Source organism: Salmo salar, chromosome ssa09 (assembly GCF_905237065.1).
Source record: "Salmo salar chromosome ssa09, Ssal_v3.1, whole genome shotgun sequence".
Taxonomy (NCBI): domain Eukaryota; kingdom Metazoa; phylum Chordata; class Actinopteri; order Salmoniformes; family Salmonidae; genus Salmo; species Salmo salar.
The window spans coordinates 88280976-88413475 of record NC_059450.1 but is presented as its reverse complement, the minus strand read 5'-3'; the positions used below and the strand labels follow the sequence as shown (position 1 = coordinate 88413475).

General features: G+C 45.6%; 6 protein-coding genes across 8 annotated transcripts in view; 3 read left to right on the top strand and 3 right to left on the bottom strand.

Moving 5' to 3' along the window:
- The window catches only part of clint1a (clathrin interactor 1a), a 26034-nt gene extending 11450 nt beyond the window's left edge, over positions 1–14584 (top strand). The window contains exons 4-12 of one of the 2 annotated variants that reach the window (XM_014213070.2): positions 706–814; positions 1372–1542; positions 6729–6930; positions 7721–7940; positions 8066–8159; positions 10250–10297; positions 10432–10703; positions 11192–11387; positions 12114–14584. In XM_014213070.2, coding sequence (XP_014068545.1) covers positions 706–814; positions 1372–1542; positions 6729–6930; positions 7721–7940; positions 8066–8159; positions 10250–10297; positions 10432–10703; positions 11192–11387; positions 12114–12439 — 1638 coding nt within the window. In that variant the 3' untranslated portion in view covers positions 12440–14584. Of the gene's footprint in view, positions 1–705; positions 815–1371; positions 1543–6725; positions 6931–7720; positions 7941–8065; positions 8160–10249; positions 10298–10431; positions 10704–11191; positions 11388–12113 lie in introns of both variants that reach the window. The other variant, XM_014213069.2, reaches the window with a different exon arrangement.
- Positions 14585–21265: 6681 nt separating this feature from the next.
- LOC106612149 (U7 snRNA-associated Sm-like protein LSm11) lies at positions 21266–23269 on the bottom strand (the record flags this gene model as incomplete). The annotated part of the gene is given in 6 exon segments (XM_045724172.1): positions 21266–21981; positions 22198–22270; positions 22455–22581; positions 22584–22604; positions 22853–23024; positions 23027–23269. Coding segments are annotated over 6 exon segments (1083 nt in total), but the record flags the coding sequence as incomplete, so codon positions are not given.
- A 452-nt stretch (positions 23270–23721) lies between these two features.
- Positions 23722–34593, top strand: thg1l (tRNA-histidine guanylyltransferase 1-like). The gene is given in 7 exon segments (NM_001140634.1): positions 23722–23848; positions 24701–24901; positions 29943–30119; positions 32864–33033; positions 33164–33252; positions 33515–33622; positions 34099–34593. Coding segments are annotated over 6 exon segments (900 nt in total). The 5' UTR covers positions 23722–23848; positions 24701–24707; the 3' UTR covers positions 34261–34593.
- Positions 34594–42486: 7893 nt separating this feature from the next.
- On the top strand, positions 42487–111098 carry LOC106612150 (disintegrin and metalloproteinase domain-containing protein 19-like). Of its 2 annotated transcripts, none has more exons than XM_045724170.1 (22): positions 42487–42751; positions 46433–46554; positions 52264–52334; positions 82553–82631; positions 82835–82911; positions 84326–84533; positions 84820–84885; positions 93078–93149; positions 99679–99845; positions 99975–100059; positions 100278–100417; positions 101937–102114; positions 103349–103438; positions 106586–106781; positions 107085–107193; positions 107340–107553; positions 107974–108051; positions 108304–108412; positions 108606–108744; positions 108888–109056; positions 109213–109736; positions 109944–111098. In XM_045724170.1, exons 1-22 carry the CDS (start codon positions 42523–42525, stop codon positions 110002–110004), a joined length of 3183 nt encoding a protein of 1060 aa, XP_045580126.1. In that variant the 5' UTR covers positions 42487–42522; the 3' UTR covers positions 110005–111098. The 2 variants fall into 2 exon arrangements, with proteins under 2 accessions (XP_045580126.1, XP_045580125.1); XM_045724169.1 differs by having other exon boundaries at positions 52261–52334.
- A 14812-nt stretch (positions 111099–125910) lies between these two features.
- LOC106612165 (G-protein coupled receptor 151-like) lies at positions 125911–127984 on the bottom strand. The gene has a single exon (XM_014213102.2). It carries the CDS (start codon positions 127677–127679, stop codon positions 126330–126332), a length of 1350 nt encoding a protein of 449 aa, XP_014068577.1. The 5' UTR covers positions 127680–127984; the 3' UTR covers positions 125911–126329.
- Positions 127985–132019: 4035 nt separating this feature from the next.
- The window catches only part of LOC106612152 (serine/threonine-protein phosphatase 2A 55 kDa regulatory subunit B beta isoform), a 19614-nt gene continuing 19133 nt past the window's right edge, over positions 132020–132500 (bottom strand). Inside the window, exon 10 of the mRNA XM_014213078.2 lies at positions 132020–132349. Coding sequence (XP_014068553.1) covers positions 132194–132349 — 156 coding nt within the window. The 3' untranslated portion in view covers positions 132020–132193. The remainder of the gene's footprint in view (positions 132350–132500) is intronic.

The window sequence follows — 132500 nt, the reverse complement described above, 5'->3', positions numbered from 1 at the left end:
AGGAACACCTTCCTAATATTGCTTTTCACCGCCCCCTTTTGCCCTCAGAACAGCCTCAATTTGTCGATGCATGGACTCTACATTGTTGACTCCAATGCTACCCACAGTTGTCAAGTTGGCTGGATGTCCTTTGGGTGGTGGACCATTCTAGATACATACAGGAAACTGAATGTAGCAGCGTGGCAGTTATTGACACACTCAAAGCGGTGCACCCGGCACCTACTACCATTCCCTTCAAAGGCACTTCAATCTTTTGTCTTGCCCATTCACCCTCTGAATGGCACACATACACAATCCATGTCTCAAGGCTTAACAATCCTTCTTTAACCTGTCTCCTCCCCTTCATCTACACACATTGAAGTGGATTTAACAAGTGACATCAATAAGGGATCATAGTTTTCACCTGGTCAGTCTTTCATGAAAAGAGCAGGTGTTCCTAATGTTTTGGACTCAGTGTATGCTCCCAACATTGTAATGGGTAAACCTTGGTTAGGTTGGCAGCATAGTGTGACTTCCTTTCTTTTTACAACCAAGACATAAGCCATGGTTATTCAACTCCAGACCTCGAGGGCTGAGGTCTGCTCTCCCAGTCTCTGTTGTTGCCCCAGATCATCAGAAACGGTTGAGACTATGACCTGTCATAAAAATAACCGAGGGGCCATCATAAGCAGTTCTAACAATAGGTTTCCATCTCTTCTCCCCCAGTCTCTGCTGCTGTTGTCCCACCTCATTAGGAACGGTTCAGAGAGAGTTGTCACCAGCGCCAGAGAACACATCTACGACCTACGATCTCTAGAGAGCTACCACTTCGTAGGCAAGTAATCTCTCTGCCTGACACTATAGAAACAGAATCCTGACTCTATGGCTGTCTCTCTCTTGACTGTAGTGTAGAATCTGTGTTAAATGTTAAGGTTTGTTGTCTGTCCTCAGTACACCTCTGTACACCAGTGTGCGAGTTTGTAATGAAATGTTAGTTTAGAACCAGACAAAAGGGCCAGTGTTCAGTCGGTGTTGTATCATTCAGGAAGAGATGGTGCACTAAGCACTGCTTAAACCACAACCAGCTCCAGCAGACGGAAGGTAAATCACTCCCCTTACCACCATATAGCCTTGTGAACCCAGACTGACAAGCTGTTTTACAAGGTCTTTTTTTATTCACACAGTACTGTGGACACTTCTTCTGCATTTTGTCTTCTCAAAAGATGTCCCACCTGACATTCTGATTACACTGATCAGCTTCCTACACATTGAGAAGGCATATATGTTTATAGGGGAATGGAACACTAACAGCTTGCCAATAACCTTCAGCTACTCTCTTGTTTCTCTACCCCTCTCTCTCTCTCTTGTTTCTCTACCTCTCCCTCTGTGTAGATGAGAACGGTAAGGACCAGGGAGTGAACGTACGTCAGAAGGTGAAGGAGATGGTGGATCTGATCCAGGATGATGATAGACTGAGAGAGGAGAGGAAGAAGGCAAAGAAGAACAAAGACAAATACATCGGAGTGTCCTCTGACAGTATTGGGGGGGGGTTCAGCAGATACAGTAAGTCCTCTGACAGTATTGGGGGAGGGTTCAGCAGATACAGTAAGTCCTCTGACAGTATTGGGGGAGGGTTCAGCAGATACAGTAAGTCCTCTGACAGTATTGGGGGAGGGTTCAGCAGATACAGTAAGTCCTCTGACAGTATTGGGGGAGGGTTCAGCAGATACAGTAAGTCCTCTGACAGTATTGGGGAGGGTTCAGCAGATACAGTAAGTCCTCTGACAGTATTGGGGGAGGGTTCAGCAGATACAGTAAGTCCTCTGACAGTATTGGGGGAGGGTTCAGCAGATACAGTAAGTCCTCTGACAGTATTGGGGGAGGGTTCAGCAGATACAGTAAGTCCTCTGACAGTATTGGGGGGAGGGTTCAGCAGATACAGTAAGTCCTCTGACAGTATTGGGGGAGGGGGTTCAGCAGATACAGTAAGTCCTCTGACAGTATTGGGGGAGGGGGTTCAGCAGATACAGTAAGTCCTCTGACAGTATTGGGGGAGGGGGTTCAGCAGATACAGTAAGTCCTCTGACAGTATTGGGGGAGGGGGGTTCAGCAGATACAGTAAGTCCTCTGACAGTATTGGGGGAGGGGGGTTCAGCAGATACAGTAAGTCCTCTGACAGTATTGGGGGAGGGGGGTTCAGCAGATACAGTAAGTCCTCTGACAGTATTGGGGGAGGGGGGTTCAGCAGATACAGTAAGTCCTCTGACAGTATTGGGGGAGGGGGGTTCAGCAGATACAGTAAGTCCTCTGACAGTATTGGGGGAGGGGGTTCAGCAGATACAGTAAGTCCTCTGACAGTATTGGGGGAGGGGGGTTCAGCAGATACAGTAAGTCCTCTGACAGTATTGGGGGAGGGGGTTCAGCAGATACAGTAAGTCCTCTGACAGTATTGGGGGAGGGGGGTTCAGCAGATACAGTAAGTCCTCTGACAGTATTGGGGGAGGGGGTTCAGCAGATACAGTAAGTCCTCTGACAGTATTGGGGGAGGGGGGGTTCAGCAGATACAGTAAGTCCTCTGACAGTATTGGGGGAGGGGGTTCAGCAGATACAGTAAGTCCTCTGACAGTATTGGGGGAGGAGGGTTCAGCAGATACAGTAAGTCCTCTGACAGTATTGGGGGAGGGGGTTCAGCAGATACAGTAAGTCCTCTGACAGTATTGGGGGAGGAGGGTTCAGCAGATACAGTAAGTCCTCTGACAGTATTGGGGGAGGAGGGTTCAGCAGATACAGTAAGTCCTCTGACAGTATTGGGGGAGGAGGGTTCAGCAGATACAGTAAGTCCTCTGACAGTATTGGGGGGAGGAGGGTTCAGCAGATACAGTAAGTCCTCTGACAGTATTGGGGGGAGGAGGGTTCAGCAGATACAGTAAGTCCTCTGACAGTATTGGGGGGAGGAGGGTTCAGCAGATACAGTAAGTCCTCTGACAGTATTGGGGGAGGAGGGTTCAGCAGATACAGTAAGTCCTCTGACAGTATTGGGGGAGGAGGGTTCAGCAGATACAGTAAGTCCTCTGACAGTATTGGGGGAGGAGGGTTCAGCAGATACAGTAAGTCCTCTGACAGTATTGGGGGAGGGGGGTTCAGCAGATACAGTAAGTCCTCTGACAGTATTGGGGGGAGGGGGGTTCAGCAGATACAGTAAGTCCTCTGACAGTATTGGGGGAGGGGGGTTCAGCAGATACAGTAAGTCCTCTGACAGTATTGGGGGAGGGGGGGTTCAGCAGATACAGTAAGTCCTCTGACAGTATTGGGGGAGGGGGGTTCAGCAGATACAGTAAGTCCTCTGACAGTATTGGGGGGAGGGGGGTTCAGCAGATACAGTAAGTCCTCTGACAGTATTGGGGGAGGGGGGGGTTCAGCAGATACAGTAAGTCCTCTGACAGTATTGGGGGAGGGGGGTTCAGCAGATACAGTAAGTCCTCTGACAGTATTGGGGGAGGGGGGGTTCAGCAGATACAGTAAGTCCTCTGACAGTATTGGGGGAGGGGGGTTCAGCAGATACAGTAAGTCCTCTGACAGTATTGGGGGAGGGGGGTTCAGCAGATACAGTAAGTCCTCTGACAGTATTGGGGGAGGGGGGGTTCAGCAGATACAGTAAGTCCTCTGACAGTATTGGGGGAGGGGGTTCAGCAGATACAGTAAGTCCTCTGACAGTATTGGGGGAGGGGGGGGTTCAGCAGATACAGTAAGTCCTCTGACAGTATTGGGGGAGGGGGTTCAGCAGATACAGTAAGTCCTCTGACAGTATTGGGGGAGGGGGGTTCAGCAGATACAGTAAGTCCTCTGACAGTATTGGGGGAGGGGGGTTCAGCAGATACAGTAAGTCCTCTGACAGTATTGGGGGAGGGGGTTCAGCAGATACAGTAAGTCCTCTGACAGTATTGGGGGAGGGGGGGTTCAGCAGATACAGTAAGTCCTCTGACAGTATTGGGGGGAGGGGGGTTCAGCAGATACAGTAAGTCCTCTGACAGTATTGGGGGAGGGGGGTTCAGCAGATACAGTAAGTCCTCTGACAGTATTGGGGGAGGGGGGTTCAGCAGATACAGTAAGTCCTCTGACAGTATTGGGGGAGGGGGGTTCAGCAGATACAGTAAGTCCTCTGACAGTATTGGGGGAGGGGGGTTCAGCAGATACAGTAAGTCCTCTGACAGTATTGGGGGAGGGGGGTTCAGCAGATACAGTAAGTCCTCTGACAGTATTGGGGGAGGGGGGGTTCAGCAGATACAGTAAGTCCTCTGACAGTATTGGGGGGGGGGGGGTTCAGCAGATACAGTAAGTCCTCTGACAGTATTGGGGGAGGGGGTTCAGCAGATACAGTAAGTCCTCTGACAGTATTGGGGGGAGGGGGGTTCAGCAGATACAGTAAGTCCTCTGACAGTATTGGGGGAGGGGGGGTTCAGCAGATACAGTAAGTCCTCTGACAGTATTGGGGGAGGGGGGTTCAGCAGATACAGTAAGTCCTCTGACAGTATTGGGGGAGGGGGTTCAGCAGATACAGTAAGTCCTCTGACAGTATTGGGGGGAGGGGGGTTCAGCAGATACAGTAAGTCCTCTGACAGTATTGGGGGAGGGGGGTTCAGCAGATACAGTAAGTCCTCTGACAGTATTGGGGGAGGGGGGTTCAGCAGATACAGTAAGTCCTCTGACAGTATTGGGGGAGGGGGGTTCAGCAGATACAGTAAGTCCTCTGACAGTATTGGGGGAGGGGGGTTCAGCAGATACAGTAAGTCCTCTGACAGTATTGGGGGAGGGGGGGTTCAGCAGATACAGTAAGTCCTCTGACAGTATTGGGGGAGGGGGGTTCAGCAGATACAGTAAGTCCTCTGACAGTATTGGGGGAGGGGGGTTCAGCAGATACAGTAAGTCCTCTGACAGTATTGGGGGGGGGTTCAGCAGATACAGTAAGTCCTCTGACAGTATTGGGGGGGGGGGTTCAGCAGATACAGTAAGTCCTCTGACAGTATTGGGGGGAGGGGGGTTCAGCAGATACAGTAAGTCCTCTGACAGTATTGGGGGGGGGAGGGTTCAGCAGATACAGTAAGTCCTCTGACAGTATTGGGGGGGGGGAGGGTTCAGCAGATACAGTAAGTCCTCTGACAGTATTGGGGGGGGTTCAGCAGATACAGTATTGGGGGGGGGTTCAGCAGATACAGTAAGTCAAACACTCACTCACACATATACAGGGCATTCGGAAAGTATTTAGACCCCTTGACTTATTCAACATTTTGTTATGTTACAGCCTTATTCTAAAATTGATTAAATCGATTTTTTTTCTCATCAATCTACACACAATACCCCATAATGACAATAGCAAAAACAAGTTTTTATACATTTTTGCCCCCAAAAAACAACTGGAAATATCACATTTACTTAAGTATTCAGACCCTTTACTCAGTACTTTGTTGAAGCACATTGGACAGCCTCGAGTCTTCTTGGGTATGACGCTACAAGCTTGGCACACCTGTATTTGGGGAGTTTCTCCCATTCTTCTCTGCAGATCCTCTCAAGCTCTGTCAGGTTGGATGGGGAACCTCGCTGCACAGCTATTTTCAGGTCTCTCCAGAGATGTTGGATTGGGTTCAAGTCTGGGCTCTGGCTGGGCCCCTCAAGGACATTCAGAGACTGGCCCCGAAGCCACTCCTGCGTTGTCTTGGCTATGTGCTTAGGGTTGTTGTCCTGTTGGAAGATGAACCTTCACCCCAGTCTGAGGTTCTGAGCGCTCTGGAGTAGGTTTTCATCAAGGATCTCTCTGTACTTTGCTCCGTTCATCTTTCCCTCGATCCTGACTAGTCTCCCAGTCCCTGTCGCTGAAAAACATCCCCACAGCATGATGCTGCCACCACCATGCTTCACCATAGGGATGGTGCCAGGTTTCCTCCAGACATGACACTTGGCATTCAGGCCAAAGAGTTCAATATTGGTTTCATCAGACCAGAGAACCTTGTTTCTCATGGTCTGAGTCCTTTAGGTGCCTTTTGGCAAACTCCAAGCGGGCTGTCGTGCCTTTTACTGAGGAGTGGCTTCCGTCTGGCCACACTACCATAACGGTTTGATTGGTGGAGTGCTGCAGAGATGGTTGTCCTTCTGGAAGGTTCTCCCATCTCCACAGAGGACCTCTGGAGCTCTGTCAGAGTGACCATCGGGTTCTTGGTCACCTCCCTGACCAAGGCCCTTCTCCCCCCTTTGCTCAGTTTGGCCAGGTGGCCAGCTCTAGGAACTTCCATTTAAAAATGGAGGTCACTGTGTTCTTGGGGGACCTTCAATGCTGCAGAAATGTTTTGGTACCCTTCCCCAGATCTGTGCCTCGACACAATCCTGTATCGGAGCTCTACGGACAATTCCTTCGACTTCATGGCTTGGTTTTTGCTCAGACATACACTGTACCTTTTTATATAGATGGGTGTGTTCCTTTCCAAATCATGTCCAACCAGTTGAAATTAGCACAGGTGGACTCCAATCAAGTTGTAAAAACAGCTGAGTGGGTAGATTGTGTAGATTGATTTGAATGATTAAAAAATACATTTAAGTAATCAATTTCAGCTGTAACAAAATGTGGAAAACGTCAAGGGGTCTGAATACTTTCCGAATGCACTCTATACATTGGAGTGTCTTCTGATCTTATTGGCCTCTAACACAAAGTCACTATTCTCTCGCTCTTTCTCTTTGTCTATTACCCCCTCCCCCAGCAGGTGATCGGTATGACTCCAGCAGCTCTGGCGGTAATGAGGGAAGCAGCAGAGGGAAGTGGGATGAGGACTGGAAGAGAGACCAAGGCCAGTTCCCCTTCAGTGAGAAACTGGGGGAGATCAGTGATAAGATCGGCAGCACCATCGATGACACAATCAACAAGTTCAGGAAGCAGAGCAGAGATGATTCACCAGACCGATTCAGGTTAGGAAAGAGACGACACACCAGACAGATGATTCAGGTTAGGAGAGAGAAGAGTTCCACTGGGTGAGATTGAAAGAGGAAGGAAATTAATGACTCAAATGGAGAGAGGGGGGGGAATACTGAGGTACAGGGATAAATTAGAGCTACCCGCTGTCCTCTTCATATCATATTACAGTATGTTAGAGCTAGCCGCTGTCCTCTTCATATCATATTACAGTACGTTAGAGCTAGCCGCTGTCCTCTTCATATCATATTACAGTATGTTAGAGCTACCCTCTGTCCTCTTCATATCATATTACAGTATGTTAGAGCTAGCCGCTGTCCTCTTCATATCATAATACAGTATGTTAGAGCTACCTGCTGTCCTCTTCATATCATATTACAGTATGTTAGAGCTACCCGCTGTCCTCATATCATATTACAGTACGTTAGAGCTACCTGCTGTCCTCCTCATATCATATTACAGTATGTTAGAGCTACCTGCTGTCCTCATATCATATTACACTGTTAGAGCTACCCGCTGTCCTCTTCATATCATAATACAGTACGTTAAACTACGTGCTGTCCTCATATCATATTACAGTATGTTAGAGCTGTCCTCCTCATATCATATTACACTATGTTAGAGCTGTCCTCCTCATATCATATTACACTATGTCAGAACTACCTGCTGTCCTCATATCATATTACAGTATGTCAACATCCTGATGTTCTGTCATACTTTAGTCACACTATTTGAATTGAATTGTCGTCTTTTTCACCCTGTTTGCGTCCTTTCTGGTCGCCGTAGTGACGAGGAGGAGCGAGGTCGCCCGTCACGGAACGGCCAGTCTGGAAGGTCGGTGTTCAAAGACGAGGAGGAAACCGTGACGACCAAGAGTGTCCAGATCGTTCAGGCAACAGAAACCACAGCAACCAGGAAGCGAGGCGGGGTTCCGTCCAAAACTGTGTCCCTGGGAGCCGCGGCCCACTACACAGGAGACAAAAGCCCCGATACCTCCACCAAACAGGTGTGTGCACATTCAGTCCAAGCTGGTCCCCTTTAGCTTATTGCTGCTATCTGGTGTTAACAGTGGACAGTGCTGTCTCGCTCCCTGTCTCTCTACTCACATCTCTCCTCTCCTCTCTGTTCCAGACTCCGTCCGCAGCAGCACCCCAGCCCTCCAGTAGTGGTCTGGCTGACCTATTCATGGTAGATACAGGACCCAGCCAGCCTGCAGCAGCCACCGGTAACTACACACTGAGAAGACCTCATGGAGAGTTGGGGGGAGGTAGTGTAGTTATGGGACATCACGGAGGGTTGGGGGGAAGGTAGTGTAGTTACGGGACATCTTGGGGGGGAAGGTTGTGTAGTTACGGGACATCTTGGGGGGGAGGTAGTGTAGTTACGGGACATCTTGGGGGGGAAGGTTGTGTAGTTACGGGACATCTTGGGGGGGGAGGTTGTGTAGTTACGGGACATCTTGGGGGGGGAAGGTTGTGTAGTTACGGGACATCTTGGGGGGAGGTAGTGTAGTTACGGGACATCTTGGGGGGGAAGGTAGTGTAGTTACGGGACATCTTGGGGGGGGAAGGTAGTGTAGTTACGTGACATCTTGGGGGGGGAGGTAGTGTAGTTACGGGACATCTTGGGGGGGGAGGTAGTGTAGTTACGGGACATCTTGGGGGGAGGAAGGTAGTGTAGTTACGGGACATCTTGGGGGGGGAGGTAGTGTAGTTACGGGACATCTTGGGGGGGAAGGTAGTGTAGTTACGGGACATCTTGGGGGGAGGAAGGTAGTGTAGTTACGGGACATCTTGGGGGGGAAGGTAGTGTAGTTACGGGACATCTTGGGGGGGGAAGGTAGTGTAGTTACGGGACATCTTGGGGGGGGGAAGGTAGTGTAGTTACGGGACATCTTGGGGGGAGGAAGGTAGTGTAGTTACGGGACATCTTGGGGGGGAGGAAGGTAGTGTAGTTACGGGACATCTTGGGGGGGAGGAAGGTAGTGTAGTTACGGGACATCTTGGGGGGGGAAGGTAGTGTAGTTACGGGACATCTTGGGGGGGAGGAAGGTAGTGTAGTTACGGGACATCTTGGGGGGAGGAAGGTAGTGTAGTTACGGGACATCTTGGGGGGAGGAAGGTAGTGTAGTTACGGGACATCTTGGGGGGAGGAGGTAGTGTAGTTACGGGACATCTTGGGGGGAAGGTAGTGTAGTTACGGGACATCTTGGGGGGAAGGTAGTGTAGTTACGGGACATCTTGGGGGGAAGGTAGTGTAGTTACGGGACATCTTGGGGGGAAGGTAGTGTAGTTACGGGACATCTTGGGGGGGAAGGTAGTGTAGTTACGGGACATCTTGGGGGGGGAGGTAGTGTAGTTACGGGACATCTTGGGGGGGAAGGTAGTGTAGTTACGGGACATCTTGGGGGGGAAGGTAGTGTAGTTACGGGACATCTTGGGGGGGGAGGTAGTGTAGTTACGGGACATCTTGGGGGGAGGTAGTGTAGTTACGGGACATCTTGGGGGGGAGGTAGTGTAGTTACGGGACATCTTGGGGGGGAGGTAGTGTAGTTACGGGACATCTTGGGGGGAGGTAGTGTAGTTACGGGACATCTTGGGGGGGAGGTAGTGTAGTTACGGGACATCTTGGGGGGGAGGTAGTGTAGTTACGGGACATTTTGGGGGGAAGGTAGTGTAGTTACGGGACATCTTGGGGGGAAGGTAGTGTAGTTACGGGACATCTTGGGGGGAAGGTAGTGTAGTTACGGGACATCTTGGGGGGGAAGGTAGTGTAGTTACGGGACATCTTGGGGGGAAGGTAGTGTAGTTACGGGACATCTTGGGGGGGAAGGTAGTGTAGTTACGGGACATCTTGGGGGGGAAGGTAGTGTAGTTACGGGACATGTTGGGGGGGAAGGTAGTGTAGTTACGGGACATGTTGGGGGGGGGGGAGGGGGAAGGAAGGTAGTGTAGTTACGGGGCATCTTGGGGGGTTCCTTTTCCCTTCAGTGTCACATCTGTTCTCTGGGCCTGGGCTGGTCTCTGGAAACTCACATCTCAATCATTAAGTGTTTTATGGTTACTTTAAATGTTTACATACTGTTTTACTCATTTAATATCTATATACTGTATTCTTGTCAATGCCACTCCGACATTGCTCATCCTACTATTTATATATTTCTTAATTATATTATACTTTTGGATTTGTTTGTTGTTGTGAATTGTTAGATATTACTGCACTGTTGGAGCTAGAAACACAAGCTTGTAGCTACACCTGCAATAACATCTGTTAAATATGTGACCAATACAAATCAAATAGTATGTCTCATTCCAGACCTGATAGGAGGATTTGCTGACTTTACTTCTCCTGCTGCCTCTGTCGGTGAGTTTATAAAGCACTAGAATATTCCGAGAGATGGGGGTGGGGGGGAGGTCTGGCCACGTGGAGCCTGCTAACGTGTGTGGGAGATTTAAGTCCACTATAACCTTATTCCTCTCTTTTCTCCTCCTCTCCAGCTTCTAGTGGGAACAGTGATTTTGGGGACTGGAATGCTTTCCCTGACGGCCAGGCCCCTGTCCCCACCCCTTTAGCCCAGCCTCTGGCCCCTAGCAACACTGACCTGTTTGGGGCTCTGTCTGCCAGCTCTGCCCCGGCTCCAGCCTCAGCTGACCTGTTTGATCTGATGGGTCCGGTCCAGACTCAGTCTCTCTCTGCCTCTCAGAGCCTCACCTTCAATATGACCAGCACACAGAACATGACCAGTACCATGCCACAGTCCACATCACTGGTAAGAATATAGGACAGACATGGTACACACAAACAGTAAATGAATTCACATTGTAAGTTGTCCATATTGTGCCTGATTGACTGTTAATGAGAGGAGTGACAGTAACTGCTGTGGTTTAGAGGGACAGACACGAGAGAGCAACGGCAGAGAGTCTGCACATGCTCCTCCTTGCCTAGGGACAAAAATGCACACAATGAGAAGGAACCAGTTTGAGTCAGAAAACCATTCAATCTAATATGAGGTTGTGTTTACATAGATATTTGCATGTTTAAAAACCTGACCTACTTTAAAAAAGACAAGCTTAGTTTTGCAGATGACTCAAACCTGCCCCTTCCCAACCTGTACATTCTGGTTAGATGGGATGTGTTTTTATGTAGATTACTATAGAGACTGTAGTTCAACCTTCATATGTCACCATTATAGGTACCTTAACATTACTATCTATTGGAACTTGCTACCAAATTCTCCCTCTCTCTCTCCCCCCTCAGCCCTTCCAGGTGATGGGCGGTCCGTTGCAGCCCCAGCAGCAGCAGCAGCAGCAAGTCATGCTGGGTACACAGAATTGCGTGGGGTCAGCGATCCCCTCCACCTGGTCTGACTCCTCAGTTAACATCAGTCTGGACTTCCTGGCACCTGGTGTGCAGCCCCCCAAACCTGCCCAGCCCACCCTGAAAACACTCCAAGGTGAGCCTACAGGGTTGTACAATAGACTGGGATAGAAATAGTGCTGTGTTTATTTGGAGGGGGTTCAAAACACTGCTGAATGTCTGTTGACCAAAACGTTGGTTTGAGATCCATTCAACTGTTTGTGGAGAATCCAAGATCCCCAGCATGTGGGACTTTCTTCCTTTTACTCAGGATGGTCACAAGACAATTCAAAAGGCTTTAGGTTCAGTCAGAATGGAATAGAAGGATGCCTGGGACTACTTATTCAGTGTGGAATAGAAGGATTCTTGGGGCTACTTGGTCAGTGTGGAATAGAAGGATTCTTGGGGCTACTTGGTCAGTGTGGAATAGAAGGATTCTTGGGGCTACTTGGTCAGTGTGGAATAGAAGGATTCTTGGGGCTACTTGGTCAGTGTGGAATAGAAGGATTCTTGGGGCTACTTGGTCAGTGTGGAATAGAAGGATGCTTGGGGCTACTTGGTCACTGTGGAATAGAAGGATGCTTGGGGCTACTTGGTCAGTGTGGAATAGAAGGATGCTTGGGGCTACTTGGTCAGTGTGGAATAGAAGGATGCTTGGGGCTACTTGGTCAGTGTGGAATAGAAGGATGCTTGGGGCTACTTGGTCAGTGTGGAATAGAAGGATGCTTGGGGCTACTTGGTCAGTGTGGAGTGTGTGTGAACCTGTGTGTGTGTGAGGTCATGCTGTCTTCTGACTCCACTTCTTCCTGTTTCTGTCTTCTAGGAGTCCAGCCCCTCCCACCTGTCAAAATGCTCTCCCAGGGATTCGCCGGCATGGGCCTCGCCCCCTCCCCCATCAGAACCCCTACAACTCCCATGATGTACCCCGGTGCTGGGATGGGCATGGCCCCCACCCAGGGCATGATGGGGATGGGCATGGCTCCCACCCAGGGCATGATGGGAATGGGCATGAACATGGGTGCTATGCCCCAGGCTAACATGACCATGGGGATGAGGATGCCAGCCATGTCTATGGGTTCTGGCATGGTACAGCAGCAGCCCAAGCAAGGAGTGGACGCCTTCGCGGATTTCGGCAACTTTAGGAAGTGAGGGAAGAGGAGGTGAAGTGAAGGAGAGGGGTGTTTGTTTTTCTCTCCATCCAACCGACTGTCCATGAAGGATTGTAAAGAGCTGCAAACAAAGAGTACTTGAATGTTGTCAAATATCAAATACTGACTGCCACCCCTCCATTTCCTGTTTCTTTCCTTTAAGTGATATATAGAGACATGAATATACATGATTGTATGTATCTTTTAATCAGTTGGAACTTGCAATCAACTACCTTTTTAGAGTGTATTCAATACAGTATGGTTGTGTGCTGTTCAGGTTTGATTCGGAGAGGACAACTAAGGGAGAGAGCGAAAAACACAGTGCCAGAATGATGCAGAGAATTTTCACTTTAAATGTATTCCAAACAAAAACCAATGATCGCAAAGTTAAATAACCCATACAATTCTATGCACAAGGACGGCTTTTACACTTGTATGGTTTGTTTAACTTCTCAATAATAGTTTTTTGTTTGAATTGCATTTTAAAGCATCATTCTGTTACCATGGAATTGTCCAGATGAAACTTCAAGAGAACGTCAGTGGGGGTTTTGCTTTACTTAACCAATTAATTGTCCAGAGTAGAAAAATAGTTTTATATGATAATCCCAACCCAATAACTCCCCATCCATCTCTTTAGAATGTCAGGTTATCTGGATCTGTTCCTTCCCTACAAATGTAAATATTACTGGTGCGACAGACAAATAAATTATTGGGTACTTGATTATGATATGATGCCGTGAAGAGGTGGGTGTCAATTGGACGGAACCAGATGTCAATCAAGACGTTGCTATGGCATGCTACATTGCCATGGAGCCGGTCTTTAATACCTACTTTATATAACAGCGTTCCACACTCCAAATGTGGAGTTTCTGTTCAATATTACATTTAACAAATCAATCAATCGTTTATTGATGGATGGATTTAATAAGTGAATGAATGAGAAATGATTGAAAGCTGTTAATTGAAGAAGCTGTGGTAATGATAAAACACAGATCTCCTTTGTGGCCTTTCTTATGGGTATATATTTTTTAAAGAACTATAATTGTTTGGTTTTTTTTCTTGCATCCAAATAAGATGATCAGTAGATGTAGGAACAACCTGGTGGGTTGTGTTCTTTAAGTACTGCACATGGTGCCTGTAAGATGGAGGCCTTTTTCCTTCATTATAATTTACAGGAGACAGACGGAGAGACGATACAACTATAGTGTTCATGACAGTTACTGTTAGGAGTCTACAGCACAGTATGTATGTGTGGTTCTTACTACTCCCTCTGTCCCCTGGGACCCTCGTGGAATAGGGGGGAAGATGTCCCTAGATGCTGACCTTGGGTCAGTTTTGAGTTTCCCTCCACTAATGGTTTAGGTTGGGATTGGGGGTGGGGAAGCTGATCCTAGCTCTGTACTTGGGGGAAAATTCACCCCGGAGTGGATCTCTGAAGGAGAGGTTTCTCAGACAGTGCAGGTCTAGGAGAGGATTTCTCTTGTTTTTTTGGGGGGTACAACTCATATGGCACCCTATACACTTTATAGTGCACTACTTCCGACCAGAGCCCATAGGACTCGGGTCAAAAGTAGTGCACTATATAGGAAATGGGTACATGTGGAAGTCATGACCATTTTTACAAGTTCAGCGAGTACCTCACATGTAAACTAGACTCCTCTGTTTCAGAGCTATGTCCTCTTCCAGGAGTTAGGGTCAATTCCATTTCAATTCTGGAAGTACACTGAAATTCCAGTTTTCTTCAATGCTTTTCATAAAGAAAATGTTGAATATAGTTTACGTTCTAAATCGACAAATGGAATTGACCCCAACCCTGCACAGATAAACACACAGTAGCCTTTTGTCTGAGCTGAGGCATTACCTGCTGGAAACGACCAAAATGTAGCAACTCTTGTTTGTTTTTTCTAAGAGATGATGTCCTTAGGGGGTTGTGTTTTATTCTTTCGCTGGTTTAATTTTTTTCTACTTATTACAATTGTTCTGAGATCTTCTGTAATGTGGTATTGTTACATAAAATAAAAACACTAGTTTATGCAAATTAAGAAAAAGTGACGCATCACCAACGAAAAGAGCCTTGAGAAAATGTTTTCGTTTGATTTGACTGTCCCATGATCCTTTATCTACGGCATTAAAACAGTTGATTACAGTTTTCTAATGAAGTGTTTATTTCACTTAATACTAATTTAGTGACTATTTTAGATGGCCTTGGAACCTGCTGAGACCGACACACACACAGTGCAGCCCTACAGACACACACAGTGCAGCCCTACAGACACACACAGTGCAGCCCTACAGACACACACAGTGCAGCCCTACAGACACACACAGTGCAGCCCTACAGACACACACAGTGCAGCCCTACAGACACACACAGTGCAGCCCTACAGACACACACAGTGCAGCCCTACAGACACACACAGTGCAGCCCTACAGACACACACAGCCAGTGGGCTTGAATAGATCAGATTGAGGTATAAGAGCAGAGAGTAATTTTAAACTCAAGTACTGTAGGACAATGGCTTGTCTCAGACAACGTTTGATCAATTTAACAGATCCTGCACGGCTCCAAGATATGGAAATTATGACGGTTTATTGTCCTTCGGTAGCCTCTGTAGTTTAGAGACAGAAAGCAAAAACTACACAACAGCAATGACATGCAGTTAAATCATGCTGTTTATGGCTAATGTGGGCATTAAAGAAAACAATCTGAAATGTCTAGACAAATAAGAGTTGTGCAATCTGAACCTTCCCCATCTCCATTATTCATAACACATATGAGGTCCTCTGAGATCAGACCACACTGCCATTTGTGCTCTAGCTGACAGAAAAGCAATATAATGGGACAAACAGTAGGCTTTCCTCTTTTTAGAGGCAACATGCCTCCATGTTACCTGGAGTTGGCAGGTCGGGCATAGCATGGATGACATGTGTTTTCTGCATTGATGCAGTTGTTTTGAGATTATACTCTGCATATTTATAAGCAAAATGTAACGACATTCATTAGGTTAGTCTATCATTTTGATCCTCACTATATCAGGATAATGTACAATTAAATGTATCTTTAGTTATATGAATCCTTTTAGACTTGTTTTTCACTTCAAGTGACTCAAGATGTCTTAGAATGAGTCTACACTGCCCTCTGGTGGTTATTTACAGTGGTGCACCCCATGCCTGCATATCAATACTGTGTTTCATATGACCCAGAGGCAAAGACCAGATGAGAAAAGACAGACAAGGGAAGACAGCTTGATCATTTACATTTTATTGATTATTGTATGCATAAAGCAGAGAATACATATCAATATGATATACAGTAGCAGTGAGACTTCATGGTTCACTGCTAGTTGGTCTAAACCAGTGTAGATACTGTAGTAGGTGTTGATGGGTCAGTCTTGGTAAAGCTTCAGCTTGTTGCACCTTGAGGTCAAGTAACTTTCCTGGAGATTTGCCACAAGCCCGGGTGCCAGTCTGTCTGCTTCTGCTCATGTATGGCATGGAAACTCCATAAGGAGTTGGCAAGAGAGCAGGCTGGCTTCCAGTTCCAGGCTAGGTTGCCACCTCCACTGGATAAAATACACAACAGGTTCAGAGTGGTTGTAGGTTGACTAGAAGCACGTTCTCTCCCCGTATGAAGAGTTTGTTGATGTGGTGCGTGTGAACTCTCCCATAGGGCTGGGACACTTCTTTCTTCTGGGACCGTCTTCTCTGGGGCCCCTCAGTCCCTGATTCCTGACCTTTAACATTTGACCCCTGGGTCTTATTTTTTTTATTTCACCTTTATTTAACCAGGTAGGCCAGTTGAGAACAAGTTCTCATTTACAACTGCGACCTGGCCAATATAAAAGCAGTGTGACACAAACAACACAGAGTTACACATGGGAATAACAAGGGTACAGTCAATAACACAATAGAAAAATCTATATAGTGTGTGCAAATGTAGTAAGATTAGAGAGCTAAGGCAATAAATAGGCCATAGTGGTGAAATAATTACAATTTAGAATTAACACTGGAGTGATAGATGTGCAGAAGATGTGCAAGTAGAGACACTGGGATGCAAAGGAGTGTCGTGTCTTTGGGCACCATTAACTGAAGACATGTTTATCAAAATAACTCCCTGTTATTATTATTATGCGATTAAACGGATTAATCGTTTAACTGTAATTAACTAGGAGATCAGGGCACCAAGGAAAATATTCATAATACATAGTTATAATTTTCCTAATATAACTTTCCTATATTATATTATAGTATCTGACCGATTATCTTCTGGTTTAAATGGTGTATTTTACCTCGCGTCCAGTCTCATTCCAAACGTCGTAAATTGTTGTATCTGCACGAACCCAGTCTTTACTAAGTCATCCATACATCAACTGTCTTAAAATCATTTATTTACTAAACAATGTAATTCACAGAAGGCATACAAACAGTAATTATCGTCACAAAGAATTGGTAGAGTAAAATGCCCTAGTGGGCTAAACCGGCATGGCGGCTTTTTAAACAAAGGGTCATAAAGGGCAGCTGAGGAGGCACACAGAGTTCATTAATATTAACAATTGATATGCTAATCCCTTGCACATGAACGCTCACTCATTCGGAAACAATTGCAATCAATATATATTTACGCTCAGTGTGTCGTCGTGATCCTTGTTGGAGAGTTCCCTCTCTCTCTCTCGGTTAGAATGGATCTTTCAAAGCGACATGAATTAATGTCCTTATAGAATGGATGTTTCGTCGCTCTTCGCATTCAATGATACCGAATTCTAGCTGCAGACTAGTACTTAATATCAAAGATTGTTCTTATTCTGTATCGATAGTTTAGCCACGTGGAATGGTTAAAATTCAGTAGAGGAATGTATGGTCAAACCTATTGGCCAACTCGTAATGGAGTGGAGGCCTGGTCTCAAGAAAGTAACCCTGGGTGGGGGTTTTATTTGGAATGACAGAAAAAGGCTGTCTCATGACGCCAGGTCTTGTCTGTGTCCCTGGGGGCGTGCCGATGACTGAGTTAAGCTTTGAACAGAAATACAATTCTATCACATTAACATCAGTACATAGCCTCTCAACATATTCCAAATAGTTTTAATCTTATTAAATCATTGTATACGACCATTTAGATGCAAGTCCCATAGCTGAGGCTATTATATAAACCTTAGTATGGTAATATGGCACTATTGTCTCCAATGAGTATCACAAAATTGTACCAAGCGGACCAGTTCGTAGCTGGATTCTTCACCGATCTTTTATACCTTCTCCAGAACATAAATGTCGTTCGGTTCCCCAATTCTGTGAGTTGGAAGAATTTCCTTTGTCTCTCTATGAAACCCCTCTCTGTCTCAACTGGGCCATTCGGCAGGACATTCTCCTTTAGAATTTTACGACCCCTCTCACCACAGCTGTGTCAGAAGTATAGATGTCAGGGGAAGGTGCATAGAAAAGGCCTGGAGCAGAGGGAGGGGGTTCAACTGTGTTCTCTGTACCCAGAGAGAGGGCAACGTCATAACAGGAGCAACAACAACAACAAAAAACAATATGGGGATGAGGTAGTTGGGTGGGCTATTTAGAGATGGCTGTGTACAGGTGCAATGATTGGTAAGCTGCTCTGACAGCTGATGCTCAAAGTTAGTGAGGGAGATATAAGTCTCCAGCTTCAGTGATTTTTGCAATTCGTTCCAGTCATTCGCAGCAGAGAACTGGAAGGAAAGGCGGCCAAAGGAGGAGATGGCTTTGGGGACGACCAGTGAAATATACTTGCTGGAGCACGTGCTAAGGGTGGGTGTTGCTATGGTGACCAGTGAGCTGAGATAAGGCGGGGATTTACCTAGCAAAGACTTATAGATGACTTGGAGCCAGTGGGTTTGGCGACGAATATGAAGCGAGGGCCAGCCAACGAGAGCATACAGGTTGCAGTGGTGGGTAGTATATGGGGCTTTGGTGACAAAACGGATTGCACTGTGATAGACTGCATCCAATTTGCTGAGTAGAGTGTTGGAGGCTATTTTGTAAATGACATCGCCGAAGTCAAGGATCGGTAGGATAGTCAGTTTTACGAGTGTATGTTTAGCAGCATAAGTGAAGGAGGCTTTGTTGCGAAATAGGAAGCCGATTCTAGATTTAACTTTGGATTGGAGATGCTTAATGTGAGTCTGGAAGGAGAGTTTACAGTATAACCAGCAACCTAGGTATTTATAGTTGTGCACATATTCTAAGTTAGAACCGGCCACAGTAGTGATGCTAGACGGGCGGGTGCGGGCAGCGATCAGTTGAAGAGCATGCATTTAGTTTTACTTGTATTTAAGAGCAGTTGGAGGCCACGGAAGGAGTGCAGTATGGCATTGAAGCTCGTCTGGAGGTTTGTTAACACAGTGTCCAAAGAAAGGCCAGAAGTATACAGAATGAGATGGATCAGAGAATCACCAGCAGCAAGAGTGACATCATTGATATATACAGAGAAAAGAGTCGGCCTAAGAATTGAACCCTGTGGCACCCCCATAGAAACTGCCAGAGGTCCGGACAACAGGCCCTCCGATTTGACACACTGAACTCTATCTGAGAAGTAGTTGGTGAGCCAGGCGAGGCAATCATTTGAAAAACCAAGGCTGTTGAGTCTGCCGATAAGAATGCGGTGATTGACAGAGTTGAAAGCCTTGGCCAGGTCGATGAAGACGGCTGCACAGTACTGTCTTTTATCGATGGCGGTTATGATATCGTTTAGGACCTTGAGCGTGGCTGAGGTGCACCCATGACCAGCTCGGAAACCAGATTGCATAGCGGAGAAGGTACGGTGGGATTCGAAATGGTCGGTGATCTGTTTGTTAACTTGGCTTTCGAAAGGCAGGGCAGGATGGATATAGGTCTGTAACAGTTTGGGTCTAGAGTGTCTCCCCCTTTGAAGAGGGGGATGATCGCGGCAGCTTTCCAATCTTTAGGGATCTCAGACGATACGAAAGAGAGGTTGAACAGGCTAATAATAGGGGTTGCAACAATTGCGGAGGATAATTTTAGAAAGAGAGGGTCCAGATTGTCTAGCCCAGCTGATTTGTAGGGGTCCAGATTTTGCAGCTCTTTCAGAACATCAGCTGTCTGGATTTGGGTGAAGGAGAAGCGTGGGGGGGGCTTGGGCAAGTTGCTGTGGGGTGCATAGCTGTTGGCCGGGGTAGGGGTAGCCAGGTGGAAAGCATGGCCAGCTGTAGAAAAATGCTTATTGAAATTCTCGATTATCATAGATTTATCGGTGGTGACAGTGTTTCCTAGCCTCAGTGCAGTGGACAGCTGGGAGGAGGTGTTCTTATTCTCCATGGACTATAGTGTCCCAAAATGTTTTGGAATTATTGCTACAGGATGTAAATGTCTGTTTGAAAAGGCTAGCCTTTACTTTCCTAACTGCCTGTGTATATTGGTTCCTAACTTCCCTGAAAAGTTGCATATCGCGGGTGCTATTTGATGCTAATGCAGTACGCCAAAGGATGTTTTTGTGCGGGTCAAGGGCAGTCAAGTCTGGAGTGAACCAAGGGCTATATCTGTTCTTAGTTGTACATGTTTGAATGGGGCATGCTTATTTAAGATGGTGAGGAAAGCACTTCTAAAGAATAACCAGGCATCCTCCACTGACGGAATGAAGTCAGTATCCTTCCAGGATACCCGGGCCAGGTTGATTAGAAAGGCCTGCTCGCTGAAGTGTTTTAGGGAGCGTTTGACAGTGATGAGGGGTAGTCGTTTGACCGCAGACCCATTACGGACGCAGGCAATGAGGCAGTGATTGCTGAGATCCTGGTTGAAGACAGCAGAGGTGTATTTGGAGGGCAGGTTGGTTAGGATGATATCTATGAGGGTGCCCGTGTTTATGGATTTAGGGTTGTACTTGGTAGGTTCCTTGATAATATGTGTGAGATTGAGGGCATCTAGCTTAGATTGTGGGACGGCCGAGGTGTTAAGCATATCCCAGTTTAGGTCACCTAACAGTACGAGCTCTGAAGATAAATGGGGGGCAATTAGTTCACATATGGTGTCCAGGGCACAGCTGGGGGCTGAGGGGGGGTCTATAACAAGCGGCAACAGTGAGAGTCTGTTTCTGGAAAGGTGGATTTTTAAAAGTACAAGTTTGAACTGTTTTGGCACAGACCTGAATAGCATGACAGAACTCCGTAGACTAACTCTACCCCCTTTGGCAGTTCTATCTTGGTGGAAAATGTTATCTCTACATCACGAGAGGAACAGAGAAGTAGGCTAAGGCTACAGCTAAAGGCTATAAGAACTGGTTGTCTAGTGCGTTGGGAACAGAATAAAAGGAGCAGATTTCTGGGCATAGAATAGATTCAGGGCATAATGTACAGACAAGGGTATGGTAGGATGTGAGTACAGTGGAGGTAAACCTAGGCGTTGAATGACAATGAGAGAGGTTGTGTCTCTGGAGGCACCAGTTAAGCCAGGTGAGGTCTCTGCATGTATGTGGGGTGGGACAAAAGAGCTATCTAAGGCATGTTGAGCCGGACTGACGGCTCTACAGTGAAATAAAACAATAAGAACTAGCCAAGACAGCAGTAGACAAGGCATATTGACATTAGAGAGAGGCATAAAGCAATCACAGGTGTTGATCAGGAGAGATAAGACAACAACGGGTAAATGGCGATGAATGTGCAGAGCGGGTCAGTTAGGTACATACAGGACCTGATTTCGAGGCTGGTGCCAACAGGTAAACAAAATGAGGTACCGTGTTATTGAAACAGTCCAGGGGGCATCAGCTGTGTAGCCGAGGGATCATAGGGTCAAAAGAGCAGCAATAGGTGAGTCAGGGTGCCGTTCGGTAGTCACTACTACGCTAGGCAAGAATTAGCTGGTATATGGGCCTGGCTCGAGGCTAGCTAAGGCTAACTGGTGCTTGCTTCGGGACAGAGGCGTTAGCTAACAGTAGCCACTCGCGATGATCCGGTGTAATGATCCAGAGAGGCAGGAATCCGGTGATGTGGTAGAGATAAGCAGTCCGATATGCTCTGGGTTGATATCGCGCTGTGCAGACTGGCAGGTATTGTCCAAGCTAAGGCTGGCTGGTGACCGAGCTAAAGGTGAAGACCACTAGCCATGGCTAACAAAGACTAGTAGCTAGTTAGCTGACCAGCTCCTAATGGAGGTTCCAGTTATAAGGAATAAAATAGCAGATCTGTACCACATTGGGTGAGGCAGGTTGCAGGAAAGTATATTTAGTTTGTAGATAGAAAGTGAGAATAAGATATATACGAGAAAAAAACTGCTATTTACACAGGATAAGACACGGGATAAGACAAAGACAAACGTCTGACTTCTACGCCATCTTGGGATGACCTGTGGCCCCTGGGTCATCACCCACTGGGGGCCCCACTGTGGTCCTCGCAAGTTGGGGATCCACTGCCCTAGGGTCCCCTCTATTGGGGTCCCCTCATCTGCTGTCTCTGATTTGAGTTTGGAGGGTATGGGTCCCTCCATACCCTGGGGAGGTTCAGCTTTTCTCTTGTCTATCTGCTTCTTCTCACATTCTCTCAGAGCCGCACTCTCCTGGAGTTTCAGCTTGAGCTACAGAAGGAGAGGGGGGACAAAGGGGTTAAAAGAGTCTTTGCGATAGCTAATGAGTTGGTTTTCTGATTGCAGAGAATGAAAATGGCTGTACCTTTTTTAGTGAGTGGCACATGATCTGGATATGTCTCAGCCTGCATCCAAAACAACACCCTACTCTCTAGAATGCACCACTAGACTAGAGGATCAGAGCCCTTAGTTGGCAGCCAGACCTACCCGTGTGACAGTGAGGGCCTTCTCGTGGTAGAGAGCTTCACCCAGCAGGGGTTCCCTGTAGGTCTCATCTACCATCGCCGGGCAGGGAGAGAGAGAGGAGAGGGGTGATAGTGAGGACAGTGATGTGCGCAACGTCTTACATCAGACTACAGTCTAGTCTGCAAGCCACCTGTCAAGAGGCTGTGGAGGGCATGGGTAAGGGTGAGGGAAGGAAGGGTAAGGGTAAGGGAAGGAAGGGTAAGGGCGAGGGAAGGGGGTGAGCTCTCACCAAGTTCCAGAACTTCTCGAAGGCCACTATGAAGCCAGAACACACACCACGGAGCCCCTTAAAGGTTCTGATGTGAACTTTCACCCGTATCCTCTCCTCCACGCAGCAGTACAGCTCCCCAGAGGGCTTCCTGTATGGACTGTATAAACAAGAAGTAGACATGAAATAGAATTCCCCTGGCTGTCAAGCACAAGTTTGACACATCAATAATGCCCCACATATCAATATAGAGTTTTAATTAGCTTTTATATATGTGGCAATATGAGACAACGATCATATAAGTAAAGTATGAATGAAAGAGGTAATGTTTTGATCTGACACCACCACCATCAAAAACGAAATGATTCAAAGCAGGCCTACAAAAGCTATAAATAATTCACGCCATACGTTGCATCCTTGTCAGGGCATTCTTGTGCATTCTACAACGCCGGGCAGTGCCGCTGGTACCCTCCTCTCCCTCTGCCGGGTTGTTCACCATCATCCTCTTCAGTTTCTCTATCCTCTCTGGATCCGCTACACCTTTCCTGGATTTCCTCAGTTTTCTCTCCACGTTTTTCTCCGCTTGGCACGGCCCCATCCCCCTTTCAGAAAGTTCTCATACTCGGCTATGTTGTTGAAGCACTTCACGTTGGTGTATGGGAGAGGAACTGTAGGGGAATGGAGCGCCAGGAGTGGATCACATTTATCGGAGGTGACGTCCAACTTTGCCACGATATCATCTTCTTCTTCTGCCGTATGTTCGGTTGCATCTGAAGCACATGCACTTGTTGATCCTCTCTCTTTCTTTCTTTCTTTTCTGATTCTTTACATTTTTGGCGTTTATCTCTTCTTTCCCTCTCCTCCATGTTTGAAACAACCGGAGACGTGCACGACGCTAAGAATCATGGGAAACTTAGTCTTCTTCCGCTGCATTTCTCAATTTTCACCGGGAGAGGGCGTTGTAGTACTATGAAGCAGATTTGCATATTAGTCGTCTGTAATCTTTATTATTATTATTTTTTTTTTTTTAATGAAATTATGTCCAGGAACCCAGCTAAAAGACAATCAACAACTACAACAAAAACAATTTATGTTCGTTAGTTGTTGGTTTTTTTATTTATTTTTTATTTTTCTCATCGTAGATGAGATACTGTCCCGGAACTGAAATACGCAGTATCTGTTCTAGTAGGACTTATTTGGTGGACGGACTGGGTTGCACCCACTGGCGAAAACAACATGTGTTCTGTTCTTTTCCAGATACATTCTCACAGTAAAATTAAAATAAAAACGTAAAGCCTTGCCTCGACAATAGCGTCACTTACATAGTTTAAACTAAAGTAAACTAAGTTATAGCATTGTTTTAAGGAAGTATTCATCATGAACCGAAGATGATGCCAATAATTTGTAAGTAGCTAGCTAGCCTGTCAGCCTGGTTTTATAGACTAAACGTAACATCAGGGATGGTCAAATTAGTATGACAGGTTAAATAAAACAGAAGACTACTTAATGCAAAAACGGAATGAGGTTGGTTGGTCAGGGTGGATAGGTAGCAACCTAAAAAATGAATGTTCGAATCTCGAATGGATCATTTTAGCTAATTGTGGCGCAGCGATCAAAGGCACTGCGTCTCAGTGTTAGAGGCATCATTACAGACCCTGGTTCGATTCCAGGCTGTTTCAGAACCGGCCGTGATTGGCAGTCCCATGGGCGGCGCACAATTGGCGTTGCGTCGCCTAGTTTGGTGGGGTAGGCCGTCATTGTAAATAAGAATTTGTTCTTAACTCACTTGCCTAGTTAAATAAAGGTGTTATATATTTACTTTGCAACTACTTACTAATTTTAACTACTTAGCATGTTCGCCCACCCTTCCCCTAACCCTTTAACCTTAACCCCTAGCCTGGCTATAGTTAGCGTTAGCCTCCTAGCTAATGTTAGCCACAACAAATTGTAATTTCTAACATATTGTATATTTTACAAATTCGTAGCATATTGTATTAATTGCAATTTGTGAAATGTTATACAAATTGTAATTTGTAACATATGAAATGGATGATGGACAGATTAATACATACCAAACTAAATTTAACATCGTAGTAAATGGAGTGTCTTGAATTTTCGTACAGAATAATAAGAAATGCTCAGAGACTAAAAGAGAGCAGAATTTCAGACATGAAGACCACAGCCAACCTTGTGCTGCTGCTTCTTCTTTTCCAACAGAACCTACTTTGATTTGATCTGGTCTGTCCTTTCTCACAGAACCCTCATGTTTGGTCCAGTGCCGTGTAGATTACCAGGAGGCATCAAGACGTGCATCCTCCGGCCTGTAGCCAGTGTTTTCACCAGCAGCTCCAGAATGGCCAAGAGCAAGTTTGAGTATGTCCGTAACTTCGAGACAGACGACACTTGTCTGAAAAACTGTTACATCGTGGTGCGGTTGGATGGAAGGAACTTCCACAAGTAAGTAGCTCCAGAGTAGAGGTCGACCGATTATGATTTTTCAACGCCGGTACCGATTGGAGGACCGCAAAAGCCGATACCGATTAATCGGCCGTTTTTTATTTTTTATTTATTTGTAATAATGACAATTACAACAATACTGAATGAACACTTATTTTAACTTAATGTAATACATCAATAAAATCAATTTAGCCTCAAATAAATAATGAAACATATTCAATTTGGTTTAAATAATGCAAAAACAAAGTGTTGGAGAAGAAAGTAAAAGTGCAATATGTGCCATGTAAAAAAGCTAACATTTAAGTTCCTTGCTCAGAACATGAGAACATATGAAAGCTGGTGGTTCCTTTTAACATGAGTCTTCAATATTCCCAGGTAAGAAGTTTTAGGTTGTAGTTATTATAGGAATTATAGGACTATTTTTCTCTATACGATTTGTATTTCATATACCTTTGACTATTGGATGTTCTTATAGGCACTTTAGTATTGCCAGTGGAACAGTATAGCTTCCGTTCCTCTCCTCGCTCCTACCTGGGCTCAAACCAGGAACACATCGGCAACAGCCACCCTCGAAGCAGCGTTGCCCATGCACAGCAAGGGGAACAACTACTCCAAGTCTCAGAGCGAGTGACGTTTGAAACGCTATTAGCGCGCACCCCGCTAACTAGCTAGCCTTTTTACATCGGTTACACCAGCCTAATCTCGGGAGTTGATAGGCTTGAAGTCATAAACAGCACAATGCTTGAAGCATTGCGAAGAGCTGCTGGCAAACGCACGAAAGTGCTGTTTGAATGAATGCTTACGAGCCTGCTGGTGCCTACCATTGCTCAGTCAAGACTGCTCTATCAAATCATAGACTTGATTATAACATAATAACACACAGAAATACGAGCCTTTGGTCATTAAAATGGTTGAATCCGGAAACTATCATTTAGAAAACAAAACATTTATTCTTTCAGTGAAATATGGAACCGTTCCGTATTTTATCTAACGGATGGCATCCCTAAGTCTAAATATTGCTGTTACATTGTACAACCTTCAATGTTATGTCATAATTATGTACAATTCTGGCAAATTAATTACGGCCTTTGTTAGGAATAAATGGACTTCACACAGTTCGCAATGAGCCAGGCGGCCCAAACTGCTGCATATACCCTGACTGCTTGCACGGAACGCAAGAGAAGTGACACAATTTCCCAAGTTATAAGAAATTCATGTTAGCAGGTAATATTAACTAAATATGCAGGTTTAAAAATATATACTTGTGTATTGATTTTAAAGAAAGCCATTGATGTTTATGGTTAGGTACATTGGTGCAACGACAGTGCTTTTTTCGCAAATGCGCTTGTTAAATCATCACCTGTTTGTCGAAGTAGGCTGTGATTCAATGAGAAATGAACAGGCACCGCATCGATTATATGCAACGCAGGACACGCTAGATAAACTAGTAATATCATCAACCATGTGTAGTTAACTAGTGATTGTTAAGATTTATTGTTTTTTATAAGATAAGTTTAAGGCTAGCTAGCAACTTACCTTGGCTTCTTGCCGCCCTCGCGTAACAGGTAGTCAGCCTGCCACGCAGGCTCCTCGTGGAGTGCAATGTAAGGCAGGTGGTTAGAGCATTGGACTAGTAACCGGAAGGTTGCAAAAACAAATCCCCGAGCTGACAAGGTAAAAATCTGTCGTTCTGCCCCTGAACAAGGCAGTTAACCCACCGTTCCTAGGCCGTCATTGAAAATAAGAATGTGTTCTTAACTGACTTGCCTAGTTAAATAAAATTAAAATTAAAAAAAATCTGCAAATTAGTGTCCAAAAATACCGATTACCGATTGTTATGAAAACTTGAAATCGGCCCTAATTAATCGGCCATTCCGATTAATCGGTCGACCTCTACTCCAGAGAGTAGCTGGGGGTGTATCTGTAACTCCAGAGAGTAGCTGGGGGGGTGTATCTGTAACTCCAGAGAGTAGCTGGGGGGTGTATCTGTAACTCCAGAGAGTAGCTGGGGGGGTGTATCTGTAACTCCAGAGAGTAGCTGGGGGGTGTATCTGTAACTCCAGAGAGTAGCTGGGGGGTGTATCTGTAACTCCAGAGAGTAGCTGGGGGGTGTATCTGTAACTCCAGAGAGTAGCTGGGGGGTGTATCTGTAACTCCAGAGAGTAGCTGGGGGGTGTATCTGTAACTCCAGAGAGTAGCTGGGGGGTGTATCTGTAACTCCAGAGAGTAGCTGGGGGGGTGTATCTGTCACTCCAGAGAGTAGCTGGGGGGGTGTATCTGTAACTCCAGAGAGTAGCTGGGGGTTGTATCTGTAACTCCAGAGAGTAGCTGGGGGGTGTATCTGTAACTCCAGAGAGTAGCTGGGGGGTTGTATCTGTAACTCCAGAGAGTAGCTGGGGGGGTGTATCTGTAACTCCAGAGAGTAGCTGGGGGGGTGTATCTGTAACTCCACAGAGTAGCTGGGGGGTGTATCTGTAACTCCAGAGAGTAGCTGGGGGTGTATCTGTCACTCCAGAGAGTAGCTGGGGGGTTGTATCTGTAACTCCAGAGAGTAGCTGGGGGGGGTGTATCTGTAACTCCAGAGAGTAGCTGGGGGGGTGTATCTGTAACTCCAGAGAGTAGCTGGGGGGGGTGTATCTGTAACTCCAGAGAGTAGCTGGGGGGGTGTATCTGTAACTCCAGAGAGTAGCTGGGGGGGGTGTATCTGTAACTCCAGAGAGTAGCTGGGGGGGTGTATCTGTAACTCCAGAGAGTAGCTGGGGGGGGTGTATCTGTAACTCCAGAGAGTAGCTGGGGGGTATCTGTAACTCCAGAGAGTAGCTGGGGGGTGTATCTGTAACTCCAGAGAGTAGCTGGGGGGTGTATCTGTAACTCCAGAGAGTAGCTGGGGGGGTGTATCTGTAACTCCAGAGAGTAGCTGGGGGGGGTGTATCTGTAACTCCAGAGAGTAGCTGGGGGGGTGTATCTGTAACTCCAGAGAGTAGCTGGGGGGTGTATCTGTAACTCCACAGAGTAGCTGGGGGGTGTATCTGTAACTCCACAGAGTAGCTGGGGGGTGTATCTGTAACTCCAGACAGTAGCTGGGGGTTGTATCTGTAACTCCAGAGAGTAGCTGGGGGGGGGGTGTATCTGTAACTCCAGAGAGTAGCTGGGGGGTTGTATCTGTAACTCCAGAGAGTAGCTGGGGGGTGTATCTGTAACTCCAGAGAGTAGCTGGGGGGTGTATCTGTAACTCCAGAGAGTAGCTGGGGGGTGTATCTGTAACTCCAGAGAGTAGCTGGGGGGGTGTATCTGTAACTCCAGAGAGTAGCTGGGGGGGTGTATCTAACTCCAGAGAGTAGCTGGGGGGTGTATCTGTAACTCCAGAGAGTAGCTGGGGGGGTGTATCTGTCACTCCAGAGAGTAGCTGGGGGGTGTATCTGTCACTCCAGAGAGTAGCTGGGGGGGTGTATCTGTAACTCCAGAGAGTAGCTGGGGGGTGTATCTGTAACTCCAGAGAGTAGCTGGGGGTTGTATCTGTAACTCCAGAGAGTAGCTGGGGGGGTGTATCTGTAACTCCAGAGAGTAGCTGGGGGGTGTATCTGTAACTCCAGAGAGTAGCTGGGGGGGTGTATCTGTAACTCCAGAGAGTAGCTGGGGGGTGTATCTGTAACTCCAGAGAGTAGCTGGCGGTGTATCTGCAGTGGCATCCTCTCCTCTCTTCTGCACTGAATGATCTGTGCAGATTAAATATGTGGAGAAAATCGTTACCATCCTGTCGCATTTCACAGTCAATTGCTTAGTGACCAAGCAGGACGGGAACAATGTATTTTATTATTGATACGCACCCTTGAAGTGGACTGGGGGAAGTATCTGTAGCTCGACCCACTGACTGACTGACCCACCCACACACTGACTGACTGACTGACTGACCCACCCACACACTGACTGACTGACTGACTGACTGACTGACCCACCCACTGACTGACTGACTGACTGACTGACCCACCCACCCACTGACTGACCCACCCACCCAATCACTGACCCACTGACTGACCCACCCACCCACTGACTGACCCACTGACTGACTGACCCACCCACCCACTGACTGACCCACTGACTGACTGACTGACCCACTGACTGACTGACCCACTGACTGACTGACCCACTGACTGACTCACTGACTGACTGACCCACTGACTGACTGACCCACTGACTGACTCACTGACTGACTGACCCACTGACTGACTGACTGACCCACTGACTGACTGACCCACTGACTGACCCACTGACTGACTGACCCAAAATTAAATCAAATGTATTTATATAGCCCTTCTTACATCAGCTGATATCACAAAGTGCTGTACAGAAACCCAGCCTAAAACCCCAAACAGCAAGCAATGCAGGTGTAGAAGCACGGTGGCTAGGAAAAACTCCCTAGAAAGGCCAAAACCTAGGAAGAAACCTAGAGAGGAACCAGGCTATGAGGGGTGGCCAGTCCTCTTCTGGCTGTGCCGGGTGGAGATTATAACAGCACATCGCCTAGATGTTCAAATGTTCATAAATGACCAGCATGGTCAAATGATAATAATCATAGTAGTTGTCGAGGGTGCAACAAGTCAGTAACACAAGAGTAAGTGTCAGTTGGCTTTTTCATAGCCGATCTTTGAGAGTATCTCTACCGCTCCTGCTGTCTCTAGAGAGTTGAAAACAGCAGGTCTGGGACAGGTAGCACGTCCGGTGAACAGGTCAGGGTTCCATAGCTGCAGGCAGAACAGTTGGAACTGGAGCAGCAGCACGGCCAGGTGAACTGGGGACAGCAAGGAGTCATCAAGCCAGGTAGTCCTGAGGCATGGTCCTAGGGCTCAGGTCCTCAGAGAGAAAGAAAGAGAGAATTAGAGAGAGCATATTTAAATTCACACAGGACACCGGAAAAGACGAGAAATACTCCAGATGTGACAGACTGACCCTAGCCCCCCGACACATAAACTACTGCAGCATAAATACTGGAGGCTGAGACAGGAGGGGTCAGGAGACACTGACTGACCCTGTGTTGCTGTAGGTTTGCAGAGCAGCACAACTTCATGAAGCCCAACGACGACAGAGCTCTGGGTCTGATGACGTGCAGCGCCAGGTCTGTCATGGAGGATCTGGATGACATCATCATCTCGTATGGACAGAGTGACGAGTTCAGCTTCGTCTTCAAGAGGACCTCCAACTGGTTCAAGAGGAGAGCCAGGTAATAACACACACGTACAGAGACACACGTACAGAGACACACACGTACAGAGACACACACGTACAGAGACACACGTACAGAGACACACACGTACAGAGACACACACGTACAGAGACACACACGTACAGAGACACACACGTACAGAGACGCACACGTACAGAGAGACGCACACGTACAGAGAGACGCACACGTACAGAGAGACGCACACGTACAGAGACGCACACGTACAGAGACGCACACGTACAGAGACGCACACGTACAGACACGCACACGTACAGAGACGCACACGTACAGACGCACACGTACAGACGCACGCGTACAGAGACACGCGTACAGAGACACGCGTACAGAGAGACACGCGTACAGAGAGACACGCGTACAGAGAGACACGCGTACAGAGAGACACGCGTACAGAGAGACACGCGTACAGAGAGACACGCGTACAGAGAGACACGCGTACAGAGAGGCACACGTACAGAGAGGCACACGTACAGAGAGGCACACGTACAGAGAGGCACACGTACAGAGAGGCACACGTACAGAGAGGCACACGTACAGAGAGGCACACGTACAGAGACGCACACGTACAGAGACGCACACGTACAGAGACACACGTACAGAGACACACACGTACAGAGACACACACGTACAGAGAGGCACACGTACAGAGAGGCACACGTACAGAGAGGCACACGTACAGAGACGCACACGTACAGAGACGCACACGTACAGAGACACACACGTACAGAGACACACACGTACAGAGAGGCACACACGTACAGAGAGGCACACGTACAGACACGGCAGCACGTACAGAGACGCACACGTACAGAGACGCACACGTACAGAGACACACGTACAGAGACACACACGTACAGAGACACACACGTACAGAGACACACACGTACAGAGACACACACGTACAGACACACGTACAGAGACACACGTACAGAGACGCACACGTACAGAGACGCACACGTACAGAGACGCACACGTACAGAGACGCACACGTACAGAGAGACGCACACGTACAGAGAGACGCACACGTACAGAGAGACACACGTACAGAGAGACACACGTACAGAGAGACACACGTACAGAGAGACACACACGTACAGAGACACACACGTACAGAGAGACACACGTACAGAGAGACACACGTACAGAGAGACACACGTACAGAGACACACACGTACAGAGACACACACGTACAGAGACACACACGTACAGAGACACACGTACAGAGACACACACGTACAGAGACGCACACGTACAGAGACGCACACGTACAGAGACGCACACGTACAGAGAGACACACGTACAGAGAGACACACGTACAGAGACACACACGTACAGAGACACACGTACAGAGACACACACGTACAGAGACACACACGTACAGAGACACACACGTACAGAGACACACACGTACAGAGACACACGTACAGAGACACACACGTACAGAGACGCACACGTACAGAGACGCACACGTACAGAGAGACGCACACGTACAGAGAGACGCACACGTACAGAGACGCACACGTACAGAGACGCACACGTACAGAGACGCACACGTACAGACACGCACACGTACAGAGACGCACACGTACAGACGCACACGTACAGACGCACGCGTACAGAGACACGCGTACAGAGACACGCGTACAGAGAGACACGCGTACAGAGAGACACGCGTACAGAGAGACACACGTACAGAGAGGCACACGTACAGAGAGGCACACGTACAGAGAGGCACACGTACAGAGACACACACGTACAGAGAGACACACGTACAGAGACACACACGTACAGAGACACACGTACAGACACACGTACAGAGACACACGTACAGAGACACACACGTACAGAGACACACGTACAGACACACGTACAGAGACACACGTACAGAGACACACACGTACAGAGACACACGTACAGACACACGTACAGAGACGCACACGTACAGAGACGCACACGTACAGAGACGCACGCGTACAGAGAGACACGCGTACAGACGCACACGTACAGAGACGCACACGTACAGAGACACACACGTACAGAGACACACACGTACAGAGAGACACACGTACAGAGACACACACGTACAGAGACACACACGTACAGAGAGACACACGTACAGAGAGACACACGTACAGAGACACACACGTACAGAGAGACACACGTACAGAGAGACACACGTACAGAGAGACACACGTACAGAGAGGCACACGTACAGAGAGGCACACGTACAGAGAGGCACACGTACAGAGACACACGTACAGAGACGCACACGTACAGAGACGCACACGTACAGAGACGCACACGTACAGAGACGCACACGTACAGAGACGCACACGTACAGAGACGCACACGTACAGAGACACACTCGTACAGAGAGACACACGTACAGAGAGACACACGTACAGAGACGCACAGACACTCCCCAACCGCACAGACACTCCCCAACCGCACAGACACTCCCCAACCGCACAGACACTCCCCAACCGCACAGACACTCCCCAACCGCACAGACACTCCCCAACCGCACAGACACTCCCCAACCGCACAGACACTCCCCAACCGCACAGACACTCCCCAACCACAGACACTCACCAACCACACAGACACTCACCAACCACACAGCCACACACAAGAAATGTTTATTGCATTTGAGTGACCCCCTCACTTTTCTCCTCCCTCTCTCTTCCCTCTCCCCTTCCACCCCCCCTCCTCCCCCCCTCCAGTAAGCTGATGACCCATGTAGCGTCCCAGTTCTCCTCTTCCTACGTGTTCTACTGGAGGGACTACTTCGGAGACCAGCCCCTCCTTTACCCCCCGGGGTTTGACGGGCGGGTGGTTTTGTATCCTACCAACCGCAACCTCCGGGACTACCTCAGCTGGAGGCAGGCTGACTGTAAATATATATACACACACACACACTCCTATCCCCCAATACATTATCCTGTGTGTGTGTATGCTTTGAATACAGTAGATTTTCTTCCACATTTCTGGTTCTCTTTCGTAATGGTGTGTGTGTTCGCCAGGTCACGTCAACAACCTGTATAACACAGTGTTTTGGACGTTGGTGCAGAAAGGCGGACTCACCACTACACAGGCAGAGGACAGACTAAAGGTGGGAGTTACTCCAGTGAGATTAGCATAATTACAGGTGTGGAGGTGTCAGTCTTCAAATATCTGTTGTTTTTCAGGTGTGTCATTTGCTAAGGGGCATCTGCTTGTTAGTCATAACTATAATTATTATGATAATAGTTTTAGAATGGATGACTACTTCATGTTGTTTACTTTCACTGAAAACTACCTCACAGTTGACCATTCCATTTACAAAGATCTTTAGATACATAATGAAATCTCTGTGATGTCTCTCTCTCTCCCAGGGAACGTTGGCAGCGGATAAGAATGAGATCATGTTTTCTGAGTTTGATATCAATTACAACAAGGAGCCTCTGGTCCACAGGAAAGGAACCACCCTCATCTGGGAGAAGGTGAGAACTCAGGTTGTCCTTAATGCACCCTATTCCCTATATAGAGCCTCTTGTCTGAGGTAGTGCACTATATAGACAATTGGATGCCATTTCAGATACATTCATAAAAAATACAGGCTTGTGTGTGTGAGGGCATTAGGTAGCCTAGCGGTTAAGAGTGTTGGGCCAGTAACTGAAATGTTGCTGGTTCCAATCACCAAGATGACTAGGTGAAAATCTGTCGACGTGCCCTTGAGCGATGGCACTTAACCCTAATTGCTCCAGGGTCACCTTCAATAATGGCTCACTCCAAGGGTGTCTGTGGGAGTGGGATATGAAGGGTTAGGGTTATACAATTCACACCTGTATATTACGTGTGAAATAGGGTTAACCATCATAATACATAATAATAATTAGGTAGGTGCTTACATTTGTCCTATCCTTCGCTTCTCTCACTCTCAAATTCTTAACCCCCTTCCTTTATCCCTCTGTCCCAGCTGGAAGAAACCGTAACCAAGAGCGTGAAGCTCCCCAACGAGGCGGGGGAGGAGGTGCTAGTGACACGCACCAGGAGGCGTGTCGGTGCCCACCACTGTGACGTCATAGGTTCCCAGTTCTGGGAGGAACACCCCAACATTCTAGAAGACGACAACTGCTGAGCTGACGGGGAACAGAACTTTTCCTAGAGGAGTAGAAACCAGCAGACACCGGCCCTTCATGGATAACGTTGAACATGGACAGAGTCTATGGGGAGTTTGTCGTACTCCCAAATGCTCCTGCTGTGGGATGGAGAGGGTTGACAGCTCTGCATGGACAGATACTGCTAATCACAAACTCTCGATTGGAACAAACTCGACGGTGGCAGTAAAACAAGAGGTCTTTCATAACTCCATACCATCATTCTCTTTGCTCATGTACTGTATACAAATATTTTACTGTGATTAAATACGGCCGCTCTTTTTATGTCTGGAACCATTAAACCAAGAGAATGTGTGCTGTTGATTGTTTTTCCTGAGAAGCATCTGTCTGCTTCTCTATCTATCTATCTATATATATATCTATATATATATATATATATATATACACACACCCTGGTTTACATTGGCTGATGAATGTATACTAGTTGGGCCAACCATGTTATTGCTTTTGGTGGGACAGAGCAAGAACGAGATGGAACCTACTTTCTCAGGTTTGGTATCATCATACACAACACTGGTACAGTAGGCCTACATAAACCAGATTGCCCTCCACTACAATCCCTGCCCAGAAATGGTGCCAACCCCAGCATGGTCATGGCATGCTGTACTGTACACTACCTGCCGCTCTGCCCAGAAACCACCTGCGCTGGCAATAACTATCACCCTGGGTGCCCACAGCCATATGGCCCTGGTGAAAGGCAGTGCACCAGTGTTGTACTCGGTCTCGAGACCACATGAATGTGTCGGATATTGAGGACTCATAATTTCTTCCCCAGACCAGTGGAGTAAAAAAACTCATAATTATCCGCTTCCATTCAGTCTGCCATAAAAGCACTTCGCCAGGCCAAATATATACACTCCTTTTTGAAATATTGATACCCTATGACCTATTGAAACCTGGGATTCTGACTTTACTGGTAACATTACTGTCTTTTACTTTCACTGAAAAATATCCTCAAATGAATTTCCTTGACTCGCAGGTAGGGAAGAGTGAGGGAAATTGGTGGAAAGTTGCACGCTCACTATTAGTAAAGGGGAGATAGGGTGAAATTCTAAGTCTTTATATCTATTATAGACATTGTGGCGAACCTATTGAACATAGTCCTTCAAGCTCGGGATGCTAAAAGGCCAGCAACCATAGTACCAGCGCACTCATGTATGAAAGTGCACTTTTTGTAAAAAAAGAAAGTGCCAGTGGTGTAGTGGAGGCTATATGCAGGTATACCGTCCTATATCCACTTTTTGACATCGGTAGCCGGTAGTCTTTGGTAGGTAGGAAAGACGTTTCAACTTATGATACACTATATATACAAAAGTATGTAGGCATGCATCCCTTCAAATTAGTGGATTTGGCTAATTCAGCCACACCTGACAGGTGTATAAAATCGAGCACACAGCCATGCAATCTCCATAGACAAATATTGTCAGTAGAATGGCCTTACTGAAGAGCTCAGTGACTTTCAACTTGGCACTGTCATAGGATGCCACCTTTCCAACAAGTCAGTTTGTCAAATTTCTGCCCTGCTAGAGCTGCCTCGGTCAACTGTAAGTGGTGTTATTGTGAAGTGGAAACTTCTAGGAGCAACAATGACTTAGCTGTAAAAAGGTAAGCCAACACCAGCTCACCGAACTGGACTGCAGAGTGCAGAAGCGCATAGCGCATATAAATCGTCTGTCCTCGGTTGCAACACTCACTACCGAGTTCCAAACTGCCTCTGGAAGCAATGTCAGCACAATAACTGTTAGTCGGGAGATTAAGGAAATGGTTTCCATGGCCAAGCAGCCGCACACAAGCCTAAAATCACCATGTGCAAATCCAAGCGTCGGCTGGAGTGGTGTAAAGCTTGCCACCATTGGACTCTGGAGCAGTGGAAACGTGTTCTCTGGAGTGATGAATCATGTTTCACCTTCTGGATCTGGGTTTGGCGGATGCCTGGAGAACGCTACCTGCCCCAATGCATAGTGCCAACTGTAAAGTATGGTGGAAGAGGAATAATGGTCTGGGGCTGTTTTTCATGGTTCAGGCTAGGCCCCTCAGTTCCAGTGAAGGGAAATCTTAACGGTACAGCATACAATGACATTCTAGACGATTCTGTGCTTCCAGCTTTGTGGCAACAGTTTGGGGAAGGCCCTTTCCTGTTTCGGCATGACAATGCCCCTGTGCACTTGTTGAGGTCCATACAGAAATGGTTTGTCGAGATCGGTGTGGAAGAACTTGACCGGCCTGCACAGAGCCCTGACCTCAATCACATCAAACACCTTTGGGATGTTGGAACACCGACTGCGAGCCAGGACTAATCGCCCAACATTAGTGCCTGACTTCACTAATGCTCTTGTGGCTGAATGGAAGCAAGTCCCCGCAGCAATGTCCCAACATCTAGTGGAAAGCCTTCCAAGAAGAGTGGAGGCTGTTTTAGCAGCAAAGGGGGGGACCAACTCCATATTAATGCCCGTGATTTTGGAAAGAGATGTTCAACGAGCAGGTGTCCACATACTTTTGGTCATGTAGTGTATCTACCAGTAAATGCTAACTAAGGCAACAATGGGTATGCGCACCAGGTGGTGAAAACGTTTGGTCCTTAGTCTTTTCTTTTAGGGGGTGGATCAGCTTTAAAATTGCAGATAGATTGGGGCATCCATCAATGTGATTTTCTACATCATTTCAAATCCCCCATATATATATTTTGTATATTTTTACAGTACCAGTCAAAAATGGTACATTGTAGAATAATAGTGAAGACATCAACACTATGAAATAACACATATGGAATCATGTAGTAACCAAAGAAGTGTTAAACAAATCAGAATATATTATATAGTATATTTGCCTTGACGACAGCTTTGCACACTCTTGGCATTCTCTCGACCAGCTTCATGAGGTTGTAGATATGAAATGATACTAGATTACTTAAGAAAAAAAATTACCGTTGACTGATCAGATCAAATGATTGACATAAAGAGCCGTTGTGTTGAACACTGTGCGATGTTTAACAGTGAGAATGGCAGAATGGTGAACTTACTAAATGACTGAGAGTTTGACTGTGTGATATTATGTTGTTTCTTGTGTAATAATTTCCGTCTGGATTTTAATGATTTGTATGTGGAATGCATTTCAATTAACAGGTGTGCCTTGTTAAAAGTTCATTTGTGGACTTTCTTTCCTTCTAAATGGGTTTGAGCATATAATTTGCGTTGTGACAATGTAAGGGGTGGTATTCAGAAGATAGCCCTATTTGTTAAAAGACCAAGTCCATATTATGTCAAGAACAGCTCAAATAAGCAAAGAGAAACGACAGTCCATCATTACTTTAAGACTTTAAAAGATTGAAAGTTTCTTCAAAACCATCAAGTGCTATGATGAAACTAGCTCTCATGAGAACCGCCACAGGAAAGGAAAACCCAGAGTTACCTCTGCTGCAGAGGATAAGTTCATTAGAGTTAACTGCACCTCAGATTGCAGCCCAAATAAATGCTTCACAGAGTTCAAGTAACAGACACATCAACATCAACTGTTCAGAGGAGACTGTGTGAATCAGGCCTTCATGGTTGAATTGCTGCTAAGAAACTACTATTAAAGGACACCAATAACAAGAAGAGACTTGCTTGGGCCAAGAAACATGACCAATGGACATGAGACCGGTGGAAATCTGTCCTTTGGTCTGATGAGTCCAAGTTTGAGATTTTTGGTTCCAACCTCCGTGTCTTTGTGAGATGCAGAGTAGGTGAACGGATGATCTCCGCATGTGTGGTTCCCACCATGAAGTATGGAGGAGGAGGTGTGATGGTGTGGGGGTGCTTTGCTGGTGACACTGTCTGTGATTTATTTAGAATTCAAGGCACACTTAACCATCAAGGCACACTTAACCACACTTAACACAGCATTCTGCAGTGATACGCCATCCCATCTGGTTTGCGCTTACTGGGACTATAATTTGTTTTTTAACAGGACAATGACCCAACACACCTTCAGGCTGTGTAAGGGCTATTTGACAAAGAAGGAGAGTGATGGAGTGTTGCATCAGATGACCTGGCCTCCACAATCACCTGACCTCAACCCAGTTGAGATGGTTTGGGGTGACTTATACTGCAGAGTGAAGGAAAAGCAGCCATCGAGTGCTCAGCATATGTGGGAACTCCTTAAAGACTGTTGGAAAAGCCTTCCTTATGAAGCTGGTTGAGAGAATGCAAAGAGTGTGCAAAGCTGTCATCAAGGCAAAGGGTGGCTACTTTGAAGAATCTCAAATATAAAATACATTCTGATTTGTTTAACATTTCTTTGGTTACTATATGATTCCATATGTGTTATTTCATAGTTTTGATATCTTCACTATTATTCCAGAATGTAGAAAATAGTCAAAATAAAGAAAACCCCTTCAATGAGTAGGTGTGTCCAAACTTTTGACTGGTACTCTATAGATAATATATTTATTATTTTAAACAAATTTTTGTTTATTATTTACCCCTAACCCTACCACCCCTCCCCTAATTGGATTAAACTAATGGACAACAACATTTAGGCTTATACTTTATACATACCATAAGCCTTTTACGGACACAGTATATTTTATAATAATTATATTTTGTTTGTTTATAGTCCCATCCTTCAGCATCACTCAACCTCTCCCATCTATCTTTGAACACCATCCAGTTTGATTTCTATTTGCCAAATATTTTCAACTGTGCTGTGATGTTTCACAAAAGTTCTGAACATTTCTATTCTCATAGTTTCTACAGTGGTCCTTAGTCTTGGTTAGTAGGTTATTTGCAATGTGTAATCCAGTCATCAAGCGCTTTTTGCATCAATATTTCTAAAGGCCTCCCCAAAAAACCTTCCCAATGAAATGTTGACTGCAATGTTAGCCTACCTGACAGAATGATTTTATGCTGATTTGTATCTATGGGGAGGGAATTTTGTTTCGCTTAATGACGCAGAAAAATTAATCCATGCTTTTGTTACTTCTAGGCTGGACTACTGCAATGCTCTACTTTCCGGCTACCCGGATAAAGCACTAAACAAACTTCAGTTAGTGCTAAATACGGCTGCTAGAATCCTGACTAGAACCAAACAATTTGATCATATTACTCCAGTGCTAGCCTCCCTACACTGGCTTCCTGTTAAGGCAAGGGCTGATTTCAAGGTTTTACTGCTAACCTACAAAGCATTACATGGGCTTGCTCCTACTTATCTTTCCGATTTGGTCCTGCCGTACATACCTACAAGTATGCTACGGTCACAAGACGCGGGCCTCCTAATTGTTCCTAGAATTTCTAAGCAAACAGCTGGAGGCAGGGCTTTCTCCTATAGAGCTCCATTTTTATGGAATAGTCTTCCATTCCCATGTGAGAGACGCAGACTCAGTCTCAACCTTTAAGTCTTTACTGAAGACACATCTCTTCAGTAGGTCCTATGATTAAGTATAGTCTGGCCCAGGAGTGTGAAGGTGAACGGAAAGGCTGGAGCAACGAACCGCCCTTGCTGTCTCTGCCTTGCCGGTTCCCCTCTTTCCACTGGGATTCTCTGCCTCTAACCCTTTTACAGGGGCTGAGTCACTGGCTTACTGGTGTTCTCCCATGCCGTCCATGGGAGGGGTGCGTCACTTGAGTGGGTTGAGTCACTGACGTGGTCTTCCTGTCTGGGTTGGCGCCCCCCTTTGGGTTGTGCCATGGCGGAGATCGTTGTGGGCTATACTCGGCCTTGTCTTAGGAAGGTAAGTTGGTGGTTGGAGACATCCCTCTAGTGGTGTGGGGGCTGTGCTTTGGCAAAGTGGGTGGGGTTATATCCTGCCTGTTTGGCCCTGTCCGGGGGTATCATCGGATGGGGCCACAGTGTCTTCTGATCCCTCCTGTCTCAGCCTCCAGTATTTATGCTGCAGTAGTTTATGTGTTGGGGGGCTAGGGTCAGTCTGTTACATCTGGAGTATTTCTCTTGTCTTATCCGGTGTCCTGTGTGAATTTAAATATGCTCTCTCTAATTCTCTCTTTCTCTCTTTCTGTCTTTCTCTCGGAGGACCTGAGCCCTAGGACCATGCCTCAGGACTACCTGGTATGATGAGTCCTTGCTGTCCCCAGTCCACCTGGCCGTGCTGCTGCTCCAGTTTCAACTGTTCTGCCTGCGGCTATGGAACCCTGACCTGTTCACCGGACGTGCTTGTTGCACCCTCGACAACTACTATGATTATTATTATTTGACCATGCTGGTCATTTATGAACATTTTAACATCTTGACCATGTTCTGTTATAATATCCACCCTGCACAGCCAGAAGAGGACTGGCCACCCCTCATAGCCTGGTTCCTCTCTAGGTTTCTTCCTAGGTTTTTGGCCTTTCTAGGGAGTTTTTCCTAGGGAGTTTTTCATAGCCACCGTGCTTCTTTCACATGCATTGCTTGCTGTTTGGGGTTTTAGGCTGGGTTTCTGTATAGCACTTTGAGATATCAGCTGATGTACGAAGGGCTATATAAATACATTTGATTTGATTTGAATTAAAGGGCAACTACACCCTCCAAAAACGTCTTTTTTTTCCAGACCTAAAAAATGGTCTCCTGATGAGGTTTAAGAATGATTGTGGACTTTTAACATCACATTTTTGTCTTTTAATTTATTGATTTTTTTTTAGAGGGAAAATCTGAAAATCTATATGAAAACATAGGATTTTCACACAGGGCCTTTCCATCACACAGGACCTACTTCTCCAGGCATCACTACACCACTGCATATGGATGGAAAGACAGCAGTCCATTCACTCTGACATTATAAGCCAGTAGGTCCCAATCATAAGAATACAAAACACAATCATTAGGCTAAGCATTTTCCAATCGCAATTTACAACTATTACCTCCCATTGCAAAAAAAAAACGTTTCATGTTTAGCACACAAAGTAATGGGTGATCTAAAGTTTAAATGCAACAATGTTTCACACACATCAGTTATTTTAACTTATTGGTGAAAGTTATTCTTGAAAAGGGAGAAGCTAACAAATTAGCCATAACATCCTCTTCGATAACACCTGCTGCAGCAGCTGCAAACTAGCCTACAACAAAAGTTAGCTTAGATCATGGGGAAACTACTGCTCACTATTGCACAGTGACCTGTTGGCCTTCGACCTGTTGGTCATTACAAGTCAATGTGATTGGTTGATTCCACTATCACTCCAAAATGTTACCCTAATACAGTTGAATGGCAGATGCCTTCTATCAAGCTTCTGATGGCCTAGCCAATGGCTGATTTAGCTAGCTAGATTTATCAAAAAATATATATTCAGCGTTAAACTTATCCTCTCTAACAAAAATTGAAGAGATTAAATCAGAACATCATTGAAAATAATAATATCATTATTATTATTTTGCTATAAATCCTTTGCATTTTTTCTGAAAGTATAGAAGGCTCTCAAATCAAATCAAATTGTATTGGTCACATACTCATATTTAGCAGATGTTATTGTGGGTGTAGTGAAATGCTTGTGTTCCTAGCTCCCCATTGTTCCCCACTGTGTTTGGGTTAGTAATAATGTGTAGAGTGGCTCTATTTGCCCTCAGCATGTATTTCTTTCACCATTCTGAATGCCTAAAAATCCATATGTTGTCCTGAAATATGAACACAGAAATATTGGACATTTTGAACTCTTATTATGGTGACGATTTGATAAAAGTACAGTCATGGTCTTGAATTACCCTCGCATTTTTCTGGTCTCGGTCTTGACTTGTTCTCGGACCTCTCATCCCCCACTCCGGTCTCGGTCTTGGACTAGATTCCCTCCGGTCCGTGTCTTGAATCGGTCTCGCTTTCTGTGGTCTCGAACACAACACTGCCGTGCACTATATAGGAAATATTATGTCTTTAGTACAGAGCCTGAGCTGTATAACATAATTCATCTTTAGTAGATATGTTTTACTGTAGACTATTGCCATGAGACATTCTGTATTTCCGAAATTCACATTCACCTATCATATTACATACTGTAGGATTTTTTTACAAAAATAGAATAGAATGTATTATTTTATACGCGTAAGTGTTAGGGCTCTGATAAAACAATCTCTAGTCTTCAAACGTTTTCAAAATCACAGAAATCGATTGTCCGGGTGCCCAGTTGTAGGGTAAAGGGGAGGGGCTGAAAATGAAAGGAAGAACTGGAAACAGAGAGGCGCTCTCCTTCTGTGGAAGCATCCGAAGCAGACACAGCGATACAGTGCTATTGTTGCCTACACATTTATCTGCTTCATAGGATATGTCGACAGACAGCTATTATTTATCTTTTGCCTATTCATTTTTTTTTTTTTTTTTGCGATTATATTGTAGTGTTTCAATTCTAACCCTTTATTTTAGCATGAGTCCACGAGAACGGTTAACCCGCTTTAATTGGTGTTCTGCAAATTCCCTTCTGAGTCTGTGTCTGTATTTGACAGTCGTTATCTGCTGTGTTGGGTCTGTTGTATCTGGTCACGTAGATGGTGCCGGTAAGTCTGTGCATTCATTACAATAGCTAATCAGTAAGTTAATGCATGGACATTTTCTGGATGGCTGATAAATATTTCCAGATCATTTATTTTGAACTGTGCATAATGTTGGTTCATTCAGTCCATAGCTAGGTTTATTTAGTCTTTCATCGGCTATTGTGAATGTTTGAAAGAATCCATTTTCTTATTCATTCATAACATAAGCAAGTTTTCTATAAATTGCAGCCTAAATTATTTTTTAAGAATGTACTGAGGTCAGTTTTAAATTCAGTAATCTAAAGAACTTCCTGTTGGCTACCTCATGATAAACTGAAGACCATAATATGTACCAAGCAAGTTTTCATCTATATTTTTCATAGCTTTCTATTTACCACCACAAACCAAGACTACACCAGCTGTATAGAGCCCCACAGTAGAGGTGTCATAATACCCATAAAGCCTAGCGGTCAAACAGGGAAACAGTTCCAATCGTTTTTCCACCATTCATTTTTCCCATAAGGAATTTTAGAAACCCTTAAAATAAGGTCTGTGTTTCGTGTTTTGATAACCATATAAATCAATATCAATATATTCAAATCTATTTTCTCTCAGATTAGAAAATGCTAATTAGCATCAAAGTAGACATCATGCAAGACTACAAATCCATGCAAGCTCCTGCATGTCATCTCTAGCTGACACCTTTGCTAACAGGTATTGTGTCAATTTAAAACTTGCACAAGGCAGTTCACAGAATTGTCCATTTAAAGAAATGTTGTCAATTTTTTCATTACTAAATTTAGATAACATTAGATAGCTAATCCAGAGATTTTTGCCTCAATTCGGCAGTCTCGTCCAGATCATCATGGAATTTGTAATTCTTTGTGAAAGCCACATTAGCAGCTAATTAGCGTTTCATTTTTGTATTGTAAATACCAGCAAATCTATTGATAAAAGTCACCTTGTCCTAGGGAGATTTACACGGTTATCAAAACCTCACGCCAGGGTAAGCCTACACAAAACACAGCCCTTATTTTAAGTGTTTCTAAAAATGAACAGTGAAAAATGATTGGAACCATTTCCTTGTTTGGTTGCTAGGTTCTATGGGTATTATGACTCATACTGTGGTATTCTATAGGGCTATAATCAAACAAGAAAATGGTCATCCAGAGGCGGTACACCTAGTGGCCTGTGATTTTAATGCAGGAATACTGAAATCTACCAGCATGTCACAAATGCAACTAGAGATGAAATAACTCTAGATCACCTTTACTCCACACACAGAAAACACATACAAAGCTCGCCCATCGCCCTCCATTAGGCAAATCTGACCATAATTCTACCCTCCTGATTTCTGCTTACAAGTAAAAATTTTAACAGGATGTACCATAGACACACCCAAATATGGAAGTGGTCCTAATGAAGCGAATAATAAGCTACATGACTGTTTCGCTAGCGCAGACTGGAATATGTGGCATTGAGGAGTTTACCGCATCAGTCACCAGCTTCATTAATAAGTTAATCAACGACATTGTACCCACAATGACCGTACGTACATATCCCAACCAGAAGCCATGGATTACAGGCAACATCCGTATTGAGCTAAAGGTGCTTTCAAAGAGCGTGACACTATTATGGACGCTTATAAGAAGTCCCGCTATGCCCTCCGACAAACCATCAAACAGGCAAGCGCCAATACAGGACTAAGATAGAATCCTACTACACCGGCTCTGATGCTCATTAGATGTGGCAGGGCTTGCAAATGATCATGGATTACAAAAGGAAATCCAGCCGCGAGCTGTCCAGTGATGCGAGCCTACCAGATGAGCTAAATGGCTTCTGTGCTTACTTCAAGGCAAGCAACACTGAACCTTGCATGAGAGCCCTAGCTGTTCTGGATGACTGTGTGATCATTCTCTACATAGCAGATGTGGGTAAGACCTTTAAACAGGTTAACATTCAAACAGATTACCAGGATGCATACTCATTGCATGCGCTGACCAGCTGGCAAGTGTGTTCACTGACATTTTAAACCTCTACCTGACCCAGTCTGTAATATCTACATCTTTCAAGCAGACCACCATATTCCCTGTGCCAAGGTAACCTGTCTAAATGACGAGCACTCACATCTGTAGCCATGAAATGCTTTGAAAGTTTGTTCATGGCTCACATCAACACCATCATCCCAGACACCCTGGACCCACTCCAATTCACATACCGCCCCAAAAGATCTACAGATGACACAATCTCTATTGCACTCCACACTGCCCTTTCCCACCTGGACAAAAGGAGCTCCTATGTGAGAATGCTGTTCATTGACTACAGCTCAGCATTCAACACCAAAGTGCCCTCCAAGCTCATCACTAAGCTACAGAGGGTAGTGCAAACATCAGTGGGGCCAAGCTCCCCACCATCCAGAACCTCTGTAGTAGGCGGTGTCAGAGGAAGGCCCTACAAATGGTCAAAGACTCCAGCCACCCAAGTCATAGACTGTTCTCTCTGCTACTGCATGGCAAGCGGTACCAATGCACCAAGTCTGGAACCAACAGGACCCGGAACAGCTTCTAGACCCAAGCTACAAGACTGCTAAATAGTTAGTTAATTAGTTAAAACTGCATTATGTAACTTTTTGGGTGATCTGACCAAATTTACATAGAAATGTTAGTTATAGAACTGTCATTTGCATTTACATTTACATTTACGTCATTTAGCAGACGCTCTTATCCAGAGCGACTTACAAATTGGTGCATTCACCTTATGATATCCAGTGGAACAACCACTTTACAATAGTACATCTATATCTTTTTTTTGGGGGGGGTGTTAGAAGGATTACTTTATCCTATCCCAGGTATTCCTTAAAGAGGTGGGGTTTCAGGTGTCTACGGAAGGTGGTGATTGACTCCGCTGTCCTGGCGTCGTGAGGGAGCTTGTTCCACCATTGAAAGCAAGTCTAAGAAGCAGTTGATCTATTTTACTTCCGGTTTTGTACATTAGTTTCAAACAGCTGAAAATACAATATATTTGGTTATTGAAAATATATTTCACAGTGGTTTAGATGGTAAATGATTATCTGCACTTGTCTATACTATTGCTTGTTTTGTCACATAAACTGAAGTTAGGCGAACTATTAGAATTTTAGCAATCAGGAAATGGCGGAAAGATTTCTGCATATTGCATCTTTAACCAAATAGCTACCCGGACTATCTGCATTGACCCTTTTTGCACCAACTTTTTTGACTCATCACATACGCTGCTGTTACTGTTAATTATCTGTCACTCAATTCCTAGTTATATGTTCATATCTACCTCAGTTACCACGTACCCCTGCACAACGACTTGGTACTGGTACCCATATAGCCAAGTTACCATTACTCATTGTGTATTCATTATTATGTTTTATTTTTCTATTATTTCTCTATTGTCTTTCTCTCTGCATTGTTGGGAAGGGCCGGTAAGTAAGCATTTCACTGTTGGTCTATACCTGCTGTTTTACGAAGCATGTGACAGACATTTATTTGAGTTGATTTTACAATGACTACACAAGCTTGTTTTATTATATTTTATCAGGAGACATCATATTCAAACCTGTCTAAGAAAATGAAGTGCACTGGTTTAATTGAGAAATCAATCAACCAACGAATCTGTCAATAAACTGTTACCTTCTACTGTCCCCTTGGTTGACATGCTTGTAAATCCTTTGTGTAGAGGAGCAGAGACCGAGCCCTCAGGAGAACAGCCACAGAATAGAACACAGAGAGAGCTATGAGATTACCTATCCACACTGGTTGCAGCCTGCAAGACACAGGAGGTCCATCCATGGAGAGAAGGTGAGATCCTATCTTATCACTGACATTACCTACTAACTCAGAGAGACATGGTTGTCCTCTAAAATAGCACAACACATTTCACATGTTACATATTAGAGAGGTATCATGTTAGATATAATGTTAGAGAGATATAGAGTACATTCGAAAAGTATTCAGACCCCTTGACTTTTTCCACATTTTGTTACATTACAGCCTTATTCTAAAGTGGATTTTAAAAAAATCCTTCTTAATCTACACACAATACCCCATAATGAAAATCAAAACAGGTTTTTATAAAATTTTGCAACAAAAAAAAAGAACAAATACCTTATTTACATAAGTATTGCTATGAGACTGGAACAAGTGTATCCTGTTTCCATTGATCATCCTTGAGATGTTTCTTCAACTTGATTGGAGTCCACCAGTGGTAAATTCAATTGATTGGACATGATTTGGAAAGGCATCAACCGTTCTATATAAGGTCCCACAGTTGACAGTGCATGTCACTGCAAAAACCAAACCGTGAGGTCTAAGGAATTGTCTGTAGAGCTCTGAGACAGGATTGTGTAGAGGCACCGATCTGGGGAAGGGTTTCAACAAATTTCTGCAACATTGAAGGTCCCCAAGAACACAATGGCTTCCATCATTCTTAAATGGAAGAAGTTTGGAACCACCAAGACTCTTCCTAGAGCTGGCTACCTGGCCAAACTGAGCAATCAGGGCAGAAGGGCCTTGGTCAGGGAGGTGACCAAGAACCCGATGGTCTATCTGACAGAGCTCCAGAGTTCTTCTGATGAGATGGGATAACCTTCCAGAAGGACAACCATCTTGCAGCACTTCACCAATCAGGCCTTTATGTTAGAGGGGCCAGACGGAAGCCACTCCTCAGTAAAAGGCACATGACAGCCCACTTGGAGTTTGCCAAAATGCACCTAAAGGACTCTCACACCATGAGAAACAAGATTCTCTGGTCGGATGAAACCAAGATTGAACTCTTTGGCCTGAATTCCAAGCCTCACGTCTGGAGGAAAACTGGCGCCATCTCTACAGTGAAGCATGGTGGTGGCAGCATCATGGTGTGGGTTGTTTTTCAGCAGCAGGGACTGGGAGACTAGTCAGGATTGAGGAAAAGAGCAAAGTACAGAGAGATCCTTGATGAAAACCTGCTCCAGAGCACTCAGGATCTCAGACTGGGGCGAAGGTTCACCTTCCAACAGGACAACGACACTAAGCACACAACCAAGACAAAGCAGGAGTGGCTTCGGGACAAGTCTCTGAATGTCCTTGAGTGGCCCAGCCAAAGCCCGGACTTGAACCCGATCGAACATCTCTGGAGAGAACTGAAAATAGCTGTGCAGCGACGCTCCCCATCTAACCTGACAGAGCTTGAGAGGATCTGCAGAGAAGAATGGGAGAAACTCCCCAAATACAGTTGTGCCAAACTTGTAGCATCATACCCAAGAAGACTCGAGGCTGTAATCGTTGCCAAAGGCGCTTCAACAAAGTACTGAGTAAAGGGTCTGAATGCTTATGTAAATGTAATATTTCCGTTTTTTATTTTTAATACATTTGCCAAAAATGTTTAAAACCTGTTTTTGCTTTGTCATTGTGGGGTATTGTGTGTAGATTTATGAGGTGGAACATTTTATTTAATCCATTTTAGAATAAGGCTGTAACGTAAAATGTGGAGAAAAAAAGTCTGAATTCTTTCCGAATGCACTGTATAATGCTAGAGTCGTAGAGAGGGGACCAAAGCACAGCGTGTTGATTGCTCATTATGAATATTTATTTAAACTCAGAACACTAAAGAAAAAAATAACAAAGAGAAAATGAAAGGGCACAGTTCTGTCAGGTACAGAAAACTAAACAGAAGACAACTACCCACAAACACAGGTGGAAAAAAACCCTACTTAAGTATGATCTCCAATTAGAGACAACGAGGACCAGCTGCCTCTAATTGGAGATCATCCCCCCAAAAACCAACATAGAAATAGAAAAACTAGAACCTAAACATAGATATACAAAACATAGAAAAACACAAAACACCCCCTGTCACGCCCTGACCTACTCTACCATAGAAAATAACATCTTACTATGGTCAGGACGTGACATAGAGAGATATAATGCTGGAGAGATATAATGTTAGAGGGATATAATTCTGGTGAGATATCATGTTAGAGAGACATAATGTTAGATATGTTAGAAAGATATAATGTTAGAGAGATATAATGTTAGATATAATGCTGGAGATATATAATGTTAGAGAGATATAATGTTAGATATGATGCTAGAGATATAAAATGTTAGAGAGATATAATGTTAGATATAATGTTAGATAGATATAATGTTAGAGAGATATAATGCTAGAGAAACAATGCTAGAGAGATATAATATTAGAGAGATATAATGTTAGAGAAATATAATGCTAGAGAGATAATGCTAGAGAGATATAATGTTAGATATACTGTTGAAGAGATATAATGTTAGAGAGAGATATGTTAGAGAGATATAATGCTAGAGAGATATAATTTTAGAGAGATATATAATGTTAGATATAATGTTAGATATAATGTTAGAGAGATATAATGTTAGAGAGAGATATAATGCTAGAGAGATAATGCTAGAGAGATATAATGTTAGATATAATGTTAGCGAGATATAATGCTAGAGAGATATAATGTTAGACATAATGCTAGAGAGATATAATGTTAGATATAATGTTAGATATAATGCTAGAGAGATATAATGTTAGATATAATGCTAGAGAGATATAATGTTAGAGAGATATAATGTTAGATATAATGTTAGATATAATGTTTGAGAGATATAATGCTAGAGAGATATAATGTTAGATATAATGGTGAAGAGATATAATGTTAGAGAGATATAATGTTAGAGAGATATAATGTTAAATATAATGTTAGAGAGATATGTTAGATATAATGTCAGAGAGATATAATGTTATAGAGATATAATGTTATAGACATATAATGTTAGATATAATGTTAGAGAGATGTAATGTTAGATATAATGTTAGAGATATAATGTTAGATATAATGTTAGAGAGACATAATGTTAGATATAATGTTAGAGAGATATAATGTTAGAGAGATATTATTTTAGAGAGAGAGATAATGTTAGAGAGAGATATAATGCTAGAGAGATATAATGTTTGAGAGATATAATGTTAGAGAGATATAATGTTATAGAGATATCAATTTAGATATAATGTTAGAGAGATATAATGCTAGAGAGATATAATGTTAGAGAGATATAATGTTAGATATAATGCTAGAGAGATATAATGTTAGAGAGATATAATGTTAGATATATATAATGTTAGATATATATAATGTTAGATATAATGCTAGAGAGATATAATGTTAGATATAATGCTAGTGAGATATAATGCTAGATAGATATAATGTTAGAGAGATATAATGTTAGATAGGTATAATGTTAGATATAATGCTAGAGAGATATAATGCTAGATAGATATAATGTTAGATATAATGCTAGAGAGATATAATGCTAGATAGATATAATGTTAGAGATATAATGCTGGAGAGATATAATGCTAGAGAGATATAATGCTAGATAGATATAATGTTAGATATAATGCTAGAGAGATATAATGCTAGATAGATATAATGTTAGAGATATAATGCTAGAGAGATATAATGCTAGATAGATATAATGTTAGAGAGATATAATGCTAGAGAGATATAATGCTAGAGAGATATAATTTTAGAGATATAATGCTAGAGAGATATAATGCTAGATAGATATAATGTTAGAGAGATATAATGCTAGAGAGATATAATGCTAGAGAGATATAATTTTAGATGTAATGCTAGAGAGACATAATGCTAGATAGATATAATGTTAGAGAGATATAATGTTAGATATAATGCTAGAGAGATATAATGTTAGAGAGATATAATGTTAGATATATATAATGTTAGATATAATGCTAGAGAGATATAATGTTAGATATAATGCTAGTGAGATATAATGCTAGATAGATATAATGTTAGAGAGATATAATATTAGATAGGTATAATGTTAGATATAATGCTAGAGAGATATAATGCTAGATAGATATAATGTTAGAGATATAATGCTAGATAGATATAATGTTAGAGAGATATAATGCTAGAGAGATATAATGCTAGAGAGATATAATGTTAGATATAATGCTAGAGAGACATAATGCTAGATAGATATAATGTTAGAGAGATTTAATGTTAGAGAGATTTAATGTTAGATATAATGCTAGAGAGATATACTTTTAGAGAGATATAATGTTAGATATAATGCTAGAGAGAAATAATGTCAGAGAGATATAATGCTAGAGAGATATAATGTTAGAGATATATAATGTTAGATATATATAATGTTAGAGAGATATAATGCTAGATATAATGTTAGAGAGATATAATGTCAGAGAGTTATAATGCTAGATATCATGTTAGAGAGATATAATGTTAAAGATATATCATTTCAGAGAGAGATATAATGTTAGAGAGAGATATAATGCTAGAGAGATATAATGTTAGAGAGATATAATGCTAGATATAATGTTAGAGAGATATAATGTTAGAGAGATATAAGGTTATAGAGATATAATTTTAGATATAATGTTAAAGATATATAATGTTAGAGAGTTATAATGCTAGATATAATGTTAGAGAGATATAATGTTAGAGAGATATCATTTTAGAGAGAGAGATAATGTTAGAGAGAGATATAATGTTAGAGAGAGATGTAATGCTAGAGAGATATAATGTTTGAGAGATATAATGTTAGAGAGATATAATGTTATAGAGATATCAATTTAGATATAATGTTAGAGAGATATAATGCTAGAGAGATATAATGTTAGAGAGATATAATGTTAGATATAATGCTAGAGAGATATAATGTTAGAGAGATATAATGTTAGATATATATAATGTTAGATATAATGCTAGAGAGATATAATGTTAGATATAATGCTAGTAAGATATAATGCTAGATAGATATAATGTTAGAGAGATATAATGTTAGATAGGTATAATGTTAGATATAATGCTAGAGAGATATAATGCTAGATAGATATAATGTTAGATATAATGCTAGAGAGATATAATGCTAGATAGATATAATGTTAGAGATGTAATGCTAGAGAGATATAATGCTAGATAGATATAATGTTAGAGAGATATAATGCTAGAGAGATATAATGCTAGGGAGATATAATGTTAGATATAATGCTAGAGAGACATAATGCTAGATAGATATAATGTTAGAGAGATATAATGTTAGAGAGATTTAATGTTAGAGAGATTTAATGTTAGATATAACGCTAGAGAGATATAATTTTAGAGAGATATAATGTTAGATATAATGCTAGAGAGAAATAATGTTAGAGAGATATAATGCTAGAGAGATATAATGTTAGAGAGATATAATGTTAGAGAGATATAATGTTAGATATATATAATGTTAGAGTGATATAATGTCAGATATATATAATGTTAGATATAATGTTAGAGAGATATAATGTTAGAGAGATATAATGTTAGAGAGATATAATGTTAGATATAATGTTAGAGAGATGTAACGCTAGAGAGATATAATGTTAGAGAGATATAATGTTAGATATAATGTTAGAGAGATATAATGTTAGATATATATATATGATGCTAGAGAGATATTATTCTATTTCTCTGCTTTTCCACCCAGCAGCACCCGTCTGAGGCAGAGGTCCTCATCACAGCTGAGGGAGAGGAGATGACACTCCGTCTGCACAGGAATAAGTAAGAACCTTACTGTACCATACCATACCTTACTGTATTATTCCATAACATACTGCACAATACCATAAAATACTGTACTATACCATACCTTACTGTATTATTCCATAACATACTGTACTATACCATACCGTACTGTATTATTCCATAACATACTGTACTATTCCATAACATACTGTACTATACCATAAAATACTGTACTATACCATAACATGCTGTACTATACCATAACATACTGTACTATACCATAACATACTGTACTATACCATAAAATACTGTACTATACCATAACATACTGTATTATTCCATAACATACTGTACTATACCATAAAATACTGTACTATACCATAACATACTGTACTATACCATAACATACTGTACTATACCATAAAATACTGTACTATACCATAACATACTGTATTATACCATGACATACTGTACTATACCATAAAATACTGTACTGTACCATAACATACTGTACTATACCATAACATACTGTACTATACCATAACATACTGTTCTATACCATAACATACTGTACTATACCATAACATACTGTACTATACCATAACATACTGTATTATACCATGGCATACTGTACTATACCATAAAATACTGTACTATACCATAACATACTGTACTATACCATAACATACTGTACTATACCATAACATACTGTACTATTCCATAACATACTGTTCTATACCATAAAATACTGTACTATACCATAAAATACTGTACTATAGCATAACATACTGTACTATACCATAACATACTGTACTATACCATAACATGCTGTACTATACCATAACATACTGTACTATACCATAACATACTGTACTATACCACACACACACACGCACGCACACACACAGAGAGAGTCTCAGATCTCATCCTTCAGGCTATCCCATATGTTTGAGTTTAGTTAGACAGATGTCAAAGTGAACATATGTTTTACATAGGGATGGAGGGAGGGAGACGGGGTTGGAGTAGAGAAAGATAGAGGGACGTCACCCGAGGGGAAACAGGAAGTGACTATCTCCTCCATCTGTTGAAAGTAGTGATGGACAGATGAATACTGGTGATTAGAGGAAAAGAAAATGACTTAGAAGAAGGATGTTTTTCTGTCAACATTGATGCTGTAATGTCTAACAACACATTGACCCCGCGTCACAGTCTCTCAGATCATCTGGCTAACAACACAATGACTCTGAGTCCCTATGGCCACAATACAGGGCGAGGGGTTACATTAACTTCCAGGGAGCAGCAGACTTCCACCTTTAGGATAGGAATGTCACACATGGAATGGTATGGAATGTATTTCTATTAACAAACATAATGGAAAGACAACCCGTTTTGACAGTGGACAATATCAGTTAAAAATGAGGGGTGGGGAGTAGGATAAAGTTATGGTGGTGACCGGTGACACACACACACACACACACACACACACACACACACACACACACACACACACACACACACACACACACACACAGAGAGAGAGAGAAAGAGGGTGACTCCGCTGTGTCTGGCTGACCCTCCCCTCAGGGAGAAATCCCCAGCAGGTGGTCACATTACTGCTGGGGGAGTGATTAACATCAGGGTGTGTGTGTTTGTGTGTCTATGTCATTAGCATACATTCTTTGAAATGAGATAAGAGAGGTACTATTTTACTGAGGTTGTGCTTTAGTAATCTGACTGCTCAGCATCCTCAGAGGAACCTTTAGTAATCTGACTGCTCAACATCCTCAGAGGAACCTTTAGTAATCTGACTGCTCGACATCCTTGTACCCCTGCCTCAGCACCTACCCCAGTCCTCTACCCCTCTACCCCAGCCCTCTACAGCAGTCCTCTACCCAAAGATCTCTTTACCCCAGTCCTTTATACACCCGTCCTCTACCCCAGTCCTCTTTACCCCAGTCCTCTAAAAAAGATCTCTTTACCCCAGTCCTTTACTCCAGTCCTCTACCCCTCTACCCCAGTCCTCTACAGCAGTCTTCTACCCAAAGATCTCTTTACCCCAGTCCTTTTTAACCCAGTCTTCTACCCCAGTCCTTTAACCCAGTCCTCTTTACCCCAGTCCTTTACCCCAGTACGGTTTACCCCAGTCCTCTTTAACCCAGTCCTCCTTACCCCAGTCCTCTTTACCCCAGTCCTCCTTACCACAGTCCTCTTTACCCCAGTCCTCTTTAACCCAGTCCTCTTTACCCAAGTCCTCTTTAACCCAGTCCTTTACACCAGTCCTCTACCCTAGTCCTTTTTATTCCAGTTATCTACCCGAGTCATTTACCCCAGTCCACTACCCAGTCCTGTACACCAGTCCCCTTTTCCTCAGCTCTCTCTTTCCTTGTCCTTGAACTTTCCTCTCCTACAGTCCTCTACACCAGCCCTCTACCCCAGTCCTGTACACCAGTCCTCCTTGCCTCAGCTCTCTTTCCTTGTCCCTGAACTCTCCTCTCCTACAGTCCTCTACACCAGTCCTCTAACCTAGACCTCACCGGCCTTATCCCCTGCCTCAGTCCTAGACCTCACCAGCCTTATCCCCTGCCTCAGTCCTAGACCTCACCAGCCTTTTCCCCTGCCCCAGTCCTAGACCTCACCAGCCTTATCCCCTGCCTCAGTCCTAGACCTCACCAGCCTTATCCCCTGCCCCAGTCCTAGACCTCACCAGCCTTATCCCCTGCCTCAGTCCTAGACCTCACCAGTCTTATCCCCTGCCTCAGTCCTAGACCTCACCGGCCTTATCCCCTGCCTCAGTGCTAGACCTCACCAGCCTTATCCCTTGCCTCAGTCCTAGACCTCACCTGCCTTATCCCCTGCCTCAGTCCTAGACCTCACCAGCCTTATCCCCTGCCTCAGTCCTAGACCTCACCAGCCTTATCCCCTGCCTCAGTCCTAGACCTCACCAGCCTTATCCCCTGCCTCAGTCCTAGACCTCACCAGCCTTAACCCCTACCTCAGTCCTAGACCTCACCAGCCTTATCCCCTGCCTCAGTCCTAGACCTCACCAGCCTCCAGTCAATGGATGTTTATCATCAGGTTGAGGGAATAAAGGAGATTAAGTTTTATCTCCTTCTTTCTACCTTGATCATTCTTTCCTTTCATCTCCTTTCCTGTTGTCCGGCTGTCCTTCTCTCTCTCTCTTCCCCTCCTGCTCTCATTCTCTCTCTCTTCCCCTCTCTATCACCTTATGTCTCCCCCCTCTCTCCTTCTCTCGCTCCTTCTCTCGCTCCTTCCCTCTCTCCTCTATTTCAGTCTGTCTCATTTGCTCTTGTCTTTGAATCACTTAATCATAAACCTGCTGTGAATTTGCGTGTGTGAGTGTGAGCGTGTGTGTGTGTGTGTGTGTGTGTGTGTGTGTGTGTGTGTGTGTGTGTGTGTGTGTGTGTGTGTGTGTGTGTGTGTGTGTGTGTGTGTGTGTGTGTGTGTGTGTGTGTGTGTGAGTGTCGCAGGGCTTTTAGTCTAATGAAAGGCTGTGGTGGGGCCAGAGACGGTGATTTGGTTAAGAGTCAGGCGGGGCTGTGCTGCTGACTCAGAGAGAGACAGAGAGAGAAGCAGAGAGAGAAAAATGGAAAGATGGAGACGGAGAAAGAGAGACATGGAAGGAAAAGGGTAGAGGTCAGGAAAGACAGGGGGAGTTAAGGAACAACGGGGAGTTAAGGAACGATAGGGGGAGTTAAGGAACGACGGGGAGTTAAGGAATGAGAGGAGACATTTGGTCGGACGCGGGGGGAAGTTATGTGGTGTTCAAATCTGTTTATTGTCCTGTTTCCCCCTGCACCTCGTCTCCCTCCCTACTCCATTCTTAAAGTACATTAACCCTCTGCCTTGACTATAGAACTCCTCTGTCCACCCCTCTCCTCTCCTCTGTCCACCCCTCTCCTCTGTCCACCCCTCTCCTTTCCTCTGTCCACCCCCCTCCTATGTCCACCCCTCTCCTCTGTCCATCCCCCTCCTATGTCCACCCCTCTCCTCTGTCCACCCCTCTCCTCTCCTCTGTCCACCCCTCTCCTCTGTCCACCCCCCTCCTATGTCCACCCCTCTCCTCTGTCCAGCCCTCTCCTTTCCTCTGTCCACCCATTTTCTCTGTCCACCCCTCTCCTATGTCCACCCCTCTCCTCTGTCCAGCCCTCTCTTTTCATCTGTCCACCCATTTCCTCTGTCCACCCCTCTCCTCTGTCCACCCCTCTCCTCTGTCCAGCCCTTTCCTTTCGTCTGTCCACCCATTTCCTCTGTCCAGCCCTCTCCTCTGTCCAGCCCTCTCCTCTGTCCAGCCCTCTCCTTTCCTCTGTCCACCCATTTTCTCTGTTCACACCTGTCCTCTGTCCACCACTCTTCTCTGTCCACTCCTTTCCACTCCTATCCTCTCCACCCCACTCCTCCATCCTCCCCTCTCATCTCCTCTCCTCCCTCTCCTCCCCTCTCATCTCCACTCCTCCCTCTCCTCCCCTCTCCACCCCTCTCCTCGCCTCTCCTCTCATCCTTTTCCCAGTAGAGTAGTTTAAGCTTCAGGTCAACACAAGTCCCCCACTGTAGAGTCAGGATGTAGAGAATGATGACCACACACAGAGACAGACACCAGACAGACAGACACCAGACTAACAGACACCAGACCAGACAGACACCAGACCAGATAGACACCAGACAGACACCAGATAGACACCACACCAAACAGACACCAGACCAGACAGACACCAGACCAGACAGACACCAGACCAGATAGACACCAGACAGACACCAGATAGACACCACACCAAACAGACACCAGACCAGACAGACACCAGATAGACACCATACCAGACACACACCATACAGACACCAGACCAGATAGACACAACACCAGACAGACAGACACTAGACAGAGATAGGTCTTCTCTCTGTGACTGGTACGTTTGATATATACCAGAGACATCTCTTCTCTCTGTGACTTTGGTACATTTACATTTACGTCATTTAGCAGACGCTCTTATCCAGAGCGACTTACAAATTGGTGCATTCACCTTAAGATACCCAGTGGAACAACCACTTTACAATAGTACATCTATATCTTTTTTTTGGGGGGGGGGCGGGGGTTAGAAGGATTACTATATCCTATCCCAGGTATTCCTTAAAGAGGTGGGGTTTCAGGTGTCTACGGAAGGTGGTGATTGACTCCGCTGTCCTGGCGTCGTGAGGGAGCTTGTTCCACCATTGGGGTGCCAGAGCAGCGAACAGTTTTGACTGGGCTGAGTGGGAACTGTGCTTCCGCAGAGGTAGGGGGGCCAGCAGGCCAGAGGTGGATGAACGCAGTGCCCTTGTTTGGGTGTAGGGCCTGATCAGAGCCTGAAGGTACGGAGGTGCCGTTCCCCTCACAGCTTGGTAGGCAAGCACCATGGTCTTGTAGCAGATGCGAGCTTCAACTGGAAGCCAGTGGAGTGTGCGGAGAAGCGGGGTGACGTGAGAGAACTTCGGAAGGTTGAACACCAGAAGGTCTGTGGCAATCTGGATGAGTTGTAGGGGTGTAGTGGCACAGGCAGGGAGCCCCGCCAACAAGGAGTTGCAGTAATCCAGACGGGAGATGACAAGTGCCTGGATTAGGACCTGTGCTGCTTCCTGTGTAAGGCAGGGTCGTACTCTGTGAATGTTGTATAGCATGAACCTACAGGATCGGGTCACCGCCTTGATGTTAGCAAAGAACGACAGGGTGTTGTCCAGGGTCATGCCGAGGCTCTTAGCACTCTGGGAGGAGGACACAATGGAGTTGTCCACCGTGATGGCGAGATCATGGAAAGGGCAGTCCTTCCCCGGGAGGAAGAGCAGCTCCGTCTTGCCGAGGTTCAGCTTGAGGTGGTGATCCGTCATCCACACTGATATGTCTGCCAGACATGCAGAGATGCGATTCGCCACCTGGTTATCAGAAGGGGGAAAGGAGAAGATTAATTGTGTGTCGTCTGCGTAGCAATGATAGGAGAGACCATGTGAGGATATGACAGAGCCAAGTGACTTGGTGTATAGCGAGAATAGGAGAGGGCCTAGAACTGAGCCCTGGGGGACACCAGTGGTGAGAGCACGTGGTGCGGAGACGGATTCTCGCCACGCCACCTGGTAGGAGCGACCTGTCAGGTAGGACGCAATCCAAGAGTGAGCCGCGCCGGAGATACCCAACTCGGAGAGGATGGAGAGGAGGATCTGATAGTTCACAGTATCAAAGGCAGCAGATAGGTCTAGAAGGATGAGAGCAGAGGAGAGAGAGTTAGCTTTAGCAGTGCGGAGAGCCTCCGTGACACAGAGAAGAGCAGTCTCAGTTGAATGACCAGCCTTGAAACCTGACTGATTTAGATCGAGAAGGTCATTCTGAGAGAGATAGCAGGAGAGCTGGCCAAGGACGGCACGTTCAAGAGTTTTGGAGAGAAAAGAAAGAAGGGATACTGGTCTGTAGTTGTTGACATCAGAGGGATCGAGTGTAGGTTTTTTGAGAAGGGGTGCAACTCTCGCTCTCTTGAAAACGGAAGGGACGTAGCCAGCGGTCAAGGATGAGTTGATGAGCGAGGTGAGGTAAGGGAGAAGGTCTCCGGAAATGGTCTGGAGAAGAGAGGAGGGGATAGGGTCAAGCGGGCAGGTTGTTGGGCGGCCGGCCGTCACAAGACGCAAGATTTCATCTGGAGAGAGAGGGGAGAAAGAAGTCAAAGCATAGGGTAGGGCAGTGTGAGCAGGACCAGCGGTGTCGTTTGACTTAACAAACGAGGATCGGATGTCGTCGACCTTCTTTTCAAAATGGTTGACGAAGTCATCCGCAGAGAGGGAGGAGGAGGGGGAGGGGGAGGAGGATTCAGGAGGGAGGAAAAGGTGGCAAAGAGCTTCCTAGGGTTAGAGGCAGATGCTTGGAAGTTAGAGTGGTAGAAAGTGGCTTTAGCAGCAGAAACAGAGGAGGAAAATGTAGAGAGGAGGGAGTGAAAAGATGCCAGGTCCGCAGGGAGGCTAGTTTTCCTCAATTTCCGCTCGGCTGCCCGGAGCCCTGTTCTGTGAGCTCGCAATGAGTCGTCAAGACACGGAGCAGGAGGGGAGGACCGAGCCGGTCGGGAGGATAGGGGACATAGAGAGTCAAAGGACGCAGAAAGGGAGGAGAGGAGGGTTGAGGAGGCAGAATCAGGGGATAGGTTGAAGAATTGAGCAGAGGGAAGAGATGATAGGATGGAAGAGGAGAGAGTAGCAGGAGAGAGAGAGCGACGGTTGCGATGGCGCAATACCATCTGAGTAGGGGCAGAGTGAGTAGTGTTGGAGGAGAGCGAGAGGGAAAAGGATACAAGGTAGTGGTCGGAGACTTGGAGGGGAGTTGCAGTGAGATTAGTAGAAGAACAGCATCTAGTGAAGATGAGGTCAAGCGTATTGCCTGCCTTGTGAGTAGGGGGGGACGGTGAGAGGGTGAGGTCAAAAGAGGAGAGGAGTGGAAAGAAGGAGGCAGAGAGAAATGAGTCAAAGGTAGACGTAGGGAGGTTAAAGTCACCCAGAACTGTGAGGGGTGAGCCATCCTCAGGAAAGGAACTTATCAAGGCGTCAAGCTCATTGATGAACTCTCCAAGGGAACCTGGAGGGCGATAAATGGTAAGGATGTTAAGCTTGAATGGGCTAGTGATTGTGACAGCATGAAATTCAAAGGAGGCGATAGACAGATGGGTCAGGGGAGAAAGAGAGAATGTCCACTTGGGAGAGATGAGGATTCCAGTGCCACCACCCCGCTGGCCAGATGCTCTCGGGGTGTGCGAGAACACGTGGTCAGACGAGGAGAGAGCAGTAGGAGTAGCAGTGTATTCTGTGGTAAGCCATGTTTACGTCAGCGCCAAGAAGTCGAGGGACTGGAGGGTAGCATAGGCTGATATGAACTCTGCCTTGTTGGCCGCAGACCGGCAGTTCCAGAGGCTGCCGGAGACCTGGAACTCCACGTGGGTCGTGCGCGCTGGGACCACCAGGTTAGAGTGGCAGCGGCCACGCGATGTGAAGCGTTTGTATGGCCTGTGCAGAGAGGAGAGAACCGGGATAGACCGACACATAGTTGATAGGCTACAGGAGAGGCTACGCTAATGCAAAGGAGATTGGCATGAAAAATTAACTAAACAACTGGGGAAGCGAGAGAGCAGAGCCTCCCTCACTAACAATTCACTGAAACACTAAAACACTAAAATATAACTTTTCTAGCTATCACTAGAAATTAAAATTGATGTAAACTACAGTGGTTCAATGTTTCCAGGAATGTTTCCAGGAATAGGCTCAAAATTAGTTTATTCCCGCTAGCTAACTTGGTACAGTATTCTTCCGTGAAAACCCACCTAGTGCACCGTGTCCTATGACGCTGTAGCTAACTAGCTAACTACCATGCTAGCATCCTATAACGCACGGTTAGCACCAATACGTTTGATATATAACAGAAACATATTTTCTCTCTGTGACTGGTACGTTTGATACATAACAGAGACATCTTTTCTCTCTGTGACTGGTATGTTTGATATATATTAGAAACATCTCTTCTCTCTGTGACTTTGGTACGTTTGCTTGTCTTTCTTTCAGTTGATGTTTAGTCTTTCACTGCTACAGATCTATGTGCTTGTGTGACTTTAGCTTGACCCCCGGCTGAGACAGTCAGACACACACACACACACACACACACACACACACACACACACACACACACACACACACACACACACACACACACACACAGAGAGAGACCCTGATGATGTCATCTGATACAGGACAGAATGTGACCCACTGACCCTCCCCTTCTCCCCCTCTCTCTCTATCCACATCTATCCATCTTTCCTTCTCCCCCTCTCTCTCTATCCACATCTATCCATCTTTCCTTCTCCCCCTCTCTCTCTATCCACATCTATCCATCTTTCCTAATCCCCCTCCCTCTATCCACATCTATCCATCTTTCCTAATCCTCCCTCTTTCTCTATCTCAGTCTCTCTCTCTTTCTTGCCCCTCCTCTCTCGCTCTTCCTCCTTCTCTTTCTCTCCCCCTCCTCTCTCTATCTCTCTCTGTCTTTCGGTTGTGACTGAACCAAGTCTTTTGTCTTACCCCGGCTCTCAGACTAGCTGGTTCTCAATCACAGCATCTGTCTGGAGCCTGTACTCCACAACCCAGAACCCAGAACCCATTGTGCATACACTCAACAACAACAAAAAAGGAACTCAGTCTGGCTTTCAACTTACTCTTGAAAGTTGTAATAGTAAAATGCACAAGCTGCAATTTCGAAATTGGGTAGTGCATCGTCAGTTCCTCTTGTCATGTTAGTCATTGCATACCTCAGAGAGCTATTTATGACTTGTCAGAAATACATTTTAAACCTACTAAATGTTCTGCAAAAAAGAGAGAGAACTGTTTCCTGTTCCATCTTAATTCCATGTTGTGTCTGTGTGTGTAACTGTAGTGTCACCAGTAGTGTAACTGGAGTCAGACCCAACACTGTTTCAGGCTGTAACCTCCCCTGGGACCATCACTGTGTCAGGCTGTAACCTCCCTTAGGACCATCACTGTGTCAGGCTGTAATCTCCCCTAGGACCATCACTGTGTCAGGCTGTAACCTCCCCTAGAACCATCACTGTGTCAGGCTGTAACCTCCTCTAGGACCATCACTGTGTCAGGCTGTAACCTCCCTTAGGACCATCACTGTGTCAGGCTGTAACCTCCCTTAGGACCATCACTGTGTCAGGCTGTAACCTCCTCTAGGACCATCACTGTGTCAGGCTGTAACCTCCTCTAGGACCATCACTATGTCAGGCTGTAACCTCCCCTAGGACCATCACTGTGTCAGGCTGTAACCTCCCCTAGAACCATCACTGTGTCAGGCTGTAACCTCCTCTAGGACCATCACTGTGTCAGGCTGTAACCTCCCCTAGGACCATCACTGTGTCAGGCTGTAACCTCCCCTAGAACCATCACTGTGTCAGGCTGTAACCTCCTCTAGGACCATCACTGTGTCAGGCTATAACCTCCCCTAGGACCATCACTGTGTCAGGCTGTAACCTCCCCTAGGACCATCACTGTGTCAGGCAGTAACCTCCCCTTGGACCATCACTCCATCACTGTGTCAGGTTGTAACCTCCCGTAGGACCATCACTGTGTCAGGCTGTAACCTCCTCTAGGACCATCACTGTGTCAGGCTGTAACCTCCTCTAGGACCATCACTGTGTCAGGCAGTAACCTCCCCTAGGACCATCACTGTGTCAGGCTGTAACCTACCCTAGGACCATCACTGTGTCAGGCTGTAACCTCCTCTAGGACCATCACTGTGTCAGGCTGTAACCTCCCCTAGGACCATCACTGTGTCAGGCAGTAACCTCCCCTTGGACCATCACTCCATCACTGTGTCAGGTTGTAAACTCCCATAGGACCATCACTGTGTCAGGCTGTAACCTCCTCTAGGACCATCACTGTGTCAGGCTGTAACCTCCTCTAGGACCATCACTGTGTCAGGCTGTAACCTCCTCTAGGGCCATCACAGTGTCAGGCTGTAACCTCCTCTACGACCATCACTGTGTCAGGCTGTAACCTCTCCTAGGGCCATCACTGTGTCAGGCTGTAACCTCCTCTAGGACCATCACTGTGTCAGGCTGTAACCTCCCCTAGAACCATCACTGTGTCAGGCTGTAACCTCCTCTAGGACCATCACTGTGTCAGGCTGTAACCTCCTCTAGGACCATCACTGTGTCAGGCTGTAACCTCCTCTAGGACCATCACTATGTCAGGCTGTAACCTCCCCTAGGACCATCACTGTGTCAGGCTGTAACCTCCCCTAGAACCATCACTGTGTCAGGCTGTAACCTCCTCTAGGACCATCACTGTGTCAGGCTGTAACCTCCCCTAGGACCATCACTGTGTCAGGCTGTAACCTCCCCTAGAACCATCACTGTGTCAGGCTGTACCCTCCTCTAGGACCATCACTGTGTCAGGCTATAACCTCCCCTAGGACCATCACTGTGTCAGGCTGTAACCTCCCCTAGGACCATCACTGTGTCAGGCAGTAACCTCCCCTTGGACCATCACTCCATCACTGTGTCAGGTTGTAACCTCCCGTAGGACCATCACTGTGTCAGGCTGTAACCTCCTCTAGGACCATCACTGTGTCAGGCTGTAACCTCCTCTAGGACCATCACTGTGTCAGGCAGTAACCTCCCCTAGGACCATCACTGTGTCAGGCTGTAACCTACCCTAGGACCATCACTGTGTCAGGCTGTAACCTCCTCTAGGACCATCACTGTGTCAGGCTGTAACCTCCCCTAGGACCATCACTGTGTCAGGCAGTAACCTCCCCTTGGACCATCACTCCATCACTGTGTCAGGTTGTAACCTCCCGTAGGACAATCACTGTGTCAGGCTGTAACCTCCTCTAGGACCATCACTGTGTCAGGCTGTAACCTCCTCTAGGACCATCACTGTGTCAGGCTGTAACCTCCTCTAGGGCCATCACTGTGTCAGGCTGTAACCTCTTCTACGACCATCACTGTGTCAGGCTGTAACCTCCCCTAGGGCCATCACTGTGTCAGGCTGTAACCTCCCCTAGGACCATCACTGTGTCAGGCTGTAACCTCCTCTAGGACCATCACTGTGTCAGGCTGTAACCTCCTCTAGGACCATCACTGTGTCAAGCTGTAACCTCCACTATGACCATCACTGTGTCAGGCTGTAACCTCCCCTAGGACCATCACTGTGTCAGGCTGTAACCTCCTCTAGGACCATCACTGTGTCAGGCTGTAACCTCCTCTAGGACCATCACTGTGTCAGGCTGTAACCTCCTCTCGGGCAATCACTGTGTCAGGCTGTAACCTCCTCTAGGACCATCACTGTGTCAGGCTGTAACCTCCCCTAGAACCATCACTGTGTCAGGCTGTAACCTCCTCTAGGACCATCACTGTGTCAGGCTGTAACCTCCCTTAGGACCATCACTGTGTCAGGCTGTAACCTCCTCTAGGACCATCACTGTGTCAGGCTGTAACCTCCCCTAGAACCATCACTGTGTCAGGCTGTAACCTCCTCTAGGACCATCACTGTGTCAGGCTGTAACCTCCTCTAGGACCATCACTGTGTCAGGCTATAACCTCCTCTAGGACCATCACTATGTCAGGCTGTAACCTCCCCTAGGACCATCACTGTGTCAGGCTGTAACCTCCCCTAGAACCATCACTGTGTCAGGCTGTAACCTCCTCTAGGACCATCACTGTGTCAGGCTGTAACCTCCCCTAGGACCATCACTGTGTCAGGCTGTAACCTCCCCTAGAACCATCACTGTGTCAGGCTGTAACCTCCTCTAGGACCATCACTGTGTCAGGCTATAACCTCCCCTAGGACCATCACTGTGTCAGGCTGTAACCTCCCCTAGGACCATCACTGTGTCAGGCAGTAACCTCCCCTTGGACCATCACTCCATCACTGTGTCAGGTTGTAACCTCCCGTAGGACCATCACTGTGTCAGGCTGTAACCTCCTCTAGGACCATCACTGTGTCAGGCTGTAACCTCCTCTAGGACCATCACTGTGTCAGGCAGTAACCTCCCCTAGGACCATCACTGTGTCAGGCTGTAACCTACCCTAGGACCATCACTGTGTCAGGCTGTAACCTCCTCTAGGACCATCACTGTGTCAGGCTGTAACCTCCCCTAGGACCATCACTGTGTCAGGCAGTAACCTCCCCTTTGACCATCACGCCATCACTGTGTCAGGTTGTAACCTCCCGTAGGACCATCACTGTGTCAGGCTGTAACCTCCTCTAGGACCATCACTGTGTCAGGCTGTAACCTCCTCTAGGACCATCACTGTGTCAGGCTGTAACCTCCTCTAGGGCCATCACAGTGTCAGGCTGTAACCTCCTCTACAACCATCACTGTGTCAGGCTGTAACCTCCCCTAGGGCCATCACTGTGTCAGGCTGTAACCTCCCCTAGGACCATCACTGTGTCAGGCTGTTACCTCCTCTAGGACCATCACTGTGTCTGGCTGTAACCTCCCCTAGAACCATCACTGTGTCAGGCTGTAACCTCCTCTAGGACCATCACTGTGTCAGGCTGTAACCTCCTCTAGGACCATCACTGTGTCAGGCTGTAACCTCCTCTAGGACCATCACTATGTCAGGCTGTAACCTCCCCTAGGACCATCACTGTGTCAGGCTGTAACCTCCTCTAGGACCATCACTGTGTCAGGCAGTAACCTCCTCTAGGACCATCACTGTGTCAGGCTGTAACCTACCCTAGGACCATCACTGTGTCAGGCTGTAACCTCCCCTAGGACCATCACTGTGTCAGGCTGTAACCTCCCCTAGGACCATCACTGTGTCAGGCAGTAACCTCCCCTTGGACCATCACTCCATCACTGTGTCAGGTTGTAACCTCCCGTAGGACCATCACTGTGTCAGGCTGTAACCTCCTCTAGGACCATCACTGTGTCAGGCTGTAACCTCCTCTAGGACCATCACTGTGTCAGGCAGTAACCTCCCCTAGGACCATCACTGTGTCAGGCTGTAACCTACCCTAGGACCATCACTGTGTCAGGCTGTAACCTCCTCTAGGACCATCACTGTGTCAGGCTATAACCTCCTCTAGGACCATCACTATGTCAGGCTGTAACCTCCCCTAGGACCATCACTGTGTCAGGCTGTAACCTCCCCTAGAACCATCACTGTGTCAGGCTGTAACCTCCTCTAGGACCATCACTGTGTCAGGCTGTAACCTCCCCTAGGACCATCACTGTGTCAGGCTGTAACCTCCCCTAGAACCATCACTGTGTCAGGCTGTAACCTCCTCTAGGACCATCACTGTGTCAGGCTATAACCTCCCCTAGGACCATCACTGTGTCAGGCTGTAACCTCCCCTAGGACCATCACTGTGTCAGGCAGTAACCTCCCCTTGGACCATCACTCCATCACTGTGTCAGGTTGTAACCTCCCGTAGGACCATCACTGTGTCAGGCTGTAACCTCCTCTAGGACCATCACTGTGTCAGGCTGTAACCTCCTCTAGGACCATCACTGTGTCAGGCAGTAACCTCCCCTAGGACCATCACTGTGTCAGGCTTTAACCTACCCTAGGACCATCACTGTGTCAGGCTGTAACCTCCTCTAGGACCATCACTGTGTCAGGCTGTAACCTCCCCTAGGACCATCACTGTGTCAGGCAGTAAACTCCCCTTGGACCATCACTCCATCACTGTGTCAGGTTGTAACCTCCCGTAGGACCATCACTGTGTCAGGCTGTAACCTCCTCTAGGACCATCACTGTGTCAGGCTGTAACCTCCTCTAGGACCATCACTGTGTCAGGCTGTAACCTCCTCTAGGGCCATCACAGTGTCAGGCTGTAACCTCCTCTACAACCATCACTGTGTCAGGCTGTAACCTCCCCTAGGGCCATCACTGTGTCAGGCTGTAACCTCCCCTAGGACCATCACTGTGTCAGGCTGTTACCTCCTCTAGGACCATCACTGTGTCAGGCTGTAACCTCCCCTAGAACCATCACTGTGTCAGGCTGTAACCTCCTCTAGGACCATCACTGTGTCAGGCTGTAACCTCCTCTAGGACCATCACTGTGTCAGGCTGTAACCTCCTCTAGGACCATCACTATGTCAGGCTGTAACCTCCCCTAGGACCATCACTGTGTCAGGCTGTAACCTCCTCTAGGACCATCACTGTGTCAGGCAGTAACCTCCCCTAGGACCATCACTGTGTCAGGCTGTAACCTACCCTAGGACCATCACTGTGTCAGGCTGTAACCTCCTCTAGGACCATCACTGTGTCAGGCTGTAACCTCCCCTAGGACCATCACTGTGTCAGGCAGTAATCTCCCCTTGGACCATCACTCCATCACTGTGTCAGGTTGTAACCTCCACTACGACCATCACTGTGTCAGGCTGTAACCTCCCCTAGGACCATCACTGTGTCAGGCTGTAACCTCCTCTAGGACCATCACTGTGTCAGGCTGTAACCTCCTCTAGGACCATCACTGTGTCAGGCTGTAACCTCCTCTAGGACCATCACTGTGTCAGGCTATAACCTCCCCTAGGACCATCACTGTGTCAGGCTGTAACCTCCCCTAGGACCATCACTGTGTCAGGCAGTAACCTCCCCTTGGACCATCACTCCATCACTGTGTCAGGTTGTAACCTCCCGTAGGACCATCACTGTGTCAGGCTGTAACCTCCTCTAGGACCATCACTGTGTCAGGCTGTAACCTCCTCTAGGACCATCACTGTGTCAGGCAGTAACCTCCCCTAGGACCATCACTGTGTCAGGCTGTAACCTACCCTAGGACCATCACTGTGTCAGGCTGTAACCTCCTCTAGGACCATCACTGTGTCAGGCTGTAACCTCCCCTAGGACCATCACTGTGTCAGGCAGTAACCTCCCCTTGGACCATCACTCCATCACTGTGTCAGGTTGTAACCTCCCGTAGGACCATCACTGTGTCAGGCTGTAACCTCCTCTAGGACCATCACTGTGTCAGGCTGTAACCTCCTCTAGGACCATCACTGTGTCAGGCTGTAACCTCCTCTAGGGCCATCACAGTGTCAGGCTGTAACCTCCTCTACGACCATCACTGTGTCAGGCTGTAACCTCCCCTAGGGCCATCACTGTGTCAGGCTGTAACCTCCCCTAGGACCATCACTGTGTCAGGCTGTAACCTCCTCTAGGACCATCACTGTGTCAGGCTGTAACCTCCCCTAGAACCATCACTGTGTCAGGCTGTAACCTCCTCTAGGACCATCACTGTGTCAGGCTGTAACCTCCTCTAGGACCATCACTGTGTCAGGCTGTAACCTCCTCTAGGACCATCACTGTGCCAGGCTGTAACCTCCCCTAGGACCATCACTGTGTCAGGCTGTAACCTCCCCTAGAACCATCACTGTGTCAGGCTGTAACCTCCTCTAGGACCATCACTGTGTCAGGCTGTAACCTCCCCTAGGACCATCACTGTGTCAGGCTGTAACCTCCCCTAGAACCATCACTGTGTCAGGCTGTAACCTCCTCTAGGACCATCACTGTGTCAGGCTATAACCTCCCCTAGGACCATCACTGTGTCAGGCTGTAACCTCCCCTAGGACCATCACTGTGTCAGGCAGTAATCTCCCCTTGGACCATCACTCCATCACTGTGTCAGGTTGTAACCTCCCGTAGGACCATCACTGTGTCAGGCTGTAACCTCCTCTAGGACCATCACTGTGTCAGGCTGTAACCTCCTCTAGGACCATCACTGTGTCAGGCAGTAACCTCCCCTAGGACCATCACTGTGTCAGGCTGTAACCTACCCTAGGACCATCACTGTGTCAGGCTGTAACCTCCTCTAGGACCATCACTGTGTCAGGCTGTAACCTCCCCTAGGACCATCACTGTGTCAGGCAGTAACCTCCCCTTGGACCATCACTCCATCACTGTGTCAGGTTGTAACCTCCCGTAGGACCATCACTGTGTCAGGCTGTAACCTCCTCTAGGACCATCACTGTGTCAGGCTGTATCCTCCTCTAGGACCATCACTGTGTCAGGCTGTAACCTCCTCTAGGGCCATCACAGTGTCAGGCTGTAACCTCCTCTACGACCATCACTGTGTCAGGCTGTAACCTCCCCTAGGGCCATCACTGTGTCAGGCTGTAACCTCCCCCAATACCATCACTGTGTCAGGCTGTAACCTCCTCTAGGACCATCACTGTGTCAGGCTGTAACCTCCTCTAGGACCATCACTGTGTCAGGCTGTAACCTCCTCTACGACCATCACTGTGTCAGGCTGTAACCTCCCCTAGGACCATCACTGTTTCAGGCTGTAACCTCCTCTAGGACCATCACTGTGTCAGGCTGTAACCTCCTCTAGGACCATCACTGTGTCAGGCTGTAACCTCCTCTCGGGCCATCACTGTGTCAGGCTGTAACCTCTTCTAGGACCATCACTGTGTCAGGCTGTAACCTCCTCTAGGACCATCACTGTGTCAGGCTGTAACCTCCTCTAGGACCATCACTGTGTCAGGCAGTAACCTCCCATAAGGACTGTCAACTCAGTACTGCTCAGCACTATGATAGCTAACTGGGATTAGTATCACACAGAGAAAGAGAGAGAGAGAAGAGAGAGAGGAGAGATAGAGAGAGAAGTTAGAGGCAAACGAGAAAGAGAGAATGAGAGAAAAAGAGAGAGAGGAGAGAGAGACGGCTCTCAAAGCAGAGGTGAGAGGAGGAGAAGGAGGAGGAAGAGGAGGAGGAGGCGCAGGAGGAGGGAAAAGATTACAAGAGAGAAACGGGGGAGATAGCGAGAAAGGTTGCAGACTCTAAATAAATGTCATAGCAGCACACTCTACCTTTGCCCAGTGCAGGGGGATGTCATCCGGATACAGTGAACCCTAACGAGTATTAATGTTGTGCTGCTGGGGGCTGTGTGTGGCCTGTGCTGGAGGGAGGGAGGGAGGGAGTGGTTGTCTGTTGGGGATGGGACAGGTCTTGTCTCCCCCCTCTCTCTAGGATGATTGGATCAATGAGCTTCTCTGTCCCAGAATTCCAAAGGAGAGAGACAACAAATGCTCACTCATCCTCCTCCCCACTCCTTCTGTTTTCTCTTTTAGTACACTCCCCCTCTAAGAAATTGAATGGTGAATGGGATATCATTTACATTTTAATTTACATGATTCCATATGTGTTATTTCATAGTTTTGATGTCTTCACTATTATTCTTCAATGTAGAAAAAAGGAAAAATAAGGAAAAACCCTAGAATGAGTAGGTGTGTCCAAACGTTTGACTGTATATATATTTAAATATATTTTCCTTCTTTATTATTTACCCCTAACCCTACCACCCCTCCCCTAATTGGAGTAAACTAATGGACAACAATACTTAGGCTTCCACTTCCAGTTCATACATACTACATACATTTCACGGACAGTATATTTTACATTAGTTATCTTTTGTTTGTTTTTAGTCCCAGCCTTCAGCTCCCCTCAACCCCTCCCATCTATCTCTGAAGACCATCCTGTCCCAGCCTTCAGCTCTCCTCAACCCCTCCCATCTCTCTCTGAAGACCATCCAGTCCCAGCCTTCTGCTACCTTCAACCCCTCCCATCTATCTCTGAAGACCATCCAGTCCCAGCCTTCTGCTACCTTCAACCCCTCCCATCTATCTCTGAAGCCCATCCAGTCCCAGCCTTCTGCTACCTTCAACCCCTCCCATCTATCTCTGAAGACCATCCAGTCCCAATCCGAATTAAGGGAAAATTGCCATTTCTGTGAAGGCGCACTGGAGACTTGGTGTGTATAGCCGGCCTTAATGGTACCGGAACATTAACACACTTCTCAGGACGAGTACGGGGAGCTGACACAGGAGGCATTGGACGACTAACACGCTCCTCAGGATGAATGCCGTGCATACTACACCAAACCAACAGCTCTCTCTCTCTTCACTCTCCTCAAATTGATCCAACAATTCCTCAAACGTCTCTAAATCTCCCCTCCGTTCACTCTCCTCCCAAAAAATATTTTGAGGTTGCTTCTTGGGCTTGTGTCGTGGCCGTGAACCTTGTCGTCGTTGCTGTCCTTCCTTCAGCGCTTGTGTCTCCCGCCATGGAAGGCGATCCTGTCCTGCCTGGATTTCCTCCCAAGTCCAGGATCCCTTTCCATCCAATATCTCCTCCCAAGTCCAGTATGTCCCCCACTCCTGGTCTCGCTGCTTGGTCCTTTGGTGGTGGGAGATTCTGTCACGGTTGTCGTACGAAGGAGACCAAGGCGCAGCGTGTGTATCGTTCCACATTTTATTATAACTGTGAAACTATGCAAGACATACAAATAAACTACTAAACAAAATAACAAACTGTGACGAAGAGGTGACACACACACTACCTCAAAATAATCTCCCACAAAACCTAGTCGGAAAAACAACAACTTAAATATGATTCCCAATTAGAGACAACGATGACCAGCTGCCTCTAATTGGGAATCATACAAAAAACCGAACATAGAAAAAAGAAACTAGAACCAACATAGAAATAAATAAACTAGACAAAACGCCCTGTCACGCCCTGACCTACTCTACCATAGAAAATAAAAGCTTTCTATGGTCAGGATGTGATAATTATATAAATAGGCCCATTTAATTTTGTCTGGCTTGCCGTTCTAAATAAAGTGGAATATACAGAGAGAGCAGGGGATCAAACGGTAGAACCCAGTTCCTACATTTGAATATAAAAATGTATTTTATCAAACAAAACTATGCTACATTTTGTCTCTGGAACCCTCAGGATGACAAATCAGAGCAAGATTACTGAATGTAAGTACATTATTTACCTTCAGAGGTGAATGTATCAAACCAGTTGCCGTGATAAAAGTGTTTTGTTGTTGTGCACTCTCCTCAAACAATAGCATGGTATTTTTTCACTGTAATAGCTACTGTAAATTGGACACTGCAGTTAGACTAACAAGAATTTAAGCTTTCTGCCCATATAAGACATGTCATTGTCCTGGAAAGTTGGCTGTTGTTTACAACGTCATTCTAGTCACATTAGTGCAAGTTAGCAACAACCGTCCCGGTTTAGGGACACCGATCCCATAGAGGATAAGTAAATAAGTAAACTGGGATATGACTAAATAATTAATCAGGGTGATATTTCCACAAATAGACAAGTGTTGTCCTTTCCATGGTAGCAAAATCTTATCTAATTTGGCTAACTTTCTATTGAAATTCATTGAATCGTTTGTGATATGAATACTGAGTCTGTCCACTTCACCGTCGGACAATTTTATTGGTTAACTACACGGTAATGAAAAGTTGCATTTTTCAGTGATCCAATACGTAATATGGGGCACTTATCATAATTAAGTTTTAATCTAGAGAGGTTAGAAAAAGTATCTAGATCCTCTATGAGGCTGTGCAGGGAACCAAAAATAATTTAAAAGAAAACATGAATCGTCAGTGTACAATGACACCTTTGTTTATAAGACCTGAATTTGTAGCCCCTTGATGTTATTTTTGGATACAATTTTAATAGTTAACATTTCAATGGCCATAATAAAATAGATATGGCGATAGTGGAAAGCCTTGTTTTACTCCTATTGACAATTTAATATTTCCCGAAAAGTAGCCATTATTGACTATTTTACACCTGGGGTTACTATACGTAGCTTTAACCCATTGTATAAGAGATTCTCTTTTCCAGTTGTACTTTATCAAAGGCCTTTTTAAAGTCAGCTATGAATACCAGGCCTGGTATCCCAGATATTTCATAGTGTTCTATTGTTTCCAGTACTTGTCTTATATTATCTCCAATCTATCATCCATGTAAAAAAAAAAACCTGTCTGATTTGAATGAATAATATCCGACAATACATTTTTAATTCTATGCGCTATGCATTTTTCTAGGATTTTGGCATTACAACACTGAAGAGTAAGCGGTCACCAGTTTTTTAGGTGGACTGGATCTTAATATTTACCACCTGGGTCCTGTTTCAGTAATAGTGAAATCAGACCTTCTTGCTGAGTATTTCATAGTCTACCATTTTTAAGAGTGGTTAAAACATGTTAATAATGGACCTTTGAGTACATTGAAAAATATTTGATATACCTCAACTGGTATGCCATCCAGCCCTGGAGTTTTCCCAGACTTGAAGGCTTTAATTGAATCTAGAAGTTCCTCCTCTGTAATTAGGTCTTCACATGAGTCTTTCTGTACGGCTGTTAATTTTACATTATTAATAGAAAACAAATCCTTTCAATTAACTTCAGTTAGTGGAAATGGAGGAGACTGAAATGAAAGTACATTGCTTCCTCTGTAAGGTGTATTTAACTGGCGGCAGAGAAGTCAGCTGCAGGAGAGAAATAACTGTGTTTCCAACGGCGCAGTTTATCACAAAAAAAAAACACCGGAAAACATAAATATAAAAATCAATGGGTAACATAACCCGACGCACACCAGTACAGACGTACACAAACACTTACAATAAACAATCTCCGACAAGGACATGAGGGGAAACAGAGGGTTAAATACACAACATGTAATTGATGGGATTGGAACCAGGCGTGAAGGAAGACAAGACAAAACCAATGGAAAATGATAAATGGACCAGTGATGGCTAGAAGGTCGGTAACATCGACCGCCGAACACCGCCCGAACAAGGAGAGGGACGGACTTCGGCGGAAGTCGTGACAGTACCCCACCCCTGACGCGTGGCTCCAGCTGCGCGTCAGCACCGACCTCGGGGACGACCCTGAGGGCGAGGCGCAGGGCGATCTGGATGGAGACGGTGGAAATCTCACAGCATAGAAGGATCCAACACGTCCTCCACTGGAACCAAGCATCTCTCCTCTGGACCATACCCCTCCCAGTCCACGAGGTACTGAAGGCCCCTCGCCCGACGTCTCGAATCCAGTATGGAATGAACGGAGTACACCGGGGCCCCCTCGATGTCCAGAGGGGGCGGAGGAACCTCCCGCACCTCAGACTCCTGGAGCGGGCCAGCCACCACCGGCCTGAGGAGAGACACATGGAACAAGGGGTTAATGTGGTAATCGGGGGAAAGCTGTAACCTGTATCATACCTCGTTTACTCTCCTCAGGACTTTAAATGGCCCCACAAACCGCGGACCCAGCTTCCAACAGGGCAGGCGGAGGGGCAGGTTTCGGGTCAAGAGCCAGACCCATTCCCCCGGTGCGAACACCGGGGCCTCACTGCGGTGACAGTCTGCGCCAACTTTCTGGCGCAGTACGGCGCGCTGAAGATGGACATGGACGGCGTCCCATGTCTCCTCCGCGCGCCGGAACCAGTCGTCCACCGCAGGAGCCTTGGTCTGACTCTGATGCCAAGGAGCCAGAACCGGCTGATACCCCAATACGCACTGGAAGGGAGAAAGGTTAGAGGAGGAGTGGCGGCGCGAGTTCTGGGCCATCTCTACCCAGGGCACGAACGCTGCCCACTCCCCCGGCCGGTCCTGGCAATAAGACCTCAGAAACATACCCACATCCTGGTTAACTCTCTCCATCTGCCCGTTACTCTCAGGGTGAAAACCTGAGGTAAGGCTGACCGAGACCCCCAGACGTTCCATGAACGCCCTCCAGACCCTCGACGTGAACTGGGGACCCCGATCAGACACTATATCCTCAGGCACCCCGTAACGCCGGAAGACGTGTGTAAATAGAGCCTCCGCAGTCTGTAGGGCCGTAGGGAGACCGGGCAAAGGGAGGAGACGACAGGACTTAGACAAATTATCCACAACAACCAGGATTATGGTGTTACCCTGTGAACGAGGAAGATCAGTCAGGAAATCCACCGACAGGTGCGACCATGGCCGTTGTGGAACAGGTAAGGGTTGTAACTTAGCTCTGGGCAGGTGTCTAGGAGCCTTGCACTGGGCGCACACCAAGCAGGAGGGAACATAAACCCTCACGTCCTTAGCTAAAGTGGGCCACCAGTACTTTCCACTAAGACAGCGCACCATCCGACCGATACCCGGATGACTAGAGGAAGATGACGTATGGGCCCAATAGATTAGCCGATCGCGGACAGCAGATGGTATGTACAGACGCCCAACCGGACACTGAAGGGGAGCGGGCTCTGTACGCAAGGCCTGCTCAATGTCCGCGTCCAGCTCCCACACCACCGGTGCCACCAGGCAAGAGGCCGGGAGTATGGGAGTGGGATCCATGCTCCTCTGTGTCATACAGCCGGGACAATGCATCTGCCTTAACGTTCTGAGAGCCTGGTCTGTATGAGAGGGTAAATACAAAAACGGGTGAAAAACATGGCCCACCTTGCCTGGCGAGGGTTCAGTCTCCTCGCCGCCCGGATACACTCCAGATTGCGGTGGTCAGTCCAGATGAGAAAAGGGTGTTTAGCCCCCTCAAGCCAATGTCTCCACACCTTCAAGGCCTTGACGACAGCCAACAGCTCCCGGTCCCCCACATCATAGTTTCGCTCCGCCGGGCTGAGCTTCTTCGAGAAGAAGGCAAAGGGGCGGAGCTTCGGTGGCGTACCCTAGCGTTGAGAGATCACCGCTCCTATCCCAGCCTCGGACGCGTCCACCTCCACTATGAACGCCAAAGAGGGATCTGGATGGGCCAACATGGGAGCCGAGGTAAACAGAGCCCTCAGGTGACTAAAAGCCCTGTCCGCCTCAGCTGACCACTGCAAGCGCACTCGGCCCCCCTTCAGCAGTGAGGTAATGGGAGCCGCCACCTGACCAAAACCCTGGATAAACCTCCGGTAGTAGTTGGCAAACCCTAAGAACCGCTGCACCTCCTTTACCGTGGCGGGAGTCCACCAATTACGCACGGTTGCAATGCGGTCACTCTCCATCTCCACCCCTGAAGTGGAAATGCGATACCTTAGGAAGTAGACAGACTGTTGGAAGAACAGGCATCTCTCAGCCTTGACATACAGGTCATGCTCCAGCAGGCGACCAAGCACTCTGCGCACCAGGGACACATGCTCAGCGCGTGTAGCGTAGTATATCAAAATGTCAACAATATACACCACTACACCCTGCCCATGCAGGTCCCTGAAAATCTCATCTACAAAGGCTTGGAAGACTGATGGCGCATTCATCAACCCGTACGGCATGACGAGGTACTCATAGTGCCCAGAGGTGGTACTGAAAGCCGTCTTCCACTCGTCTCCCTCTCGGATACGCACCAGGTTGTAAGCGCTCCTGAGATCTAGTTTAGTGAAGAAGCGCGCCCCGTGCATTGACTCTATCGCTGTGGCTATGAGAGGTAGCAGGTAACTATACCTCACAGTGATCTGATTCAGACCCCGATAGTCGGACACAGACCCCCCTCCTTCTTCTTCACAAAACATAAACTCAAGGAGGCGGGTGAAGTGGAGGACCGAATGTACCCCTGACGCAGGGATTCGGAGACATATGTTTCCCTAGCCTCCGTCTCTGCCTGTGAGAGGGGATACACGTGACTCCTGGGAAGTGCAGCGTCTACCAGGAGGTCTATCGCACAATCGCCCCGTCGATGAGGTGGTAATTGAGTCGCCTTCTTTTTGGAGAAGGCGAGAGCCAAATCGGCATATTGAGGGGGAATGCGCACGGTGGAGACCTGGTCTGGACTCTCCACCGTTGTAGCACCAACGGAAACCCCTAAACACCTACCTGAGCACTCTTGCGACCACCCCGTGACAGCCCTCTGTGGCCAAGAAACAGTGGGGTTATGACAAGCTAACCAGGGTAGGCCCAGCACCACGGGAAACGCAGGAGAGTCAATGAGGAAGAGACTAATTCTCTCCATATGACCCCCCTGCGTCACCATGCCCAAAGGCTCGGTGACCTCCCTAATCAACCCTGACCCTAATGGTCGACTATCTAAGGCGTGAACGGGGAAGGGCACAACCATGGGAACAATGGGGGGTCCCTAAACTATGAGCTAACGCTCTATAAATGAAATTCCCAGCCACACCTGAATCTACGAGCGCCTTATGCTGGGAATGCAGGAAAAACTCAGGAAAAGTGACAGACACAAACATATGTGCAACAGAGGGCTCTGGGTGAGAATGGTGCCGGCTCACCTGGGGTGACGCCAGAGCGCCCTGCCTGCTGCCTCGATTCCCAGAGGAACCAACCCGGCACCAACCGGCAGTGTGACCTCTGCGGCCACAGATGGTGCACGAGCGGGAACCCCCTCCGGTCTCCCTGCATACCGCCCCTCCCAGCTCCATGGGTATCGGAGAGGGGGTGCGGGGGGATGGAACCACCAGACCCTGATCTGGACAGCCGTGAGTAGCCAGCAGGTTGTCCAGCCAGATGGACAGGTCCACCAGCTGGTTGAACGGGAGGGTGGTGTCTCTGCAGACCAGCTCCCGACGGACATCCTCGCGCAGACTGCAGTGGTAATGGTCAATCAGGGCCCTGTTGTTCCATCCCGCGCCGGCAGCCAGGGTCCTAAACTCCAGGGTGAACTCCTGGACGCTCCTCGTCTCCTGCCTCAGATGGTAGAGGTGTTCACCCACCGCTCTACCCTTGGGCGGGTGGTCGAAGACTGCCCGAAAACGGCGGGTGAACTCCTCAAACTGGTCCAACACCGCATCTCCCTCTCTCCACACGGCGTTGGCCCACTCCAGGGCTTTCCCAGTGAGGCACGAGACGAGGGTGGACAACCTCTCACGACCCGATGGATTTGGGTTGACGGTGGCTAGGTAGAGGTTTAATTGTAACAGGAACCCCTGGCAGTTCGCAGCCCTCCCGTCGTACTCCTGGGGCAAGGAGAGACGAATCCCACTGGGTTCAAGCGGGAAAGGGGCGCTCAGGGGAGACCCCGGTTGTGCTGGTGGAGGCGCTGGAAAAACTCCCTGTCTCTCCCAGTGGTCCATTGTCTGGACAACGTGATCCATGGTGGTGCCAAGATGGTGTAGTATTGCTGCATGCTCCTGGACGCGCTCCTCCACTCCTATGGCCGGGGTAACGTTTCCTGCTGACTCCATAGTACAGTCGGAGATTCTGTAAGGGTGTTTAACTGGCGGCAGAGAAGTCAGACGCAGGAGAGAAATAACTGTGTTTCCAACGGCGCAGTTTAATACAAAAAACCCACCGGAAAACATAAATATAAAAATCAATGGGTACACATAACCCGACACACACCAGTACAGACGTACACAAACACTTACAATAAACAATCTCCGACAAGGACATGAGGGGAAACAGAGGGTTAAATACACAACATGTAATTGATGGGATTGGAACCAGGTGTGAAGGAAGACAAGACAAAACCAATGGAAAATGAAAAATGGATCAGTGATGGCTAGAAGGTCGGTGACGTCGACCGCCGAACATCGCCCGAACAAGGAGAGGGACGGACTTCGGCGGAAGTCGTGACATCCTCTTTCAAAATATACTTTGGTAAATCATGGATAACACATTTCTATACATTCTTTTTGTTAGAATTTCTATGTTGAAGATTAAAAAAAAAATATTTTGTGCATTTTTACCCATATTCCATCCAGTTTGCTTTATTTTTATAATATATTCATCTTGATCTTTCTTAAATAAGTCTTGTAGTTTTCCATTTCTTTTAGTTTTCCTCTAACTTATTCTGTGCCTCTATGTTAGAGTTTTTATTGCTATCTATCTGTACTGTTAGTTCCTCTACGTTAGAGTTTTTATTGCTATCTATCTGTACTGTTAGTTCCTCTATGTTAGAGTTTTTATTGCTATCTATCTGTACTGTTAGTTCCTCTACGTTAGAGTTTTTATTGCTATCTATCTGTACTGTTAGTTCCTCTATGTTAGAGTTTTTATTGCTATCTATCTGTACTGTTAGTTCCTCTATGTTAGAGTTTTTATTGCTATCTATCTGTACTGTTAGTTCCTCTATTTCCTTTCTTAAGATGAACTCTTTTGCCCTAAATCGTTTTGGTTTTAAAGATGAGTATTGAATTGATTATATAGATTTGATGATATAGACTTGATTATATAGATTTGATTATATTGATTTGATTATATAGATTTGATGATATAGATTTGATTATATAGATTTGATTATATAGATTTGATGCTAGATAATGATGACAGTTGATTGTTGCTGATGGCTCTGTGTTTGAAACTGAAACTAGCCCTCAGGAGAAACTACCATCTGACCAAGATAGAGGGATAGAAGAGATGGATGGATGGAGGTATAGAAGAGATGGATGGATAGAGAGATGGATGGAGGTATAGAAGAGATGGATGGATGGAGATATAGAAGAGATAGATGATAGAGAGATGGATGGAGGTATAGAAGAGATGGATGGATAGAGAGATGGATGGCGGTATAGAAGAGATGGATGGATGGAGATATAGAGATAGATGATAGAGATGGATGGAGGTATAGAAGAGATGGATGGATAGAGAGATGGGTGGAGGTATAGAAAAGATGGATGGATGGAGAGATGGGTGGAGGTATAGAAAAGATGGATGGAAGGGGAGATGGGTGGAGGTATAGAAAAGATGGATGATAGAGAGATGGGTGGAGGTATAGAAGAGATGGATGGAGATATAGAAGAGATAGATGATAGAGAGATGGGTGGAGGTATAGAAGAGATGGATGGATAGAGAGATGGGTGGAGGTATAGAAAAGATGGATGGATGATAGAGAGATGGGTGGAGGTATAGAAAAGATGGATGGATGGAGAGATGGGTGGAGGTATAGAAACGATGGATGAAAGAGAGATGGGTGGAGGTATAGAAAAGATGGATGATAGAGAGATGGGTGGAGATATAGAACAGATGGATGATAGAGAGATGGGTGGAGGTATAGAAGAGATGGATGATAGAGAGATCAAATCAAATCAAATCAAATTTATTTATATTGCCCTTCTTACATCAGCTGATATCTCAAAGTGCTGTACAGAAACCCAGCCTAAAACCCCAAACAGCAAGCAATGCAGGTGTAGAAGCACGGTGGCTAGGAAAAACTCCCTAGAAAGGCCAAAACCTAGGAAGAAACCTAGAGAGGAACCAGGCTATGAGGGGTGGCCAGTCCTCTTCTGGCTGTGCCGGGTGGAGATTATAACAGAACATGGACTAGATGTTCAAATGTTCATAAATGACCAGCATGGTCAAATAATAATAATCATAGTAGTTGTCGAGGGTGCAACAAGTCAGTAACACAAGAGTAAGTGTCAGTTGGCTTTTTCATAGCCGATCTTTGAGAGTATCTCTACCGCTCCTGCTGTCTCTAGAGAGTTGAAAACAGCAGGTCTGGGACAGGTAGCACGTCCAGTGAATAGGTCAGGGGTGGAGGTATAGAAGAGATGGATGATAGAGAGATGGGTGGAGGTATAGAAGAGATGGATGATAGAGAGATGGGTGGAGGTATAGATAATCTTGAGTTTGTTCTAGCTATTCGTGTGAGCCCTCAGCCAAACCCAGTGATGAAGAAAGATCTATCCCAAGTGTGTGTGTGTGTGTGTGTGTGTGTGTGTGTGTGTGTGTGTGTGTGTGTGTGTGTGTGTGTGTGTGTGTGTGTGTGTGTGTGTGTGTGTGTGTGTGTGTGTGTGTGTGTGTGTGTGTGTGTTCAGCATGGTCCAACTGCATTCCTTAGTTTGATGGATCTGAGAGAGAGAGAGGGAGAGAGAGAGAGAGTGAGTGCTAGAGAAAGAGAGAGACCTATAACAGCTGGTAGTGTGGTTTAGTATTTGAATGAAAACAGGAAGAGTGGATTGAGACAGACTTGGAACCAATCAGAGCAACAAAATAAACATCTGCACAAGACCCCTGAATGTTTGTTGGTCTGTCTATAGAGCATCTGTGTGTGTTTGACCAGGCTCTCACATCCTAACTATGAGTTTACCCAGGGTGACACTCCAAATTCAGCATGAACCCATTCAGTAAGGGCGTTAGAAAAGTCCAGAAGTAAGAGTTGACTGAAAGCCCTGTCATAGTGTCGTTGGACAAACAAACAGTCACTCTATTGATGTAGACATAGTTATTATCCAAATGTCTGGGAGGGAAAAATAGCTTTTCTGACCAGACAGAAAGGTTTGGGATTGTATATGTTGTAGATAGGATTGTTTCTTTAATAGGGTTGAGTCTGGGTTGCTCTTTATCTCTGTCTCTCTGTGTATATCAATCTCTGTCTCTCTCTGTGTATCTCTCTATATATCTGTCTCTCTGTATCTCTCCCTATATCTTTCTCTCTGTGTATCTCTATCAATGAAATTAAATTCAAAGGGCTTTATCTCTGTCTCTCTGTGTATCTGTGTATCTCTTTTTATCTCTCTTTATATCTGTCTCTCTGTGTATCTCTCTGTGTATCTCTCTGTATCGCTCTGTTTCTGTATCTCTCTATGTATTTCTCTGTATCTCTATCTCTCTGTGTATCTTTCTGTCTCTTTTTACATCTGTCTCTCTGTGTATCTCTCTGTCTCTCTATATCTCTGTATCTCTATCTCTATGTGTATCTCTGGCTCTCTATATCTCTATCTCTATGTGTATCTCTCTGTGTATCTCCCTGTGCATCTCTCTGTGTATCTCTCTGTCTCTCTATATCTCTATCTCTCTGTGTATCTCTCTGTATCGCTCTGTATCTGTATCACTCTATGTATCTCTCTGTATCTCTATCTCTCTGTGTATCTCTCTGTATCGCTCTGTATCTGTATCGCTCTATGTATCTCTCTGTATCTATATCTCTCTGTGTGTCTCTCTGTGTATCTCTCTATATCTCTCTGTATCTCTATGTGTATCTCTCTGTCTCTCTATATCTCTCTGTATCTCTATCTATCTGTGTATCTCTCTATATCTCTCTCTATGTGTATCTCTCTGTCTATCTCTCTGTATCTCTTTGTATCTGTATCTCTCTGTATCTGTATCTCTCTGTGCATCTCTCTGTGTATCTCTCTGTATCTGTATCTCTCTATGTATCTCTCTGTATCTCTATCTCTCTGTGTATCTCTCTGTGTCTCTATATCTCTCTGTGTATCTCTCTGTCTCTCTATATCTCTCTGTATCTCTATCTCTCTGTGTATCTCTCTGTGTATCTCTCTGTATCTGTATCTCTCTGTGCATCCCTGTATCTGTATCTCTCTGTGTATCTCTTTGTGTATCTCTCTGTATCTCTCTGTATCTGTATTTCTCTGTGTATCAATTCAATTCAATTCAAGGGGCTTTATTGGCAAAAGCAAGTGAGGTAGATAATATACAAAAGTGAAATAAACAATAAAAATTAACAGTAAACATTACAAGTTCCAAAAGAATAAAGACAATACAAATGTCATATTATGTATGTATATATACAGTGTTGTAATGATGTACAAATGGTTAAAGTACAAAAGGGAAAATAAATAAGCATAAATATGGGTTGTATTTACATCATATTTTGTATCTCTCTATATCTGTATCTCTCTGTATCTGTGTCTCTCTGTATCTGTATCTCTCTCTGTACCTCTCTGTATCTCTCTGTATCTGTATCTCTCTGTGTATCTCTCTGTATCTGTATCTCTCTGTAATGCTTTGAGGTACTCTCTTTACCTTTGTAACTCAGAATGTCACAATTAATGTTTCATGAGCTGTGTGCCCCTGGAGAGGAACACAGTATTTCTCTCTCTCTTCTTTTCTCACTTTTCATCGCTCACTTTCATTCTCTCTCTTCCTCTCTCACTCACTCTATCACACTCCTGTCATGTTCTCTTTCCCTTTCCCTCTCTCTGTTCTCTCTGACAGAAGCACCCCGCTCCCCTTTGTTTGATGGTGACAGTGTATTCTATTCACCAGCACTGTTTTCAGTGGGGTAATGTTCTCTCTCTCTCCCGTTCCGTATGTTCCAGGCAGTTATTGGCCCCCGGATATCAGGAGATATGGTACAGTCCCAGTGGTTCCCGCCAGACCTCCAATCCACCCAGCACTGTGAGTTCAATGGGGTGTTCTAAAGCATCTCACAATAGGGGGGTAATCATGTAACCAGCCTATTTCTGATTTGTGGATGTCAAATGGCAAAAGAGTCGGCTGAATCAGAGACAGGCTGACCAAGCTCTTAAATCTTAGGTGACATCATGACAAAAAGAAAAATACATGATGTGAGTTTGTTTAACTCTCCTCTCATGTTGCAGGGCCACTGTTTCTACCATGGTGACGTCCGTGGTGTGGAGGGGTCCAGTGCAGCACTCAGCACCTGCTCAGGTCTCAGGTAAGAGTTACCACAGGTAACATTTCTGGTGGAAGTGGTGATCACTAATGCCATTGAATAAGACTGTCAGGAACTCAAAGCAGCTGGAGGGGTGAAGTCAGGCGCAGGAGACTAAGGTCCATGAACACACATTTTAATAGGCAACAGTCCAAAACTGCCAACAACATGTAAGGCAGGGCGAAAATACAATAACAGTAAGAGCCCAAAAACAGAGTAGGGTCGCAGCCCAGAAAAACTCGTATGCCTTAACACACAAAATGCAGAGGGAATGCCTAAACCCCAACCTAACCTAACCAGACAAAAACAATCCCGCACAATCCCCAAACCTAAACAGACAGACTAAATACCCCCCCACTAACGATCTAACACAATACAGGTGCACACATAAACCAGACCTCACCAAAAGAATATGAAAAGAGGATCGGTGGCAGCTAGTAGGCCGGCGACGACGACCGCCGAGCGCCGCCCGAACGAGGAGAGGCGCCACCTTCAGTCGACGTTGTGACAAAGACATGCCTCCTAAATATTTATACATTTTATTTTAATGACAATTCAGACATATATTTGTCACACGGTCATTCTCAAACCAGCACAATAGGAGAGCAGGTCAAAAGATGGTTTATTTATTGGCCATGCACTGACTGTTGAGATATGCAGGCCAGTGTGTTTCTAGGTCATTTGGGTTCCATGTTAAGTCACTGAAGCTCCAGGGATCCAGCCGTGCTGTTGTTTCCTTTCTGGGTTCACAGAGGCGACGGTTGTAGGAGAATAACAGACACATACATTGACAGAACATCTGCAGGAGGAGGAGTGCTCACACACACACACACACACACACACACACACACACACACACACACACACACACACACACACACACACACACACACACACACACACACACACACACACACACACACACACACACACACACACACACACACACACACACACACACACAGGGCTGTAGAAGCATCTGGAGAAGGGTGCTATTTGCTGGGTGTCTCCCTGATCCAATCCCCACTGAGTCAGAACCTGATATGTGCTGGGTGTCTCCCTGATCCAATTTAATCTCTATTTTTCTACTCTTCCTTCTCTCTCTCTCTTTCTCCCTCCTCCTTCTTTCTCTATCTGTCTCTCTCTTTCTCTCTACACCTGATACCCATCCGGTATCAGGATTTATATACACAGTTCAACATACAGTTCAGCCAGGATTTAGTTGTCTCAGACCTGACATGTAAATCCCAGCGGTTTCTAGTTTTACATTCTGCCATATCTAACTTCTCTCAATAATTATTTGATGGATTCTCTCTTAAACCAGAGACTGAAGAACCACTACGTTTTCCCCAGCTATAATAGTTTTCCTTTGTTTTCTAGCCTGGAACTGTTGTGATTCAGATCTCTGTTTCCCTAGGGGACTGATTACGGTGAACACCAGCGTCAGCTACCTGATAGAACCCCTGCCCACCGCCACCATGGATACACAGCCTCCTCACGCTGTGTTCCGAGCCAAGAACCTCCGTCTGCCTAACGGAACTTGCGGGCATCGCCATAGCAACCAGGGCCAGGGGGAAGGTCTGGATGACCTCATCCAGGGAATGATGACGGCGCGGGGTGGAAGGGTGAGTGGAGCAGGAATGGTTAGACTGGTATCTGATATGAAAACAACCACTATCTTCTCCAGTGAATAGAGGGCTGCTTTGAATCAGTGAAATATCCAAGAAATGTCAGGCATTTTAAGACTGATGAAAAATAGATGCAAAACATACGATGAGTTGATAATAAACCATTATGGAAGGGGGGGGGGGGGGGGTATATGTGTGTGGTGCGCGCTCATACTTATAACAAGTAATAATGCACTGTAAAAGTTGGCTGTAAAGTTCTCTAATATGTCCTGATTTTCTCCAGGAGCGTAGAGACGTGGGCCAGAGTATGAAGTATGTAGAGCTGCTGCTGGTAGCTGACCATGCTGAGGTAAGAGGCCAGACACCTTAGTCCATTTTACATGGCCATTTATTCCAGTTAGTCAGTTGAGAAGGTAAAAGGATGCATGACCTCCATCTCCTCTTCTGACCTGTGCCTCATACTGAACTAGAGAGCATCCATCACTCTGTTACATCTCCCCCATCCCTTCATCTCTCTATCGTCATACTTCAACCACATCCTCCCCACTCCCCCTAATGAGATCTAACAGGGTCTGTTCTAATGAGACCTAACAGGGTCTGTTCTAGTGAGACCTAACAGGGTCTGTTCTAATGAGACCTAACAGGGTCTGTTCTAATGAGACCTAACAGGGTCTGTTCTAATGAGACCTAACAGGGTCTGTTCTAATGAGACCTAACAGGGTCTGTTCTAATGAGATCTAACAGGGTCTGTTCTAATGAGACCTAACAGGGTCTGTTCTAATGAGACCTAACAGGGTCTGTTCTAATGAGACCTAACAGGGTCTGTTCTAATGAGACCTAACAGGGTCTGTTCTAATGAGACCCTAACAGGGTCTGTTCTAATGAGACCTAACAGGGTCTGTTCTAATGAGACCTAACAGGGTCTGTTCTAATGAGACCTAACAGGGTCTGTTCTAATGAGACCTAACAGGGTCTGTTCTAATGAGACCTAACAGGGTCTGTTCTAATGAGACCTAACAGGGTCTGTTCTAATGAGACCTAACAGGGTCTGTTCTAATGAGACCTAACAGGGTCTGTTCTAATGAGACCTAACAGGGTCTGTTTTTAATGAGACCTAACAGGGTCTGTTCTAATGAGACCTAACAGGGTCTGTTCTAATGAGACCTAACAGGGTCTGTTCTAATGAGACCTAACAGGGTCTGTTCTAATGAGACCTAACAGGGTCTGTTCTAATGAGACCTAACAGGGTCTGTTCTAATGAGACCTAACAGGGTCTGTTCTAATGAGACCTAACAGGGTCTGTTCTAATGAGACCTAACAGGGTCTGTTCTAATGAGACCTAACAGGGTCTGTTCTAATGAGACCTAACAGGGTCTGTTCTAATGAGACCTAACAGGGTCTGTTCTAATGAGACCTAACAGGGTCTGTTCTAATGAGACCCTAACAGGGTCTGTTCTAATGAGACCTAACAGGGTCTGTTCTAATGAGACCTAACAGGGTCTGTTCTAATGAGACCTAACAGGGTCTGTTCTAATGAGACCTAACAGGGTCTGTTCTAATGAGACCTAACAGGGTCTGTTCTAATGAGACCTAACAGGGTCTGTTCTAATGAGACCTAACAGGGTCTGTTCTAATGAGACCCTAACAGGGTCTGTTCTAATGAGACCTAACAGGGTCTGTTCTAATGAGACCTAACAGGGTCTGTTCTAATGAGACCTAACAGGGTCTGTTCTAATGAGACCTAACAGGGTCTGTTCTAATGAGACCTAACAGGGTCTGTTCTAATGAGACCTAACAGGGTCTGTTCTAATGAGACCCTAACAGGGTCTGTTCTAATGAGACCTAACAGGGTCTGTTCTAATGAGACCTAACAGGGTCTGTTCTAATGAGACCTAACAGGGTCTGTTCTAATGAGACCTAACAGGGTCTGTTCTAATGAGACCTAACAGGGTCTGTTCTAATGAGACCTAACAGGGTCTGTTCTAATGAGACCTAACAGGGTCTGTTCTAATGAGACCTAACAGGGTCTGTTCTAATGAGACCTAACAGGGTCTGTTCTAATGAGACCTAACAGGGTCTGTTCTAATGAGACCTAACAGGGTCTGTTCTAATGAGACCTAACAGGGTCTGTTCTAATGAGACCTAACAGGGTCTGTTCTAATGAGACCTAACAGGGTCTGTTCTAATGAGACCTAACAGGGTCTGTTTTTAATGAGACCTAACAGGGTCTGTTCTAATGAGACCTAACAGGGTCTGTTCTAATGAGACCTAACAGGGTCTGTTCTAATGAGACCTAACAGGGTCTGTTCTAATGAGACCTAACAGGGTCTGTTCTAATGAGACCTAACAGGGTCTGTTCTAATGAGACCTAACAGGGTCTGTTCTAATGAGACCTAACAGGGTCTGTTCTAATGAGACCTAACAGGGTCTGTTCTAATGAGACCTAACAGGGTCTGTTCTAATGAGACCTAACAGGGTCTGTTCTAATGAGACCTAACAGGGTCTGTTCTAATGAGACCTAACAGGGTCTGTTCTAATGAGACCTAACAGGGTCTGTTCTAATGAGACCTAACAGGGTCTGTTCTAATGAGACCTAACAGGGTCTGTTCTAATGAGACCTAACAGGGTCTGTTCTAATGAGACCTAACAGGGTCTGTTCTAATGAGACCTAACAGGGTCTGTTCTAATGAGACCTAACAGGGTCTGTTCTAATGAGACCTAACAGGGTCTGTTCTAATGAGACCTAACAGGGTCTGTTCTAATGAGACCTAACAGGGTCTGTTCTAATGAGACCTAACAGGGTCTGTTCTAATGAGACCTAACAGGGTCTGTTCTAATGAGACCTAACAGGGTCTGTTCTAATGAGACCTAACAGGGTCTGTTCTAATGAGACCTAACAGGGTCTGTTCTAATGAGACCTAACAGGGTCTGTTCTAATGAGACCTAACAGGGTCTGTTCTAATGAGACCTAACAGGGTCTGTTCTAATGAGACCTAACAGGGTCTGTTTTTAATGAGACCTAACAGGGTCTGTTCTAATGAGACCTAACAGGGTCTGTTCTAATGAGACCTAACAGGGTCTGTTCTAATGAGACCTAACAGGGTCTGTTCTAATGAGACCTAACAGGGTCTGTTCTAATGAGACCTAACAGGGTCTGTTCTAATGAGACCTAACAGGGTCTGTTCTAATGAGACCTAACAGGGTCTGTTCTAATGAGACCTAACAGGGTCTGTTCTAATGAGACCTAACAGGGTCTGTTCTAATGAGACCTAACAGGGTCTGTTCTAATGAGACCTAACAGGGTCTGTTCTAATGAGACCTAACAGGGTCTGTTCTAATGAGACCTAACAGGGTCTGTTCTAATGAGACCTAACAGGGTCTGTTCTAATGAGACCTAACAGGGTCTGTTCTAATGAGACCTAACAGGGTCTGTTCTAATGAGACCTAACAGGGTCTGTTCTAATGAGACCTAACAGGGTCTGTTCTAATGAGACCTAACAGGGTCTGTTCTAATGAGACCTAACAGGGTCTGTTCTAATGAGACCTAACAGGGTCTGTTCTAATGAGACCTAACAGGGTCTGTTCTAATGAGACCTAACAGGGTCTGTTCTAATGAGACCTAACAGGGTCTGTTCTAATGAGACCTAACAGGGTCTGTTCTAATGAGACCTAACAGGGTCTGTTCTAATGAGACCTAACAGGGTCTGTTCTAATGAGACCTAACAGGGTCTGTTCTAATGAGACCTAACAGGGTCTGTTCTAATGAGACCTAACAGGGTCTGTTCTAATGAGACCTAACAGGGTCTGTTCTAATGAGACCTAACAGGGTCTGTTTCTAATGAGACCCTAACAGGGTCTGTTCTAATGAGACCTAACAGGGTCTGTTCTAATGAGACCTAACAGGGTCTGTTCTAATGAGACCTAACAGGGTCTGTTCTAATGAGACCCTAACAGGGTCTGTTCTAATGAGACCTAACAGGGTCTGTTCTAATGAGACCTAACAGGGTCTGTTCTAATGAGACCTAACAGGGTCTGTTCTAATGAGACCTAACAGGGTCTGTTCTAATGAGACCTAACAGGGTCTGTTCTAATGAGACCTAACAGGGTCTGTTCTAATGAGACCTAACAGGGTCTGTTCTAATGAGACCTAACAGGGTCTGTTCTAATGAGACCTAACAGGGTCTGTTCTAATGAGACCTAACAGGGTCTGTTCTAATGAGACCTAACAGGGTCTGTTCTAATGAGACCTAACAGGGTCTGTTCTAATGAGACCTAACAGGGTCTGTTCTAATGAGACCTAACAGGGTCTGTTCTAATGAGACCCTAACAGGGTCTGTTCTAATGAGACCTAACAGGGTCTGTTCTAATGAGACCTAACAGGGTCTGTTCTAATGAGACCTAACAGGGTCTGTTCTAATGAGACCTAACAGGGTCTGTTCTAATGAGACCCTAACAGGGTCTGTTCTAATGAGACCTAACAGGGTCTGTTCTAATGAGACCTAACAGGGTCTGTTCTAATGAGACCTAACAGGGTCTGTTCTAATGAGACCCTAACAGGGTCTGTTCTAATGAGACCTAACAGGGTCTGTTCTAATGAGACCTAACAGGGTCTGTTCTAATGAGACCTAACAGGGTCTGTTCTAATGAGACCTAACAGGGTCTGTTCTAATGAGACCTAACAGGGTCTGTTCTAATGAGACCCTAACAGGGTCTGTTCTAATGAGACCTAACAGGGTCTGTTCTAATGAGACCTAACAGGGTCTGTTCTAATGAGACCTAACAGGGTCTGTTCTAATGAGACCTAACAGGGTCTGTTCTAATGAGACCTAACAGGGTCTGTTCTAATGAGACCTAACAGGGTCTGTTCTAATGAGACCTAACAGGGTCTGTTCTAATGAGACCTAACAGGGTCTGTTCTAATGAGACCTAACAGGGTCTGTTCTAATGAGACCTAACAGGGTCTGTTCTAATGAGACCTAACAGGGTCTGTTCTAATGAGACCTAACAGGGTCTGTTCTAATGAGACCTAACAGGGTCTGTTCTAATGAGACCTAACAGGGTCTGTTCTAATGAGACCTAACAGGGTCTGTTCTAATGAGACCTAACAGGGTCTGTTCTAATGAGACCTAACAGGGTCTGTTCTAATGAGACCTAACAGGGTCTGTTCTAATGAGACCTAACAGGGTCTGTTCTAATGAGACCTAACAGGGTCTGTTCTAATGAGACCTAACAGGGTCTGTTCTAATGAGACCTAACAGGGTCTGTTCTAATGAGACCTAACAGGGTCTGTTCTAATGAGACCTAACAGGGTCTGTTCTAATGAGACCTAACAGGGTCTGTTTTTAATGAGACCTAACAGGGTCTGTTCTAATGAGACCTAACAGGGTCTGTTCTAATGAGACCTAACAGGGTCTGTTCTAATGAGACCTAACAGGGTCTGTTCTAATGAGACCTAACAGGGTCTGTTCTAATGAGACCTAACAGGGTCTGTTCTAATGAGACCTAACAGGGTCTGTTCTAATGAGACCTAACAGGGTCTGTTCTAATGAGACCTAACAGGGTCTGTTCTAATGAGACCTAACAGGGTCTGTTCTAATGAGACCTAACAGGGTCTGTTCTAATGAGACCTAACAGGGTCTGTTTTTAATGAGACCTAACAGGGTCTGTTCTAATGAGACCTAACAGGGTCTGTTCTAATGAGACCTAACAGGGTCTGTTCTAATGAGACCTAACAGGGTCTGTTTTTAATGAGACCTAACAGGGTCTGTTCTAATGAGACCTAACAGGGTCTGTTCTAATGAGACCTAACAGGGTCTGTTCTAATGAGACCTAACAGGGTCTGTTCTAATGAGACCTAACAGGGTCTGTTCTAATGAGACCTAACAGGGTCTGTTCTAATGAGACCTAACAGGGTCTGTTCTAATGAGACCTAACAGGGTCTGTTCTAATGAGACCTAACAGGGTCTGTTCTAATGAGACCTAACAGGGTCTGTTCTAATGAGACCTAACAGGGTCTGTTTTTAATGAGACCTAACAGGGTCTGTTTTTAATGAGACCTAACAGGGTCTGTTCTAATGAGACCTAACAGGGTCTGTTCTAATGAGACCTAACAGGGTCTGTTCTAATGAGACCTAACAGGGTCTGTTCTAATGAGACCTAACAGGGTCTGTTCTAATGAGACCTAACAGGGTCTGTTCTAATGAGACCTAACAGGGTCTGTTCTAATGAGACCTAACAGGGTCTGTTTTTAATGAGACCTAACAGGGTCTGTTCTAATGAGACCTAACAGGGTCTGTTCTAATGAGACCTAACAGGGTCTGTTCTAATGAGACCTAACAGGGTCTGTTCTAATGAGACCTAACAGGGTCTGTTCTAATGAGACCTAACAGGGTCTGTTCTAATGAGACCTAACAGGGTCTGTTCTAATGAGACCTAACAGGGTCTGTTCTAATGAGACCTAACAGGGTCTGTTCTAATGAGACCTAACAGGGTCTGTTCTAATGAGACCTAACAGGGTCTGTTCTAATGAGACCTAACAGGGTCTGTTCTAATGAGACCTAACAGGGTCTGTTCTAATGAGACCTAACAGGGTCTGTTCTAATGAGACCTAACAGGGTCTGTTCTAATGAGACCTAACAGGGTCTGTTCTAATGAGACCTAACTGGGTCTGTTCTAATGAGACCTAACAGGGTCTGTTCTAATGAGACCTAACAGGGTCTGTTCTAATGAGACCTAACAGGGTCTGTTCTAATGAGACCTAACAGGGTCTGTTCTAATGAGACCTAACAGGGTCTGTTCTAATGAGACCTAACAGGGTCTGTTCTAATGAGACCTAACAGGGTCTGTTCTAATGAGACCTAACAGGGTCTGTTTTTAATGAGACCTAACTGGGTCTGTTCTAATGAGACCTAACAGGGTCTGTTCTAATGAGACCTAACAGGGTCTGTTCTAATGAGACCTAACAGGGTCTGTTCTAATGAGACCTAACAGGGTCTGTTCTAATGAGACCTAACAGGGTCTGTTCTAATGAGACCTAACAGGGTCTGTTCTAATGAGACCTAACAGGGTCTGTTTTTAATGAGACCTAACAGGGTCTGTTCTAATGAGACCTAACAGGGTCTGTTTTTAATGAGACCTAACAGGGTCTGTTCTAATGAGACCTAACAGGGTCTGTTCTAATGAGACCTAACAGGGTCTGTTCTAATGAGACCTAACAGGGTCTGTTCTAATGAGACCTAACAGGGTCTGTTCTAATGAGACCTAACAGGGTCTGTTCTAATGAGACCTAACAGGGTCTGTTCTAATGAGACCTAACAGGGTCTGTTCTAATGAGACCTAACAGGGTCTGTTTTTAATGAGACCTAACTGGGTCTGTTCTAATGAGACCTAACAGGGTCTGTTCTAATGAGACCTAACAGGGTCTGTTCTAATGAGACCTAACAGGGTCTGTTCTAATGAGACCTAACAGGGTCTGTTCTAATGAGACCTAACAGGGTCTGTTCTAATGAGACCTAACAGGGTCTGTTCTAATGAGACCTAACAGGGTCTGTTCTAATGAGACCTAACAGGGTCTGTTCTAATGAGACCTAACAGGGTCTGTTCTAATGAGACCTAACAGGGTCTGTTCTAATGAGACCTAACAGGGTCTGTTCTAATGAGACCTAACAGGGTCTGTTCTAATGAGACCCTAACAGGGTCTGTTCTAATGAGACCTAACAGGGTCTGTTCTAATGAGACCTAACAGGGTCTGTTCTAATGAGACCTAACAGGGTCTGTTCTAATGAGACCTAACAGGGTCTGTTCTAATGAGACCTAACAGGGTCTGTTCTAATGAGACCTAACAGGGTCTGTTCTAATGAGACCTAACAGGGTCTGTTCTAATGAGACCTAACAGGGTCTGTTCTAATGAGACCTAACAGGGTCTGTTCTAATGAGACCTAACAGGGTCTGTTCTAATGAGACCTAACAGGGTCTGTTCTAATGAGACCTAACAGGGTCTGTTCTAATGAGACCTAACAGGGTCTGTTCTAATGAGACCCTAACAGGGTCTGTTCTAATGAGACCTAACAGGGTCTGTTCTAATGAGACCTAACAGGGTCTGTTCTAATGAGACCTAACAGGGTCTGTTCTAATGAGACCTAACAGGGTCTGTTCTAATGAGACCTAACAGGGTCTGTTCTAATGAGACCTAACAGGGTCTGTTCTAATGAGACCTAACAGGGTCTGTTCTAATGAGACCTAACAGGGTCTGTTCTAATGAGACCTAACAGGGTCTGTTCTAATGAGACCTAACAGGGTCTGTTCTAATGAGACCTAACAGGGTCTGTTCTAATGAGACCTAACAGGGTCTGTTCTAATGAGACCTAACAGGGTCTGTTCTAATGAGACCTAACAGGGTCTGTTCTAATGAGACCTAACAGGGTCTGTTCTAATATCCTTTATTGCTGTCTGACGTGTCTGATTGGTTGAGGTCATCCTGCTGTCCTTACTCTTCCGGGTGAAATTCTTCAAGCATGGCAGTAACTGTGTGTGTCTGTGTAGTTTCAGAAGCACGGCGGGGACTTAAATAGGACGAAGACAAAACTGCTGGAGGCAGCTAACTACGTAGACAAGGTGAGAAAACCACACAAATGAACATTGTGGTTAATTTGGGATTTGGGAGATTGTGGGTCCCTAGTTTTGTATTTTTTGTTTATTTAACCTTTATTTAACTATGCATTTAGTGCGGGGGGGGGGGATAAGACACTAACCTAAACAATATAATACTGACAAAAGGCACATATCACAGCATACTACAGGTGGTGGAGGGGCCTACAATATGGTGGGGGAGAAGGACTGTGAGAAGGCCAGTTCTGGTGACTTTTCATAAAAACATTCTACTGCAAACTGAATGAAAATATAATTTCCCCCTCCAGAAATGAGCCCAATAACGTATAGGTCCATATGATCAGGCAGGTTATATCACACACTTTAAAGTGTAAACATAAGGCTCTAATGTTGCTAGTTAGAAACATATTGATGACTTGATTGTCTCCCCCCCCCCCAAAAAAAAAACTGTTCCACTGGCACTCAGCCAACCAAGGATCCTGTACTGTGAATATAATGTAGGCCTAGTTACACCTGACCCGTGTTACATTTAGCTCCAGTCTTCCCTATGCATTCAACGCCATTGGCCAGTGCTAACTCACATAAACCAATACCACTGCTGAACACTCTGGTTCTAAAATGGTGCAGTTTAGACCTGCTCATTTCTTGGATTTGAGAATTAAGTACAGCCTGGTAACTCCAAAAAGCTCAGTTATCCTCCTCTTTTAACAGTGGCCATCAAAAATGATTTAAAATATGTATTTTCCTCTGGACTGCATTAAGAATGTTGTACAATGACTGAGCATGCATATCTCTCTCCTAGCATTAAGAATGTTGTACAATGACTGAGCATGCATATCTCTCTCCTTGCATTAAGAATGTTGTACAATGACTGAGCATGCATATCTCTCTCCTTGCATTAAGAATGTTGTACAATGACTGAGCATGCATATCTCTCTCCTTGCATTAAGAATGTTGTACAATGACTGAGCATTCATATCTCTTCCTTTCTCTTGCAATTTGAATGGACCTCAAGAGGAATATTCTTTTCTCTCATAGAATGCGACAGGTTGAACAATTTAATAGGTCAACTATTCTACTATGGAGTTGTCTGATTTTGTCATTGTTTACTCATGTGGTTGGCTGTGGAAAATTAAATGTGGACAACAATTTTTCATTAGATAATTCAAATAACCAAAGGTACCGGGTCTCAGCTCCGTTTGGCTCTCATTTGGATCATAGGTGCTGGGTCTCGTACCCATCACTGCCTGGCACGGCAACTGCTCAGCCTCCGACACACACACACACACACACACACACACACACACACACACACACACACACACACACACACACACACACACACACACACACACACACACACACACACACACACACACACACACACACACACCTTTCCAGAAACAAGTCTCTCACTGTTGCCGCTTGTTATAGACCCCCCTCAGCCCCCAGTTGTGCCCTGGACACCATATGTGAATTGATTGCCCCCCCGTCTATCTTCAGAGTTCGTACTGTTAGGTGACCTAAACTGGGATATGCTAAACACCCCAGCCGTCCTACAATCTAAGCTAGATGCCCTCAATCTCACACAAATTATCAAGGAACCTACCAAGTACAACCTTAAATCCGTAAACATGGGCACCCTCATAGATATCATCCTAACCAACCTGCCCTCCAAATACACCTCTGCTGTCTTCAACCAGGATCTCAGCAATCAGTGCCTCAGTGTCTGCATCCGTAATGGGTCCGGGGTCAAACGACCACCTCTCATCACTGTCAAACGCCCCCTAAAACACTTCAGCGAGCAGGCCTTTCTAATCGACCTGGCCCGGGTATCCTGGAAGGATATTGACCTCATCCTGACAGTAGAGGATGCCTGGTTGTTCTTTAAAAGTGCTTTCCTCACCATCTTAAATAAGCATGCCCCATTCAAAAATGTAGAACTAAAAACAGATATAGCCCTTGGTTCACTCCAGACTTGACTGCCCTTGACCAGCACAAAAACATCCTGTGGCGTACTGCACTAGCATCGAATAGCCCCCGCGATATGCAACTTTTCAGGGAAGTCAGGCACCAATATACACAGTCAGTTAGGAAAGCAAGGACTAGCTTTTTCAAACAGAAATTTGCATCCTGTAGCAATAATTCCAAAACGTTTTGGGACACTGTAAAGTCCATGGAGAGTAACAGCACCTGCTCCCAGCTGCCCACTGCTCTGAGGCTAGGAAACACTGTCACCACCGATAAATCTATGATAATCGAGAATTTCAATAAGCATTTTTCTACAGCTGGCCATGCTTTCCACCTGGCCACCCCTACCCCGGCCAACAGCTATGCTCCCCGCAGCAACTTGCCCAAGCCCCCCCCTCCCCTTCACCCAAATCCAGACAGCTGATGTTCTGAAAGAGCTGCAAAATCTGGACCCCTACAAATCAGCTGGGCTAGACAATCTGGACCCTCTCTTTCAAAAATTATCTGCCGCAATTGTTGCAACCCCTATTACTAGCCTGTTCAACCTCTCTTTCGTATTGTCTGAGATCCCTAAAGATTGGAAAGCTGCCGCGGTCATCCCCCTCTTCAAAGGGGGTGACACTCTAGACCCAAACTGTTACAGACCTATGTCCATCCTGCCCTGCCTTTCTAAAGTCTTCGAAAGACAAGTTAACAAACAGATCACCGACCATTTCGAATCCCACCGTACCTTCTCCACTATGCAATCTGGTTTCAGAGCTGGTCATGGGTGCACCTCAGCTACGCTCAAGGTCCTAAATGATATCATAACCGCCATCGATAAAAGACAGTACTGTGCAGCCGTCTTCATCGACCCGGCCAAGGCTTTCAACTCTGTCAATCACCACATTCTTATTGGCAAACTCAATAGCCTTGGTTTCTCAAATGACTGCCTCACCTGGTTCACCAACTACCTCTCAGATAGAGTTCAGTGTGTCAAATTGGAGGGCCTGTTGTCCGGACCTCTGGCAGTCTCTATGGGGGTGCCACAGGGTTCAATTCTCGGGACGACTCTTTTCTCTGTATATATCAATGATGTCACTCTTGCTGCTGGTGATTCTCTGATCCACCTCTACGCAGACGACACCATTCTGTATACATCTGGACCTTTTTTGGACACTGTGTTAACAAACCTCCAAACGAGCTTCAATGCCATATAACACTTCTTCTGTGGCCTCCAACTGCTCTTAAATGCTAGTAAAACTAAATGCATGCTCTTTAACCGATCGCTGCCCGCATCTAGCATCACTACTCTGGATGGTTCTGACTTAGAATATGTGGACAACTACAAATACCTAGGTGTCTGGTTAGACTGTAAATTCTCCTTCCAGACTCACATTAAGCATCTCCAATCCAAAATGAAATCTAGAATCGGCTTCCTTTTTCGCAACAAAGCCTCCTTCACTCATGCTGCCAAACATACCCTGGTAAAACTGACTATCCTATCGATCCTTGACTTCGGCGATGTCATTTACAAAATAGCCTCCAACACTCTACTCAGCAAATTGGATGCAGTCTATCACAGTGCCATCCATTTTGTCACCAAAGCCCCATATACTACCCACCACTGTGGCTGGCTCTCGCTACAAATTCGTTGCCAAACCCACTGGCTCCAGGTCATCTTTAAGTCTTTGCTAGGTAAAGCTCTGCCTTATCTCAGCTCACTGGTCACCATAGCAACACCCACCCGTAGCACGCACTACCGCAGGTATATTTCACTGGTCACCCCCAAAGCCAACACCTCCTTTGACTGCCTTTTCTTCCAGTTCTCTGCTGCCAATGGCTGGAACGAATTGCAAAAATCACTGAAGCTGGAGACTTATATCTCCCTCACTAACTTTAAGCACCAGCTGTCAGAGTAGCTTACCGATCACTGCACCTGTACACAGCCCATCTGTAAATAGCCCACCCAACTACCTCATCCCTATATTGTTATTTTTTTGCTCTTTTGCACCCCAGTATCTCTACTTGCACATCATCATCTGTACATCTATCACTCCAGTGTTAATGCTAAATTGTAAAAAAGTATTTGATCCCCTGCTGATCCCCTGCCCACTTACAAAGAAATGATCTGTCACGGATGTCGTGTGTGGAGGACCAAAACGCAGCGGGTATATGTACACTCATCTTCTTTTATTAGGACAAAGAAGGGAAACCAAAACGTATACAAAAACACAACGACGACGATAAACAGTCCTGTAAGGCATAAAGCTAAACACGGAAATAACCTCCCACATAGTGACAGGTGAAAACAGGCTCCCTAAGTATGACTCTCAATCAGCAACAACGATGTACAGTTGTTCCTGATTGAGAGTCATACCAGGCCAACACAGAAATACAAAACTAGAACAGCCCCTTAGAAATACAAACACAAGAACATACCCAACACATAAATCAAATACCCCTCTACAATACACATATTAGTCATTTTTAGCAGACGCTCTTATCCAGAGTCACTTACAGTAGTGAATGCATACATTTCATATATTCTTTTCCATACTGGTCCCCCGTGGGAATCAAACCCACACCCCTGATGTTGCAAACACCATGCTCTACCAACTGAGCCACACGGGACCACACCCCGAACCACACCCCGAACCACCTAAATCAACTACCCCCTATACATCGACACTACACCAATAAACCCCAGAAACACTCTACACAAAATATCCCTCTATCTAAACACATACACAAAACCATGAAAACAAATACCCTCTGCCACGTCCTGACCAAACTACAATAACAAATAGACCCCTTTACTGGTCAGGACGTGACATGATCAGTCTGTAATTTTAATGGTAGGTTTATTTGAACAGTGAGAGACAGAATAACAATAAAAGAAATCCAGAAAAACGCATGTCAAAAATTTTATAAAATGATTAGCATTTTAATGAGGGAAATAAGTATTTGACCCCTCTGCAAAACATGACTTAGTACTTGGTGGCAAAAAACTTGTTGGCAATCACAGAGGTCAGACGTTTCTTGTAGTTGGCCACCAGGTTTGCACACATCTCAGGAGGGATTTTGTCCCACTCCTCTTTGCAGATCTTCTCCAAGTCATTAAGGTTTCGAGGCTGACGTTTGGCAACTCGAACCTTCAACTCCCTCCACAGATTTTCTATGGGATTAAGGTCTGGAGACTGGCTAGGCCACTCCAGGACCTTAATGTGCTTCTTCTTGAGTCACTCCTTTGTTGCCTTGGCCGTGTGTTTTGGGTCATTGTCATGCTGGAATACCCATCCACGACCCATTTTCAATGCCCTGGCTGAGGGAAGGAGGTTCTCACCCAAGATTTGACGGTACATGGCCCCGTCCATCGTCCCTTTGATGCGGTGAAGTTGTCCTGTCCCCTTAGCAGAAAAACACCCCCAAAGAATAATGTTTCCACCTCCATGTTTGACGGTGGAGATGGTGTTCTTGGGGTCATAGGCAGCATTCCTCCTCCTCCAAACACGGCGAGTTGAGTTGATGCCAAAGAGCTCCATTTTGGTCTCATCTGACCACAACACTTTCACCAGTTGTCCTCTGAGTCATTCAGATGTTCATTGGCAAACTTCAGACGGGCATGTATATGTGTTATTGAGCAGGGGGACCTTGCGGGTGCTGCAGGATTTCAGTCCTTCACGGCGTAGTGTGTTACCAATTGTTTTCTTGGTGACTATGGTCCCAGCTGCCATGAGATCATTGACAAGATCCTCCCGTGTAGTTCTGGGCTGATTCCTCACCGTTCTTATGATCATTGCAACTCCACGAGGTGAGATCTTGCATGGAGCCCCAGGCCGAGTGATATTGACAGTTCTTTTGTGTTTCTTCCATTTGCGAATAATCACACCAAATGTTGTCACCTTCTCACCAAGCTGCTTGGCGATGGTCTTGTAGCCCAATCCAGCCTTGTGTAGGTCTACAATCTTGTCCCTGACATCCTTGGAGAGCTCTTTGGTCTTGGCCATGGTGGAGAGTTTGGAATCTGATTGATTGATTGCTTCTGTGGACAGGTGTCTCTTTTACAGGTAACAAGCTGCGGTTAGGAGCACTCCCTTTAAGAGTGTGCTCCTAATCTCAGCTCGTTACCTGTATAAAAGACACCTGGGAGCCAGAAATCTTTCTGATTGAGAGGGGGTCAAATACTTATTTCCCTCATTAAAATGCAAATCAATTAATACAATTTTTCACATGCGTTTTTCTGGATATTTTTGTTGTTATTCTGTCTCTCACTGTTCAAATAAACCTACCATTAAAATTATAGACGGATCCTTTCTTTGTCAGTGGGCAAACGTACAAAATCAGCAGGGGATCAAATACTTTTTTCCCCCACTGTAGATTTTTCTATTGTGTTATTGACTGTGCGTTTGTTTATGTGTAACTCTGTGTTGTTGTTTTTGTCGCACTGCTTTGCTTTATCTTGGTAAATGAGAACTTGTTCTCAACTTGCCTACCTGGTTAATTAAAGTTGAAATAAAATAAAACATGTTTGTCAAATAATCTGTGTGTGTGTGTTTGTGTGTGTGTGTGTGTGTTTGTGCAGTACTACAAGTCTCTAAGTATTCGTGTGGCAGTGATCGGTCTGGAGGTGTGGTCTGATCAGGACAGGATCAGTGTGTCTGGTAACCCCTACAGTACCTTGGGATCGTTCCTGGCCTGGAGACGCAAACAGCTACACACACTACCAAACGACAACGCTCAACTCATCACGTTAGTGTGACACACACACTCCTTACTGTACTCTAGATCTCTTTAATCCATCCATCCTCAATCCATCTTTCTTTCCTTCAATTAAGACCATTCAGTTGAACTACACTGCTGTGTTTTTTGTTTCCCCAGGGGCGTGGCATTTCAGGGCACCACCATTGGGCTGGCCCCTCTCAGAGCCATGTGCTCAGAGTACCAGTCAGGGGGAATCAACTCGGTAAGACTACAACAGAACTCTGTCGTTTGAGATTTGACCATAGCCAATAGCAGCCCACTAAAGAGTTCTCTAAAGTTGTAATCAAGTTGTGATGTATTTGTAATAGCACACATAGATCTAGAACCAAGCTAACATGAGATGTATGTCCCTTTGACTTTCAATATGGGAATCTACCCCTAACCATTGACCTTTACTCCCTGACCTCTACCCCCCTGCAGGACCACTCTGACAGTGCTGTGGGCGTGGCAGCAACCATGGCTCACGAGATGGGGCATAACTTTGGCATGAGCCATGACAGCCCTGGGTGCTGCCAGGCCCAGGCTGATGATGGAGGCTGCATCATGGCTGCTGCCACTGGGTGAGAGAATCTATGTTGAATAGATTTACATTTACATTTTTACATTTAAGTCATTTAGCAGACGCTCTTATCCAGAGCGACTTACAAATTGGTGCATTCACCTTATAATATCCAGTGGAACAACCACTTTACAATAGTGCATCTAAATCTTTTAAGGGGGGTTAGAAGGATTACTTTATCCTATCCCAGGTATTCCTTAAAGAGGTGGGGTTTCAGGTGTCTCCGGAAGGTGGTGATTGACTCCGCTGTCCTGGCGTCGTGAGGGAGCTTGTTCCACCATTGGGGTGCCAGAGCAGCGAACAGTTTTGACTGGGCTGAGCGGGAACTGTGCTTCCTCAGAGGTAGGGAGGCGAGCAGGCCAGAGGTGGATGAACGCAGTGCCCTTGTTTGGGTGTAGGGCCTGATCAGAGCCTGAAGGTACGGAGGTGCCGTTCCCCTCACAGCTCCGTAGGCAAGCACCATGGTCTTGTAGCGGATGCGAGCTTCGACTGGAAGCCAGTGGAGAGAGCGGAGGAGCAGGGTGACGTGAGAGAACTTGGGAAGGTTGAACACCAGATGGGCTGCGGCGTTCTGGATGAGTTGTAGGGGTTTAATGGCACAAGCAGGGAGCCCAGCCAACAACGAGTTGCAGTAATCCAGACGGGAGATGACAAGTGCCTGGATTAGGACCTGCGCCGCTTCCTGTGTGAGGCAGGGTCGTACTCTGCGAATGTTGTAGAGCATGAACCTACAGGATCGGGTCACCGCCTTGATGTTAGTGGAGAACGACAGGGTGTTGTCCAGGGTCACGCCGAGGCTCTTAGCACTCTAGGAGGAGGACACAAGGGAGTTGTCAACCGTGATGGCGAGATCATGGAACGGGCAGTCCTTCCCCGGGAGGAAGAGCAGCTCCGTCTTGCCGAGGTTCAGCTTGAGGTGGTGATCCGTCATCCACACTGATATGTCTGCCAGACATGCAGAGATGCGATTCGCCACCTGGTTGTCAGAAGGGGGAAAGGAGAAGATTAATTGTGTGTCATCAGCATAGCAATGATATGAGAGACCATGTGAGGATATGACAGAGCCAAGTGACTTGGTGTATAGCGAGAATAGGAGAGGGCCTAGAACAGTGCCCTGGGGGACACCAGTGGTGAGAGCACGTGGTGCGGAGACAGATTCTCGCCACGCCACCTGGTAGGAGCGACCTGTCAGGTAGGACGCAATCCAAGCGTGGGCCGCGCCGGAGATGCCCAGGTCTCTCTTATTAAAGAGATGTTATCTTAATGAGAATAAACCTGTATAAATAAAGGTTAAATAATGATACAATGATTGATCCTGCTTTGTAAAAGACATTCCTGGGACACGTTCAGCTGAGCAAAATGTAGTGGAATATTAATAGTCTGTATAGAAATATATTACTTAGAACAGACTTTCTTCTCTGACACGTAGAGTAGAAGGAATAATGTAAAGTCTATTGATTGCATTTCTATCTGCAACGCGTTGCACCTTACTGAATAGACCCCTGGTGTGTGTGTCGCAGCCACCCGTTCCCGCGTGTGTTTAACGGCTGTAACCAGCGGGAGCTGAGCAGGTACCTGAGCTCCGGAGGGGGAAAGTGTCTGTTCAACCTCCCCAACACCAGAGCCATGTACGGTGGACAGCGCTGTGGGAACGGGTACCTGGAGGACGGAGAGGAGTGTGACTGTGGAGACGAGAAGGTGAGGGGGGGAAGTGTGCGTGTGTGTGGGGTGTGTGTGTGTGTCAGTGATGGTCAGTGCCACCATTGACATGGCCTTACTTCTATTACAGCATGTTGGATGACTGTCATTCATATTCCATTCACCCAGTTCAATATAACATCAATAGGTTTAGACTACTACATGATATTCACATTTTCCCTATACCCACCATGAGGTTGCTAAAACCTAGCCTATGAATGAAAGTTTACAACGTAGGTGCACTTAGGTCGAGAGAAAGACAATGAGAGATGACAGACAGTGACACATTCAATACCGCCTTGCACACTCTTAACTGCATGTAGCTTATCTACGGTGTAATCATTAGTCCAACAGTTGCAAACGAGAGTTTCTATTTGACAAATTCAGGTATTTTTATCTCTAGCTTCCGTTTAAGAAAGGTTTTTCAACAGAATCGGCGGAATCAATACACCCGTGATCACGCATAAACACAGTTCACTTTCATAGCAGCCACGTTGTATTCCTTCTTGCCTCTATGCACTCTCCTCCTCTCACCGTTTCCCTTTGTTTGTGGACTTCAATGAACAACACATCAGCTGTATGTGACCAGGCGAAAAACCTTTCCAAGCCAAACCATGTCATAACCGCTACACACAGCCTACATCGTTGTCCCCATATTAGCTAAAGTAACTTCCTAGTCAACATAGCTAATATAACTAATGCATTAGTAAACCGGCTACAATCATGCAGTAACGTTACAGTGTACAGTCAGTAAGCAGTTACACCCGTGGGCCACAGTGGCAATACATTAATAAAACCAAAATCTTACCTTGAATTGGAAGAGTTCCAGTGTTGTGTTGGATAGTCATAGCCAGCTAGCTAGCATAGCATCCCTCTGTTTGAGCCAGGTGTTTGAGTAACTAAACTAGCCAGCTGCATTTGCTAGCTAAATAAGTGAAACTGAAAGTGAAAAAAATGAAGCAAAACAGTGTGTTTTAATCAATTATTTGGTGACATGAATATATTTAGTACAGTTTTATCTAAAAATGATAACTTTTTCAATGTTTTACAATTTAAAAAAAAATGAAATTCACTGAGGAGGAGGGTCCTCCCCTTCCTTCTCTGAAGAGTCTCCGCTGGTGTGTGTGTGTGTGTGTGTGTGTGTGTGTGTGTGTGTGTGTGTGTGTGTGTGTGTGTGTGTGTGTGTGTGTGTGTGTGTGTGTGTGTATACTGATTATTCATCCTCTCTCTGCAGGAGTGTTCCAGTCCCTGCTGTAATGCCAACAACTGTACTCTGAAGGCTGGAGCAGAATGTGCCCACGGAGTCTGCTGTCACAACTGTAAGGTACTGTACACTGTCCTCTTTCTCTCTCTCTTTCTGGTTGTCCTTTCTCTCTCTTTCTATCTTTCTCTCTATCTCTCTCTCTCTCTCGCTCTCTCTCTATCCCCCACCCACCCTCTCTCTCTCTCTCTCTCTCTCTCTCTCTGTCTCTTCCTCCCTCTCTCTCTCTCTCTCTCTCTCTCTCTCTCTCTCTCTCTCTCTCTCTCTATCCTTCCTCCTTCCCTCCCTCCCTCCCTCCCTTCCTCCCTCTCTCTCTCTCTAGTTGAAGAGTCCAGGTGTGTTGGATCGTTTAATCGTCCCCTTCTCTCTCTCTCTCTCTCTCTCGCTATCCTTCCTCCTTCTCTCTCTCTCGCTCTATCCTTCCTCCTTCCCCCCCTCCCTTCCTCTCTCTCTCTCTCTAGTTGAAGAGTCCATGTGTGTTGGATCGTTTAATAGTCTCCTTCCTCTCTCTCCCTCTCTCTCGCTCTCTCTCTATCCTTCCTTCCTCCCTCTCTCTCTCTCTCTCTCTCTCTCTCTCTCTCTCTCTCTCTATCCTTCCTTCCTCCCTCCCTCTCTCTCTCTCTATCCTTCCTCCTTCCTCTCTCTCTCTCCTTCCCTCTCTCTCTCTATCCTTCCTCCTTCCCCCTCCCTTCCACTCTCTCTCTCTCTCTCTCTCTCTCTCTCTCTATCCTTCCTCTCTCTCTCTCTCTCTTTAGTTGAAGAGTCGAGGTGTGTTGGATCGTTTAATAGTCCCCTTCTCTCTCTCTCTCTCTCTCTCTCTCGCTCTATCCTTCCTCCTCCCCCCCTCCCTTCCTCTCTCTCTCTCTCTCTTTAGTTGAAGAGTCCAGGTGTGTTGGATCGTTTAATAGTCCCCTTCTCTCTCTCTCTCTCTCTCTCTCTCTCGCTATCCCCCCTCCCCTCTCTCGCTCTCTCTCTAGTTGAAGAGTCCAGGTGTGTTGGATCGTTTAAAACATCTTGAGGACCCCTTCGAGATAAAATCCCGTTAACGGGATTGGTTGGACAACAACCAGTGAGCTAGCACGGCGCGAAATTAAAAAAATTATAATCTCAAAATTAAAATTCAAGTATTATACGGCATTTTAAAGATACTCTACTCGTTAACCTCTCTGGGCTAGGCGGGACGAATTCGTCCCACCTACGCAACAGCCAGTCTAATCCAGTGGCGCGATTTTCAAATACCTTAGAAATGCTATTACTTCACTTTCTCAAACATATGACTATTTTACAGCTATTTAAAGACAAGACTCTCGTTAATCTAACCACACTGTCCGATTTCAAAAAGGCTTTACAACGAAAGCAAAACATTAGATTATGTCAGCAGAGTACCCAGCCAGAATAATCAGACACCCAAATAATCAGACACCCATTTTTCAAGCTAGCATATAATGTCACAAAAACCCAGAAGACAGCTAAATGCAGCACTAACCTTTGATGATCTTCATCAGATGACAAGCCTAGGACATTATGTTATACAATACATGCATGTTTTGTTCAATCAAGTTCATATTTATATCAAAAAACTGCTTTTTACATTGGCATGTGACGTTCAGAACTAGCATACCCCCGCAAACTTCCGGGGAATTTACTAACAATTTACTAAATTACTCACGATAAACGTTCACAAAAAGCATAACAATTATTTTAAGAATTATAGATACAGAACTCCTCTATGCACTCGATATGTCCGATTTTAAAATAGCTTTTTGGTGAAAGCACATTTTGCAATATTCTAAGTACATAGCCCAGCCATCACGGGCTAGCTATTTAGACACCGACCAAGTTTATCCCTGACCAAAATCAGATTTACTATTACAAAAGTTTGATTACCTTTTGTTGTCTTCGTCAGAATGCACTCCCAGGACTGCTACTTCAATAACAAATGTTGGTTTGGTCCCAAATAATCCATCGTTATATCCGAATAGCGGCGTTTTGTTCGTGCGTTCCAGAAACTATCCGAAATTGTAAATCAGGGTTACGAGCATGGCGCAATTCGTGACAAAAAAAATCTAAATATTCCATTACCGTACTTCGAAGCATGTCAACCGCTGTTTAAAATCAATTTTTATGCCATTTTTCTCGTAAAAAAGCGATAATATTCCGACCGGGAATATCCTTTTAGGTAAACAGACAAAGGAAAAGAAAGCTTTCGGTCGACGCGGGCACGAACCTGAGTCTCACAGTACTGTAACCAGCCATTACCCAAACGCGCTACTTTGCTTCAGCCAGAGCCTGCAAAGCCACGATTCAGCTTTTTGCCGCCTTCTGAGAGACCATGTGAGCCGTAGGAAGTGTCACGTTATAGCAGAGATCCTTTGTAATTGATAGAGATGGGAAAGAAGTTCAAGAAATGGTCAGACAGGGTACTTCCTGTACAGAATCTTCTCAGGTTTTGACCTGCCATTTGAGTTCTGTTATACTCACAGACACCATTCAAACAGTTTTAGAAACTTTAGGGTGTTTTCTATCCAAAGCCAACAATTATATGCATATTCTAGTTACTGGGCAGGAGTAGTAACCAGATTAAATCGGGTACGTTTTTTATCCAGCTGTGTCAATACTGCCCCCTAGCCCTAACAGGTTAATCCAATCACATTGTCCGATTTCAAAAAGGCTTTACGGTGAAAGCAAAACATTAGATTATTTTAGGATAGCACCTCAGCAAAAAAAAAAAGCAATTTTCCAAGCACGGATAGCCGTCACAAAACCAGATATACAGCTAAAATTAAGCACTAACCTTTGACAATCTTCATCAGATGACACTCCTAGGACATCATGTTAGACAATACATGCATTTTTTGTTTGATCAAGTTCATATTTATATCCAAAAACCCAATTTTTACATTGGCGCGTGACGTTCAGAAAATGTTTTCTCCCCATAACTTCCTGTGAATGGGCACATTAATTTACAGAAGAACTCATAAACGTTGACAAAATGTATAACAATTATTTAAAGAATTCGAGATAATCTACTCCTTTATGCAACCACTTTGTCAGATTTCAAAATAACTTTACGGAAAAAGCACATTGTTTAATATTCTGAGTACAGAACTTAGCCTTCAATGCTAAGCTATACAGTTAGCCTACAACCACGGCCATGGATCGTTTAATAGTCTCCTTCCTCTCTCTCCCTCTCTGTCTCTCTCTCTCTAGTTGAAGAGTCCAGGTGTGTTGTGTCGTACTCCATCCGGGTCATGTGACCTACCTGAGTACTGTGATGGGAAGGCGGAGACTTGTCCTGCTAACTTATACCTGGTGGATGGTACTTCCTGTGACGGGGGGCAGGCCTACTGCTACACCGGCATGTGTCTCACCCTGGAGCAGCAGTGTCAATCACTCTGGGGGTGGGGTTAGTACCTATCAATCATTCCGGGGCGGAGTTATAAAGTAATGGATTGCTTTTATAGCACTTTTCAATGTAGCTCTCCCCTATTGAAATCCATTGTTGGTCTGCGGCTTCGACAATATTGCTCACACCTATCTGGGTCCTTCAGATTGGCTCCAAGGGCTTGTTACTGGACTGGGCTCTGTTCGTGTGTTATTTCTGTTTTCACTATCAGAGATCTTCACAGGACAGGCTTTACCTGACCACAGGAACATTTGTGTGCTTGCAGGAAGTCATATAACACTGTGTGTGTTCTGTCCTCTCTAGATGGCCGTCCTGCTCTAGACCTGTGCTTTAAGAAGGTGAACGAGGCAGGAGACACCTTTGGGAACTGTGGCAAAGACCTGTTGGGGAAATACAAAGGATGCAGGGACAGGTGAGGAGTCACACAGTCGGCACCAAATGTGTGATCCTTTGCAAGTATAGAAGTGTCTCTTCCTTGAACTACCATTTAACACTTCTTTCACACCTACAAAACAATCCCTACATGTCTGAATCCATGTGACCGTTCTGTTGCTTTAGGGATGCTAGGTGTGGTAAGATCCAGTGTGTGAGTTCAGCCTCCAAGCCCCTGGATACTAACGCTGTTCCCATCGACACCACGGTCCGGGTGGGAATCAAGAAGGTCCTCTGTAGGGGGACACACGTTTACCGACCAGTCCAGGGGGATGAGGAACAGGGGGACACACTGGACCCAGGACTGGTCATGACCGGGACCAAGTGTGGAGAGGACTCGGTGAAAAGGGGAGAGGAGGAGGGAGGAGTGGGGGTAGTGTGTGTGTGTGTGTGTGTGTGTGTGTGTGTGTGTGTGTGTGTGTGTGTGTGTGTGTGTGTGTGTGTGTGTGTGTGTGTGTGTGTGTGTGTGTGTGTGTGTGTGCGTGAGCGCTGTGTATCTTTTAGTACTCTATGAGCTCTCTGTTGTGGCAGGATGCCATTTACTGGACTATCTACTTATGATAATGACTCTCTTTCTCGCTCACTCACTCTCTTGCTCTCTTATCCCTCGCCTTTCGCTCTCTCTCTCTCTTTCTCGCTCATTCTCTCTCTCTCTCTCTCGCTCTCTCATCCCTCTCATTTCTCTCTCATCCTTCTCCTTTCTCTCTCTCACCCTCTCTCTCCATCCCTCCTTCTCTTTCTCTCTCACTCTCTGTGACAGATCTGTTTTGGTGGAGAGTGCCGCAACGCGTCTTTCCTGAGAGCGGATGAGTGCAATGCCAAGTGCCACGGCCATGGGGTATGGGAGGGGCTGGGTGTCTGATAGGGGAAGGGCATGGGAGTGATGGGGGAGGGGTAGGTAGGCGTATGGGCTACTGTGGAATAAGGGAAGGTGCTGGGTCTGAGGTCATGGACTCAGGGGTTTAATAAAGCTGTTATAACACATAATATGGAGTAGGAGGAATATTGGCAGGTTGTCAGTGTTGAAACCGTCTCTCTCTCTCTCTCTCTCTCTCTCTCTCTCTCTCTCTCTCTCTCTCTCTCTCTCTAGCTGTGTAACAACAACCACCACTGCCACTGTGACTCAGGCTGGGCCCCTCCCCTGTGCAACCAGGAGGGGACAGGAGGGAGTGTCGACAGTGGACCTGTCATCAACCACAGTATGTTATCAACCAACCAGTCACTCAAATAATGATTCAGTCAGTCTAATAACTGATTAAATCTAATAACTGATGTGGTGTTGCAAAAGACTACTAGGTTAAACCACATATATTTGATTGTTGGTTTTCAAGTCATATCTTCCAGGTTAATGTTTGATCTGACCTTTGTTGTTGATGTTGTTTGTGTTTCTAGGCAGTCTACTTCCTGTACTGTTGCTCATCCCCATGGTTCTCTTTGTCCTATTGGCTGCTGTGGGACTGTGGTGCTGCTACAGCCATAAACTACATAAAAACCTTCCTCTGAAGACCTCGGTCCCACCACCCAAGACAATGTGTGTAACTCAGTATTTCAGTTGTTTTTACATCTTTAACTGTTTGAATTTATCTTATTTTATTAAAGGAAAATATGCAACACAGTAATCAACATCTCAGATTTAACTTCTAGAATGAAAAACACTGTGTTTTGACTCCTTAGTTGTCCAGTCAGTTGGCCAGTCCCTGCTGAAGCCAAACATCTACAAGCCAACAGTCTTGAAAACGGTCACCTTGTGAACAGTCTTGCCAACTGTCACCTTGACAACAGCTATGCCAACGGCCATGCCAACCCTGCCTTCCTACTGAAGAGACAGGGCTCAGACAGACTGGTGAGGGGATCTGTTCATTCACCTTACACCACAGTACATTGTATGTACAGTAAAGTCAATGCTAAAAAGCTTACTCTTGACAGGTATATAACAAAATAATAATAAAAAAACTGTTTTGACAGTAATGCTGTGAGTGCTTGTGTTTGTCCTCCACAGAGTCAGTCCAGTCCTCGCCCCAGCCCCTCCACCAGGACCAGGCACGCTATCTTCCGTCCGACTGTGAAACCCCCTCCTATACCTGCTTACGCAGCCCAGCAGAGACAGGCTGTATCCCAGCCCCAGCCTCAAGCCCAGGCTCAGTCCCAGCCCCAGTCTCAATCCCAGCCCCAGCCTCAACCCCAGCCCCAGGCTCAATCCCAGCCCCAGCCTCAACCCTCCCTCCAGCCCAAGCCCCAACCCTCCTTCCAGCCCAAGCCCCAACCCTCTCTCCAGCCCCTGCCACAGCCCAAGCCTAAACCTCCCATCCCCAGCTACCTAGCCCAGCAGAAAGGACCCCTTCTTCCCCTTCCTCCAACCATCCTGCCACCCAACCCCCACTCAACACCTCACACACACAGACCTGACCCCCCCAACAGACCCCCACCCCCCTGCCTGCTCACCAAACCCAAAATATCATCAGACGTGTTACAAAGAGGAAAGTCCAATCTGGTGCCACCTAGTGGACAGAAGAAACCCAGCAGGTAAGAACAGAATATACTGCAGCGCAGAACCTCAAGAACATCACAAAGTGTTTGCTACGCTATGTCCCAAATGGCACCCTTTTTCCTATATAGTGCACTAGTTTTGACTCATCTGTTCTGTTCTAGATTCCAAAGCAACAGAAAAGTTAATTACAAAAATATCTGTTATTTTCACTCAATTTCATGACGTTCCACTTTCTTTTCTAGATCCCAAAACAACATCTCAGGGAGGAGACGAGGACCAACACTGGACAACGGAGCTCAGTGAGATTACTGAGACATCTAACTGGAAATCTCTTCTCTCTCTGTGAGCTGTGTCTTTTCCCAAGGTTGATCAAAGAGGAACATCACTGTCAGCCTTTATGAAGAAAATGACACTGGGAAAGGAGAGAGGAGGGCCATGGCAGGACACACAGGGACTCAGTCCAAAATGGCACCCTAAAAGTAGTGCACTATATAGGGAATAGGGTTCCGTTTCAGATCTGTCCAGGGATGCCATTACTATAGAATTATACTAATGCTAGCCTGGCAGCCTCTGTTGGCCCATCTCAGTATTTTTATTTCATTCCAACAACAAAGACAAAGGAGTTGCCTGATTAACAAACATCTCTGGCTACTAGGCTAGCTGCCAGGCTATGTCTTGCCTTACCACTTGAAACCAGGCGTCCTGTACATTTGCAATATTTAAGACTGGACTTTATCGACTGATTTAGTTCTTGTAGATGGTACCATGGGTTAACAGTATCATGTGTTGATATGCTGTTTCAGGTCTATTTATTTGCAAAGCTTCAGAGCAAAGAGATTAGTGTTTAAAGTGGATGTACTGTATATTGTTTCTACAAGAGCATGAGTCTTAAGGGAACATCTTATGTTAAGAAAACGCCATGTATTGAATGATGCTTAATGCTTCTAGTATGTGAATAAACGATAGACTGGAATTATAAGGACACAAACATGCATGTTATTATTACTACATGTGTATGCCTAAAATGAGGGACATCTCAAATGTAGCAATAACTATTTGAAAATGACATTGTTTTGTTATGACTGTTTTTTTTTCTTCTGTATATTGTACTGTTCTTGTTGTGTTGGGTTTTAAATTCAGGTCTTCTGACTGAATGGATGCATGGATATTTGAACACCTGGAAGGTTTTTGTTCCTGTGTAACTACATACAGTATGTTATATTTTGAAATGTGATGCACAGGACAGCAGAGTCAACACAATTATAGTCAGGCCCATAAAATGTATTTATATAAAATAATCTGGTTTTCCTTGATTGTTGAAATTCACCATCCACCATGAGACCTATGCAAACAGTGTGCCTTCAGTTTGATTTTAAATAAAGTGTTTAGAAAGAGAATTACGTCGTTCAGTTTGATTTTAAATAAAGTGTTTAGAAAGAGAATTACGTCATTCAGTTTGATTTTAAATAAAGTGTTTAGAAAGAGAATTACGTCATTCAGTTTGATTTTGTAACGGATTGGCAGTCGTGGTGAAGGAATGAGGCACAGGAAGCAGCGAGTACAGGGTAGTGGCGTATTTAATGTACACTCACTCATCAAACAAAATATTCCCAAACACAGGGGAGAAAGTACACACGGCGTAAAATAGCGCCGACACGAACATGAACCGTCACAATTGAAATAATCCCGCACAACACGGAAGCGGACCAGCTAACATAAATAGCCCCGCTAATTAACCAAACTAAACACAGGTGCACAAAACCAAAAAGGGAAAACCAAAAAGGGAATCAGTGGTAGCTAATAGGCCGGTGACGACGACCGCCGAGCACCACCCGAGCAGGAGGAGGCGCCACCGTCGGTGGGAATCGTGACAGATTTTAAATAGTGTTTAGAAACAGAACTACTTCGTTCAGTTTGATTTTAAATAAAGTGTTTAAAAACAGGACTACGTCGTTCAGTTTGATTTTAAATAAAGTGTTTAAAAACAGGACTACGTCGTTCAGTTTGATTTTAAATAAAGTGTTTAAAAACAGAACTACGTCGTTCATTTTGATTTTAAATAAAGTGTTTAGAAACAGAACTACGTCGTTCAGTTTGATTTTAAATAAAGTGCTTAGAAAATAATTCCGATCTACACTATCTCTGCATGTTGCCTTTTCCACTTGATGAGAGACTACACAGAACGAAAATAGAAATGCAACATGCAACTATTTCTAAGACTTTACTGAGTCACAGTTCATATAAGGAAATCAGTCAATTTAAATAAATAAATTAGGCCCTAATTTATGAATTTCACATGACTGGAAAAACAGATATGTATCGCTTGGTCATAGATACCTTTAAAAAAAGTAGGGGCATAGATCAGAAAACCAGTCAGTATCTAGTGTGACCACCATTTGCCTCATACAGCGCGACACAACTCCGTCGCATAGAAGTGATCAGGCTGTTGATTGTGACCTGTGGAATGTTGTCCCAATGGCTGTGCGAAGTTGCAGGATATTGGCGGGAACTGGAACATGCTGTCATACACATCGTTCCAGAGCATTCCAAACATGCTCAATGGGTGACATGTCTGGCAATATGCAGGCCATGGAAGAACTGGGACATTTTCAACTTCCAGGAATTGTGTACAGATCCTTGTGACATGGGCCGTGCATTAACATGCTGAAACATGAGGTGGTGGCGGATGAATGGCACAACAATGGGCCTCAGGATCTCGTCATGGTATCTCTGTGCCATTGATAAAATGCAAATTGTGTTTGTTGTCCGTAGCTTATGCCTGCCCATATCATAACCCCACTGCCACCATGGGGCACTCTGCTCACAACGTTGAATCAGCAAACCGTTTGCCAACACGACGCCATAACACTGTCTGCCATCTGCCCGGTACAGTTGAAACCGGGATTCATCCGTGAAGAGCACACCTTTCCAGCGTGCCAGGGGCCATCGAATATGAGCATTTGCCCACAGAAGTCGTTTACGACGCTGAACTGCATTAAGGTTAAGACCCTGGTGAGGACGACGAGAACGCAGATGACCTTCCCTGAGACGGTTTCTGACAGTTTGTGAAGAAATTATTTGGTTATGCAAACCCACAGTTTCATCAGCTGTCTGGTTGGCTGGTCTCAGATGATCCCACAGGTGAATAAGCCAGATGTGGAGGTCCTGGGCTGGCGTGGTCTGCGGTTGTGAGACCGGTTGGACGTACTGACAAATTCTCTAAAATGATGTTGGAGGCGCCTTAGGGTAGAGAAATTAACATTCATTTCTCTGGCAAGAGCTCTGGTGGACATTCCTGCAGTCAGCATGCTAATTGCACGATCCCTCAAAACTTTAGACATCTGTGGCATTGTTGTGTGACAAAACGGCACATTTTAGAGCGGCCTTTTATTGTCCCCAGCACAAGGTGCGCCGGTGTATTGATCGTTCTGTTTAATCAGCTTCTCGATATGCCACACCTGTCAGGTGGATGGGTTATCTTGGCAAAGGAGAAATGCTCACTAACAGGGATGTAAAAAAAATTGTGCACAACATTTGAGAGAAATAAGCTTGATCTACAGATGGCAGTACTGTCCTAGAATGATCTACAGATGGCAGTACTGTCCTAGAATGATCTACAGATGGCAGTACCATCCTAGAAGGATCTACAGATGGCAGTACCATCCTAGAATGATCTACAGATGGCAGTACCGTCCTAGAATGATCTACAGATGGCAGTACTGTCCTAGAATGATCTACAGATGGCAGTACCGTCCTAGAATGACCTACAGATGGCAGTACCATCCTAGAATGATCTACAGATGGCAGTACCATCCTAGAATGATCTACAGATGGCAGTACTGTCATAGAATGATCTACAGATGGCAGTACTGTCATAGAATGATTTACAGATGGCAGTACTGTCGTACATAAACTAACTGCCTTTAGTGTCATCAGATCACTTCTCTCTACTGGCATGAATTGGCATTACATTCAAAATATAATAAATATTGTTCTGGTGGTGGTAGTAGCTTGAAGGCCTAGATTCAATCCGTAGAGCAGAAGATTCACACTATTGCGCGATAAACATTTAAGGTCAATGTTCCCGCTCTTGCAGAGACTGCATTCACGGTAAACCTATGTTTTTTTAACCTTTATTTAACTAGGCAGGTTAGTTAAGAAAAAAAACGCATTTTCAATGACGGTCTAGGAACAGTGCCTTGTTCAGGGGCAGAACGACAAGTTTTTTACCTTGTCAGCTCGGGGATTCAATCTTTCAACCTTTACAGTTACTAGTCCAACGCTCTAACCACTAGGCTACCTACCGCCCTGTGTAGGTAGCCTAGTGTAAATGTATACAGTATGCTTACATCGACTCAATCAAAATTATCTTTACATTTGAATCACGCTATAACGCAGCATCTTCCTCGCTACGGATTGAATCTAGCACAGGAGGTTGGTTGCACCTTGATTGGGGAGGACAGGCTCGTTGTAATGGCTGGAGCAGTATAAGTGGAATGGTATTAAATACATCAAACGGTTTCCATGTGTTTGATGCCATTCCATTCGCTCCGTTCCAGCCATTATTATGAGCCATCCTCCCCTCAGCAGCCTCCACTCTAGCCCTAAGTAGGCCTATGTCTCTGTCTGTATGACTGGATCAGTTCAGAAGACATGTCATGACTACCAGCTGCTGTTGTTGTTGACTACTAGAATATACCAGCCGAATATACAGACAGCTCATCCTCCCTCTCCCACCTCCTCCCTGTTCCACCCTCCATCTTCCTCTCTTTCCAAACTCTTCCCTCTTCTTCTTCTTTTTTCCATCCTCTCTGTCAGAAGCAGCCGACGCCCCTCAAATCTAGTGATTGTCTTGTTGCTTCACGGTCTTAATTAGCAACTGGGCAACGTTACAAAAACTTCCCTGTAAGAGCTATATACTTGAAGGGATTACATTTGATCGCAGGTTCTCAACAATGTGGCTTTTAAAGGCAATGTTCCCGTGTTTGCGGAGATCGCATTCACAGTAGTCACTGCAGATGTCGGCTCAATCAGAAATTGTCTTTAAAAGCTGCATTGTTGACAACCCGAGATCAGAATGAATCCCAGCCTAATTCAGTGGTTTGAGATAAACAAAACAAATGTTTTTCGCAAATGTTTATTTGCTTTTAATGATTGATTTCATATCGGTGGATAAAGCAGAGTTAAAAAGAGACCCCCCTATAAGTTCACACGGAGGGCCTGAAAGGTTCCTGTCCTTTGGATCTTCACTGAGATGAAAGACAGATTTACTCCAATCAAAAGACCACAAACATCAAGGCCCCCATAACCCCCTCCACACACACACACACACACACACACACAATGCATACATATACACACACTCTCTATGAGGTTGTAGAGGTCTTCAGAGAGGCAGGTTTGGGGGGGTATGGGTGAAGTAAGGGTGAGGTAGGGAGATTTGAGGTGAAGGGGGGGTATGGGTGATGTAAGGGTGAGGTAGGGAGATTTGAGGTGAAGGGGGGTATGGGTGACGTAAGGGTGAGTTAGGGAGGTTTGAAGTGAAAGGGGGGGTATGGGTGACGTAAGGGTGAGGTAGGGAGGCTTGAGGTGAAGGGGGATGTATGGGTGATGTAAGGGTGAGGTAGGGAGATTTGAGGTGAAGGGGGGTATGGGTGACGTAAGGGTGAGGTAGGGAGGTTTGAAGTGAAAGGGGGGGTGTAGTGGCTTCCTTTCCTCTTTACCATAGCCACTGCCCAAGCCTGAAGCGGGGTTGTTTGGTACGCATACAGTCCACACTCAAGGTTTCCAAAAAGCCAAACATTCAATGTGATCCAGGGATATGGTGCAACAAAAATGTTTATTCTTCTTATATCTAACAGGAAAATGTATATCCAATCAACTTAAAACATAGGTTACTTGATATGGAAAATACACAATATGACCTGTCTGTATGTCTGTATGTCTGTATGGTCAAAAACTATACCGCTCCCGCGTCTAGCAAGGACTCCTCCCCCAAAGGCCCAACTTCCTGCTTTTATCCTAACACACTTACTGCAGTACAATGAATGGGCAAGAGGGGGGGACAAAACTAAGTTACACTAACAACAAATGAATACATCTCAATCAGGTAAATATAAATCATAAAGGTACGTACCTAATATTTCATCATATACATTCATATTTACACAAATATACATGGAGCTCTGTATGTTCTGTCTTTTATACAAATATGTCCAAATAGGCTCTAACATACCGGCCCCTAATTGTTGACTGCACTGAATGGACAACAATTACTTAATATTCAAACGTAGAGCCAATACACAAAACATTCTATACCAGAGCACTATTACAGTTCATAGCTATATACAAATATACAAGGTGCCATATAGGAAAATAGTCCGTAGATCTCAGTCTGAGTTGAAGTGTTCAGGTGTTCAACTTCCAAAAATGTCAAGAGTATGACGTCCAAAAAATGTATGACTACGACATCAAAGAATGTAAGAGTACAACATCAACGAATCAGAGGTGCATTTGATTCAAAGATGGAGCACTGTGTGTGTGTGTCTCACTCCGCCGCCTCCAGGAGCAGACAGAGTTTATTGATAGGTCTCTGTAAGATATTGGTCTTGGTCTTAACTAAGACGCTCCGGACAAGACCTTTGGCCTCTAGCAAAGCCTCCACCACACGCCCCATTAGCCAAGAGTTCCTAGGAGCGGTGTCGTCGACGATGACCACAAGGTCACCAGGACTGAAGTTTCTCTTAGTTTTGTTCCACTTGTTCCGCTCCTGCATAAGTGGAAGATACTCCCTGATCCATCTCTTCCAGAAGAGGTCAGTAATATATTGTACTTGCTTCCATCTCCTTCGTGAGTATAGGTCGCTTCTCTGGAATAGTCCTGGTGGCAGGACTGGCTTTGCTTTCAGATGAAGCAGATGGTTCGGAGTCAGGGGTTCTAGATCATTAGCGTCATTTGTTACAGTTGTGATTGGTCTGTCGTTCATGATCGCCTCAACTTCACACAAGGCTGTCTGCAAAGCCTCATCATCCAGTACTTGCTCTTTAAGGACTGAATAGAGGATCTTTTTTACTAGTCGGATCAACCTCTCCCATACCCCCCCCCATGGTGGGCTCCAGAGGGAGGATTGAATGACCATGTCACTCCTTCCTTCAGTAATTCATTTTGAATCTTGTTGTGATCCAGCTCTTTCAGAGCTTCTCCTAGCTCTCTGTGTGTTCCAACAAAGTTGGTGCCATTGTCTGTTCTGATACTTGTGACTGGGCCCCTTCGACAGATGAACCTGCGCAGGGCATTGATGCAGGAATCAGTATCCAGATAACTAGCAACTTCTAGATGGACAGCTCGACTCACAAGGCAAGTAAAGATCACACCATACCGCTTCACATGAACGCGGCCTCGCTTCACCTCTATGGGGCCGAAGTAATCTATGCCCACATGGGTGAAAGGCGGAAAATCAGGTGACACCCGATCTTGTGGAAGGTCGGCCATCTTCTGTTCTCCAGCTCTAGCTTGCATCCGCCTGCAGAAGACACAGCTCTTAAGGATCTTCCTTGCTAAGGAGTTGGCACAGGGTATCCAATATTGCTGGCGAAGTCTAGAAAGCATGTGACCTCTCCCAGAGTGGCCAACCTGCTCATTGATGTGGAGTAAGATCAGTCTGGAGATGTAGGAGTCTTTGGGTAGGATCATAGGATTCTTTACTTCCGTAGGCATAGCAGCTTTGCTTAACCTTCCTCCCACTCTCAGAATGCCATTGTCAACAATTGGATCAAGCTTACAGATTGAGCCATTTCTCTTGGCACATTGTTTTCCTTTCACAACTAGTGCAATTTCTTGTTTAAAGTGCTGTCGTTGCTCAAATTGAATGATGGCATTTTCTGCTTCATCTAGGTCATCCACAGACAGACTTTCTTTTCCAAATGTCAGTTTGAACTTGTCAATTTGTTCCTTCAGTGAGTTTGTCAGACTCTGATCTGAACCTGGATCAGTTTGTGTGAGAACTTTCCTTTTCTGGCTTAACTGTAGAAGAAGTCTCTTCAGTTTCAGCATCCAGGCAACTGCTTTCTTCAAGCTGTTCCATGTTGAATAGTACTCGATCAGTTTGCTGGTCGGACTCTTTTCTTCCACACATGTACTGTTTACGATGACGTCTTTTCTCACCTCTGGATCATCTGAAGGGATGGAGCCAAGCTCCTCGGGGACTTTTGGCCATTGTGTTTCTGTTTTCTCCAGGAATTCTGGTCCTTTGCGCCATCTCTTTGAGTTCAGGAAAATTTCAACATGTAATCCTCTTGAAGCATCATCGGCTGGGTTGTGTTTGGAGTTCAAATACCTCCATTGTTTTGCTTTCGATAGGTCACGGATCATAGCAACCCTATTAGCCACAAAGGTATGGAATCTCTTGGTATCGTTGCGGATGTATTTTAGCACAGACTGGCTGTCTGTCCAGAAAGTTGACTCCTCAAGTTCAATCTGGAGCTCCAACCTTAACATCCTGTCCACTCTCACTGCCAATGTTGCTGCAACAAGTTCCAGTCTGGGGATCGTCATCTGCTTGAGTGGAGTGACCCTTGATTTCCCCAGTATGAATGCAATGTGGACCTTTCCCATACCGTTTGTGAACCTAAGGTAGCTTGCCGTGCCATAACCTTGCTCACTTGCGTCACCGAAGTGATGCAGCTGTGCGGTCTTGACTTGACCAAAGTTCTCAGGCATCATACACCTGTCTATCTGGAATCTGGAAAGCTGGTCTAGCTCTGAGAGCCATCTCTTCCATGAAATAGAGTGTTCTTCGGGGATGACTTCGTCCCTTCCACACTTTAGCTTGCAGAGCACTTGAAGAATTTGCTTTGCCTTTAATACGAATGGGGCGAGGAAACCTAATGGATCATAAACAGAGCTGACAGTAGAGAGAATACCTCTTCTTGTAAGGGGTCTGTTCTTGACAATGACTCGGAAGGTAAACGCATCTCTTTCAATGTTCCATCGGATTCCAAGTGCTCTTTCAACAGGCAGCTTTTCTCTGTCCAGGTCCAGTTCTTTTATCTGCTTGGCTTTGTGTTCATCAGGGATAGAAGCCAGCACAGCATGGCTGTTGCCGACCCACTTGGTCAATTTGAACCCACCCTGAGAGCACACATCCCTGAGGTTTTTTGTGAGAGCTATGGCTTGTTCTTCTGTGGCCACTGACTTGAGGCAGTCATCAACGTAGAAGTTGGACTTGACTGTTTGAATTACCTCTTCATCGTACCTCTCACAGTTGTCTTCTGCAGTCTTTCGTAGTGCAAAATTTGCTCAACTTGGAGAGGATATAGCACCGAAAAGATGTACTGTCATTCTGTACTCCTCCAATCTTTTGTTAGTGTCACCATCCGGCCACCATAGGAATCGCAGGAAGTCTAAGTCATCTTCATGGACACGTACTTGATGGAACATTCCTTCGATGTCTGCCATCATGGCAATGTGCTCTTGCCGAAATCTTAGCAAGACTCACCAGGTCGGCCACTGAGATATGATTGGCCATCTGGGGGTTCTTCTTGTAAATCAATACAACCATGACTTCCCTGAGAGAGAGTATGAAGAGAAAAGTGAGATGTCAGCTGAGGATCGTAAGTTTATGGAGATAGTATCAAGCTCCATAATCCTCAAAGACCGTCACTACTACTGGGTGACGTAAGGGTGAGGTAGGGAGATTTGAGGTGAAGGGGGGATGTATGGGTGATGTAAGGGTGAGGTAGGGAGATTTGAGGTGAAGTGGGGTATGGGTGACGTAAGGGTGAGGTAGGGAGATTTGAGGTGAAGGGGGATGTATGGGTGATGTAAGGGTGAGGTAGGGAGATTTGAGGTGAAGGGGGATGTATGGGTGATGTAAGGGTGAGGTAGGGAGATTTGAGGTGAAGGGGGTATGGGTGACGTAAGGGTGAGGTAGGGAGGTTTGAGGTGAAGGGGGGTATGGGTGATGTAAGGGTGAGGTAGGGAGATTTGAGGTGAAGGGGGGTATGGGTGACGTAAGGGTGAGGTAGGGAGATTTGAGGTGAAGGGGGATGTATGGGTGACCTAAGGGTGAGGTAGGGAGATTTGAGGTGAAGGGGGATGTATGGGTGACGTAAGGGTGAGGTAGGGAGATTTGAGGTGAAGGGGGGTATGGGTGACGTAAGGGTGAGGTAGGGAGGTTTGAGGTGAAGGGGGATGTATGGGTGATGTAAGGGTGAGGTAGGGAGATTTGAGGTGAAGGGGGATGTATGGGTGATGTAAGGGTGAGGTAGGGAGATTTGAGGTGAAGGGGGATGTATGGGTGGGTGTAAGGGTGAGGTAGGGAGATTTGAGGTGAAGGGGGGTATGGGTGACGTAAGGGTGAGGTAGGGAGGTTTGAGGTGAAGGGGGATGTATGGGTGACGTAAGGGTGAGGTAGGGAGGTTTGAGGTGAAGGGGGATGTATGGGTGATGTAAGGGTGAGGTAGGGAGGTTTGAGGTGAAGGGGGATGTATGGGTGACGTAAGGGTGAGGTAGGGAGGTTTGAGGTGAAGGGGGGTATGGGTGACTTAAGGGTGAGGTAGTGGAGCAGGGGGAGATGTTTGTTTATCTTAATTACCCCCCTCCTGCACTGTGAGCTAATTAACGTTAGCATGTTGTGAGCTGCACTGCGAACCCTGTGGCGCATCATCCATTAGAGATGATTGGCTCTGGGATGAAACGCACGCCAGTGACACCCCCGACTTCCCGCACACAGTGGGGGAGATAGAGAGGGAGGGGGAGAAGGGGAAGGCATGGAATAAGGGTGAGGGGCACAGTGATGAACTCACCTGCTGACACCTCTACCAGCATGATCCCTGTGGTATAATAAGCAAATTAAGTCTGGGTTTGTTTCTCCTGTAAATGCAAATTTTTATTTTCCTTCTGTCTAAAACTCTCTCCCTCTCTTACGTCTTTCTGTCGCTGTCCCTGCCTTTCTCTATATTAGAAAACCTCTCTCCATCTCATGGTCTGCTATTCCAGGTGCTAGGCCAATCAATCAGCCATTTCAGATGACAACCTCCAGGTCAACATAAATGACTGTTGGATTTTTGCTATTTTAACTAAAGGATGGCCATTAGTCACTGCCTCTAATGTTATACAAGACAGAGCCAACATCACACTTTAGTTTAGTGCTATACTTCTCTCAGGGGCTTCAATCATAGAGTACAGGTCCATGCAGGACCCAGCCCAGAGCCCTAGTGGGATGGAGGGTTAGCTTAGCATTAGCCCAGGGGCCAAAGGAATGGTATTGGACCTAGCCTAGCGATAGCCCAGGGGCTAGTGGAATTAAGGGTTAAGTGTGTTAGCCTAGTGTTAGCCCAGGGGCTAGTTGGAATGGAGGGTTAGATTTGTTAAGTGTTCCTGTGATTGAGGTTGGTGCCTCTGGTAGAGAAAGGTCACCATCAATGATTAATGAGAGAGAAATGTCGTCCGTGAGGATGGGAGAAAGGGAGTGAGGGAGGAGGAAAGGGAGGGAGGAATAGAGAGGGGGGAGGCTGGAAGTGAGACCACCAACTCCTCTGCCTCCACCCTCCCTCTCAACGCATCTCCTCCCTCTACTCCCCTCTTCCTACTTCTCTCCTATTCCCTTAACCCTCTCCCTCCTGGGTAGCTGGGTCCACATTACATAGCTGGGTAGCTAAGTCCACATTACATAGCTGGGTAGCTGGGTCCCCATTTCATAGCTGGGTAGCTAGGTCCCCATTACATAGCTGGGTAGCTGGGTCCCCATTTCATAGCTGGGTAGTTGGGTCCCCATTACATAGCTGGGTAGCTGGGTCCCCATTTCATAGCTGGGTAGCTGGGTCCCCATTACATAGCTGGGTAGTTGGGTCCCCATTACATAGCTGGGTAGCTGGGTCCACATTACATAGCTGGGTAGCTAGGTCCCCATTTCATAGCTGGGTAGTTGGGTCCCCATTACATAGCTGGGTAGCTAGGTCCCCACTACATAGCTGGGTAGCTAGGTCCCCATTACAAAGCTGGGTAGCTAGGTCCCCACTACATAGCTGGGTAGCTGGGTCTCCATTACATAGCTGGGAAGCTAGGTCCCCATTACATAGCTGGGTCCCCACAACATAGCTGGGTAGCTAGGTCCCCACTACATAGCTGGGAAGCTAGGTCCCCACAACATAGCTGGGTCCCCATTATATAGATGGGAAGCTAGGTCCCCACAACATAGCTAGGTCCCCACAACATAGCTGGGTCCCCACAACATAGCTGGGAAGCTAGGTCCCCACAACATAGCTAGGTCCCCACAACATAGCTGGGTCCCCACAGCATAGCTGGGAAGCTAGGTCCCCACAACATAGCTGGGTAGCTGGGTCCCCACTACATAGCTGGGTAGCTGGGTCCCCACAACATAGCTGGGAAGCTAGGTCCCCACAACATAGCTGGGTAGCTGGGACCCCACTACATAGCTGGGTAGCTGGGTCCCCACTACATAGCTGGGAAGCTAGGTCCCCACAACATAGCTGGGTAGCTGGGTCCCCACAACATAGCTGGGTAGCTAGGTCCCCACAACATAGCTGGGAAGCTAGGTCCCCACTACATAGCTGGGTCCCCACTACATAGCTGGGTAGCTGGGTCCCCACAACATAGCTGGGTAGCTGGGTCCCCACTACATAGCTGGGTAGCTGGGTCCCCACAACATAGCTGGGTAGCTAGGTCCCCACTACATAGCTGGGAAGCTAGGTCCCCACAACATAGCTGGGAAGCTAGGTCCCCACAACATAGCTGGGTAGCTGGGTCCCCACTACATAGCTGGGTAGCTGGGTCCCCATTATATAGCTGGGTAGCTGTGTCATAATTACATAGCTGGGTAGCTAGGTCCCCACTACATAGCTGGGTAGCTGGGTCCCCATTACATAGCTGGGTAGCTGTGTCATAATTACATAGCTGGGTAGCTAGGTCCGGACTACATAGCTGGGAAGCTAGGTCCCCACAACATAGCTGGGTCCCCATTACATAGGTGGGTAGCTGTGTCATAATTACATAGCTGGGTAGCTAGGTCCCCACTACATAGCTGGGAAGCTAGGTCCCCACAACATAGCTGGGTCCCCATTACATAGCTGGGTAGCTGTGTCATAATTACATAGCTGGGTAGCTAGGTCCCCACTACATAGCTGGGTAGCTAGGTCCCCACAACATAGCTGGGAAGCTAGGTCCCCACAACATAGCTGGGTCCCCATTACATAGCTGGGTAGCTAGGTCTCCATTACATAGCTGGGAAGCTAGGTCCCCACAACCAAGCAGGGTAGCTGGGTCCCCACTACATAGCTGGATAGCTAGGTCCCCACTACAATGCTGGGTCACCACTACATAGCTGGGACCCACTACATAGCTAGGTAGCTAGGTCTCCATTACATAGCAGGGTAGCTATGTCCCCATTACATAGCTGGGTCCCCATTACATAGCTGGGTAGCTGGGTCCCCATTACATAGCTGGGTAGCTGGGTCCCCATTACATAGCTGGGTAGCTGGGTCCCCATTACATAGCTGGGCAGCACAACCACATTTCGAAATTGCACTTGAGCACTATACCACGTACGTTGTTTGAGGAGGTTGCTGCGGAAAATTTGACCAACTCTGAGTTCAACTCGGGATAACGTGATAACGAGCTCAACTCAGTACCACGAAAGTGACTCACCTTTAAGTCAGGTGCCAACGAATCTTTCGGAACTAACCTGCTTCGGGGCAGGCTGACTCAGGGCTAACTACGTTTATCCTGAAAGACGTGTCTGAGCCGCGAGTTGAGGACCAATGAAATTATCATCCCATTCATTTGAGGAAGACGACTGATGAAATATTTTACAAAAGAAATGTTTGTTTGTTTTTGTGCCAAAAAAAATGGCATGTTAAAATACCTGTCACAGAGCACATTTAGTAATGACAGAATGTATTTGAAACTTCACACACAGTAAAACGTTTGGATGACAATACAATTATTGTATCGATAGGAGTGTGGAAAAACTGATTGTGCATTGATAAGCACACCAAAGACAGCATTAACGATACATCATTTTATAAATACGTCACATCAAGAAGCCTATTTCACACCACAGACTGCTAAATTTGCATGATAACTGTTGTTTCATTTTGATTTCGGCACAAGGAAATCAGGTTTGATGTATCAGCATTGTCTCAACGAAATGTTCGGTGTTGGACTGGCCAGATGCGACAGGTTACAACCTGCTAGAGTTTGCGGTAGGTGGACAAGCAATAATCGTACGAATGAAGCCTGATGTGGAATGTGAAGCTAACTGAAGCTGGCTAGTTTTAGAAAACACTGAGTAGATGTAGCTTAAATCTTTGTATACCCCTCAGGTGTATTCTACTATTCTTATATATATGTATGTGTGTGTGTGTGTTTTGTGTGTGTATGCGTATACATGCATGACCACTTGTGTCACTTATGCTTGGAGCCGGTGTGTGAACGCGCACACACTCAATTCTTCTTTGCTGTGGCTTGCTTGCTAGTTGAGATTTCTGCTCTTCACTCCGTTGTCAGTTTAGCCTACATTTCACTGATCTTAGTAGCTGAAAGCATTTTTTATTTGTGTCCTTCAAGGCAGCTGTCAATGATCACGTTAGAGTGAGCTTCCATTTTTTTTATGGCGGATTGATCGTGGCACTCGTAATGTCTGCAGTTTTCGGTTTGGCTATTTGTTTCAAGTGTATTAGTCTATAAATAAATCTCTATGCCAAAATTCATCATCTCTCCCATGTCTTATTCGACTAGTAGTTGTTCTGAAATGTTTATTATTTGCCTACATTTTACACCCTCTATGTTTAATGTAACACACATACATTAATTATTAATTGCGGTTGCCTATCCTGACATGAAGTTTGTTCTATAGAAAGTATTTGACTCTGATGTGTGCCACAGAAATTATTTGACTCTACTGATGCAGCTAACATAACCAAAGCCATTAACATTTTAAAATGGACCCATCATCCATGTCTTGCCCACACAATCAACCTGATTGTAAGAGATGCTCTGAAGGTGATGAAGCCCACTGTGGACAAAGTGAAAGCAGCTCACCCCTCCTTCTATCTTGGGACTGCAAGGCCTGGCACACTTCATAATCATTTTGGTAGCTCATGTTGACCAGTAGTGTTGTGCCACAGAAAATATTTGAGTCTAGCCACAAAATTAAGGAAATTAGACGGGGGGCAGGCAAGAAAATGCCTTGAAACATCAGAGTTTTGTTTGATTCCCACTAGGGTCACATATGAAAATATGTGGGCTCACTGTTTCCACTTTAGATAAAAGCGTCTGCTATGTAAATTGAATTTATTATGGTATTATAGTAATAAAGATGAAATCAAATAGAGCACAGGATCAATATTATATATCACTTTATTATAAACAACCTTTTTTACAAGCACATATCATTACAAAACCACCTCAAATAGGAGAATCAAACACTGATACATGTAACAGTAACATCAAATACTGTTCAATAGCATACAGAAATGCTCTTACTGATTTCTAAAGGCTATTTATTCTGCCTTGTTGTTGTATCAAATCATTTGAAACTTATGTACAGTTTATATTTTGTAACTCTTGTTGGTATTTACAACATACATTACTGTTGGTCATTTCTTCAAGGATAAGTAGAACACCTCCAATATATATACTCTGTGTGTGTGTGTGTGTGTGTGTGTATATATATATATATATAACACACACACATCTACAGTGAAATATAACACTTTATGTATATTCACCATAACAATAACCAATCAAACAGTTGACAAACCAATGTAATTCCCATCAAACAATATCATAGACACAGTTGAATGAATACCAACCATTGACTCCTGTGTTGTTTCCTGTGTTGTCTCCTGTGTTGTCTCCTGTGTTGTCTCCTGTGTTGATTCCTGTGTTGTCTCCTGTGTTGTCTCCTGTGTTGTCTCCTGTATTGTCTCCTGTTGTCTCCTGTGTTGTCTCCTGTGTTGTCTCCTGTATTGTCTCCTGTGTTGTCTCCTGTATTGTCTCCTGTGTCGTCTCCTGTATCGTCTCCTGTGTTGTCTCCTGTATCGTCTCCCGTGTCGTCTCCTGTGTCGTCTCCTGTGTTGTCTCCTGTGTTGTCTCCTGTATCGTCTCCTGTGTCGTCTCCTGTATTGTCTCCTGTATTGTCTCCTGTATCGTCTCCTGTGTCGTCTCCTGTATTGTCTCCTGTATTGTCTCCTGTATCGTCTCCTGTGTTGTCTCCTGTATTGTCTCCTGTATTGTCTCCTGTATCGTCTCCTGTCTCCGTCTCCTAGTCAAATGTCAGTCCGTTACAGCTGCTGATATAGTCTGTCAGTGTGTGTTGTTTGAAAGGTTGTTTGAACGCTGTGGCGCTAACTGAGAGGAAGAGAGAGGGGAGGCTTACTGGCTGGTCTCGATGCTAAATAGTGTATCAGGCATCGTTGAGGCAGTATCCAAATACTCTCAAACAACCTTTTGCTTAAAAATCACTGGTTGTGGTGGGTAACACAATTTGTTCACAAAAACCACACAAGATAGACAAAGACAAAGACAAGGACAGATGTAGCTGAGTATTGAGTAGCCTCTTAGAACCAGTCCTGTTCGTCTGTGTGTATATCTTCTCCTCACTTCCTTCACTTCCTCCCCTCGGCTGGTGCTCCCTCCTGGTGCTCCCAGGGTATGGGATCATTCTCCTCTGTCATCGAGCCAGTCTCTCTCTCATGCCAAAACTGCTCCACGTCTAGCAGCACGATCCCATCCCGGGGGCTCTCTCCCTCTGCCTCATCCTCCGCCTCTCCCACTCCGCCCTGCTCCATCTGGGTTTGGGGATCAACTCTCGGCCCCTGGCAAGGGATGGAGCCTAGGCCTCCGTCTCCTCCCTGCGGCTGGCCTGAGGTCTCCGGTCGTGGGCAGGGGGACTGGGGGGCAGTGGGTGCATGGGGGCCAGGTTTGGGGTTGGACAGGGTGTGTTTACGAAGAGTAAGGCGCCTCCACAGACCTCTGTAACCCTCTCTGAACTCCTCTGACAGAGAGAGGACGATGAGGGGGTTCACCAGGGAGAGAAAGAAAGTGAGGAGCAGGGCGGAGAGGGAGAGGAGGAGAGGGGGAGAGAAGACGACAAAGGGTCCTCCCTCTCCCGGTCCCTGTGCCTCTCGCTCCGCGGCGTGCCGCTCCCACACCCAGACCACCCACTGCGGCAGCCACAGCGTTGTCATGGCTACCGTCAGACTGAATAGCATCAGAGTGAGCTTCCTGGATCTGATCTGCGTTCGGAGGTTCTGGGTCTTACTACAGCGCCGCTGGCACTGCCCATACACCCGCCAGAAATACAGCAGGGCAAAACTCAAAGGGGCGCAGAACACACCCAGGGGGTACGCCTTGACGTAGACCGACATGAAGTCCTGCGCTTCAGGGGGAACCACCTGCACACACACCAGCCTCCGGGTCTCTCTCTGCAGTGAGGAGAACAGCCAGGTAGGGATGGGAGCGGAGCAGGCAGACAGCCAGAGGAACCACATCACCAAAAGGATGGAGCGTAGACTGATGCTGACCTGTTTAGTCGGGTTAGAGACGTAACGGTAACAAGCCTTAGCCATCACCGCTACGGTAAAACTCTTCGCAGCCATGCAGCTCTGCAGGAACCAATCACAGGTCTTGCACACCGTCCAACCAAGCGTCCAACTGGGTTTGGAAAAGGCAGCAGCGCGGAATGGGAGGGCGAATGCCAGTACAAGGCTGTCGGCAAACATCAGGTTGAGGATGAGAGCGTTGATAAGGGATAGTTTCCCACGGTGGGCGTTTGAGATCAGGATGCCCATGGCTGTGAGGGTACTGGCCAGCCCAAGGACACAGATCACCCCGAGGATGACAGGCACGAGGACACACAGGTGCTGGTAGGAACCATGCTCGATGAAGGAAGGATGTAGCCGGTCCACAGTCGAGCTGTTAGCAACCGTTATGTTCACCCCTGGCAGTTTATCCATCTCAGAAGAAACAGGTGGTGAGAGAAAAGAGAAAACTACTTAGACTTATCTTTTTATATAGAGTAAAGAAATATTTAAAAAGTATATTGAAAGCCAACTTAACACAAGAAGTCTAGACTGGTGGAAAGGTAAACTGGTGAAAGAATAAACTAATGAGAAGACTGACTAGGAAAAAAAAGTATTGAGAGAAAAATATTCTAAAAAATGTGTCAACAAACAGTTGAATGGATCAATCTCAATCTAAAACTCAACTCCTGATTGTAGCCTAATCTGTTTATCATAATCAATCTGCTCCCAGAGAGTTGCACTCCTGTCTGCCTGTCTCCTGCCGGGTTTATCCGCCCTTATATAGGCGACAGTTTGATTGACAGCCCCAGCTAAACTGCGCGAGACTCCCGGGGCCAATTACAGCGCTGTCCCTGTTCTAACCATCCTCAACAGGCGCTGCGCTGTACGATGTTCAGTGATGGGAATTCCGGCTCGTTCGGCTCAGCTCACCAAAAAGAGACGTCTCTTTTGGCTCCCAAACGGCTCTTTAAAAAAAATATGTTTTGTATTTTTTCAAGACAAACAGTTTGACAATGATTGGTGTTAAACAATTCTAATTAAATTATTAAATGAAATCATACTTTACCTTAACCACAATCTATTTAAAAATGCATTGGTTTGTTATAAAATAGAAAGCTATTAAACATTTGCATTTGAAGTATAACTTTTTAAAGTATTAAGTGCCTATAAATCTAACCATTCAAAACGAATACAATCTGAACATCATAATAGAATATTGCACCATATCAAAGAAAAATAAATAACAATGTGCAAAACTGCAGCATCCCACTTAAAACATTAAACTGGTCCTTCTTTTCTCTCTTCTTTATTGCCATGTTATAACCAGCAGCACGCAGCAATGCTGGCCATATTTAGCTTTTATGAGAGATTTGCATTCAGAAATGCAAGCTGCCTCACTTCCGAGGGACTGATGCCGTTTCTTCTCTCAGTAATTATACTGGATTAAATAATGATGTAGTAATAACTGCTTACTGTACCTCTCTCCACTGATCTCCACAGTGACCTGCTCAAAGGGTTCCAGGACTCTGCTCCTCCTCCACCCCCTCCCATTCCTCTTGGCTCAGAGCATCAACAGGTGCAATGACAATGGCCAGGGTAGAGATGATGGCATCCTTTGACTCAAGAAACCTCTTCAACATATAAAATGTTGAATTCCACCTTGTAGTGCAGTCTTGTTTAGGCCTCAGCTCAGGCATCCCCATCTGGCGTTGTGTAGACTTTAGTTTTTCAGCACCTACTGTGCTCCTGTGGAAGTATTCCACAGCTGCTTTCACTTTGTCCACAGTGGGCTTCATCAACTTCAGAGCATCCCTAACAATCAGGTTGATTGTGTGGGCAAGACATGGATGATGGGTCCATTTTAAAATGTTAATGGATTTGGTTATGTTAGCTGCATTGTCGCTAACACAACAGACCACTTTTCCATCTACTTGCCATTCTCTGGCCACTCACAACAGTTCCTCTGCCAAGTTCTCTGAGGTGTGTCTGTCGCTGAACTCAAAGCAGTCCAGAAGACAGCTACACATCGAAAAATCTTCAATGAAGTGACATGTAACCGACATGAAAGAAGTGGTTAACTGACTTGCCTAGTTAAATAAAGGTTAAAGAAAAAAATATATATATAAAAATATCCATGTATAGGCCTTTACTCTGTCTAAGGCTATGGCTTATTTAATATCCAGCAACAAGTTATTATTGCTTCAAAATGCCTTAATTAGTCAACTCAGAATAATAATTTATACTTTGGGAATAGCCTAAAAATAAAGATTTGTGTCCCCTAAATGAGTTATATGTGCCCTTATGCAAAAACAAAAGGATAACTTAGTCTAAATGTATGTTAATCATTATGATTATTATTTACATTATGGGATAGGAGATCACATGAAGAAGACCAGCAGGACATTTTTATGCCTTTCTCCAGATGAGGGCGCTCTTGATTTTTCAAACGAGGACTATAAAAGTGGCACTTCACTAACTTCCACTGTGAAAAGTTCGATGAACAGAGAACACAATAACAAATGCACCTAAACATTTCCCGAAAGATCTATTAGAACTACAAAAAGGACAGAAACCGCGTGCTTAAACTTTTTTATTCAAAATAATTCCAGTAAGCGTGAAGACTGCATGGTAAATGAATTGCATTTCATTACATTCTGAGCAATACAAACGGTTTCCAAGTTACACAACTGAATTTGTTTAGAAGACATTACTTTGTAAAGGAATCATAGTGTACCTCCCAAATTACACCCTATACCCTATAAAGTGCACTACTTTTGACCGGAGCCCTATGGGCCCTGGTCAGAAGTAGTGCACTATAAAGGGAATGGGGTGTAATTTGCAATGCATTCATAGCTAAAAGTCACTGATATCATTGAGCCCTCATCACTGGTTGTTAAGCTGGAAGTCATGATACCATCCTCTCTGGTTGGACACTGCAGCTAGAAGTTGTCTGTAGGCACATATCTAGGATCAGCTTTCCCTTCCCCAATTCTAACCTTACCTTAGAGGGGAAAATACAAAACTGACCTAAGATCAGCATGTGTGGGGTCAACTTCAACCCAAAGAACAGAAGAGAAACACAGCCATGGAGAACTTCTATGGATGTATTCGGAGTAGGGCCCAGAGGTGTTCCTCACTGTGTGACCTGACTAGGGAAAACTCTGGGTGCTGGTTATGAGACACATAACCCCCTGTCTTTTACTGAGCTATAATAGGACTGCATTGCTTGCTGTTTGGAGTTTTAGGCTGGGTTTCTGTACAGCACTTTGAGATATCAGCTGATGTATGAAGGGCTATATAAATACATTTGATTTGATTTGATTTGACTGTTGTGCCTTGTCTTTTAGCTGGTTATATTAATACACTGCATGGTGAGACTACTGCGGAGTGGTCAAAACAGGGATATGCATGAACATCCCATAAATTATAAATGTGCAGTCAGTTGCTAAAATGAAATTATAAAGTAAACTCAATGAATTCAAATACTTCTCAATGGTAACTTAAATTTGCTTAGCTTTTTCCCCCTATATTGTTGAGTAAATACATTCACACTTGCATTGTTTTCACCTCCCTCTTCATCCTCCCCATCCTCCTCCTCCTCCCTCATCAACCCCACATACCAAAAAAAGGCACCACAGCTTCAAAAACAGAATCATTGACAAGAAAAAGAGACACCATCACATAAAATAAACACCTGAATGTCAAAGAGGCCTCATCACATCCTTCACGCTATTATCATGTCAGAAACAGGCCAAAACATCCGTACTCCCAGACTGTGTTTCTCCCAATATCCACACTTCGCACACAGGTTTATAGTTGGTAGTATGCAAGTGAGGATTCTGGGAGTCAAACCCGTTTCAGTGCTATAATTAAGGTTCAGTTAGTTGTGTAACAGCCATGTCCAGTGACCTCCTGTCTAAACCCCCAGACGGGACGGGACAGATGTGGCCTAGTGGTTGGAGAGGACAGGAGATACTTCAGTAACCTCCATAAAGGTCTGTGTTCTCTCCATATTCTCCTGTCTTATCTTGTTAAGGAAACAAAATGGCGACTGGTCAGACAGAGTGTTCTGCTATGTCTCAGTTCATCTCAGTTGATCTGTGACTCCAGTCCAGTCTTACTCTGGTTGCATGACAACGCTCCAACGCTCCTTCACATGTCACTCAAATGAAAAAGTAAAACAGTTAACTGAAGGCCACGGAGAGGCTTGCGCAGGCCAGAGCAGGTGGCTAATTTCATTCCACTCAGGCCTAGAAGAAGCATCTGTCTTCATCCTAACTTTATCCAGGCTGAAGACTCACATTTGGAGCAGGAATTCCCAAGTGTGTTCTGGAAATTCCTATTCCGGGAATTCCAGCATTCCCTCCAGCCATATCAGACTCACAGCAACAAGGCAGGCAAGAGGAGAGGAGGAGGAGGAACACTTAGTGAAGAGGTAAACAAACATCCATCTCTCTTTCTCTCTCTTTTCCGCCATCCCTTTCCTCTTCTGTTTCTGTACCTCTCCTCCATCCCTCTCCTCTTCTGTCTCTGTAACTCTCCTCCATCCTTCTCCTCTTCTGTTTCTGTAACTCTCCTCCATCCCTCTCCTCTTCTGTCTCTGTAACTCTCCTCCATCCCTCTCCTCTTCTGTTTCTGTAACTCTCCTCCATCCCTCTCCTCTTCTGTTTCTGTACCTCTCCTCCATCCCTCTCCTCTTCTGTTTCTGTACCTCTCCTCCATCCCTCTCCTCTTCTGTTTCTGTAACTCTCCTCCATCCTTCTCCTCTTCTGTTTCTGTAACTCTCCTCCATCCCTCTCCTCTTCTGTTTCTGTAACTCTCCTCCATCCCTCTCCTCTTCTGTCTCTGTAACACCCCCCCCAGCGTTCTCTCCATGCTCTCAGTCTCTCCCTCCATCTCTTCCCCTGCGTGGGGTCAGGGGTTAGAGGTCAGAAGTAAGCTGACCCCTAGGTGACCTTGTCCTGAAAGATGTAAAGGTTGTTACTGGCTGCCACGGCGATTATATTTTCCTGTGGGTGCCAGGTGGAGTGGAGGATTTTCTTACTGAAGTCCAGACTGTCAACAGTCACCTCGTCTTTACGACGCTTCCCTCCCACACACACCTAGAAAGAAGGAGAGGAGAGGTAAGGAGAGGAGAGGAGAGGAGAGGAGAGGAGAGGTGAGGAGAGGAGAGGAGAGGAGAGGAGAGGAGAGGAGAGGAGAGGAGAGGAGAGGAGAGGAGAGGAGAGGAGAGGAGGGGTGAGGAAAGGAGGG

Excerpts from the sequence above, each read along its gene's own strand:
- LOC106612150 (XM_045724169.1), top strand. The coding sequence starts at position 42,523 with ATGTCGACAGACAGCTATTATTTATCTTTTGCCTATTCATTTTTTTTT. Across the intron at positions 42,752-46,432 it reads TGGTCACGTAGATGGTGCCG|AGGAGCAGAGACCGAGCCCT; the intron begins GTAAGTCTGTGC and ends TCCTTTGTGTAG. Across the intron at positions 100,418-101,936 it reads ATCATGGCTGCTGCCACTGG|CCACCCGTTCCCGCGTGTGT; the intron begins GTGAGAGAATCT and ends TGTGTGTCGCAG.
- LOC106612165 (XM_014213102.2), bottom strand. The coding sequence starts at position 127,679 with ATGGATAAACTGCCAGGGGTGAACATAACGGTTGCTAACAGCTCGACT.